Here is a 143,669-nt window from a genome sequence, read left to right on the forward strand (position 1 = left end):
TCTACAACGGAGCATCTCCATGGAAGGCCCAGTGAGAAACCCCTCCTGGTTGAAGAGGCTGGCCTCGGGTGCTCAGGCTTCACTGGTTTGGCTTTTAAGGGGAAACATATGTTCATTCTGACCAAATATAATGCATGTGTCCCCTGCAGTCCTCCCCTTAACTGCTTCTCCAAACCCAGCATCATGAGCAGTCCTTAAAGCACACTCTGCCAGAAGGCCCAGCAAAGACTGCAGAGGCCAGCCTCAGACCTGTTGCCCTCCACTCCCTCCTACTGCTGCAAGCCTGAAATGCATCAAGCTGATGATCACCTGTAAGAATTTCCAGGCTTTTGAGCCCATAGCGAGCCCAGGGAACTGAGAGAGGAGATTCTGTGACAGCTGCTTGAAATTAGAGCTACTTGGAACTCCTTCCAAAGATGTTTGCACTCTTGACCATAATGCAAAGTGGGATTTAGTGGGATTTTGCTTTAAGATGGAGAGGAAGGTTCCTGGAAACCTGTAGCTGCCTGGGTCAACTAAACATCTCCAGGGAGTTGGTAAACCCTGTAAGCAGACATTGTGGGGTACCTGTCTAGCCTCTAACCTTCCCAAGAACTCCCCTTTTTACCTCAAGAAGGAGAGTTTTTATCATAAGTAGGTGTTGGATTTCGTCAAATGCTTATTTTCTGCATCTATTGAGATGATCATGTGGTTTTTGTCCTTTATTAATATGGTGTGGTACACTGATTTTCAGATGTTAAACCAACCTTGCATTCCTGGAAGAAATCCTGCTTGGTTATGGCATATAATCCTTTTTTATATGTTGCTGGATTCTGTTTCCTGATATTTTCTTGATTTTGCATTTGTATTCATGTGGAATATTGGTGTAGCTTTCTTACAATGTCTGACCTGGTATCAGTCACCTCCCAAAGGAGAGCCCTGGACAGCACACACTTCTCTAGTGGGGACCCCATGCCTCATCCTCAGAGAGTTTGGAATTGGGGTACAGAGGTGCTAGCTAGACTGCCAATTGCTTGAACTGCAGTGACCATCCAGCTGCCATCCTCCACCACATTAAGCTGAGACCGAGATGCAATTCTTCACACACTCCATATCCTTGGAATAAATTTCCCATTGTCTGAGTCTCTGGTTCTATGGATCTCAAATGCAAATGCCCACAGGGCCTAGGCAGGTGAAATAAATTAGTGAAATAATTTGAGTATAAGAAAAGCCTGGAGACCAGGACCCCCCAAAGCAACTTGACTTTATGTAGTTCATTGTTTAAAATTAGAATATCTGGCACTAAAAACAGTGGGCTCACATTCTTAAGGCAACAAGCAAATGAACAGGAAATTCAGTTCTTTATATGCATTCTCCTAATTTTTAATTGGTGGCAACTGATTTTAACCATTTTTTGAATAGGCAAACACCAAAATATCAAAACTTTTAAAGAACAGTGAAAAGGATACCTCTCACCCCAGATATCCACCATTCTCAAATTTGTGTTTATCCTTCCAGAGAATAGTAATGCCTTTTTCACATAGATAATAGCATACCACATACATTTTTCTGCATTTGGCTTTCATATCTTGGCGATGTTTCCACACCAATTCATAAAGAACTCTTAACCCATTTTTACAACGTTATAGTATTCCATCATATGGTTGGGCTACAAAGGAATAAAACCCAGATCAATAAACATTTGAGTTCTTTCTAATCTTTTGCTATCTCACTGTGCAGTGACTAACCTTGTACATTTATCTTTTCTTTCTTGTGTGTGTAAGCCGGATTCCTAGGGGTGGAATTACTGGGTCCAAGGACATCTCCCCCCACAACCCCCCTTTTTTTTTAAGAGATGGGGTTTTGCTTTGTCATCCAGGCTGGAGTGCAGTGGCATGATCACGGCTTACTGCAGCCTCAACCTCCTGGGCTCAAGCAATCCTCCTGCCTCAGCCTACTGAGTAGCTAGGACCATTTCTAATTTTGTTAGGTATGCCAATTGCCCCCCTAGAGAATGGTGTCCCACCATCAATGTACAAGAACATGTTTCTTCAAAATATCACCAAAAAGACCAGGCGCAGTGGCTCATGCCTGTAATCCCAGCACTTTAGAAGGCTGAGGCAGGTGGATCACTTGAGGCCAGGAGTTTGAGACCAGCCTGGCCAACATGGCAAAACCCCATCTTTACTAAAAACACAAAAATTAGCTGGGCATGGTAGTGCACACCTGTAATCCCAGCTACTTGGGTGCCTGAAGTGGGAGGATCATTTGAGCCCAGGAGACAGGGGTTGCAGTGAGCTGAGATCACACCACTGCACTCCAGCCTGGGCAACAGAGCAGACTGTGTCTCAAAAAAAAAAAAAAAATTTCAATAGTGTCATCAAAAATTTTAATCCTTGCCAGCCTGAAATGTGAAAAATCTCAGGGTATTTTTCCATACTTATTGGTATAAATTAAGATTGAGTATCTTTTCATGTTTTGCATTTTCTGTGAAACTCCTGTTGATAGCCTTTGCCTGTTTTGCTACTGTCTCCCTTTTTTGTAGGTGACATTTATTAGGGAGATTATCCCTTTGTAGCATGAGATGCAAATATATTTTCCCAATTTGTCATCTATCTTTTGAATTTGCTTAGGATTTTGTTGTTTTGGGATTTTTTGGTTGAGTTTTCTGTTGGTTTTGCAATGCAGAAGTTTAAAAATTTTATATATATATATATATATATATATATATAATCAAATTGACCTATTTTATGGCTTCTCGATTTTGTAAACTTCTCCAATGTTTTTAACCTATTTCTTCAATAGGTTCGTTTTATTTTACTTTTTAAGACAGGGTAACGCTTTGTCACCCAGGCTGGAGTGCAGTGCACAATCTCAGCTCACTGCAGCCTCCACTTCCCTGGCTCGAGCAATCTTCCCACCTCCCACCAAGTAGCTGGGTCTATAGGCAAGCACCACCATGCCTGGCTAATTTTTGTATTTTTTACAGAGAAGGGGTTTTGCTATGTTGTCCATGCTGATCTTGAACTCCTGAGCTCAAGCGATCCACCCACCTTGGCCTCCCAAAGTGATAGGATTCAGATGTGAGCCACTGCACCCGGCCAATAGATTCATTTTATACATTAAACTCCTAATTGATTTGCAACTTTGGAATTGTTCCAGGTGTGCTGAGTGAGGTATGGAGCTCTATTTTTTCCAGAAGTTTACCCAATTGTCACAACATGAAAACATCTTAAAACAATTCAGGGCAAACACACATTTCTGCCAATCAGATACAACCCCATGGGCTGCTATCTTGAAACCTCTTGCTTTGGTGAGCATGAAGTTCACATCCACTGGGAAAGTGGGAAAGGGGGTTGACCGAAGAGCCTTGCTCTTGGGAAAAAATCTGCAGTGACCTTTCTACTGGTGTCCCTGTCCAACATCGGCCACAAAAGAAAAAGACTGGCAGGCCTCGGTGGCTCACGACTATAATCCCAATAGTTTGGGTGGCCAAGGTAGGAGGATCACTTGAGGCCAGGAGGTTGAGACTAGCCTGGACAACATAGCAAAACCCCATCTCTGTTTAAAAAAGAAAAAAGAAAAAGATCAGATCACCTTTTCCTAGGCTGCAGTTACCCTTACCAAAGGGTTAGAGGCCATCAGTAGTCAGCAATTGGGGACATCATTGACTGGACAATGGAAATGTCAGGCACTTTGCTTTAATGAGGACGCACATGAAGTCACCTGGCACAAGGACAGTGGAGCCGCTCAGAGGACTGAGGTTGGGGGTTGGTGGCAAGGCGCAGTGTCCTGGCCTTCCTTCTCCCCAGGTGTTTCCAAGTGTCCCTTAAAGCTCATTGTTTGGAGTGCAAATCCCAGGAACTTTGGAATAGCTACTTCCAATTCACTTGTCACCTTTTCCCCATAGATTTCCCTGTGCAACCTCACCCCTCCTAACGGGACAGGGAAACCCAGAGAGAGCAGCCTTCACTCTCCCATGACTTCTAACTCTGACATGTAAAGTCAGTCCCTGAGTCACTCGCTGTTCAGGCCCTCGGATGCTGCTGGTCAACTGAGAAACGCAGGACAATCAACCCTTTCCCCATCACAGCCCGGGCCCTGCAACAGCAGCCTCCCATTACCGAGAGCCCCTCACCAGTGTGCCCAGCATGGACACAGCTCACCTCGTGTCGCCCTCACCACAACCCATCAGGCCAGAGCCATCCTCATGTCTTACCGCAGGGGCGGCTGGACTGAGAGAGAGCAAGTGAAAAGCCCGGCTCACACAGCTAAGAGGCGTGGGAGTGCACAGTGCCGCCAGACAGGCTAACCTCAGGGCCATGCTCCTAGCGCGGGGCCTGTGGGTCTCTGCTTTAGGACACTCAACACTGCTGTGGCTTAATCACATGGGATTTCCCTCCAACTCTCCCTGGCCCCTATTTCAGGCGCTGGGAGGAGAAAGAAGCCTGGGAGTGCCCAACACTCAGCAGATACTCACCCTTCTGGAAATGAGTGTCCTCAACTACTTGTCTAAAAAATTAACATTAGCTTTCTCCTTTCTCTTCTTTTTTGAGATAGGGTCTCGCTCTGTTGCCCAGGCTGGAGTGCAGTGGCACGATCTTGGCTTGCTGCAACCTCCACCTCCCAGATTCAAGGGATTCTCCTGCCTCAGCCTCCCGAGTAGGTGGGATTACAGGGGTGCGCCAGAGCACCTGGCTAATTTTTGTATTTTTAGTAGAGATGAGGTTTCACTATGTTGGCCAGGCTGGTCTCGAATTCCTGACCTCAAGTGATCTGCCCACCTTGGCCTCCCAAAGTGCTGGGATTACAGGCGTGAGCCACCGCACCCAGCCAACTTTCCATCCAGTGCGTGCTCTTCCTGAGCACACTGGGGCATGCAGAGTGTCCAAGCTCCCTTCGATAAAAAAGGTCCCAGCCAATACAACACAGCCATGAAAATGATCTACACTGACACAGCAACAGTGACACCTCCCAAGGTAACATCAAGCCAGTGAGGCCAGAGACAAGAGATGACACACTGTAGGTACACATCCTGTGCGTCCTCTCTTTATACAGAGCACAGAAACAAGAAACTCCAGTCCATATGGTTAGATGTCAGTATGCTGTCAGCCTGGGGTGGGGGTGGGCATGGACCAGAAGGGGGCATGAGGGGGCTGCTCAGTGCTGATAATGTTGGTTGCTCAGTCTGGTGAGGCTTAAATAGATACATTCAGTTTGTGAAAAATTTAGTGAACCACTTAGGCACCCCTTTCTGTAATGTAAATTATACTTCAATAAAAGTTTGTGCCAACACTACATTTTGGGAGGCCGAAACAAGAGGGTCCCCTGAGCCCAGAAGTTCAAGACCAGCCTGAACAACATAGGGAGATCCTGTCTCTACAAAAAATAAAACAAATTTGAAAAGTTGCCAGGCATGGTGGTGCACGTTTGTGGTCCCAGCTACTTGGGAGGCTGAGGCAGGAGGATCACTTGAGCCCAGGAGTTTGAGGTTTCAGGGAGCCATGATCACACCACTGCACTCCAGGCTGGGTGACAGGTGTCTCACTTAAAGAAAAAAAAATTGTAAAAGTTACCTCAATAAAAAAATGCTGGCCGGGCACGGTGGCTCACACCTGTAATCCCAGCACCTTGGGAGGCCAAAGTAGGATGCTCACCTGAGGTCAGGAGTTCGAGACCAGCCTGGCCAACACAACGAAACCCCATCTCTACTAAAAACACAAAAATTAGCCGGGCGTGGTGGTGTGTTCCTTTAATCCCAGCTCCCTGGGAGGCTGAGGCAGGAAAGTAGCTTGAACTCGGGAGGCGGAGGTTGCAGTGAGCCAAGATTGTGCCACTGCACTACAGCCTGGGTGACAGAGTGAGACTCCATCTCAAAAAAAAAAAAGAAGAAAAGAAAAATGCTGACTTTTCCAGAAACAAGGGGTCTACCTATATCTTTGAATTCCAAAAATTGTCCTAAACTATTTCCTTGCTTTTCTGTTTTTAATTTTTAAAAACATTTTTAGCCAAGATCTCGCTCGGTTACCCAGGCTAGAGTGCAGTGGCATAATCATGGCTCACTGCAGCCTCAACCTCCCAGGCTCAAGCAATCCTCCCACCTCAGCCTCCCAGTAGCTGGGACCACAGATGTGCACCAGCGCGCCCAGCTAATTTTTGTATTTTTGGTAGAGATATGGTCTCATTATGTTGCCCAGGCTGGTCTCAAACTCCTGGGCTTAAGCGATCTGCCCACCTCGGCCTCCCAAAGTGCTGGGATCACAGGCATGAGCCGCTGCACCTGGCCTCTACTCTATCTTGCCAGGTTCATTATTTTAGGCTTCCTTGAAAAACTTTTTTGGAGTGTGGGGGACAGGGTCTTGCTCTGTTGTACATGCTAGGGTGCAGTAGAACAATCACGGCTCACTGCAGTCTTGAACCCCCTGTGCATAAGCCACCCTCCTGCCTCAGCCTCCCAAGGTGCTGGGATTACAGGCATGAGTCACCTTGCCCAGGCAGATTATCTTGAAATTCTAATACAGGTCTACAGTTCAGTCCTGTATGTGCATAGGGGAATTATCTGTGTGTTCTTGGCTCTTCGAGGAATTCCAGAAATACCCACTGCAGGTTGAAGCCACGGTGAGAAATCCGGAGTGTTAGGACAATAGCAGGAAACTCATCTGCATGGGAAGAAATGTGGGTAAACAAGCCTTTGAAGACCCTGGGGGTCCTAATGACCTCTGCATTCTTGCTGGGAATCCAAAGGCCGGGACTCTCCCCTCCCTCAGCTGGAGCCTCATCAACAGATGCCCAGGATCAGGCCCTGGCAGGTGAGGCACAGGAGGAACCTTCTAGAAAATGCTGCACAGGTGAAAAGGAAACTATCACTCCCCATCATTCTCACACCAGACCAGGGCTGAACTCTTGACACCTTTATTGGAAGGATCCTCAAGACTGTGGGCACCGAGGTCTGGGGGCAACAGAACCAGCATCCACCCACCCACAGTGGCAGAGCGCACCCCGTGCAAAAACCCATCACAGAGAGAAGGACCATGGAGCCCCTGCAAAGCCATCATGGAGAGAAGGAAAGTCCCCACTGTCCATCAGCCCCGGCCAGGCCTGCCTGGCCCTTCAACCCCTGTAGAACCCCAGGCAGGCCGACGTGGGAGGCATCTCCACACGTGGGTTCCAACTGCTTCTCCAAACCCTGTGGCCTCACATGAGGCAGGGTGGAAATTTGAAAATGGCAGCAGGCTGGGCACGGAGGCTCCTGCCCGTAATCCTGCCACTTTGGAAGGCCAAGGCGGGTGGATCACTTGAGCCCAGGAGTTTGAGATCAGTCTGGACAACATAGTGAGACCCCATCTCGACATTTTAAAAAATATTTTTAAAATATAAAATAAACAGCAATACAAAGAAAAAACCCTCAAGCTGCAGCATGTACGCAATGTCACTTTCCAGCCTTCCTGATGGGAAGACCACAAAGCTCACAAAGGCCGAGGGCAGGTGCGGGGGTGGTGCTGTGCCCCCCCGGCGTCCGCAGGAAAATAGTCCTCCGTCCTATACAGTGTGGGCAGCTCGTACGTCATGGGCACCGGTGCAGGTGACTTCTGGAATGATAAGAAATGGTGCTCTATCAGCGATTTGGGTCCACTCGTTCCATGACCCAGGAATTCCCGGTCTACAAGTTCATCCTGCAGGACTCGCACATATGACCAAAGACGCTGAGCTCCTCTGACAGCACTGCCTGTGACAGCCAAAGCTGGCCACCCAAAGGGACCAAGGCATCCATGGCAGGCCCTCTCCACAACGGAATACTCTGTAGGTATCAAGAAGAGCCAGGCAGCCCAGGCGCAGTGGCTCATGACTGTAATCCCAGCACTTTGGGAGGCCAAGGCAGGCGGATCACTTGAGGTCAGGAGTTTGAGGCCAGCCTGGCCAACACAGTCAAAGCCCGTCTCTACTAAAAATACAGAAATTAGCCGGGCATGGTAGTGTGCACCTGTAATCCCAGCTACTTGGGAGGCGGAGGCAGGAGAATCACTTGAACCCAGGAGGCGGAGGGTGCAGTGAGCCGGGATTATGCCACTGCACTCCACCTGGAAAACAGAGTGAGACAATGTCTCAGGGAAAAAAAAAAAAAGCCAGGCAGATCAATACGTTCTGGCAGAGAAGGACTAAGAAAGCAAGGTGAGAAGGGTAGACATGTGACAAAGCGACCTATACCGACACGTGACAGCTCTGCAGGGCCATCCCAGAGCCTGGGTACGGTGGCTGTGGTTGGTGGCATGACTGATTTTTTTCTTTTGAGATGGAGTCTCGCTCTGTCACCCAGCCTGGAGTACAGTGGTGCCATCTTGGCTCACTGCAACATTCACCTCCTGGGTTCAAGCGATTCTCCTGCCTCAGTCTCCCGAGTTAGCCAGGATTATAGGCGTGCGCCACCACGCCTGGCTAATTTTTTTGTTTTTTTGTTTTTTTTTTAGTAGAGATGAGGTTTCGCCATGTTGGTCAGGCTAGTCTCAAATTCCTGGCCTCCAGTGACTCGCCCACCTCGGCCTCCCAAAGTGCTAGGATGACAGGCGTGAGCCACCGCGCCCGGCCAGGACTGATTTTTTTTCCACTGTGTACCCATCTGTGCTGCCTGGAGTTCCTGCCATATGCATGTGCTACTCTTTCAAAAAACAAAACCATTTTAAGAAGTGCTTCCTCGTTTCTGGTGAGGATTTTTGTGGAGGGAGGCGGAGAAGGGGAGATTTCCCATCGGGCCGCTCACTGTGCTCTGGCTGGTGGGCTCCTGCAGGCTGCTGAGCATCTCCAGGAAAAACCAGGTCACCAAGAACCACCTGGAATGATGGCTGTCAAACTTGGCCATGCGCTGGAACCTCCTGGGAGTTTTATGAAATACTGATGCCCAGGGCCCACCCCAGGGAGTCGGATGTCACTAGTCGGGGGCGTGGCCTGGGTGTGGGACATTTCACAGCTCCCAGGTGATTCTCATGCAGAGTCCAGGCTGCAAGGACCATGGCCTGCACCAGAGGAAGGAGAAGGCTCCTGGGCTGCTGCTCCTGGTTGGAGCCGGTGGAGATGTGCAAGGATGCAGGGTCAAGGCGGACAGAGGGAGGGGACCTTCTCACCACCCCCAACCCTGTCCCCCAACTCCCTGCACTGCCTCGTCTCCTGGCCACCCCTGCCCACTCTGGCTGAGACCCAGTTCTGGCTACAGCTAAAAGCTGGGTGTCAGTACAGGGATGTGGGCTCCAGAATGTGGCCAATGACAGCTCCCCCACTGCCAGACACCTCTGCAGGCCCCTCCCCATGCTGCCTGCTCCCCTTCCCTCCCCTCCCCCTGCACTTGACACCATGACCCCAGTGCAGAGGGGGAGATCAAGACTCAGGAGGTGCTCTGCCCCAAGTCACACATCCTCCAAGCATCTGTCCACCAGCCACCAACTCACAGTGCACCAGGCCAGCCCTGTCCTGTGCACTGAGGACACAGCTGTGAACAAGACAACCATCTCAGCCTTCATGGGGCATGGCACTTAGTGGGGACACAAATAAACCAGGAGAAACAATGCCACCCTATGATGCGGGCTAATGGCAGGACAGGCACAAAGGCCTGGGGAACCCAGATGGGGCCTCAGCTCATCCTAGAGGGTCGGGGGAGTTTCCGGGGGCTGAGCTGTCTAGGACCTTCATAGCCTCAGCAGCAACTGGCCAGGAGTCAGGAGAACGGAGGTATGGAGGTACCAAGAGCCGGTGTTCCAGGCCGAGGGAACAGCCTGTGCTGAGTGGGTGGAGTGTGGGGGCTGCGGGGATCAGCATGTAGACAGGGAGGAAGCCAGACAAAGGGCTGGGGTCCACTTGGGATCTTGCAAGCCAAGCTATGACCTTGATCCCATGAGCACTGGGGGCCTTTGCAGCTCGTAAGCGGGAGGCTGTATGATGAGGTCTGCGCTTCAGGAAGAGCAGGAGAGAGAATACACTCTAGGGGCGACAGTGGAGACAGCAGGAGGCTGTTTCATCTGTCCCCCAAAAGTGAGAGTGGCCAGGTAATCACGTCTGGACTCCAGGGCCTTGACTTACCACCACACCACACTGAGCCTGTTGCAGAAGGGAACCATCAAAGGATCTTAAATAAGGTAAAACATGCGCTGACATCTAGGGACCTCATACCAGCCTGCGTCACCACCTCCACATCTGGAAAACCAGGACAAGTGACGCACCCGGCCAAGGGTGAACCTCACACACGGCGAATGGAACGTTCTGCCCAGCCAATCCTCAGTCAGCCACTCTTGGCTCAGCCTGCTCAGGGGATGACTCAGGAGACGAGGTCTATTCCCACCTGCCCCTCTTCTCCTAGCACGTTCCCTAGCTGCCCCTGCCTCTGTGGGTCAGTGGACACACGTCCCCCTGATGGCACTGCAATCAGAACACAAACAGGAGCTGGGCCACAAGATACATCTCCAGCCAGAGGGCTGTGGCTGGTGGGTAACCCACAGGTGTGGAATTTCACCTTCTTTCTTTTTAATGATGGCCTGAGAACTGGCTGTCATAGTATCTAGAAAATGCAACATTCAAGTGAATCATGGGAGTTCAAAGCCCGCCCCTCTCATCCTGACACATGACTAGGGGCCAAAGAGTGTTCTGTGATCTGAAAAGACATGGCCCTTCTTCTCCTGGTCCTGAGGACCCAGGCAAGGGTCAGGGTGAGCAGGCCAGGCCAGAACCAGTGTCTGGCCCTGCCAGGCGGCCTCTCCTAGGCCAGCTGGGCCTCATCCCAACCCCCTGTTCTTTTCGAAATGGTTCTATGAAGAGGGATGGAGTTTCTGTCTCCTCCCTCAAGGAGATGGATTCTAAAAATGGAGGAAAAATCAATATCATTATGAAGAAGCCAAGGAGAGGGAGTGGTGAGAGGCCACTGGCAGCTCTAGATGTGATCGTGTCTTTAGGCCTGGAGAGAACTAATGCAAGAAACTCCCAACAATCGCATCCTTCCTGGTCACAGAGGGGAAAGGTCGTCCCTGCATTCAGACAAGGGGGTCGCAGGGAGACAAGCTCTGTCGGTGTCTGGCCAAACGTCACAATGGATTATTGAACAGCTGCTTCCTGTGCACTCAGAAAGGAAGTCAATCACTAGGAGCCCCCAGGGGCTCCCCGGAGAACAAGCGTGCTTTCCTTTTTCAGGGGGGCCACTGGCCTGGAAGACCAGACAAAAGGCTGCAGAGGCTAGTGCCGCTCCACATCCACTCAGGCCCAAGCCTGACACCTTGGACGACACACTGGAGACATGTGGGTGAGTAACCCACAGCTCTTTGGAGAACTGGGCTGAAGTCAGTCAGGCAGGGGCAGAGGGGCATGAGCCAGGAAGCTCAGGTGTTTCCTCTTCAGACCAAAACACAGTCTTGGAGAGTGGTGGGCATTGGTGGGCGCTGTTTCAGCCTGTCTGTCCACTTCCCCTTGGGGTGATAGCATCTTGATTTTTTTCTTTTTTCTTTTTTTTTTGAGATGGAGTCTCGCTCTGTTGCCCAGGCTAGAGTGCAGTGGCGCGATCTCGGCTCACTGCAAGCTCTGCCTCCTGGGTTCACGCCATTCTCCCGCCTCAGCCTCCAGAGCAGCTGGGACTACAGGCGCCCGCCACCACGCCCAGCTAATTTTTTTGTATTTTCAGTAGAGATGGGGTTTCACTGTTAGCCAGGATGGTCTCAATTTCCTGACCTCGTGATCCACCCACCTCAGCCTCTCAAAGTGCTGGGATTACAGGCGTGAGCCACCATGCCAGGCCCCTCTATTTTTTTTTTTTTTTTTTTTTTTGAGACAAAGTCTCGCTCTGTTGCCCAGGCTGGAATGCAATGGTGCAATGGTGCAATCTTGGCTCACTGAAGCCTCCGCCTTCCAGGTTCAAGCAAGTCTCCTGCCTCAGCCTCCCAAGTAGCTGGGATTACTAAAGGCACCTGCCACCACACCCAGCTAATTTTTTTGTATTTTTGTAGAGATGGGGTTTCACCATGTTGGCCAGGCTGGTCTTGAACTCCTGACCTCAAGTGATCTGTCCGTCTTGGCCTCCCAAAGTGTTGGGATTACAGGCATGAGCCACCACACCCGGCTGCATCTTGATTTTTCTAAGGGATCCCCTTGTGCCCAACTCCCCATCTGAGCAGCTCCCCACCTCCTCCACAGCTCAGGCTGGGGCCAAGAGCGGGCCTAGCCCATGTGAGCAGCTCACCCTCCACCCACAGAGATAAGTCCAGGAGTAAACATGTGACAGGGCCACTGCGATTCTTGCTACTGGGACAGGGATGCTCTCCCCAGAGGCTCCTGGGAGTTCAGGCGATAGGCTGCTCCTGCCACCCCGCCAGGGGCCCGCCTGAGAATGAACCCTGCACAGAGGGATGCAGAGTTAGAAGACGCGGCAAGACAGAGTCTTGCCAATATCACTTTGAGCACGTGAACCCTATTTTGCTGAAGGCTGGAGTTACCCTGGGGCTTTTCCTGTTCATGAGCCTCAAAATTATCTTCTTTCTTTAAGCCACACTGACCAGGGTTGCTTGTAACTAAGAGTCCTGCCTGAAATAAATAATAAACCCCCAGGGGTGGCAGCAAGTGCTTTGAAACCAGCCGCCTGAATCAGCAGGTAAGGGCTGGTGTGTGAGGCTGAAAACAACCAGATGCCCGCAGGGCTGTCAGGCTGCAGACGCCCTGGCGGGTGGACAAGACCACGCCCCAGAGGCAGACCCCCTCACCGGCACACCCGCATGCCACGGAAACCACTTTCACACCCATTCTCTCTTGGATTCTCATGGCAGCCTGCAAGGGAGGAGTCGCTATGTCTCAGAGGTCCCAGGAGGGAGGGAGCACTGGAGCTGGGGTCCACTGGGGCCTGTCCAGCCCCAAGACCAGCCCCTTGCCCATCGCCCTCTAGGGCTCCTTGAGGATGGAGCAGCAAACTCAAACCCTAGGGTTTTCACCCTTGAAAATCTCAGAGAAGACTTCAGAGCTCTCCACCTCCCACCCCCACCCTCCGGCTGGGAATGAGTCCCCACTGGGGTCCAGGAGGTGCGTCCAACCCTTTGGAATCTGGCTCCCCACCCCCGCTCCCAGGCTGTAGGCAGGAATGTTCTCTGCTCTGGGATAGGATAGGTCAAGACACAGAAACCTGACACGGCTGTGAGCTCCTCCGCAGCCTACCCCCAGCCCAAGGCCCGCCTCTGCCACACGGAGTGCTGGGGCGCAGGGCCTGGCTGCTTTCAGAGTCTCCCCACACCCCCGCAGCTCCCTGCATCCACCCTGCACACCTGAGTTCCCAGACCTGCAGGGCACAGGCCAAATGCATGTGTGCTGGGTCGGCTTCGTGATTTTGTAAAACTGGAATTAACTGCAAACATGTAAAAATCAGATTTCCCGTGAAAAGCAGACTGCCGGTTTCTCTTGGAAAATCAGACCATTAGGCAGCTCCGGGCCCACAGTCCCTCATGGCTGAAGGTGGCTGAGCTGAGGAGCCCCAGCCCGTGATCCCCACGGTTCCTGTGACCTGCTGCGTCTGGCTGAAGCCTCAGAGTTGGCCCCGGGCAATCCGCAACACCCAGCAGCTCCGTTTCTCACAAAGACCCCAAATGGCTGTCACAGCACGTGACAGGGTGAAGCCTCAGGCCCCGGCTGGGTTCACAGCCTCTCTTCTGAAGCCCCCCAGTCAGAACAAGCTCTGCTCTAAAGCCAAGCCCACCACCTCAGGGCCTCCATTTGCCCTGTGCTGCCCTGTTTCTACAAACCCTCCGCAGCCCCTCGCCAGTCTTGGCCCACCCGCATCTCCCTCTTGGGAAGCCCTAATCGCACATCCCTGACCCTGCACGGTTTTCAGGTCAGGGTCAGCAAATGTTTTCTGTAAAGAGCTAGACAGTAAATATTTTAGGCTTTGCAAACCGCACAGTCTCTGTCACAACCACTCAATTCTGCCCAGGTAGTATAAATGCAGCCATAGACAATATGTAAACAGAAGGCATGGCTGTGTGCCAATAAAACTTTATTTACAAAAGCAATGGCAGGCTGGGTGTGATGGCTCATGCCTGTAATCCCAGCACTTTGGGAAGCTGAGGCAGGCGGATCACCTGAGGTCAGGAGTTTGAGACCAGCCTGGCCAACATGGTGAAATCCCATCTCTACTAAAAATACAAAAATTAGCTGGGTGTGGTGGCGGGTGCCTGTAATCCCAGCTACTCGGGGAGGCTGAGGCAGGAGAATCACTTATACCAGGAGGCAGAGGTTGCAGTGAGCTGAGATCACGCCACTGCACTCCAGCCTGGGCAACAGAGCAAGGCTCCATCTCAAAAAAAAAAAAAAAAGGCAGTGGCAGGCCAGATCTGATCCCTTAGTTTGCCTCTGCATTCAATCTGTCCTCCCAAATAGAACAGGAACAACAAACCCTTCCCTATATCTCCCTTCCAAGTGAGCACTGAATAGTAGGTCATCAGACATGGCTAGCCAGTTGCAGGGCCAGGCCCACCTCGGTGACTGTCCTTGGGCCTGACTTTTATGTGGTTGGCTGTTCTTGGGTGACCACTGCAGCCCCAGCCAGTCCTGGCTCGCCCAGAACAGGCAAGAGGCACAGGTCAACAGGGCTGCTGGGCCCAGCATCCTCCACCCCAAAAGGAGGGGCGGACACACTGTACCCCTACTCGCAGGCTGGGATCCGAGGTTGTCCAGGGTCTGCCCCAGCCACCCACAGCCCCACCAGAGCCTGGGCCAGCCCCTGGGAGCCTGAAGCCTCAGGCCGGCCAAGTGGAGGAGCTCAGGTGCCTGCTGCCAGAGGCCCACCTCCATCCCCCAGGGCACTGGGCACCCCCAGTGCCAGGGAGCTTGAGAGAGGCCCATCTTACTGTGAAAACAACCATGCCTACTACACACTAGGTGACACTACTTCTAACCCCACAGCACTCTTTAAGGCAGGGTTTCTTATCCTCCTCAGCCTCACTTTCTTCCTCTACAAAACGGGGATAACGCCGTCAGCTTCACTGAGTCCTGCCTGGAGCACGGCTGTGAGGCTGGAGGTGCTGCAGCTACCTTGAGACCAGGAAGACAAAATCCACATGCTACGGATGGCAGAACAGCAGCCAGGAGAAGCCTGGGTCCCTGACTACTTCCTTGAGACGCCCTGTCAGCTCAACCGGCCACCTTAGTACTTCTTGTCACAAGTAGGAACACCAACCTATTTGCTCAAAGCACCAGGTGCAGCCTGATGTACACATCCTCTTGTTCTCATGATCCCTCTGTTAATAGTGAGTCACCCAAGTCACACAGAGAGGAAATGCGCTGAGCTAGGACTCAAGCCCAGGTTGTTTAGATAATGAAATGAAAGGATCAGGCTGAGCATGGCAGCCTGTAATCCTAGCCTTTGGGAGGCCAAGGTGGGAGGATCGCTTGAGTCTAAGAGTTCAAGACCAGCCTAGGCAATAGAGCGAGACCCCCACCTCTATAAAAACAAAAACATTAGCTGGTCATTGTGGCACATGCCTGTAGTCCCAGCTACTCAGGAGGCCAAGGTGAGAGGATTGCTTGAGCCCTGGAGGTCGAGGCTGCAATGAGCCGTGATTGTGCCACTGCACTATAGGCTGGGCAATAGAGCAAGACCTGACTCAAAAAAAGAAAGAAAGAAAGGATCACCCAAGAAGTGACAACTGCTAGATGCAAAAGCAAGCAGACAAGGAGAAGATGCAAATCACAAAATCATTCCAAAACAATTCCAAATTGTTTGTCTGCATATGCCCCTCCTCTCTTGAGTAGGGCTGCACTTAGTGACCTGCTTCCAAAGAGCAGGGTATGGAAAGTGGGGAAAGAAACTGCACAGTGGAGAAACCTGGCAAACATCACTTCGGCCAGGTGACCCACGTCCAGCAGCATCAGTGCTGAGCCATGTTGAGTATCCTTGCTATGATGTGAAGAGCGCCTTACCTCTGCGGTCTTCCTCCCCCAAACCCACAGCCCTGCTCTAAGCATGAGAACAACATCAGATAGGCCCTAATTAAAGGGTATTGTTCAAAATACCTACCAGATATTCTTAAAACTGTCAAGGTCATCAAAAACAAGGAAAGTCTGAGGCTGGGTGTGGTGGCTCATGCCTGTAATCCCATCACTTTGTGTGGGTGTTTTTTTGTTTTTGAAATGGAGTCTCTCTCTGTCATCCAGGCTGGGGTGCAGTGGCGTGATCTTGGCTTGCTGCAACCTCTGCCTCCTGGGTTCAAATGGGTCTCATGCCTCAGTTTCCCCAGTAGCTGGGATTACACGTGTGAGCCACCATACCTGGCTAATTTTTGTATTTTTAGTAGAGACAGGGTTTCACCATGTTGGCCAGGCTGATCTCGAACTCCTGACCTCAAGTGATCTGCCCAAAGTGGGCCTCCCGAAGTGCTGGGGTTACAGGAGTGAGCCACCATGCCTGGCCAATCCCAGCACCTTGGGAGGCCAAGGCAGGAGGATCCCTTGAGCGCAGGGTTTCAAGACCAGCCTGGGCAACACAGGGAGACACCATCTCTACAGACAAAACCCAAAAAACAAAAAAATTAGCTGCGCGTGGTGGCATGCACCTGTAGTCCTAGGTACTTGAGGGGCTGAGGTGGGAGGATCGCTTGAGCTCTGGAGGTCAAGTCTGCAGTGAGCCATGATCTTGCCACTGCACTCCAGCCTGGGCAACAGAACGAGACCCTCTCTCAAACACAACAACAACAACAAAAACCCAAGACCAAAAACACCAAACCAAACCAAACCAAAACAGGAAAGTCTGAGAAACTGTCACAGGCCAGAGGAGGCTGGGGAGACATGATGACTGAACGTAGTATGGGATCCTGGAACAGAACAAGACTTTAGGGAAACAGAAGCAACTGTGGACTTGAGTTCATAATGTGTCAGTGTTGGTTCCTTAGCTGTGACAACGCACACAGTAACATGTTAACAACAGAAGAAGCTGGCCGAGGGGTACAAAGAGAGTCTCTGTACTATCATAGCAACTTTGCTCTAATTCTGTAATTTTTTTTAAAGCCAACAGAAGAAACAGATCAGTCTCACTCCATAAACCAAGCCCCAGCCTCTCTTAATTCAACCTCAGTGACCAAGAACGGAGCATTTACAGAGTGCCCAGCCCGCGATGGGACCTGAAGGCTCACAGAGCATTCATCCTCACAGTGGCTGAGAGAGGCAGGGATCCTCCATCTCACTTTGCAAAAGGGGAAACTGAGGCTCAGCGAGTCACTTGGCCATAACCACTCAGCTGGGAATTGGCAGAGGTGGGGTTTGACCCCCGGCCTGCCCAGCTCCAGCATCTGCACTGTCCCAGCACACAGGCATCCCCGGAGCTGTGTGGGGCTGGGGGTGAGCTCTCAGTCAGGAACCAGGATGTCCCTTCAGCATCTGCCCTCCAACCTCAGGACCCTCAGGGGTTACCTGATCTGGCCCACTCAGAGAGCACAAACAGGGCACCTTTGGTCAGCATCCGGCTTGCAGACAAATTTAAAAATGAGTTCGTTGCCAACAGTGAAGAACTGGGATGTTCAAATAAACACTGAGTGTCTATTTCACTAGAAAAACCGAGCTATCTGGCCACCGCGGGCCCACATTCCCGCAGGGTGCAGTGAGCTGCCCCATCAGCCAGGACACGCGCTGTCTGGTTTGCCACTGTCCCTGCCTGGCCTGCAGGACCTGTGGAGCCCTATGGACATCCAAGCTGGCAGTGGCTCCGGGCTCACAACACCAGGCCAAGGCTCCGTAAGGCTGAAGAGGATGCCGGTGGAGAGGCCTCTTCTTATCCTGAGCCCTACAGGTAAGGGACTGCTGACCTGGGGCCCCCACCACTGCCAGTGGCTGCTGTCCCTCCCCTACTGTCTCCTCCAGAGCTTACAAGAGCCGTGAGTGAGGACCTGTGATTATGCCCACTGTACAGATGAGAAAGCAGGCTGGGAGAGAACAGGGCTAGGCCACGTGCCCAGGGTCCCAGCTGGTCAAAGGCTGAGGAGAGACTCAACTGGGCTCTTCTGAGCTCTTGGTGGCAGCCCCCACTACCGCCCGCCCCCAGGGCCTGTCCCCTAGGTCCCGGGTCACAAGTAGGAAAGGAGCCTGCTATGTCCTGGCCCTGGGCTTTCTGTACCTCAGCCTGTCCTGCCTGCAATGTTTGTGTCTGCTGCAGGGCCCTAAGTCTTCCAGAACACTCTGACAGCTGTGAGCAGAACCCCTCCCATTTCTCTGTAGGCAGCCCCTGCATGTCCAATCCTGCCCTCGGGGTTGGGCTGGACAGCCTTGCAGAGCTTGTGCGGGCACCGGCCCCTTCCCATCTGAATCCTCCTGCCCACTCCAGCCCAGCCCTGACCTCAGCCTCTGCCGGCTCAGTGACCACAGCAGCTGGTGGACATGGGAGGCTGCCTAGGCCCTAGTGACAGAAGTACAGGGCTTGGGGCTGCTAGAGCTGGCAGCCGGTGCGCAGGGTGAGCCAGCAGCAGGGACAAGCTGGTGCAATCTTGTTAAGGTGATGCTGACCCTAGGGGGCAGCTCTGGAAGGTTCCTGGATTCCCACAGATTCTGCTTTTAGCTGGAGGAAAAGCGTTAACATGGAAACCAGAAGAGGAGTGGCCCCAGAAGTCTTGCCAGCTGCTGGCTACTAAATCCAAGCTCACACACAGGGACAGCAGTCGGAGGAGTCGGTGTCACGGCACCCTCCAAAACCAGGGCTCCGTGGGGTACCAGCTCCTGATAGGGTCTGGTCCCTCCAAACTTGGCCAACAAACTCTGCTGGCCATGGGCCAAGTCCCTTCTTTCCTCCTGCCCCTCCCCATCCCTCTGTCCTAGAGTCCTGATTCCCTCCTCCTTCAATTGATGGTTTAGTGACGGAGTCATCCTACTTGACCACCAAGGCGCCTGGGCTTTGCTCCTGTCACATGGCCACTGACTGTAAGTGTCTCATCACCTTAGACACACAAGTATATCTTTATTTTTATTTATTTATTTTGAGATAGAGTCTTGCTCTGTCGCCCAGGCTGGAGTGCAGTGGTGCGATCTCAGCTCACTGCATCCTCCGCCTCCAGAGTTCCAGTGATTCTGCTGCCTCAGCCTCCGGAGTAGCTGGGATTACAGGCATGCGCCACCATGCCTGGCTAGTTTTGTATTTTTAGTAGAGACGTGGTTTCACCATGTTGGCTAGGCTGGTCTTGAACTCCTGACCTCAAGTGATCTGCTTGCCTTGGCCTCCCAAAGTGCTGGAATTACAGGCATGAGCAACTGCGCCCGGCCAAAAAGTCATTTGAATATAAATAAAGCACACAGAAGGCGGCAGATGCAAAGTGCTGGGGGAATAACACAGATAACAATTGCTGTTAAATGGTATCAATAATGCTACTTTGAGAGGCCGGGGTGGGCAGATCACCTGAGGTCAGGAGTTAGAGATCAGCCTGGCCAACATGGTGAAACCCTGTCTCTACTAGAAATACAAAAAAAATCAGCCAGGTGTGGTGGCGTGCACCTGTAGTCCCAGCTACCCAGGAGGCTGAGGTAGGAGAATCTCTTGGACCTAGGAGGTGGAGGTTGTAGTGAGCTGAGATCACACCACTGCACTCCAGCCTGGGTGACAGAGCGAGAGTCTGTCTTAAAAAAAAAAAAAAAAAAAAAATCAATCATGATCCATAGTAAGGACAATAGCAGCTCCCCCTTACCCTATCCCGATGATCGCACACAACAATCCTCTGCAGGGATATGAATGGTGATCCCATTTTATAGCCATGGAAACTAAGACTCAGTGGGATTTAGGAACTCACTCCCCGGTGTGATGCTTGTACGACAGAGTGGGCCGGCCTCTGGAATGTGCAAACCCATGCAATCAGGCCTCAGGCATGGGCTACCGCTCTGCTATCCCTGTCTTGAAGTTCTTAGTAAGTTTGACAAAGGGGCCCTGCCTTGGCACTTCAAATTGTCACCTGAGATCTGTGTGCCCTCGGGATGGTGTTCTTCATCCTGTGCTCAGTCAAAAGGATGACTAGAGGAAGGCGCCATGGATGAGCCCTGGGCACGGAACAAGGGACAGCATGGTGCTGGCGCTCCTGGCTGAGAAAACACCGTAGGGCAAAGGGCGGAGGTGGGAACGGTGGTAGAATTTGGGGGATGGGGCACATGAGCAGATGGATTTGGCTGGAACTGGGATTGACCCACTCGCAGGACAGAGCAGCAAATGGAAGAGTTCTTCGTAGCCCAGGGCAACAAACCAACAGCTGTGCCCAGTGGCCTCGCTGGGTTCAGGGGTTCCCTATCACACTGAGATCCACCTCCCCAAGGGAGGCAGCTTTAGGCCCAGACGCCTGCAGTCAGTGTCCGACCTCCAGATCAGTCCCCTTATCCCATACCGACAGATGGCTACAGTCCGGCCACCAACTGCTGTCACATCAGAGTCATACATTTCTCACTTTGATGCTGAATTATCAATAGAATCCTTGAAGGTTTTGTTGGCCGGCCTGGAGGGTGGTTGGCTCCACAAAAAAGTATTGAAAATGGCACCAACTAGGCCAGGTGTGATGGCTCATGCATATAATTCCAGCACTTTAGGAGGCTGAGGCAGGCGTTATCACTTGAGATCAGGAGTTCAAGACCAGACTGGGCAACATGGCAAAACCCCATCTCTACTAAAAATACAAAAAATAGCCAGGCATAGTGGCACGCACCTGTAATCCCAGCTACTGGGGAGGCTGAGGCAGGAGAATCACTTGAACCCTGGAGGCAGAGGTTGCAGTGAGCCAAGACTGCGCCACTTTACTCCAGCCCAGGCGACAGAGTAAGACTCCATCTCAAAAAAAAAAAAAAAAAAAAGGTGGGCGCGGTGGCTCACGCTTGTAATCCCAGTACTTTGGGAGGCCGAGGCGGGCGGATCACAAGGTCAGGAGATCAAGACCACAGTGAAACCCCGTCTCTACTAAAAATACAAAAAATTAGCCGAGCGTGGTGGCGGGCGCCTGTAGTCCCAGCTACTCGGAGAGGCTGAGGCAGGAGAATGGCGTGAACCCAGGAGGCGGAGCTTGCAGTGAGCCGAGATTGCGCCACTGCACTCCAGCCTGGGCGACAGAGCGAGACTCCATCTCAAAAAAAAAAAAAAAAAAATGGCACCAATTAGCTCTGGGAAGCAAACCTGACCTACCATGTTGTCAGGTTGCACAAATACTACTCTGAGGAGCCCAGTTCCTGATGCAGACAGCTGTTATCCATTCAAGAAACAAGCCTTCGCCAGGCATGGTGGCTCATGCCTGTAATCCCAGCACTCTGGGAGGCCGAGACAGGCAGATCACTTGAGCTCAGGAGTTCGAGACCAGCCTGGTCAACATGGCAAAACTCCATCTCTACTAAAAATACAAAAATTAACCTGGAGGGGTGGCGTGCACCTGTAATTCTAGCTACTCGGGAGGCTGAGGCACAAGAACCCTGGAGGTAGAGGTTGCAGTGAGCTGAGATCGTGCCACTGCACTCCAGCCTGGGTGACAGAGTGAGACTCTGCCTCAAAAAAAAGCCCTGAGTGCAAAATGAGAGGCAGCCTGGAACCAGCAGGTGCTCAGATGCCTCCTCCAGACTCCTGCCCAGCCTGGAGAAATTCCTTCCCTAGAACTGTGCCCTCTCCCTACGGAGAAGCACATCCTAGGTGCAGCTGAAGGACCTGCTTCAGAGACAAGGCCTGGACTGTCCCCTGTACCCCTTCTCCTCCATTCCAGGACTCCAGGGATCCTTGGCAGCCTCTTCTCAATCTCCCCCTTTCCTCAGACATAGGGTGTCCTTGGAGGCCTGGCTGTGCCCATGCATCTCAGCCCAGGCCCGTCCTTCTCCCCGGCAGCACCGACGGGCCTGCACATGCACCTGCGACCCTTCTCCTGCGCTGTCCTTGCCTGATGAAGACATTTTATTCCATCTGGGCCCCTGAGAGTGAAAAGGGATGGATGCTTTTCAAGGTCTGGGGAATAATTTTTAAGAGGGAGAGAAAGGAAAAGAGCAAGAGACGGAGATGGCACAGTAGAAACAGAGATGAACATCATGAGAGACAGGAGGAGACACAAAGGGAAACAAAAGAAGGCTTGAGAAAAACGTAAAACAGCAAGCACCAAAAACAAGAGGGCAAGATCCAGAGAGCGGAAACAGATGGAAAGGAGGGGAAAATGGGGGGGAAGTGGGGAAGAGAGAAGGAAAACTAGAGGGATAAGGAGGAAAGGATGAGGCAAAATGAGAGAGAGAGGCCGAGGCTGGAGGATAGCTTACGCTCAGGAATTCAAGACTCCAGCCGGGCAACATAGCAAGACTCCCATGTCTAGTAAAAATAAAAAATAAAATAAATTAGCCAAGCATGGTGGCATGTGCCTTTGGGCCCAGCTATTTGGGAGGCTGAGGCAGGAGGATCATTTGAGTCTGGGAGGTGGAGGCTGCAGTGAGCCACGATTATGTCACTCCACTCCAGTATGGGCAACAGAGCAAGAACCTGTATGAAGAAAAGAAGAGGAAGAAGAGGAAGAAGAAGGAAGGAGGAAGAAGAAGGAAGGAGGAGGAGGGAGGAGGAGGGGGAGAAGGATGGGGAGGGGGAGGAGGAGAAGAAGGAGGAGAAGGAAGAGGAGAAGGAGGAGAAGGAGGAGGAGAAGGAGGAGAAGAAGGAGGAGAAGGAGGAGGAGAAGGAGAAAGAAGAAGGAAGAGAGAAGAAAGAAGGAAGAAGAAGAAAGAAGAAGAAAGGAAGAGGAAGAAGAGGCGGTGGAAGAAGAAAGAAGAAGAAAAGAAGAAGGAGAAGGAGAAGGAGAAGAAGAAGAAGAAAAGGAAGAAGAAGGAGAAGAAGAAGAAGAAAAGGAAGAAGAAGAAGAAGAAAGGAAGAAGAAGAAGAAGAAGAAGAAGAAGAAAAGGAAGAAGAAGAAGAAGAAAAGGAAGAAGAAGAAGAAGAAGAAGAAGAAGAAAGAAGAAAAGAAGAAGAAGAAGAAAGAAGAAAGAAGAAAGAAGAAAGAAGAAGAAGAAAGAAGAAAGAAGAAAGAAGAAAGAAGAAAGAAGAAAGAAGAAAGAAGAAAGAAGAAGAAGAAGAAGAAGAAGAAGAAGAAAATATGAAGGAACAGCCAAACAGCCTAGTGGCCCTGATGCAAACATGAAGCAGCCACATAGCGGGAGGGAAGCAGGGATGAGGGGCCAGGCTGGGGAAAGAGGCTGGAGGGGAGGAGATGGGAAAGGGAGCTGGGGAAGTCGCTCCAAGGGTTCCAGGCCTCTCTGCACCCAAGCCTAGGGGCGGGCAGGTCACCTGCCCCTGGCATAGACACACAAAACAACTGCACCCCCCTCACCTGCCAACCCCATCCCTCTGTCAAAGCTATGATATTCTAAATGTATAAAGGACATCTCAGAAGACAGGCCGTCCGTGCTGGACAGAGGCCATCTCGCCTTCAGGGAAACACTGCACTCTTGTTATTTCACTCATGGCTCCTGCAGAGCTCTGGTCCAGCCCCTCCACCCCAGGGCCACACTGGGCTCCATAAGGTGCAGCCCCTGGAGTCTGCCACAGCTGCAAAGAGAGAAATGATAAGGGAACGAGATCCCGAGCCTGCTCCCTTGTCCATACCCACACCGACGCTGCAGCTGGTCAGCCCCTCACCATGCAGGGAACTTGTCTGCCCCATTCGCTGCTGAACTCTTGGCCCAGGACAGCATCTACCACACAGAAGACGCCTAATCCATGTGAACTCAGACCTCCGACCTCTGGGCCTCCCGCTCCCGGGTGACTTCATTCGGCCTTCTGGAGACACAATACTGGATGCCTCCTCCAGCCCTGAACTCCACGCTCAAATCTCCAACTGCTGCTTGACCACCCCAGCAAATCCTGTTGGCTCTGCCTGCAAACGTATCCAGACTTTTTTTTTTTTTTTTTTTTTTTTCAGAGACCAGGCCTTGCTCTGTCACCCAGGCTGAAGAGCAGTGGCACAATCACGGCTCACTGCGGCCTCAACCTCCTGGACTCAAGTGACACACTCTTTGTCTTTTTCTTTTATTTTTTTGAGATGGAGTCTCGCTGTGTCGCCAGGCTGCAGTGCAGTGGCACGATCTTGGCTCACTGCAACCTCCACCACGGGTTCAAGCAATTCTCCTGCCTCAGCCTCCTGAGTAGCTGGGATTACAGGCGTGTGCCTTCACACCTGGCTAATTTTTGTATTTTTAGTAGAGACAGGGTTTCGCCATGTTGGCCAGGCTGCTCTTGAACTCCTGACCTCAGGTGACCCACCCTCCTGGGCCTCCCAAAGTGCTGGGATTATAGGCGTGAGCCACCACGCCCGGCCCAGACTCTTAATTCATGTAGCAACTTGGACAAATCTCCAGGGAAGTATGTGAGTGAAAACAGCCAATCCCAAAGGGTCACAGACTGCACCGTTCCATTTATAGAACATTTTTGAAATGGCAAAATCTTAAAAGTGGAGGGCAGATGAGTGGTAGCCGGGGGTTGGGCAGGGAGTAGGGGGACAGGAAGGGTGAGGGTGGTTATAAAGGACAGCACAGGGGACCTGGCGGGACCCTGCTCAGTGTCTTGGCTGATACAAGTAAATTGTATGAAATGGGTACAAACCTATAGGACTTACGCCACATGCGAATGAGTCCAAGTCGGACTGGGGAGACCTGCATCGGATCAACAGGTCAGATTCATGTTGCTAACCTGGTTGGGATATTGTGCTATGGTTTTGAAACATGTTACCACTTGGGACAATTGGGCACAGAAAGGGATCTCTCTGTGTTCTTTTTCGAGGCAGGATCTCACTCTGTCGCCCAGGCTATAGTGCAGTGGTGCAATCACAGCTCACTGCAGCCTTGACCTCCCAGGCCCAAGCAATAGTCCTACCTCAGCTTCCCAAGTACCTGGAACCCCAGACACATGCTACTATGCCCAACTAATTTTTTTTTTTTGAGATGGGGGTCTCCCTATGTTGCCCAAGCTGGTCTCAAATTCCTGGGTTCAAGTGATCCTCCTGCCTCAGCCTCCAAAAGTGTTGAGATTACAGGTGTGAGCCACTGCGTCCGGCCTCTCCATGTTACTTCTTGTAACCGAATGTGAATCTACAATGTTCTCAAAAGAAAATTTCAATTAACACACACACACATCCAGAGTTGGCTACACCTCCCCACCTCCACCTGCCACCCCACTTGCTCCAGGCCACCAGCACTCTCCTGGACCATTCCAGTGGCTCTAAAGCCCCTAAGCTCCACATCACACACCTGGCATCTTTCCTCCACATGCAGCAGAGCGGTCCCAGTAAGACAAGGGCTGAGCAGGTCTCAGAGCCTCCGGGCTGAGCCTCCCACTGGCCCCAGGGCCTGCTCCTTCCACCGCCTGAACTCCTTGTCCCCAGGCCCTCTTCTTCCCTCCCCCAGGGCGCCAGCCACCTGGCTCTCCAGTCACCTCCCCAGAGGCCCTCCCTGGCCCCCTGTCTCCTCCTCCTCAGACACCTCTCCTTTCCCTTCCTTATAGTGCTCTCCCTGGGGCATATCACACACTAGGCCATCGCCAGGGCTGGGAGCAGGCAGCCTCTGCTCCTTCCACGCCAAGGGTCTGAACAATGCCTGGCTCACACAGGTGGCTCAAAGATAAGTGCAGCTGGCCCTCCACATCTGCGGGTTCCATATCCATGCATTCAACCAACCATGAATCAAAAATATTCAAAAACGAGGCTGGGCGTGGTGGCTCAAGCCTGTAATCCCAGCCCTTTGGGAGGCCAAGGCGGAAGGACCACTTGAGCCCAGGAGTTCAGACCAGCCTGGGCAACATAGCAAGACACTGTCTCTACAATAATAATAATAATAATAATAATAATAATAATAATAATAACAATAATAAATTAGCCAGGCATGGTGGCACACACCTGTAGTCTCTCAGCTACTTGGGGGGCGCTGAGGTGGGAGGATTGCTTGAGCCTAAGAGGTCAAGGCTGCAGTGAGCTGAGATCTCACCACTGTACTCCAGCCTGGGTGACAGGGCAAGATTCTGTCTCACATAGTAATAACAACAATAATAATAATAAGAGCAAGATCCTGTCTCTACAAAAAATACTAAAGTTAGCCAGGCATGGTGGCACATCCCTATAGTCCCAGCTATTCAGGAGGCTGAGGTGGTAGGATTGCTTGAGCCCAGAAGTTTGAGGCTGCAGTGAGCTATGGTCTGTGTCACTGCACTCCAGCCTGAGCAAAAGAGCAACTGTCTCACACACACAAAAAAAAAAAAATCAAGGAAAAAAAAAGGTTGGTTGTATCTGTACTGAACATGTTCAGATTTTTGGTCATTATTTCCCAAACAATACAGTATAACAGCTATCTATATAGCATTTATTTTGGGTTTTTTGTTGTTGTTTTTGAGACAGAGTCTCGCTCAGTCACCCAGGCTGGAGTGCAACGGTGCGATCTTGGCTCACTGCAACCTCTGGCTCTTGTCTTCAAGTGATTCTCCTGCCTTGCCCTCCCAAGTAGCTGAGATTACAGGCGCTTGCCATCATGCCTGGCTAATTTTTGTATTTTTAGTACAGACAGGGTTTTATCATGTTGGCCAGGCTGGTCTCAAACTCTTGACCTCAGGTGATCCACCCACCTCGGCTTCCCAAAGTGCTGGGATTACAGGCGTAAGCCACCATGCCCGGCCAGCATTTACTTTGTATTAGGTATTATAAGTAATCTAGAGGTGATTTAGAGTATTTGAAAGGATGTATGTAAGTTATATGCAAATTCTCTCTATATATTCTCTGTATTAGAGACTCAAGCACCCATGGATTTTTGATAACTGAGAGGGGTTCCTGGAACCAAGCCCCATGGATACCAGGGATGACTGTGTTAACATGAATGAATGAATGAATGAATGAATGAATGAATGAATGAAGAGAGGGTGGAAGTTTGACAGCAGAGTTAAGCCTGGCCCAGGGGCTGGAATTGCTAGTTCTCGGCAGCTCCCGGAGCAGACAAGGAGGCTAAGAGGGGACTGTGCGGGGACGGGACAGGCATGGAGGTGGATGGAAGGAAGCTCCAGGCAGCAACACTAGGGGGTGGTCTCCAGGCTCAAGAGCCCTAGAGACAGAGGGAAAGAGGAGAACATCCTGCTGGCCAAGCCACCCACCCTCACCCCCACCATGGACGTTCTCAACAGAGCCAGAAACGGGGGGACTTCTGATGGGGAATAACTCACTTCTCGGGGCACAAAGCCTTAGGGGCTTCCCACCACCTGCCCATTCCCTCAGTAAGACTCATGTTGCTTATGGAAATAAGGGTGGCAGTGGAGGTGGGGGTCACAGAGGACGTCGAATTTGCACTTTGACATCCCCCACCAAAGCCCCAGAGCTGCTAGCATTGAGAGCAGAGTCCCTTCATCCAGCACAGTAAACCGTCCCATTTCCAAATCCCTCAGATGGCAGCGGTTCCCCTTTCTAGCTGTGTGACCTTGGCCAAGTTACTAACCTCTCTGTGCCTCTGTTTTCTCATCTGAAAATGGGGGCTAATAATTGCTCCTACTTCATAGGGCATTATGCCCATATAATGGAAAGTGCTTAGAAAATAGTGTTCGGCTGGGTGAGGTGGCTCAAGCCTGTAATCCCAGCACTTTGGGAGGCTGAGGCAGGTGGATCACCTGAGGTCTGGAGTTCAAGACCAGCCTGACCAACATGGAGAAACCCTGTCTCCACTAAAAATACAAAATTAGCCAGGCGTGGTGGCGCGTGCCTGTAATCCCAGCTACTCGGGAGTTTGGGCAGGAGAATTGCTTGAACCCAGGAGGTGGAGGTTGCGGTGAGCTGAGATCACGCCATTGCACTCCAGCCTGGGCAACAAGAGCGAAACTCCGTCTCAAAAAAAGGAAGAAAATAGTGCTCAATGAATGAAGGCTCATTTCATCCTGAACAGGGCTCTCTGAATTCATATGCTTCTAAAATGCCATCATTAGCTTGTGAACAGCCCAAATGTACAATGTTATAATGTTGCATTTTTAGTAATTAAATGCATTCAGTTTCAAAATATGAACATTTAAACTAAATCACAGTTATGGGAGCCAGTTCTGATACTGCTTCAATGTTTAACTTACAAGGAGGCTTGAAAATTACAAGTGCCAGAACATCTCTCAGCCACTAAGTGATGTGACTCATCAATCAATCAGAGGGCCTGGCACACAGTAGGTGCTCAGTAAATGCCTGCTGGCCAGAGAGTGAGAGGTTATAGGAGGCCACATGTCAGGCACAAAGATGCTGGCAAGCAGCCCTGCAAGCAGGGCCCCCATGTCTCTCCAAGCACTGACCGCTGTCATCTGAGCCCCTCCTGCCTCGTACCAATGCACACACTTCCAGGGGCACTGCCCAAGGCCTCTGGAGCCAGGCCCAGGCCAGCAAAGAGCTGCCAGACACAAAGGGGACAAGGAAGCTGGAAGACTGTGATCACCAATCCTGGTCAGGATGGCACCTCGAAATTGGAGCTTGGGGATGCCCAGTCCCGAAACAGCTGCCTCCCTGCTCCAGCTTCTCACTCCATTTAAAAACCAGCATCTCCCTCTCCAGCTGAGGTTCCCAGGTTAATCATTAGGATTCCCTAAGTAACAGGAACTTTGACCTTGACTTTGGGCCTGGCAGCATGACAAGCAGTGATGTTATCAGCCAGAACAGGCATCGGGATGAACTCACTGCCTAATGAGACACGGTTTATTTTCCCAGCAGAACGTTGACCAGGAACAGAGCCAAGTACTTCCCAGGCTCCGTGGGCATCAAAGGGATTGCACCTTTTCCAGACCCCATCCACAGCTGCAGGCGGCAGGCAGGAGTCTGCATTGACCAACGACTCACCTCTGCACATTGCTTGATTCCAGAACCTGCGTTCCGACGCTGACCACACCTGCCATCCCCTGCAGGGCCCAATCTCGCTGAGGAATGCCTGCGACCCAGCAGCCTGTCGTGGGCTGTACTGCGAATGCCATGCCAGTGCCACACATGGGCCGGGCTCTTCCCTCCCGCAGGCCTTTCCCAGCCTATCCTCTGCAGCTTCCCTTGAGCTCTTTCCTCTTTTTCTCTGTGAGGCATGAAGTCAGATGCATGCAGCCCACCTTGTTATTATCCGCTGATAGTTTCTGCCTGTGAGTTTTATTCTCCAGAGAGACCCTAAGCCCAGGCAGGGACCCAGGTCCATCATTTATTCATCCTCAGGTTCATGGCTGTTGTTACTAACAGTTCCCACGTACCAAGTGTTGCTCTCCAGTGACGCAGTAAAAAGTGTCCCTGGGGGACCCTCCTGTGGGTGCACTTATGCCCTGATGTGGACATCAGGGCTCAGAGAAGGGCAGTGGGTGCCCACGGCCCAGCCCGGGCCAGCCAGGTTGGTGGACGGCAGACAGCCTCAGACCTGTCCTATCCCCTCCGGCCCACACCCTTCCCCTTCCAGTCTGAGGAGGAAGGGGTCCCAAGAAGGTCTCTTGGAGGAGCCAGAGATGCAGGTGGGGTGGGGCGTGAAGGGGGATGAAAGGATTGTGGCCTGGGGGACAGGGGGGCACAGTGAAGGTTTGTGAGTGTGTAGGTGACACACGGAGAGACATGGGACAGAGACACAGGCAGGAGAGACAAGGAGACAGAGTGGCACAGATAGGGATGCAGAGACACATGGCGAGAGGCAGAGACAAGCAAGATGAACGCAAGAGACATGGATCCAGGCAGTGACACAAAGAGACAGACCAGAATACCAACAGAGATGGAGACGGGAAGAGAGACAGCAGGAAACAGAACTGTGGGGGATGCAGAGCCAGAGGCCGAAATCTCCACCAAGCAGGGCTGGGGGTGAGGGTGGGGCCTTGCCTGGGCCCCTCCCCCAGTGGTCAAGATGGAATGGGGAGCTGAAGACAGGAGGAAGTGGGAGAGGTGGGACCCAGAGGGGGACCCAAGACACCCCCGGCAGGTGTGCCCAGGTGGGCGTGGCTAGCCCAACCCCTCATGACCCAGCATTGCTTGAGACACACCACAAACCCGGCCACCCCTGAGCACCGGCATGCTCCTGGCATGAGGAGTGTGGAGGGGCTGACCCAGACGGGCAGCAGCTCAGAGGCAAGAGAGCCACTCCATTCAATTCCTGCAGGCGAGATCCACGGTGGCTGACGTCAGCACATGGCAGGAAGCGGGCGACAGGTTATTCTGTAAACAGCAGCTTCAGGACTTGGCTTTGGCAGCCTTGAAGATGTCAGAGACACACCTAGGGTGCCACATGGCGGGGGGATTTGGAACAATCAGCCCCTCCAGAGAGAGCTGTCTACAAAAGCAATCCTCGCAGCCCACCCTAACTGAGCACCTACTATGTGCTAGCGCTGTGCAGAGTGCATAAGTGAATCCCTTCAGGCAGCCTGGAGCTCAGGACTGCAGGCTCTGGAGCCAGGCAGCCTGGGGACACCTCTTCTACCTCCTCCCGCTGACTGTGGGGAGAAGCTACACCTCCTGCTGCCTCAGTTGCTCTTTATAAAATGGAGCCAATGATAGCAACTTGCCTCACGACACAACAGCTGAGCAGGTGAGCAATGAGGTCAGCGCAGAGCGTCCGGATGCCTGCCTTGCGTGAATACTCAACAAAGCACGCCACTCTCCACAACTTATGCACCTCAGCCGCTAGAACAGCGCCCACATCAGAGTACTGCTACACAGAAGCTGCCAAATGAAGAACAAATCAGGCACGTTCAAATCCTCGACCTGAGGCCATGAGGCTGGAGAACTGCCACCCATTTCACAGAGGGGGAGGCTGAGACTCTCCCAAGGCCATGGAGCTGGCCAGCAACACCACCAATATACAAAACCCGGGACTGTTTGGCTCCAGAATTCATGCTTTCATATATTTTTTAACTTTGTATTCTTTTCCATATTTATAAAGAAACTTTTTCATATTTATAGGAAACATATAAAAGCAATGAGGGGACTAATGATGAGTCCCCACGTACCATCACCCAGTCTTGACAGCTGTCATTCTTCTGGGCCAGTGGTCCTTAACTCAGGGCAATTTTGCCCCCAGGGGACAGCTGGCAATTTATGGACTCCTTTTTGGTTGTTACACTGTGGGGAGGGTGCATCTAGTGAGTGAGGCCAGAGACGCGGCAAAACACCCACCAGCGCACAAAACATCCCGCAATTCACAAAACACCCCCCACTACACAAAACATCCCCAGTGCACAAAACACCCCCCACCCCACTACACAAAACATCCACAGTGCACAAAACACCCCCAGTGCACAAAACATCCCCGACTACACAAAACACCCCCCAGTGCACAAAACATCCCAGCACAAAACCCCCTACACAAACACCCAGTGCACAAATCCCCCCCCACCCCCCCACCCCCCCCCCCCCAGTGCACAAAACATCCCCAGTGCACAAATACCTCACACAAAACATCCCAGTGCACAAATACCCCACTACACAAAACATCCCCAGTGCACAAAACATCCCCAGTGCACAAAATACCCTCCCACTACACAAAACACCCCCCAGTGCACAAAACATCCCCAGTGCACAAAATACCCCCACTACACAAAACATCCACAGTGCACAAAACACCCCCAGTGCACAAAACACCCCACTACAAAAAAAAAAAAAAAAAAAAAAAAAAAAACCCCAGTGCACAAACATCCCCAGTGCAAAAAAACACCCCCAGTGCACAAAATACCCCCTCACAAAAAAAAAAAAAAAAAACACCCCAGTGCACAAAACATCCCCAGTGCACAAAACCCCCACACAAAACACCCAGTGCACAAAACCCCCACACAAAACATCCCAGTGCACAAACATCCCCAGTGCACAAAAACCCCCACTACACAAAACATCCACAGTCACAAACACCCCAGTGCACAAAAATCCCCACACAAAACACCCCAGTGCACAAAATCCCAGTGCAAAACATCCCCAGTGCACAAAATACCCCCCACTACACAAACACCCACCAGCGCACAAAACATCCTGCAATTCACAAAAACACAAAAAACCCCACTACACAAAACACCCCCCACACACAAAACACCCCCAGCACAAAACACCCAATCACAAAACCCCCCACTACACAAACACCCCCACTCACAAACACCCCACTCACAAAACACCCCACACCCCCCCACTACACAAAACACCCACCAGCGCACAAAACATCCTGCAATTCACAAAACACCCCCCACTACACAAGACATCCCCCACTACACAAAACACCCCCCACTACAAAAACACCCCCCACTACACAAAACACCCACCAGCGCACAAAACATCCTGCAATTCACAAAACACCCCCCACTACACAAGACATCCCCCACTACACAAAACACCCACAAAAACACCCCCACTACACAAAACACCCCCCCCACCTACACAAAACACCCCCCCCCCCCCCCCCCCCCCCCCCCCCCCCCCACTACACAAAACACCCCCCACTACACAAAACATCCCCAGTGCACAAAACATCCCCAGTGCACAAAATACCCCCCACTACACAAAATATCCACAGTGCACAAAACATCCCCAGTGCACAAAACACCCCTGACTACACAAAACATCCCCCCAGTACATAAAACACCCCCCAGTACACAAAATGGTCCCCACAGCAAAGAAGGACCTGGCCCCAAATGTCCACAGTGCTGAGGTTGCGAGGCCTGGTCTGCATTCTTGCTCTTGATTACCCCCCTCCAAATGCTACAGGAACTGGATCCGCAATCTTAAGGGCGAATGGGGTTTGCATTATGATATGAGGAGCTGCGAGGGACAGAGTTTCTCTATGATGAGTGACCCTGAAGGTGACATTCCGATTAGAAAGGGGAGTGTTGGCTGGGTGAGGTGGCTCACACCTATAATCCTTTTGGGAGGCCAAGGTGGGCAGATAACTTGAGGTCAAGAGTTCGAGACCAGCCTGGCTAACATGGCGAAACCCTGTCTCTACTAAAAGTACAAAAATTAGCTGGGCGTGGTGGTATGTGCCTGCAATCCCAGCTACTCGGGAGGCTGAGGCAGGAGAATTGCATGAACCTGGGAGGCGGAGGTTGCAGTGAGCTGAGATCACACCACTACACTCCAGCCAGGGTGACAGAGCAAGACTCCGACTCAAAAAAAAAAAAAAAAAAAACGAAAGGGGATATTGTTAACTGCATTCATTGACACTTCATATAAGACTAAGAAAACATCATCTGTTTGGCTCAAAAAGTAGGAGTGCCAGGTGGAAAGAATGCGGGGGGTGTAGAGGGATCCCACCAACTGCCTCCCTTGGCACTCACCTAGAACCCCCTTTGTGAAGTGAACCCAGACCAGCCGTGGGCCCTGGCACCCCACACATCCTTGATGATGTCCCCCACCGAGGACATCATCAAATGCCAGGCTGGGCAGGGAGAGGTAGGTACCCAGCCATGGGTTCATGTCCTGGGTCCTCTGGGCGCTGCCCAGTCACTGTAGATCACTGCCAAGGGCCCAGATGCAGGCCCCTGAACCGACGGCCCTGAGGAAATTTATTTGAGCCTCTCAGACCTGTTTTCAAAATCAGTTGATTTCACAGAAAATCTGCATCCGCTCTTTTAAAATGTGCAAGGCCTCGGCCAGGTGCAGTGGCTCACACCTGTATTCCCAGCACTTTGGGAAACCAAGGTGGGCGGATCACTAGGGGTCAGGAGTTCAAGACTGGCCTGGCTAACATGGCGAAACCTCATCTCTACTAAAAATACAAAAATTAGCCAGTCATGGTGGCGGGCGCCTGTAGTCTCAGCTATTTGGGAGGCTGAGGCAGGAGAACTGCTTGAGCCTGGGAGGAAGAGGTTGCAGTGAGCTAAGATCATGCCACCACACTCCAGCCTGGGCAACAGAGTGAAACTATAAAAAAGAAAAAAGAAACACACACACACACACACACACACACACACACAGCCACAAAAAGCGCAAGGCCTGGCCACTCTGGTCTCTGTTCCAGGCTGCAGCTGAGGGCCCCGTCTCCCCTGCTGGTCACAGCCCCAACCTGGCCTCTGTGCATCACTCAGGGCCTTGCCTGGTCTCAGTGAGTGTTTGAATTTCGATTCCTGGGGTGTGAAGAATGTGGGACTCTGGAATCAAACGGGCCAGGCCCTGGCTTTGTTAAAATGTTCTAACTTCTCTGGTCCTCGGTTTCCTCACCTGAAGAGTGGGGATGGGGACAGTTACTCCGTACCAGGTGGCCTGGGGATGAACCAAGTAGGGCAGGTAAGTGCTGCTTGTGGTGGCCCAGAGAAGAGCCCCAGAACACTCCAGCAGCATCAGAACTCCCATCACCACGGCAAAGACAAGACACAGGCCCCGCCCTTGAGCAGCTCTCAGGCTAGGGGAACAACAGGAGAAAATGCAGACAAGGCCATGTGCCAGCCAGGGAATGAACGAGGGTTTGGGTTAGGGGACCCCAGAGGAAGGCTGGCTTGGGGAACCCAGGTGGCTTCCCAGGGGTGGGACCGTGTGACTGGGGCTTTGAACAATAATGAACATTGCCAGGTGGGGAGTGGGAAGGGTTTTCCAGGGAGGGGGACCGGCATGTACAAAGGCCACAAACAATGTCCAACAACCCCAGGATGGCAGGGCTGGGCCCAGGCACTGCTGCCACAGGGGATGCCCCTGATGGTGGTGCTGCGTTGAGAGAAGGGCATGTTGAGGGTCCCACCAACCAGGACAAAGTTGGGGGGCTTCCACATAGGGCCCAAAAACAGCCAACCCCCCCGGAAATGAAAACTTCTTATTGTCGGAAGGAACTTCCTCCTCTCATCCTCAAAATCTCAACAAGAATGAAATGCCTGAAAAACACAATTTGATTCCCAAACCAGCCTGCCAGGAACCCTCTGTTCCCCTGTAGCACTCCGCCAAAGACCTTGAAGGAAACAAACCCGGGAGGTCCCTGGGAGCCGTGGGGAGGGAGCTGGTAGGTGGAGACTGGGACCCGGCACCCCTCGGCCCTCCACAGTTGTGGTCCTCGTATTTGCCATCCTGCTCCTGCTGCATTTTTACCGCAAGGGCTGATGAGGGCAGAAGGAGAAGCAGCGGCTGGTTCAGGGCCGGGAGAGGGTGCCTCACAATTTCCTCTCCCTTCTTGTTTGTGTCTTACCCAGCCTCCATCACCAGATAAAGCCGAGCCCGTCGGCCTCCTCCCCGAGTCACCCCCTGCAGGGGTATTCTGCAGGGGAGAGACCCAGCACCGCCCCCCTCAACTTGCAGGGCTGGGCAGGAAGGGGAGAGGAGGCGAGGGGCGGGAGCTGGGGGGGTCACTGGGGGAGGGAAGCACGCTGAGCCTGGCACTGACGACTCCTACAGGCAGCCCCGGCAGGGCAGCTCCGCCCACAGCCTCATTACCTCCCTTACAGCCTTGAAAATCCTCTCCAGCCTTCCAGTGCCTGGACACGCCCCCTAAGAAATCTGGGAGGCAGGCAAGAAGCCTTCAGAACATCCGCTGATGACTATTGAACACCTACTATGTGCTCTACCAGAGCAGGAAACTCAAACACACCAGCAGGCACCAAGAGTGAGCACAGTGGGCCAGATGCTGGCCGGGCAGGGACGCCGCTCAGGGGCCCACTCGAACCCCTGCTTCTTCATGAGAAGCAATAAGAGCAAAGTTGGGGTGCTTTCAGATAGGCCTCAACAAACAGCACCCTCCCAAAATAAAAACTACTTGTTGTCAGAAGGAACTTCCTCCCCTCTCATCCTCAAAATCTCACATGAAATATGCTTTTTGGCAACTAACTCAAGTTAAATATATCCATATACCACGCTGGCCAAAGAACAAGTGTGGTTGAGGCAGACCTAGCCCAAAGATCTCGAGTTTGCAGCCTTGGCAGTCGAAGTTTTGGTCCCTGCCTTTGGGAAGCTCACAGAGGGAGGTAGAGACACACGCTGACCAGCTGACCAAGGTCAAAGCTGGATCAAATCCCAGCTCTGCCAGTTACACTGTGTGACTCTGAGCAAGTAAACAGCCCTCTCTGAGCCTCAGGTCCTTTCTTTGTAAACTGGAATAATAGCATCTGCCTCTGGTGTTGTTACAGGAAATTGAGATGAGGCACAGAAAGCCCTTCGTATACAGTAGGAGCTCAATACAACTATTGGCTGTTAGTCATGCTGCTGTTTAGGGTTGAAGAGTTCCAACCAGGGCTGGTGCATAAAAGTGGAGAAGATGCCGCTCTACCCCTCCCTGGTCCCAAATCCTCCACAGTGGAGGGGACGAAGAGGTACAGGTCATCAGCCTAAAGTCCAGACCCGGGGGTATACTGGGTGCAGCCCACGGTACAACACAGTTTTATTATTTTTAATTTTTTAGAATATGCTGCCCAGGCTGGTCTCGAACTCCCGGGCTCAAGTGATCCTCCTGCCTTGGCCTTCCAAAGTGCTGGGATTACAGGTGTGAGCCACTGCTCCAGCCACAACACGTTTTTCCACACAGTATTCAACAGTTAGAAAAATACTGACTTTTTGACATGGGAAGATTCATAAAAAAACAAAAAACAAAAAACCCTCCAAATGTCCAGCTTTCTCCCCCATATAGGAAAACCTGGTGACCGCTGGCCGCCATTTCTGTGAGGCTGGTACCAGGCAAGCTCCACTCCTGTACATGAGGCATGGGGTCTGCAATTCGCCACAGTCCCCACCACTCCCTCCTGTCTCATGCCCAGAAGACTCACTCACTGCTGTTACCAGATCACCCTGGGAGCGCTGCAACTGTGGGACCAGGTGACATCTCACACCCTGCCTGTCCTGGCTCTGCTTTGCTCCAAAGCCACCCTGGCTCCCCTCCAGCCCCTCTGCCCATCTTTCTTTCTGGGAAGGTCTCAGCAAGCACGGTCTCCCCAGGCCTCTGCTGCCCTGGTTGGGGAAGGAGTGAACAGGTGGGCCAGGAAGCCCCAAGTCCCAGCCAAGCTTCCCTCCCCCAGGGCAGCACCGCTCTGTGCAGGAGTCAGGAGTTGGCCCAGTCAGCTTTGCTGTCAGCCAAAGAGCTTCCCTGGGAAGCACCACATTCTTCTCCATCAGAAAAATTAATCAAAATGACACCTCGTGAACAAGATGTTTTGGCAGCAGAAAACAAACAGTGGTTTACAACAAATTAGTGAGGCTGCTCTGTGCCTCTGGGCACGTGAGCCAGGAGGAGGGCCGGCCTGGCACGGTCAGCAGGAAGCTGGCCCAGGCCAAGGGGACACCTGCTGTGGCCTCTGTGCACTTCCGAGGTCCGCAGCCCGCAGGGCTCCGGCCCCATTTCACACTTTCACTTCCGCACATGCCTGAAACCATCTCCAGATGTGAGGGGCCCTCCGCAGGCAGGCGCTGGGCTGATGGCCACCTCCTCCAGTGGGGTCTCAGGGACATTTGTCTGGAAGACCTGGGCCCCTTTCTGGAACCTCTTTTCTTTCCTCTGATTGGACAAGGGCCCTGAGACCTGGCAAGGGGAGGATTCCAGAGAGCTCAGGGCACAGCATGAGATATTTTCAGGGGAGGAAACATTCCAAACAACCGAACCTGCAGCCTGGAGGGCACCCACGTGCCCTGCTCAGCTCTGGTGTTCAAGTCCTAAGACGTCACAGACCCTGAATGCCAGCCTGAGCTCAGAGCAGAGAACGAGCCCTGGTTTCTCACTAAGTGAAGCAAATTTGGCCAAGTCACTCCCCTGCTACAAGAATCGCCCCTAGAAGAGTGTTAAATTCCTCTGTGTGGCCTTGAGACCCTGCACAATCTGGTCCCTGCTACCTCCCAGACCTTCTCTCTCTCTACTCTGCCCTGGCTCATGCAGGCAGCCCACGCTGGACTAGCGATTCCTCAAGCACCAAGCTCAGGTGCATTGCAGAGATTTCGCAATCACAGTTCCCTCGGCCGGGCGCGCTCTTTCTTCTGACTCCACACCGACACTTACTCATCATCTAGCTCTCAGCTTCTATGGCCCCTCCTCAGAGACCACTCCTGACCCCTCAGACCTGGGATCCCTTTTAATTTTTTCTACATTTTATTTTGCAGAGACAAGGTCTCACTCTGTCACCGAGGATGGAGTGCAGTGGTCACCGAATGGAGTGCAGTGGGATCACGATGTTGGGGGGGCAGTGGTACGATTATGGCTCACTGTAGCCTTGACCTCCTGTGCTCAAGTGATCCTTCCACCTCCTGAGTAGCTGGGAATACAGGCATGCACCACCACTCCTGGCAAAGTTTTGTATTTTTTTTGGTAGAGATGGGGTTTCACATATTGCCCAGGCTGGTCTGGAACTCCTGGGCTCAAGTGACCCACCCACCTAGGCCTCCCAAAGTGCTGGGATTACAGGCGTGAGTCACCGTGTCCCACCTGTAACTGAATTTTCTTTGAATTTGGTCATAGTCTGTATTCTTGCACCAGACACAAGCTCCCTGAAGAGATCACAGCTCTCTACCAAGGCAATATGTGAGGGAAAGAAGAACGTGGATTCATATCCTCATGTCCAACTGTGTGCTCCTGGGTAAGTTACTTACCCTCTCTATGCCTCAGTTTCCTCACCTGTAAGATGGAGATAGAAATAGCACCTCCCTCGTGGGATGTTATGAGGATTGACAAGCTGAAAACAGTTCCCGGCACAGCAGGGCTGGCTCTGTCAGCCGCCCCGTGATTCCCTCTCACCGCTGAGCACTAAGTGTTGAGTCTGTCCTGGACCACCCCATTACTCACAAGCAAAGCTGGCTTTTCAGCCAGGCATGGTGGCTCAGGCCTATAATCCCAACACTTTGGGAGGCCGAGGTGGGTGGATCACTTGAGGTCAGGAGTTCAAGACCAACTTGGCCAATGTGGCGAAACTCCGTCTCTACTAAAAATACAAAAATTAGCCAGGAGTGGTGATGCATGTCTGTAATCCCAGCTACTTGGGAGGCTGAGGCAGGAGAATCGCTTGACCCCAGGAAGCGGAGGTTGCAGTGAGCTGAGATCACGCCACTGGCTGGCTTTTCAGGTGGCCGACGCTCTTCCGCTCCATGCTCGGAATCCCTCCTGAGAGTTCTGGAGCTTTCCTCCTCTGCTTCAGCGTGGGCCCTCATCATTTTCCATCAAATCCAAACTAGTTTTCTAGCAAGCAAAGCATCTCATGAACCTGCCCGTGCCAGCTCACTGACTCAGTCAGACTCTCTGAGGCTTAATTTTTTTTTTAAGTTTAAAGATATTATTTTAAGCTGGGCATGGTGGGTCACACCTGTAATCTCAGCACTTTGGGAGGCTGAGGTGGGCAGATCACCTGAAGTCAGGAGTTCGAGACCAGCCTGGCCAACATGGTGAAACCCTGTCTCTACTAAAAATACAAAAATTAGCCTGGTGTGGTGGTGGGCGCATATAATCCCAGCTACTCGGGAGGCTGAGGCAGGAGAATCGCTTGAACCCAGGAGGCGGAGGTTGCAGTGAGCTGAGATCGCACCACTGCACTCCAGCCTGTGCAACAGAGTGAGACTATCTCAAAAAAAAAAAAAAAAAAAAAAGAGAGAGAGAGAGAGACTGAACATGGCCAGATTGCAGCCTCTTGCAGGCCATGACAAGGAGTTTGGATTTTATTCTGAAGTCACTGAGAAGCCATCTCGGAACAATTCAAAATAACTTTAAGATCTCAAAAAGATATTATTTTAAAAATATCTAGTAAATTAGAGACGTGGTCTCCCCATGTTGTTCCCAGCTCAAGTGATCCTCCCACCCTGGCCTCCCAAAGTGCTGGGATTATGGGTGGAAGCCACTGTGCCTGGCTGTCTCTGAGGCTTAGAGAGGCTAAGAGACTTGCCTATGGTCACACAGCTAAGACATGTCACAAAAGGGGCTTAGCTACAATAAAAAAGAGGTGCAATTCTTATTAAAACCTCACAATGTTATAACGATCAATATAAAACCATAACTGAAAACTTCATTTATATAGTGCAGCATCAAAATGTGGACTTTTGTGCCATGAAATACATGTGTCGTAGCATGGTCATGCGTACATTTTTGTGGCTGGGTGCCAAGGGCCTGGGGCACAGGCTGGCTCCGTCTGTGGAGCAAATGCCTCTTTCTCAGGCGGCTCAAAGGCAGGGCTGAGAGGCCAGGATCCAGTCGGAAAGCTGGCTGAGGGGGATCACTAATATCCCCAGGTCACTTCCTGCACCGGACCCCTCGGGCCAGCCCAGGCCACAGGCAATGTCCATACCAGCACCAAGTCACCTGGGCAGCAGGCAGCCTGCCCTCTCTGGGGGCTGGGCCTCTGGCGAGTGGTGTGGCTCCTCCCACAGGGGCAGAACCCCATGCCAGCATTCCCGTGGGGCCACCCAATATCCCTGTCCCACCTCAGCCCTCTCCACTCCATGGACCCTTTGGAGGCAGCACAGGTGGGTGAGGAACAGACACCCCAAGGGTGCCACATGGCCAGGCCACCCTGACTGGCTGCTGCGTCTGGATGGTCACTGTTCGGGCCAGCCTAGGGTAGGGGGAGGCCTCAAACACCTGCCTCACGGGAGCAGTGGGGTCCTGGGGGAGAGACCAGGACAGAAACCAAAGCTCTCGAGCCCCTGGCTGCCTGGGCTCCTTAGACCTACGCCGGGCATTGGAACAGGACCCGGGAGAAGGGCTTGGTGGAGATCCAAGCCCTTGGCGGAGACTGGAATGTCAGCCTCTGAGGGTGATGGCCCTTCAGGGTCACGGAAAGGAGGTGTCCACCCTGGGGGAGGAGGCACTGAGGGGAACTAACTACAGACGGCACAAAATCCCAGCTTTGAAAGAATCAAGATGGAAGACACTGAGAATGCCTGGGCACCCTACGAGGACTCCCACCTCCCAGAGAGCAGGTCCGGGGGTCAGGAAGGGCACAGAATGGACCAATGGGGTGCAGGGCAACGGCTCTGGGCCCAGACATCACAAGTTCCAATCCCAGCTCCACCACCTTCTGGGTGGGCAAGCAACTTAACCCCTCAGTGACTCGGTTTCCTCATCTGTAAAACAGGAACAATGACCACACCCTCTTCACAGGGTGGGGTGTGAGGCGACTGCAGAGTCGGCCCCAACACCAGTGGTGATCATCATCATTCTGGAAGGGACCCTCCAGCTCACACCCTGGAGCAGCCACAGCCCTGGAGCCTTCAGGTCCGCACACACATGCGCACACACTAGGCTGCACCGCCTCCCCCAGACAAAGCCCTTGTGGGGCCAAGAACAACACACCGGGGTTGCTGAATGACTCACCCACCCCTGGCCAGGACGCGCTTCCTGGAACAAGTCACTGCAGGTAGGTCTAGGGGGCTCTCCAAGGCTTAGCAAGGCCTAGTGTGGTGGAGAGGAGAGGGTGCAGGTCCCAGCATGCCCCAGCCACACCCCAGGGGGGATGCCACATCCCTGCAGCAGGAGTGCTGGGGGGACCTCAGTTTCAGAGCCCCACAGGCCTGGATTCCAAACCCAGTAGTGACTCTGGATAGGTGATTCCCCGTCTCCAAGTCTCAGTCTCTGCCTCTGTAAATGGGAACACTAGCACCAACCTCATCGGGATGACTGTGCAGAGTACAAGAAGTGTATTAAATGACAGGCAGGACCCACTATTAGGATACTTGGGTTTTAACAGGACATGGGCAGCCAAGGTCCTGTGTCCTTTCTGCCCCTGATGTGTCTTAAGTTTTTTTTTTTATTTTCAGAGATAGGGTCTTGTTCTGTTGTCCAGGCTAGAGTGTAGTGGCATGATCATGGTTCACTGCAGTCTCAAACTCCTAGGCTCAAGTGATCCTCCTACCTCAGCCTCCTGAGTAGCTAGGGCCACAGGTGCATGCCATCACACTTGGATACTTTTTTATAGAGACAAGGTCTTGCTTTGTTGCCCAGGCTGGTCTTGAACTCAAGCAATCCTCCCACCTTGGCCCCCCAAAGTGGTGGGATTATAGCCATGAGCTACCACATCTGGCCCCTAATGTGCTTTTCTTGTGAGACAGGGTCTCACTCTGTTACCTAGGCTGAGTGCAGTCATGCGATCTAGGCTCACCGAAACCTCCACCTCCCAGGCTAGGCTCAAGTGATCCACCCACCTCAGTCTCCCCCGTAACTGAGACCACAGGCATGTGCCACCCAGCTAACTTTTCTATTTTTTGTAGAAATGGGGTTTTGCCATGTTGCCCAGGCTGGTCTCGAACTCCTGGGCTCAAGTGATCCACATGCCTTGGCCTCCCAAAGTGCTGGTATTACAGGCATAAGCCACCGTGCCCAGCCCCAAATGTGCTTTTAAAGCCATCAGTGAGAAATGTCACTTGGGAATGGTCACCATAAGTTGAGGGAGAGGACAAAGGATGCAGCTCGGCCAGGTGCAGTGGCTCACGCCTGTAATCCCAGCACTTTGGGAGGCCAAGGCGGGCGGATCACGAGGTCAGGAGATTAAGACCATCCTGGCTAACACGGTGAAACCCCGTCTCTACTAAAAATACAAAAAAAATAGCCGGGTGTGGTGGCAGGCGCCTGTAGTCCCAGCTCCTCGGAAGGCTGAGGCAGGAGAATGGCGTGAACCCAGGAGGCAGAGCTTGCAGTGAGCTGAGATCCCGTGCCACTGCACTCCAGCCTGGGTGACAGAGTGAGACTCCGTCTCAAAAAAAAAAAAAAAAAAAAAAAAAAGGATGTAGCTCATAACTTCATTGTCTTTGGAAAGCAAAGAGATGGAGTTTGTCTGAAGAGGGGCAATCCTAGAGGGCTTCTCACAGGAGGTGTCTTTAACTTGGGCTCTGAAGGATCAAGAGGAGTTCCTAGACCATGAGATCTGGGAGGCCATTGTCCAGCTGTTACAAGCTTGGGCAAACCACTCACCTGGAAGCAGGTGAACAGCACGTGCCTCAGGCAGGTACAATGAAGCCAGGAGCCTGTGACTGGAAAGCACATGCCCTATCAGGCATTTCAAGTCACACTGTTTAAATACATTGCCTGGCCAAATAAAATGAGTTGACATAGGCCAAATTCTGCCCACGGGCAGAACCCCTGACACTTTCTGAATTTTCATTTCCTCACCTGTTAAATGGAGATACTGTTAGTACCCAGCACACAAGATGGCTGGGAAAGATAAATGAATCACTGCATATAAAATGCCTAATGCAGCGCCTGGAACCTTGTAAGCACTCAATAAGGCCAGGCATGGTAGCTCATGCCTGTAATCTCAGCACTTTGGGAAGTCAAGGCAGGAGGATCGCTGAAGTCCAAGAGATGGAGACCAGCCTGGGTAGCAAAGCGAGCCTCTGTCTCTACAAAAATAAAAATTAGCCAGGTGTGGTGGTGCGTGCCTGCAGTCCCAACTACTTGGGAGGCTAAGGTGGGAGGATCACTTGAGCCCAGGAGTTCCAGGCTGCGATGAGTTAGGATCACGCCTGCATTCCAGCCTGGGCGACAGAATGAGATCCTATCTCAAAAACAAAAATCACTCACTAAATGGGCTGCTGTGATAAAGTGGAGATAAGGTGTGGACAGGCAGGAACAGTGGAGACAGGGCAGTAGAGGGGATACCTGCAGGCAGAGCCCAAGGAGCCACAAGAGGCCCCCTTGGTGACACCTTTCCTGTGAAGGGCAAGTCACCAGAAACAGGCGCTCCAGGCCCGTGGCCTCAGACAAGTCCCCATATCTCCTTCCCTGAGCCTCCGTCTTCTCACCTATAAAATGAGGGTGATCGGCCAGGCACGGTGGCTCATGCCTGTAATCCCAGCACTTTGGGAGGCCAAGGCAGGTGGATCACTTGAGGTCAGGACTTCGAGACCAGCCTCGCCAACATGGTGAAACCCCATCTCTACTAAAACTACAAAAATTAGCTGGGCATGGTGACACGCACCTGTAATCCCAGCTACTTGGGAGGCTGAGGTAGGAGAATCACTTGAACCTAGGAGGCGAAGGTTGCAGTGAGCTGAGATCATGTCCTTGCACTCCAGCCTGGGTGTCAGAGTGAGACCCCATTTCAAAACAAGACAAAAAGGACACATGATCCTTCCTTCCTTGCGGGGCCACGGAGAAGATCCCAGGAAGACAGAGGAGAGATGAGGAAGAGAACAGCCTTTGCAGGCCACAAAGAGCCATATGCAGGAGGGATGCCCGTCCCCCTTCCCCGGCTCCTCGGGCCAGCTCGAGGCTGACTCCTGCCTCAGGAAGGGCAACCTGGCCAGAATTCTGGATGTCATCCTGGGCACTGTCCCTAAGTGTGCAAGGACGGGCAGGAGGGCAGGAGCTGTTTCTGCTCACCACAGTAACCTCAGATGGCACTCAGCAAACAGTTGGCGCCCAATAAATGGTAGATGAGCACACGAACCGTCACAGCCAAGGCTCACAGGGGACAGAGAAAGGCTGAGGTGCCTGGCCGCCCATACCCGTTTCCTGTCTGCAGAAGTGAAATGTGACCCCCTGAACTCTGCTTCCTGCGCGCTCCTCCCCACGCTGAAGTCTGCGGAGGGAAGGGGGAGAGGCCCTCCCCTCACTTCTCGGGGCAGGATACTCACGTTCCTGAAGGAGGGGAGCCCTGCGGATCCCAGCCACCTCCACAGGGCCTGCGGGAAGGCCCCATGGTCCCGCTCAGCCTGAAGCACGTCTGCTTCCAGGAAGGCGACGTGGTGTCCAACCATCTTGACAAAGGCCTGAGAGACATGGAGAAGCCATGATGCCGCATCTGTGCAGGCTGGAGCCCACTCCTGGCCACACTCCCTAGGCTGGTGGGGACTCCAGGCGTTTCATAATTACACCCAGCCTCCCTCCAATGGGGCTCCCCGCAAGGCAGCAGGGCCTGCTTAGCTGGAGGGGCACCTGCAGAAACCCTGACAACAGTCACAGCTCCCGCTGATGGCCTCTTGCTTTCTCCCCATAGGGACCCTGTTCTTAGCCTCCATTTTATAGAGGAGGTAAATCAAGGCTCAGAGAGGCTGGGTCACCTGCTCAAGGTCACAAAGCCAGGAAGTGGCAGGGGCGGGGGCAGGGGCTCTCAGGGCACATTCATCAGATTTCAAAGCCTTTTTTGTTAAAAGTTGATTTTATAGAAATAGCCCAAATGCTTATTTATTTATTTGTTTATTTGTACTTTTCATCTATGTTAAGGACACACAATCTCTCATTTTAATAGTGGATGTGCTGTACATTCGAACTCAGAAGCCACCAAGGGCCTGGCAGGAAACGAGCAGGTAAAGGGGGCCTAATGGGAAGCAGGTGAACCAGAAAGCTGAGTCCAGGCCCACAGGGACCACTCAGCTCCAGGCCTCAAGTGCAGAGCTGCCAGTTTCAAGAAGAAAAAAGGGCACGGTGGCTCACACCTGTAATCCCAGCACTTTGGGAGGCTGAGGCGGGTAGATCACCTGAGGTTAGGGGTTCAAGACCAGCCTGGCCAACATGGTGAAACCCCGTCTCTGCTAAAAATACAAAAAGTAGCCGGACATGGTGGCACATGCCTGTAATCCCAGCTACTCAGGAGGCTGAGACAGGAAAATTACTTGAACCTGGGAGGCAGAGGTTGCAGTGAGCTGAGATCGCGCCATTGCACTCCAGCCTGCGTGACAAGAGTGAAACTCCGTCTCAAAAAAATAAATAAAATTGGACAACTCAGTGGTGGCCACTGCGCAGACCAGACTTTGCTCATTCTCGCGTGCCTCGCTCCGCTTTTCCTCCGCAACCATGTCTGACAAATCTGATATGGCTGAGATCGAGAAATTCGATAGGTCGAAACTGAAGAAGGCAGAGACGCAAGAGAAAAATCCACTGCCTTCCAAAGAAACGATTGAACAGGAGAAGCAAGCAGGCGAATCGTAATGAGGCGTGCGCCGCCAATATGCACTGTACATTCCACAAGCATTGCCTTCTTATTTTACTTCTTTTAGCTGCTTAACTTTGTAAGATGCAAAGAGGTCAGATCAAGTTTAAATGACTGTGCTGCCCCTTTCACATCAAAGAACTACTGCCAACGAAGGCCGCACCTGCCTCTCCCATCTGTCTATCTGGCTGGCAGGGAAGGAAAGAACTTGCATGTTGCTGAAGGAAGAAGTGGGGTGGAAGAAGTGGGATGGGACGACAGTGAAATCTAAAGTAAAACCAAGCTGGCCCAAGGTGTCCTGCAGGCTGTAATGCAGTTTAATCAGAGTGCCATTTTTTTTTTGTTGTTGTTGTTCAAATGATTTTAATTATTGGAATGCACAATTTTATTAATATGCAAATAAAAAGTTTAAAAACTTAAAAATAAATAAAATTAAAATAAATTAAAAAAGAATTCTGGCTGGGCATGGTACCTCATGCCTGTAATCTCAGTACTTTGGGAGGCTGAAGCCACGGAGGGTCACTTGAGGCCAGGAATTTAAGACCAGCCTGGGCAACGTGGTAAAACCCCATCTCTACAAAAAATTGAACAATGAGCCAGGCATGGTGGCATGTGCCTGTAGTTCCAGCTACTCAGGACGCTGAGGCAGGAGGATCACTTGAGCCCAGGAGTTCAAGGCTACAGTGAGCTATGATCAGACTCTCTGGATTAGAATCCAAATTCTACCTCTCAATAGTTGTGTGCCTTTCAGCAAGTTACTTAACTTCTATTAGCCTCCATTTTATTATTTGAAAAATGAGGATTAAAAACAATATCAACCTTGGGCAGGTGGGGTAGCTCTCATGCCTATAATCCCAGCACTTTGGGAGGCCAAGGCAGGATGATCACTTGAGGCCAGGAGTTTGAGACCAGCCTGGCTGGCATGGCAAAACCCCAACTCTATTAAAAACACACAAAAAAATTAGCTGAGTGTGGTGGCACATGCCTGTATTCCCAGCTACTCGGGAGGCTAAGGCACGAGAATTACTTGAACCCGGAGGCAGAGGTTGCAGTGAGCTGAGATCATGACACTGCATTCCAGCCTGGGAGACAGAGCAAGCTCCATTTCAAAAAACACTAACCTTATTCAACAAGTAGAGTGCTTAGCACATATTGAGAGCCCATCAAATCTCAGACACTATCATTTTAAAAAGGACATTCAGATTTTATGAAAAATCTCCAGTTTTATTCAACGTTAGCAATAAATCTACGCTTTAAAAAAAATACTGTTCAGGCCCAGTAAAATGTAACTCACCCATTTGTGACCTCTGGTGTGTGTCTTTTCATACTGTCTCTGTGCTCAGTACATGTATGCGCATGTGTTAGTGTGCATATGCATGTGAGTACATGGCTAAAGGCAGCAGAGGTGGGGACTACAGTGCCATCTCAGACAAGACAGTACCTCTGTGGCCTGCTTTGTTCCATTAGTAAAATAGAAAAGATTTTTCTCATACCAGGAACAGGAATGAGGACACCTCAGTGCTGGCTGCTTCTGGGAAAGCCTCTCCTTCAATAATACCATGAAATGCAGTCCTCCCAAGACCTGTCAGACCTCCTGCCATCTAGCCCTACCTTCCCTCCTCCCTCCACGCGCTTCTTTTTGGTTCCTTTAAAGTGCCCAGCCTCACCCCACAGGGCCTCTGCACCTGCACTCCCTGCCTATAGCGCCCTGCTCTCCTTTCTCCATGGGGTGTGGCCCTGCTTGTGTGTGTGGTTTTTTCTTTTTTTTTAAAGATGGAGTCTCACTCTGTTGCCCAGGCTGGAGTGCAATAGCGTGATCTTGGCTTGCTGCAACCTCTGCCTCCCGGGTTCAAGCAATTCTCCTGCCTTAGCCTCCTGAGTAGCTGGGATTACAGGCAAGCACCACCATGTCCAGCTAATTTTGTATTTTTAGTAGAGACGGGGTTTCTCCATGTTGGTCAGGCTGGCCTTGAACTCTCGATCTCAGGGTGACCCACCCGCCTCGGCCTCCCAAAGTGCTGGGATTACAGGCGTGAGGCACTGCACCCAGTCTAACTTTGTATTTTTAATAAAGACGGCGTTTCACCATGTTGGCCAGGCTGGTCTCAAACTCCTGACCCCAGGTGTTCCAACTGACTCAGCCTCCCAAAGTGCTGGGATTACAGGCGTGAGCCACCACACCCAGTTTGTCTTTCAGGCTTCCATCTAACTGTCCCTGAGCACCTGATCTCATATAGCCCTGGCAGGCACTCTGGAGCCACCCAGATTCCTGGTCTTCACAGCCCTCATTGCCCTCTGAAATTCTTATCTATTCACAGTCCACGCCCTTTAGAATGTAGGTTCTAAAAAAAAGAGGCTGCTGAGTCAGCACTGCTCACAGGCCAAGACCAGAGCCTGGTCCAGGAGACAGGGCCCACATGGATGGTGGATGCATAAATGCACACGTGCATGAATGAATGAATGAGTGAATGAGTGAGTGAGTGTATCCTTAGCAAAACAACATTGGGTGAACCCAAGATGGAGGCTTCTCTTGTGCTGCTGCCGCCCTGGGGTTCTGGCTGTAGCAGGGCTGAAAGGCTGAATCAGCCACGTCATGTGTGCTTGTGTATGTGCAGATGTGTGCGTGTGTGTGTGTGTGTGTGTGTGTGTGTGTGTGTGTGTAGAGGTGGGTGGGTGGGAAATGGGCCAGGAAGCATATGCCAAGGGCTCTAGCCTCAGAGGCCTGGCTCAGCCAGCACATACGGTTGTAAAACTCAGACGAAAGTGCCGACTCCCCTTCCTCCAGCCAATTCCAATTTTACGCTCCCTGCGTTAATACCAATCTGGTGGAGAGTGTGAGGCGAAGCTGAGGAATGTGCACTCGCGATGTCTGAACTGTCTCCAAAATGCCTGCCAGTGAGGCCAGCCCAGCCAAGCCGCAGCCAGAGAGGCTGAAACCTGGGCCAGGGCAGCCCCGACTCCGGGGAGAGGAGACGCACACGTCCACCCACACAGCCAGGATGTGGTGGCTGCAGGTGAGCGACAGTGCCCACCGCTAATCTTAGCCACCCTGAGGGCTGGCTGCAGGGAGCATGATTGATTTATGCATATTTTCCTCAATAAAGATATACTACTTTTATAATCAGCTGAGAGGGAGGGAAGGAAAGCCTCATTGTTTAAAAATATATTGGCAAGTACTGAGGAATTTGAACACTATTTTCCTCCCTGGACACAGGGGTCTTGCCATGTTGCCCAGGCTGATCTCGAACTCCTGGGCTCAAGTGATCCTCCCACTTCAGCCTCCCAAAGTGCTGGGATTACAGGCCGAGCCACTATGCCTGGAGAATTTGAACACTTCCACCAAAGAATTCCCAGCTTCAGAGCATGGGTCCTGTCCAGAAAGGTGTGTTGACATCCAGGAGGGGGGAACATAAACTTTGCAACCCCAGTTCTACCACTTCCCACCTGTGTGAACTCAGGAGAGTCACTTCTCATCTCTGTGCCTCGGCGGCTTTTTCTGTAAAATGAGACTAATAGCAGGCCTTGCTGCTCCTGGTGTTGCTGTGGAGTTGAAGTGAGTTCTTATGCGTAAAGCACTCATAGTCCCTGGCTTGTAGTAGGCACTCAAAAATATTAGTTTTTGTTGGCTGGGCATGTGGCACATGCCTGTAATCTTGGCACTTTGAGAGGCCAAAGTGGGCAGACTGCTTGACCCAGGAGTTCAAGATGAGCCCTAAGCAACATGGCAAAACTCCATCTCTACAGAAAATACAAAAAATTAGCTGGGCGTGGTGGCACACACCTGTAGTCCCAGCTATTCGGGAGGCTGAGGTGGGAGGATCGGTTGAGGCCAGGAAGTGTGATTGCACCACTGCACTCCAGCCTGGATGACAGAGCGAGAACTTGTCTCAAAAAAAAAGTTAGTTTTTATTAATACAACTGATAAAGGGTCAAGTTCTGGCCTGAGAGGTCATCTCGTGGTTTCCAAGCTCTCACCTCGCAGGTCACACTGATTCTGAAGGCAGGGTGGACTTGCACTCTGTGGAAGCCACTGACACTCTAGTCACCCCAGGACCCCCGGCTGGCAGGACAGAGCAGTCATTATCCCTCCTGGACAAATTATCCCTCTCTCAGCCTTGTGGACAACTACAACCACCATAATAGTTTGTCCTTGCTGAGCACCTGCAAGATGGCAGGTGCTGGTCTCATTTAATCCTCACAAGGACTCTGAGGGGTGGATGGCACATTCCCTTCCTGGAGATGGGGGTCTTCCTTGACACTGACTCCAAGGGGGTTGGTGAATTACCAGAGGGGCAGGTCAGAGCCCCAGCTCTCTGGCTCTGGAGTCCACCTGCCCCACACAATGTCAGGTTCTCAGCAGGTCCCTCAGTTTTATTGTTTGATGTCACACACTTGAGCTAATAGGAAATACATCACCAGCCAGGTGCAGTGGCTCACACCTGTAATCCCACCACTTTGGGAGGCTGAAGCGGGCGGATCACGAGGTCAGGAGTTCGGGACCAGCCTGACTAACATGGTGAAACCTCGTCTCTACTAAAACTACAAAAGTTAGCCATGTGTGGTGGCATGTGCCTGTAATCCCAGCTACTCAGGAGGCTGAGGCAGGAAAATCACTTGAACGTGGGAGGCAGAGGTTGCAGTGAGCCGAGATCGCACCATTGCACTCCAGCCTAGGCGACAGAGTGAGACTCTGTCTCCAAAAAAAAAAAAAAAAAAAAAGAAAAGAAATACATCATCTCCCACTTGATCTTAAAATCCATGGCCCTCTTGGAACCTCACTTAGGACTCCCCCCTTTTAATGGAGCATCAGTTACAGAGAAATCTCTCTCTACTCTAAGGAAAGCAGACGTGCGGGGTGTTGACAGGAGGTGAGTGCCACTCAGCCTCAATGTTGGTGAGACTCTAGGGCAGAGTAAGGTCTGTGACAGCCGGAAGATTCATGCCCCATGGTGGTGACAGTTGCTTCTGAGCTCCGGCTGTTCCCAGAAAGGAATGGGGAGAGCTTGGGGTTGGTCTTTTAACACCTGGTCCCTCAGCAGTCCTGGCTCCTGTCGGCATCTGAATTTGCAATCTCTATCTAAAACTTATAGTAGGCCAGGTGTGGTGGGTCAAGCCTGTAATCCCAGCACTTTAGGAGGCCAAAGCGGGTGGATCACAAGGTCAAGAGATCTAGACCATCCTGGCCAACATGGTGAAACCGTCTCTAATAAAAATACAAAAAATTAACCGGGCGTGGTGGCAGGCACCTGTAGTCCCAGCTACTTGGGAGGCTGAGGCAAGAGAATCGCTTGAACCCAGGAGGCAGAGGTTGCAGTGAACTGAGACTGCACCACTGCACTCCAGCGTGGAGACAGAGCGAGACTCCGTCTCAAAAAAAAAAAAAAATTATAGTAGTTGCGGGTGGGAGTTCAGAATGGTGCAGTCACTTTGGAAAACTGTGTGAAACGTCCTAAAACGAGTTGAGTTCAAAATGGTGTAGTCACTTTGGAAAATTGTTAGAAACTTCCTAAAACGAGTTTCCATAGCTCTCCTAAAAAGATCTGCCAATAATTCCACTCCTAGGTATCTACCCAAAAGAAATGAAAACATATGTTACACAAAAACTTGTACGCAAACGTTCATAGCAGCATTGTTCATGACAGCCATAAAGTGGAAAGCACACAACTGTGCACCAGCTAATGCATGGACAAATGAAATATGGTCCAGCCATATACCAAAAGATGACTCAACCACAGAAGGAATGAGGTCCTGGCACATGCTACAACATAGATGAGCCTTGAAACCATTATGGCAAGTGAAAGAAGCCAAACACAGAAGGCCATATATGGTATGATTCCATTAGCAGGAAATGTCCAGCATAGGCAAAGCCAGAGACAGAAAGTAGATGAGTGGTTGCCAGAGCCGGGGGCTGGGGAATGGTTGCTAATAGACATGCAGTATCTTTTTGGGAAAATGTTCAGGAATGAGATAGTGCTTATTGTTGTATCACCTAGTAAATATACCCCACACCTCCAAATGGTATACTTTAAGAATAATCGGCTGGGCGTGGTGGCTCATGCCTGTAATCCCAGCACTTTGGGAGGCCAAGGCAGGTAGATCACTTGAGGTCAGGAGTTCGAGACCAGCCTGGCCAACATGGTGACACCACATCTCTATTAAAAATACAAAAATCAGCCACGTGTGGTGAGCCTTCCTGTAATCCCAGCTACTCAGGAGGCTGAGGCAGAAGAATCGCTTGAACCTGGAAGGCAGAGGTTGCAGTGAGCCAAGATCCCGCCACTGCACTCCAGCCTGGGCAACAGAATGAGACTCTGTCTCAAAAAAAAAAAAAAAAAAAAAGAAGTTTGAGACCAGCCTGGGCAGCAACTTGGCGAGCCCTGGTCTCTACAAAGAATGAATGAATGAATGAAAAAAAGAATAATCAATGTCGACTTTCTTGTTGGTGGGAAACGGGTTACAGCAGCTGCAATCCCTCTGATGGGTCCTGTCATTCTAAGAACAGAGTCCAAACTCCAGGCCTCAGCCCTACCCTATGGGCTACACCCCTCACTCCAGTCTCACTCCTGACCTTGAGCTCCTCCTGGGCCCCAGGTGCCTGAGAAGCTGCCTTTTCCGGCCTCTGGACCTTTCTTTGCACAAGCTGCTCCCTCCCCAGGTTTCCTGCACCAGATCTCAGGCCTTAGGGTCCAGGTCACACACTTGGGAAGCCCCCTCTGTTCCAGCTCTGGCCAGGGACCCCTTGGTGTGTGCTCTTGCAGCCAACCCACCCCACCCGGCCTGTTTCCCTGTCTAATGCTCCTCCAGGACCACCTGCAGGGAACCCGACATCTCCCCTCGGTCATATGCCCAGCACCCATCTCCGGGCAGCCCACAGTGCAGCAAATGTTTGTTGAATACGACAAGGATTTGGGTGCAAGACCCTCACCACTGTAACTCCCATTTTATAGGGAAATGAGGCTCGGAATTTTCTGGGGGTCACACGCTAGGAGGCAGCAGCACTAGGACTTGAACCCAGGTTATGCGGCTCTAGATCAGCGCTTCGAAACAGTGACAATCTTACCCCCCAGGGGACATTTGGCAACATGTTTGGTTGTCACGCTGGGGGGTGGGGTTGGAGGAATGCTAATAGTATCCTGTGAGTGGAGGCCAGAGAGGCTGCTAAGCAACTTACAATGCCCAGAACATCCCCACAACAGAGAATTTTCCAGGTCAGCAGCACTAGGGCTGAGGAGCCCTGCTCTGGGGTGTGCGCCCCTAACCACTAGGCTGTCCTGACTCTTCGGCGGCTTCCTCCTCCTCAGGATAAAGGCCAAAGTCCTGACCTCGGATGGCAAGGGTTGGACAACCTGGCTGCTGCTGCCAGTTTCTTCAGCCCCCACTGGGGTCCGATTCCCCTTTGCCCCCAATACCTGGCCTCCCAGGATCCTTCCAACATCCCAACCTCCTTCTTGCTCAGAGCCAAGATCCCGCCTGGAGCCCCTGCCTGAGCTGCACCCACCTAACACAGTTCCCACAGTTCCCCCACCCACCTAACACAGTTCCTTCCACTCGTTCTGCAGGGTCCTGTAGATCCCATACCTCCGTCGCTACTTCCCTTCACAGCACTTGCCTAATGAAAGCAAATCCTGGCGAAGTGTGGGCAGCAGAACAACGGCTCCCAAAGATATTCATGTCCTAGTCCCAGAACCTGTGAATATGTCACCTTCCTTGGCAAAAGGGATCCTGCAGGTGTGATTAAGTTAAGGATCTTGGAATGGGAGGTCACTGTGGATCATCCAGGTAGGCCCAACATAATCTCAAAGGTCCTTACAAGAGGGAGGCAGGAGGGCCAGCAACAAAGAGACAGGAAGATGTCACTCCGTGGGCTTTGAAGAGGGAGGCAGGGGCCACAAGCTGAGGAATGCAGGCAGTGCTAGAATCTGGAAAAGGCAGGAAAAAAGGCAAAGATTCTCCCCAGAGCCTCCGGAATGGGCCAACCTGCCACCACCTTGACTTTAGCCCCATAAGGCACATTTTGAGCTTCTGACTTCCAGAACTGTAAGATAATAAATGTGTGTTGTGGATGAGTGTGGTGGCTCATGCCTGTAATCCCAGCACTTTGGGAGGCTGAGGCGGGCAGATCTCTTGAGGTCGGGAGTTCCAGAGCAGCCTAGCCAACATGGCAAAACCCTGTCTCTACGAAAAATACAAAAATTAGCCGGACGTGGTGGAAAGCACCTGTAATCCCAGCTACTTGGGAGGCTGAGGCAGGAGAATCACTTGAACCCAAGAGGCGGAGGTTGCAGAGAGCCGAGATCATGCCACTGCACTCTAGCCTGGGCGACAGAGCGAGACTCCGTCTTAAAAAAAAAAAAGTGTGTTGTTTTCTTTTCTTCTTTTTTTTTAAATTGGGCAGCGTCCTGAGCCAGGGTAGGCTCAGAGAGGCTCATGTGTTGTTTTAAGCCACTGAATTCGTGGTAATTTCTCCCAGCAGCGATAGGAGGCCAATATGGTAATACCCTGCTGAGGGTCTCTCCTGGCCCTCAGTCAACGTCAGTGGACTGAATGCTCAGAAAGGAACGGGCCTGACAGCTGGGCCGGCCCAGGCCAGGCGAGAACCAGGCTGCAAGTCTTCACATTTTCTTTCCTCTTTCAAACGTGTGGAATAAAATTCAAATGAATCAGCTATTCCAAGGGCAAAGTTTTAATTATATTCCTGCTTCATTCTCTGCTGACAAGAATGTTAATTCTCTGCTAACTCGGTGCTGACAGCCACGCCTGCTCCCTCCCTCTGCAGCTTGGGAGGGGCTCACGCTCCCTCTGGCCAGGTGACTATGACACAACCGCAAGCTCCTCTCAGCCTCCAGGTCCTCTGCTGTGCAAGGAGCCAGGGTCCTAAGCCCAGAGCCCCAGGTGGATGAAGAGTGTCTGCACCGGCACATATGAGCTGGAGTCTTGGCTTGATGTAACTAGTAGTGTGACCCCAGAGAAGTGGCTGACCTTGCAAAGCTTATGCTCCTCTTCCAGGAGATGGGGGCAGTGAGGGGACTGACTCTGCAGTGCAGCAAGGAGGAAATGAGATGCCATGCATCTTAGCCAGGCGAGTAAAAGATGGGTGAGCTACGTCAGCGGTAAGGCAACAGGGCATGGCGGGGACTGTGGAAAACTGGAGAGCCCACGCCCTTCTGAGGAGCAACAGCCACCAGCTCCATCCATTTTTTTTTTTTTTTTTTTTGAGACAGAGTCTTGCTCTGTTGCCCAGGCTGGAGTGCAGTGGTGCGATCTTGGTTCATTGCAACCTCTGCCTCCCAGGTTCAAGTGATTCTTGTGCCTCAGCCTCCTCAGTGTGTGTCACCACGCCCGGTTGATTTTCGTATTTTTAGTAGGGACGGGGTTTCACCAGGTTGGCCAGGGTGGTTTCGAACTCTTGGCCTGGACTGATCCACCCGCCTCAGCCTCCCAAAGTGTTGGGATTACAGGTGGGAGCCACTGTGCCCAGCCTCCATCCATTCTTGCAAGAATGCAACCCAGGGGCTGGAAATGTTCTCTCTCTCAATTTGGGTCATCATCACATGATGTCAATATATGTAAAAATTCACTAAGTGACATACTTAGGCGTGTATACATTATATATTTATGCCTTGACACATAAACAGATTAAAGTATTTAAGGAAATGTGGGCCCAGGGTTATCAAAGCTTCTGAATTTTCAAAAGCTTAAAATGCAGATTTTTATATAAAGTACCCTGATTTTTAAATGTTGGAAACAAATTCTTTTTTTTCTTTTTGAGACAGGATCTTGCTCTGTCGCCCAGGCTGGAGTAAAGTGGCACAATCAATGCTTACGGTAGCCATGACCTCCTGGACTCAAGCCATCCTCCTACCTCAGCCTCCCAAGTAGCTGGGACTAGAGGCATGCACCACCACACCTGACTAGCTTTTGTATTTTTTTGTAGAGATGGAGTTTTGCCATGTTGCCCAGGCTGGTCTCAAACTCCTGGGCTCAAGTGATCCTCCCACATTGGCTTCCCAAAATGCTGGGATTACAGGCATGAGCCACTGCACCTGGCCTGGAAACAAATTCTTACTTGTCATTTTTTTGAAATATCACTTGAGTGCAGACTCCCCAACTCCCACCACCAACCCCCTGCATTGGGCATAATGCCTGACATGCTCAAGGCCAGATCGGCGTCTTTGAGGAAAAGGCAAAAGCAAGATCAAGTCCACAGCCTCAGAACCTTCGTCTGCCTAGACGTACCTCTAGCCGGTCCACTTTGGCGTAGATGCCACGCATTTCTGTCAGTTTGGCCTTAAGGACTGGGATATTTTCCTCCAGGATCTGTGAAGTATCACTCCTGATCTGCAAGGAACAAAACAGCTCATCAGGCCTTCTGCCCCGTCACTGTGTCCTCCTGCCTGCCTCAGTGGCCGGCCAGGGTCTACACACACCCCACCGATGGCTGAGGTGTCAGGTGGCGTCTTGCGCAATACAGGCCCAAGAACAACTCGGAGCTCCAGGGTAGGACCAACATCGTTGCCTCTGTGGACCCAGACCTACCCAGGTATTATTTACCGAACCACAAATTAATCACTTCCCACCAACCACCCAGCAACACCAGTCCCAAACTAAATATCTTCATTTTCTAAACCACTGAACTGGAGCGAATGGAAAGAATCAGAATCTCTTTTCTAAACCAAAGTCAAAGTCAGTCCAGTTTTCATTGCATTGGAAGTAATATTAACAAGTTGATCATTACGATTAATATTCATTAATAATGTTAATGAAAGCCACAACTCTCATGTATCAGATGCTTCCGACATGCAGGCACTGTCCTAAGTACTTCCTTGCACCATCTCCTTTAGTTTTCATTTTCTTCTGCTTGGCAAGGGCCCCAAAAGTGAACTGTATGAAGCCACATATTCTTCCCTTGATCACTGAAATCAGACGCTGATGGTTCCTTTTTCCTTCAGAACCCAAGGACCAAGACTAACTCTTCTGTGTGTGTGAGAGAGAACGAGTGATTCCATTTTCATGTTATCACATCCTCACTGTGCAAAAAAAGGCCACATATTCATAGCTCTCAAATTCTGGGGAGTGGCTGGGCATGGTGGCTCGGCATGGTGGCTCATGCCTGTAATCCCAGCACTTTGGGAGGCCGAGGTAGGTGGATCACCTGAGGTCAGGAGTTCAAGACCAGCCTGGCCAACATGGTGAAACCCCGGCTCTACTAAAAATACAAACATTAGCCGGGCGTGGTGGCACTCACCTCTAATCTCAGCTACTCGGGAGGCTGAGGCAGGAGAATCGCTTGAATCTGGGAGGCGGAGGTTGCAGTGAGCCAAGATCGAGCCATTGCACTCCAGCCTGAGTGACAGGGTGAAACTCCATCTCAAAAAAGAAAAAAAAAAAATTCTGAGGAGCAACTGAATCTCCTGGGGGAAGCCTTTCAAATGCTGATTCCCAGCCTCTCCTAGTTTGAGAATCTGCATTTTCAGCCAACAGTCTGAGGCAACGTTGGAATAGGAATCTGGGGACCACTGTTAGAGAAACACCAGTGGGCACAGCAGGAGCTGGACTAAGGAGTCAGGCTAGTGTCTAAATTTAGCTCTACCCACCATGAGCTCTGTGACCTTGGGCAACTCACTGCACCTCTCTGAGCCCTCCTTTGCTCACTGGGACAGTGGTGCAATGACGATGGTCCTTCTTCCACTGGGATACTGAGGATGAGCTGTTTAGCACAGTGCTGGCGTGGAGTGTGGAGGCGGCTTCTGATGTGCTCCCCGTGGTCTCACCCTCCTGGTATCCTCACCCTCATGTAATCCCCTCCCCTAGATTTTGGGCTGGGCCTAGTGACTTTTTTTTGTTTGTTTGTTTTTTGAGACTGAGTCTGGCTCTGTTGCCCAGGCTGGAGTGCAGTGGCACAATCTCAGCTCACTGTAACCTCCGCCTCCCAGGTCCAAGTGATTCTCCTGCCTCAGCCTCCCGAGGAGCTGGGACCACAGGCACGCACCACCATGCCCGGGTAGTTTTTGTATTTTAGTAGAAACGGGGTTTCACCACATTGGCCAGGTTGGTCTTGAACTCCTGACCTCAAGTGATCCACCTGCCTTGGCCTCCCAAAGAGCTGGGATTACAGGCATGAGTCACCACTCCTGGCCCCAAATTTTTATTTAAAAATTTTTTGAAAACTATACCTGTTTTTCCTCCTCTTTCTGCCAAAGTACATCAGACTTCTTGTGGTTATCGTGAAAATCTGCTCCCACCACTGTTCAGAATAATATTTCCCCCTTGCCCTGGGTTTGCTGAGACCTTCGCCCCATTGCCCTGTACATCTAAAACCAAACTCCTCCATGCCTCTCCCCACGCCTAGCCCTCCTCTGGTCACAGCACTGCCATCTCTCTGGGCACCTAGCTCTAGGTGTCCAGTGTCCTCAGGGATACTCATTTTTCTTTTTCTTTTATTTATTTATTTATTTTTGAGACGCAGTCTCACTCTGTCTCCCAGGCTGGAGTGCAGTGGCATGATTTCTGCTCACTGCAAGCTCCGCCTCCCAGGTTCACGCCATTCTCCTGCCTCAGCCTCGCGAGTAGCTGGGACTACAGGCGCCCGCCACCACGCCCGGCTAATTTTTTGTATTTTTAGTAGAGATGGGGGTTTCACCGTGTTAGCCAGGATGGTCTCGATCTCCTAACCTTGCGATCCACCTGCCTCAGCCTCCCAAAGTGCTGGGATTACAGGCGTGAGCCACCGCGCCCAGCCAGGGATACTCGTTTTTCATGCCCTGATCCCACAAGGTCAAAAATCGGCCCTGAGAGGGTGGCATGTGGTGTCAGGCTGCCCAGCCTAAGCCCCTGCCCCAACGTTCTCCACTATGACACCACACCAGTCCCCTAGCCTCCCTGGGCCTCGGTTTCCTCATCTCATATTTTGAAAAAAAAAAAAAAAATTTTTGAAGGCCGGGCACAGTGGCTTACACCTGTAATCCCAGCAGTTTGGGAGGCCAAGGCAGGCAGATCACCTGAGGTGAGGAGTTCAAGACTAGCCACAGCCAAAATGGAGAAACCCTGTCTCTACTAAAAATACAAGTTAGCTGGGCATGGTGGCGCATGCCTGTAGTCCCAGCTACTCGGGAAGCTGAGGCAGGAGAATCGCTTAAACCGAGGAAACAGAGGTTGCAGTGAACCAAGATGACACCACTGCACTCCAGCCCGGGCGACAATGCAAGACCCTGTCTCTAAAACAATAAAAATTCAAGTGGGGCTCCCATGAGAAATTGCTGGTTCTAGGACTGAGCTGAGTCTGGAGCATCTTGTAGCACCAGAAAGCAAGAAAGTGTTCCACAAAATAAAGGATGAGATGGGGCTTACCCAAGGGACACAGAAGCCAACCTGCAAGAGTGAAATGGCCAAAGCTGGGACAAGCTGAGCAACAAAAAATTAACATAGTATTAGATCAAAGCTCGAAGTACAAAGTAAATGTGCACAAGCCTAATATGTGCAGAGGACTGAACGGGTCTGGAAAGGGAGAAATGGCAAATTCCACTGGAGAAAGCCGCAGGCACCACCTTATGCAGGTTCACATCTGTGATGCCATGTGGGCATCGTGTACCCTCTGATGGGATGTGATAAGAAGGCTCCTCCTCTGCGGTGATCGTTCCATAAATTCCTATCTCCAGTCTAACCACATGAAAAACATCACAAAAATCGAGGGACCTTCTACGAAACACCTGACCAGCATGCCTCAAAACTGCACAAGTGATGAAAAGCAAGGTAAGACTGAAACTGTCACAGACCGAAAAAGACTAAGGAGACGTGACAACCTCGTGCCATGTGGCACTTTAGACTGGATCCTGGAACAGAAAGAGGACACTCAAGGGAAACTGATGACATCAAAACAAAGTGTGGAGTTCAGTGAATAGCAATATACCAATGCTGGTTTCTTTGTTTGGTTTTTTGTTTTGTTTTGTTTTTTGGTGGGGGGGGTGGGTTGTTTTTTGTTTTTTGTTTTTTTATAGGGTCTTGCTTTGTCACCCAGGCTGGAATGCAGTGGTGCAATCATGACTTGTTGCAGCCTCGACCTCCTGGGCTCAAACAATTCTCCAGCCTCAGCCTCTTGAATAGCTGGAACTACAGCTGTCCACCACCATGCCCAGCTAATTGTTTATCTTTTGTAGAGACAGGGTTTTACTGTGATGTCTAGGCTGCTCTTGGACTCCTGGCCTCAAGCTATCCTCCTGCCTCAATCCAAAGTGCTGGGTTTACAGGCGTCAGCCACTGTGCCTGGCCCCTTAGTACTGGCAAATGTACCATGGTGATGTGAGATGTTAACAATGGAGGCCAGGAGCTCAAGACCAGCCCGGGCAACATAGCGAGGCACCATCTCTATTAAAAAATTTAATATGTATTTTAAAAAACCTTAGGGTTAATATGGCAACTCTCTGAACAATCTTTGCAATTTTTCTGTAAATCGAAACTATTCCAAAATAAAAAATATATAAATATGGTTTTAAAAATTCAAGTAATTAGGTCTGAACTACAGCTTCTCTTAAGTCAGCAGCTTTGGCAATGATGGGCCTGAGTCTCCCCAGGCAGCAAAGGCTGGGGCTGCTCCCTCCAGATGGGCCTGAGCACTGGGGTTTCCACAGTCATCACCCCTCCCCATTGTCTCACCCCAGCTGCACGCTCTGCCTGGCTCCAGCATTTGTTACCAGTGACAGGGAAAGGTCCTCAGTCTCCTCCCTTTCTTCCCCAAGGCCGGATTTCTAGAGAGAAGCTCATTCCTCAACAAGGCTAAACTTGGAGAAAATCACCCTGATGTAGCAAAGAGCAGATAATTAATTCCAGGGCAAGGTCAGAACACGGGGGAACAAACTTGAATCGTATCCTTCTGTTAATTTCTAAAGAAACAAATCGGGGGAGGAGTGAAAATGAGCTTGGGGGTATGGGCTGGGATTGGCAACCTACAGCAGACAGAGAAAGTGGTAGAAAGGAGACTCAAGGACCACCCTCACCCCCTAAATCCTGAAGAATTGGGAACAAACAAGTCTCTTCTCTTTTTTTTTTCCTTATTTTTGTTTGTTTAGTTTTGTTTTTGTTTTTTTGAAACAAGTCTCACTCTCTCCCCCAGGCTGGAGTACAGTGGCATCATCTCTGCTCACTGCAACCTCTGCCTCCCAGGTTCAAGTGATTCTCCTGCCTCAGCCTCCCCAATAGCTGGGATTACAAGCACCTGCCACCACGCCTGGCTAATTTTTGTATTTTTAGTAGAGACAGGGTTTCACCATGTTGGCCAGGCTGGTCTTGAACTCCCAATCTCAAGTGATACACCCACCTTGGCTTCCCAAAGTGCTGGAATTACAGGCATGAGCCACTGCGCCCAGCCTGTTTCTTATTTTATTTTTAGAGAAATCCCTTCTCTGATGCAGCTTCTCCAATGGCTGAAACTGAAGGCAACAGGGAACTGTTTATACCTGCCCACAGGTTTACTGTAGTTACTCAGAATGAGGGGCCAGGGAGGGCAATCCTAGGGGCTGAAAGGCCCCAAACCTTACTCTTGGTTCCACCCTGGGCTGAGAACCATAAAAGAAACTTTAGGGCCAGGTGCGGTGGCTCACACCTGTAATCCCAATTCTTAGGTGAGAGGATCACTTGAGGCCACGAGTTCAAGACCAGTGTAGGCAACATAGTGAGGCACCATCTCTATTTTAAAAATTAAAAATTTATTAAAGGAAAAAACAGAACTGTAGGTCCAGTCTAGAGGGGCATGATACCAACAGAGCACACTCCATGAACTCTCACCGTGTGCTGGGAACAGGCCCTGTGAGGCAAAAACCATTTCCTCTTCAACCTTATTTTATGGGAGATAAAACCGAGGCTCAGAGAAACTAAATGAGCTGGCCCAAGGTCACAAAGCTAGAAAGTGGGAGAGGGAGGAGTCCAATCCAGATGGGCCTGAGGCCACCCTTCCTAACACCAGAGGTCTACAGATGTTGTTCATCGGGCAAAGGCAGTGTCAGCCCAATCATGCCTAAAAAAAACAAAAAAAGTAAAACCAAACCAGATGCATCAAAGTCAGGATATTTCCCTTAGAAACCCAGATCTCTGGCTTCTCGTGAAAAATCAGAATACCTGGACACACTGAGCCAAGATCTGGCCACACTGAGATTATCTATGTTGCTGTGTAGAGCAGTCAATTCTTTTTCATTGCTGTGTAGTATTCCAATATATGCATAAATCAACTGAGCCCATGTTCCACATGGCAACAATCAGCTGGAGCTGAGTGACAGCTGCCACTTTTGTTAACCCCAGTCCCCATCACTCCCAACAGTCTCCCCAACATGGAATCCACAGCTACCCAGAGCAGCACTTTCTTCTTATGGAGGAGTCAAAAGGAAGGTGACACATTTTTCATCTCCAACTCACTTCTCATCACATTACAGACGTTTACATTTGCGTACCTTGGGCTACGCTCTGAGAAAAGCAAAGAGATTTCAGTGAAAAAGCCTCCATGCTCTAGAGCCTCTGCCAGGACAAACACCCAACCAGGTGTGCTAGCCTGGGGGCCCCAGACCCTTCCCCCAACTATCCTCCCACCTCTCCAGAGCTGGTCTCCAGAACCCAGAAGTCTGGGCTGCAGGTGCTGAGGTCACCACAGAGGAAAGTCATCTGTCCAGAATGATTCAGGGCCCCTAGGAAGGAGAGCCAAATGCACTTGACCCAAGAACATGTACCCACGCCAAATGCAACTGCTGGGCCAAGGCCAACAGGAAATGTTCTCCATTTATGCGAGCGAAGTAAGACTCTGCTCCTTGGCAGAAGGTGGGCCCAAGGCCACTGGAGTTTCAGAGGGACTGGACAAGCTGCCCAAACCCCAGAGGGCACTGAGCTGAAAGGCTTTACAAATCCAGCCTTACTGTGGATCACTTCATCAACGTCATGCCCCTCTGGTGCTTTGGTAATAATGATGATGGCATTAGTAGCTGCCATTTGTTAGTCATTTAATAAATAGCACTGTGCTATTTATTATAATAATAAAAATTATTAATAAATAGCACTGTGCTCAGCAATGATCTTTAACTGGGTGTAAGTGACACACAGGAAAGTGCACAGCTCATAAGTGGACAGCTTGACGAATCCGTACATATGTTTACATCTGTGTAACCACCACCCAGACTAAGATATAGAATATTTCATCACCCCACAAGGCCTCCTGTAGGCCATGACTACCCTCCCCAAACCAACCACTACCTGACTTATACCACCCATAGATTAGTTCTGCCTATTCCTGAACTTCAGACTACTGGAATCACACAGAATGTATTCTTGTGTCAAGCTTTTCTTTTTAAATTTATTATTATTATTATTTAAAAATAAAGATGAGGTCTCCCTATGTTGCCCAGGCTGGTCTCAAACTCCTGAGCTCAAGCAACCCTCCCACTTTGTCCTCTCAGAGAGCTGGAATTACAGGTGTGAGCCATCATGCCTGGCCATGACTTCTTTCGCTCAATATCACATGTGTGAGATTATCTATGTTGCTGTGTAGAGCAGTCAATTCTTTTTCATTGCTGTGTAGTATTCCAATATATGCATAAATCAACAATTGCTTTACTCATTCTACTGCTGATGGACATTTGGATTGTTTCTAGTTTGGAGTATCATAAATAAGCCTTCTTTTTGGGGGGGGGGCGGGGGGGATGGAGTCTCACTCTGTCACTGAGGCTGGAGTGCAGTGATGCAATCTCAGCTCACTGCAACTTCCGCCTCCCGGGTTCAAGTGATTCTCCTGCCTCAGCTTCCCAAGTAGCTGGTACTACAGGTGCATGCCACCACGCCCAACTAATTTTTGTATTTTTAGTAGAGACAGGGTTTTGCCATGTGGGCCAGGCTGGTCTCGAACTCCTGACCTCAGGTGATCCACCCGCCTCAGCTTCCCAAAGTGCTGGGATTACAGGCATGAGCTACCACGCCCAGCGAATAAGGCTTCTATGAACATTTGTGTGTGAATTTTTGCGTGGTTTGGGCACTTGTTTTCATTCCTTATTGGTAGTGACAAGGGCTAGAATTGCTGGGATGTGGGTTAAGCACATGTTCAACTTTGTATAAGAGGCTGGGTGCAGTGGCTCACGCCTGTAATCCCAGCACTTTGGATGGCTGAGGCGGGCGGATCACTTGAGGTCAGGAGTTTGAGGTCAGCTTGGCCAACGTGGTGAAACCCCATCTCTACTAAAAATACAAAAATTAGCCAGATGTGGTGGTGGGCACCTGTAATCCCAGCTACTGGGGCACGAGAATCGCTTGAACCCAGGAGGTAGAGGTTGCAATGAGCTGAGATAGCACCACTGCACTACAGCCTGGGCAACAGAGTGAGACTGTGTCTCCAAAAAAAAAAAAAAAAAAAACCTGTAAGAAACTGCCAAGCTGTTTCCAAAGTGGCTGTAGTTTCTTTTGCATTTCTACCAGCAATGTATGAGAGCTTCATTGCTCTACATCCTTGCCAACACTTGGTATTTTGGTGGTTTTTAAGATCTAGCCATTCTAGTGGGTGTAAAGCACACATCTCTGCCTCATCTATTCCTTACAGTAACTCTTTGGAGATGGAAACTATTTGTAGTGGATTAAGGATGGCCACAAACTCCTTAATTCCTTCCATGAAGAGGTAGAATACAGGTTCTCTCCCGATTCTGGCTGGGCTGTGTAACTGCTTTGACCAATAAACTACAACAGAAGTGACACTGTGTCAGTTTCCGTACTCAGACCTCAAGACATGTGGCAGCTTCCCTCCTGCCCGTTGGACTGCTTGCTCTGGGGAGGTCAAACAGCCATGCTACGAGGAAGCCCACGCCAGCCACGTGGAGAGCGTGCACGGGGCAAGTTACACCAACCAGCCCCAGCCAGCCCAGCCCAGGTACCAGACAAGTGATGAAGGAGACAGCTTCGACTCAAATGAGCTGAGTCCTCTGTGCCCTGCTCTAGCCCACAAAATAAATGGGTGGTTGTTTTACATCACTAAATTTTCGGGTAGTTTGACACAGCAATAGATAATCAGAGCCATTATTTTCATTTTACGGAGGAAAAAGTAAAGGTTCAGAGAGGTAACGTGACATGTCCATGGCCCTACAGTGGAAGGAATCAGAATGTGAAGTGCCAATAATTGGCATCATATCAAATGTAAAAGAGGTCCCTGAACAGAGTGGTGAATTTCAGTGACAGAGAGTGATCAAGACAGGCAAGTGGAAGAACTAATAGAGCAGACAGGAAGCTGGACTTTGATTTCCAACAGCCCAATTTTATCAGAAAGGAAGTGGCTTCTCTCTAAACCATGCAGCCCAGGGCCTGCCTTCTCTCGGACCTGTAAATTGATCAAACAGTGTTTCTGAAGACCAAGGCAGGGACCTGGGGGGACAGTGGTCCATGGTGTGACACCACCTGCCCCTAAAGGACCCTACTCATCCCTAGCTTGGATTTCAAAGCAGCTCTTAAAGAGAAAAAAGAGGCCCCAAGCTAGGGCTGATCACCGGACACCTCTCTCTGCAGTCATGCAGCCCCACAGCACGCAGCAGACATACCAGGTAAGCCAAGCATGAACCTCTAGGGGCCAAGAGGATTTCTAGAATATAAATGGCATTGGCACAGCATGCCCATGCAGGGGCTGTAAGCTCAAACACCCCCAGGGGTCCCACAGGCATCACATATTTGCAGAACTGGCTGGGCACATTCTGTCAACACAGACATGGGAAGAGTCTTTGCTTCCAAAAGGATGCATGTTCTCTTCCATTTCTTGGAACATGGGATCCTCTCGGTCTGGCTTTATTTTCCCACTTTCAGTAGGGTCAAAAGAACAGAGAAACATCATCTATCAAAAATACACAAGCACGTGGCGGCTCTGGAGTCAGGAAGACTCCCCAGCAGCAGCCAGCACTGTAACAAGCTGGAAAGCACGCTTGCTGCCCACAGCAGGCGGTCGCTTGCTTGCCACGTGACATGGTGGCCGATGCTTGCAAGGTAGGAATGAGTACCCCAGGAGGGCCAGATCTTTGCTTTTCTGAGAGAAGCCGGAACTCTAGATTTTTCACATGAAATTCTAAAAATGTCACAAGCTAATGCCTGCTTTTTTCCCCCGCTAGAAACATCAAATTATCTGCAGGCAGGATTGGACCTGTGGGTCATCGGTGTGTGGCCTCAGGATTAAATCTTTCCATGAAGCATCTCCAGGCTTCGAGTTAGGAGAACCTGCCTGATGCTGCCTGCAATCTTGAGTCTCCTGGCAACAAAGACACACACTTCCCACCACAGGAAGCTGCGATGGTTTTTCAGGGCTGGGCCACATGGGTCTCTCTCCACCTGTCCTCACGGACTCCTGCCCCCAGCCCTCTTCAGGCTGATGCTGGGTCTCCTTGCGCAGAATGCCCACGTGGATGACGGGATGGGATTTGAAAACAAACGTGTCCCTGGAGCATCCATCCACACCATCCTCCCGACCTGCCTTCCCTGCCCGCAGCCATGACCCTTCACCCAGTGCCCAGCCATACCACATCCCTGGCCTCCCCGCCTTTGCACAGGCTGGTCCTTCTGCCTGAATGCACTCCTTCCCCATCTGTTGAATTCTTTGTTTCTCCTTCCAGCCCCAGATTCATCACCACCTGTTATACGAAGCCTTCCCAATTTCCTAGGCAGGACTTAGCACCACTGGCTCTGGGATCCCTTCACACCTTGACCTTACCTTCACAACAGCACTGTAGCATGGGATGGCACCAACTGGTACCCAAATCAGTCTCCCCACATACACTGGGGCTTGATGGGGATGGAGATGGACTGAACTCTCTTTGCATACTCAAGCTTATCACGGGGCCCATTCATGAGAAAGGGCCCAATGCAGCCGGGCACGGTGGCTCACACCTATAATCAATCCCAGCACTTTGGAGGCCGAGGCGGGAGGATCACTTGAGGCCAGGAGTTCAAGACCAGCCTGGCCAACATGGTGAAACCCCATCTCTACTAAAAATACAAAAATTAGCCGGGCATGGTGGTGCATGCTTGTAATCCCAGCTACTCGGGAGGCTGAGGCAGGAGAATCACTTGAACCTGGGAGGCAGAGGTTGCAGTGAGCCGAGATCACATCATTGCACTCCAGCCTGGAGGACAGAGTGAGACTCTGTCTGGAAAGGAAGGAAGGAAGAAAGGAAGCAAGGGAGGGAGGGAAAGACGGAAAGACAGAAAGACAGAAAGAGAAAGAAAGAGCCCAACGCGTGGTGGTAAAGAAAGGACAATCCAGGCTGTTAAAAGCCTGTCTTGTTACCTAGCTCCCACCTGGACCCACATCTGAACATAAAAATTGACTCAAGAGAAGAAACCACATAGGTCCTCTTGGAATTTCTGCTGTGACCCTAGAGGCTGGGCCGAGGTCTGCTGAATATGTAGGGATGACTCAGTGCCTGCTGTCTAGGGTGGCTTTGTGCCTGGCACAAAGGAAGGTGTTCAGTGAACATCTGGGGCTGCTGTTACTGTTACTCCCTTGGGGTCTCACAAACACTCTCAGGGTCCGGACACGGTGCTTCTCAGGGACATAAACGCGTACCACTGGGCCCAGCTGGCCAGGCTTCCTCCACTCTGGGGAGACGCAGGGCCTGGTCACAATATGGAGCTCTACCCTTTGGGCCTCCAGGCAGACACCTCAAGCCCAGGTTACTGGTTTGCCTCTAATAAGCTTGAGAGCTTCTAGAAAATTCTATCAGTGCTCCTGGGGGCTCCACACCTGGCTGGCAGCAATCCTAGGAACACTGGGATCTAGAAGCAATTTCTTTTTCTTTTCTTTTCTTTTTTTTTTTGAGACATAATCTTGATCTATCACCCAGGCTGGAGTGCAGTGGCGTAATCTCAGCTCACTGTAATCTCCACCTTCCGGGTTCAAGCAATTCTCCTGCCTCAGCCTCCTGAGCAGCTGAAATTACAGGTGCCTGCCACCACACCCAGCTAATTTTTGTATTTTTGGTAGAGGCAGGGTTTCACCATGTTGGTCAGGCTGGTCTGGAACTCCTGACCTCAGGTGATCTGCCCGCCTCGGCCTCCCAAAGTGCTGGGATTACAGGTGTGAGCCACTGCGCCCAGCCTCTAGAGGCGATTTCTAGAGACTCTGGTGTGTAAGGCCTTGTCTTCTGGGCCATTGTCTTCCATCTTCCTCCTCAGCCAGGCTAGTATATTTGGGCCAACCAGACACAGTAGGAGGTAAAAGCAGAGAGAACAGAAGGATTCAGGAAGGAACTCGATGCCCAACTCCACCACGGGCTGTGGCCTGGGCAAGAGGCTCCTCCTAGGCCTCGCAGGCCTGAAGCCATTTCCTGGCTGTCTCCATGTTTGCACAGGGGACGGTGAAGAGCTGAGGAAAGTTAAATATAGCCTAGCGTCCCCGCTGAACGGCTCCCTGCATCGGTGCCCGAGAGTGCCACCTTGTGGTCCACTCCTGGCTCCTCTGCGGAATAAAAACCATCTCCAGGGAAGGATGAGATCAAGATGGCCGCCTCAGGAAGCACTTGGGTTTGAGTGAGAGAGAGAGAGAGAGAGAGAGAGAGAGAGAGAGAGAGAGGGAGGGTTTGCACGTGGCTTTCCCCTCAGCGCTGGCCGCTGCCCCATTCCTCCTGGTTGCTAACTCACCACCAAAATGGCTTCCCCAGAAAACTCCAGCAAGGGCCTGAAGTCTGGCCTGGGCCTAAACCCACGCCTCCCAGGCAGCCACTCACCAGGTCAGCCAGGCTGCAAAACTCTTCCAGCCTGAGGAGCATGCCCTCGATGGTCTCCTCCACCTCCTTCGCCTGAAAAAGAGACGATATCCTGGAGATTAGCAAGTGGTTTCCAGGGAGACAAACACCCTTCATTTTTTTTTTTTTTTTTTTTTTTTAAAAGCAAACTAAGTCTTAGGATTATGTGCCCGGTTCCTGCTCGACCCCCTTCCACTGCCTCCTTTGAAAGAGCAATAAACAGGCAGCAGTCCTGGCGCCCATCACGGAGGACTGGTTAACGCCACCACGGCCTCTCCATTCTAGGCAGCTTTCAAAAGAGACAAGACCAACAAATACAGGAAATAACAAGGCTACCCTTATCCTCCACGTTGTACAGATGAGGACACGGAGGCTCAGAGAAGTGGGGTAACCTGCTCAAGATCACACAGTTAACAAACAGTGGGGCAAGGATCCTAATCCAGATGGAGTCCATAGCCTCACAGCCTCACAGCCTGCTCTAATAAACACAGTGGCCCCGGTGATACCCCGGAGAGGAAAAGCAAGCTGCAGACGGTGTCAGATACAAACCATACCAAAAAAATGTCTGAGGTGGGTGGATCACCTGAGGTCAGGAGTTTGAGACCAGCCTGACCAACATGGCAGAACTCCGTCTCTACTAAAAATACAAAAATTAGCTGGGCATGGTGGCGTGTGCCCGTAGTCACAGCTACTCCGAGGCTGAGGCAGGAGAATCGCTTGAACCTGGGAGGCGGAGGCTGCAGTGAGCCAGGATCGCACCACTGTACTCTAGCCTGGGCAACAAAGCGAGACTCCGTCTCAAAAAAAAAAAAAAAAGTACATGTCTTCACAGAGAAAGGCCTAGAATGATATGTGCCAAACTGCTAATAGTTAAGAGATGTGCTTATACTTAAAAAAATTTGTTGTTTATCTGAAATTCAAATTCAACCGGGCGTCCCATAGTTTCTTTGGAAACCCTGTTAACAGGGCTCACTTAGCCCTGGGCAGGAGGGGTTGGGAAAGGGACTCTGACAAGGGAAGCTTGAATTTTTTATGTTATGTAAAAGGTCCGTGGCCGGGAGCAGTGGCTTATGCCTGTAATCCCAACATTTTGGGAGGCCGAGGCAGGAAGATCACTTAAGTCCAGGAATTCGAGACCAGCCTGGGCAACATGGTGAGACTCCGTCCCTTTAAAAAAAAAAAAAAAAAAAAAAATTAGGCCGGGTGCAGTGGCTCACGCCTGTAATCCCAGCACTTTGGGAGGCTGAGGCGGGCGGATCATGAGGTCAGGAGATCGAGACCATCCTGGACAACATGGTGACCCCGTCTCTACTAAAAATAACAAAAATTAGCCGAGTGTGGTGGCACACACCGGTAGTCCCAGCTACTCAGTAGGTTAAGGCAGCAGAATCGCTTGAATCCGGGAGGCAGAGGCTGCAGTGAGCCAAGGTCACACCACTGCACTCTAGCCTGGGCGACAGAGCGAGATTCCGTCTCAAAAAAAAAAAACAAAAATTAGCCAGGCATGGTGGTGCATGTCTGTAGTCCCAGCTACCCAGGAGGCTGAGGCTGCAGTGAGCAGTGATCGCACCACTGCACTCCAGGCTGGGCGACAGAGTGAGAACTTGTCTTTAAAAAAAGAAGAAGAAATAAAACCCAGTCATCAGGCTGGACATTAACATAAATGAGTGAAACAGGCCATCGGGCTTGTGGTGATCTGAGAGGTGCTCATCCACTCCTCCAGCTGCTGGTCACTAGCTGCCATCAGGAAATGCAGGCCCGGAGCTGCCAGATCTTTCCATTTTCCAAAAGAAGCCAGAAATCCTAATTTGGTAGGAAATGCCCCAATGTTTAAACATAGGAACACATTTAAAAAACCCTTTAATGCTTCACAAATGAAGCCAATCACGAACGTGCAAAGGGCCTGCCAGTGTACAACTGCTTCATGCACTTGTGTAAAAATTAGGGAAATAATTAGCGGTTTGGCCAGGCGTAGTGGCTCACGCCTGTAATCCCAACACTTTGGGAGGCCAAGGTGGGCGGATCACTTGAGGTCAGGAGTTCGAGACCAGCCTGACCAACATGGCGAAACCCCGTCTCCACTAAAAATAAAAAATTTAACCAGACGTGGTGGCATGCGTCTGTAGTCCCAACTACTCAGAAGGCTGAGGCAGGAGGACTGCTTGAACCCAGGAGGAGGAGGTTGCAGTGAGCCGAGATCGTGCCACTGTACTCCAGCCTGGGAGACAGAGCAAGATCTGTCTTCAAAAAAAAAAAAAAAAAAAATTAGGGTTTTTTTCCCCCCTCAACTATCTACTACTTTTATGACTTCTAAAATACCAGTTTCTGTTGTTATTTTTGTAATGGCCAGCATTCAGGAAGAAAGTTCGCCCAGCACATGATGTGCTTTCCCTACCAGGCCACACCGTCCTGCTCCAGGGAGGCGTGCTCAGGATTTCTGGGCAGGCCTAGTCCCTGCCCCCTGCACCTGAAGGCTCCCTCACCACCCACTTGTGCCCAGAGAACTGTTTATACAGCACCAGTTCCTGCTGCTTCCAGCATGAGCCATCTCCACCACAACAAAATAAACGACTGCGCAAAAAAAAAATCTTTCAGGCTGGAGTATAAATAGTACCAAGTCGCAATTTTAAACTCTGCAACCTTCATCTCACAGCTGGGACTATTTCTGTGCCTCAGTGGGGGAGAGGGGACAGAAGACAGGCGAAAAAGAAAGATCATCCCCCCACCCAACCCCAAAATTAAATTACAATGAGAAAATGTCATTACCGCACTAAGGGAGAAAGGATGGAGCCAAGAGGTCACTGTGGTGAGAGGAGAAGGTTGGTTGTTCTTTCTGGTCCAGGGGAAAGAGAAAGAGAAAGAGAGGAGTGGGGCACAGTGGGTGATGGAGAGATCCTGGGATTGCAGGTGCACACAACGCAGACCCGGGTCCAGACACACTTAAGGACATACAACCTGCATGGGAGGCCACGGAAGCCCATGCCCCAGCTGGGTGGGATGCCTCCTTCCCAAGATGTTTCTGCAGCGCTGTGCTTGTAGGAAGCGCATCACAACCCATCCTGGCCCACTCAGGAAGGGCATGGCATGGTCACGGCACTTCTGGGTTCACCTTACCCTCTGCCAGCCATGCAGCTGGAACCCAATGGCTTAACCTCTGCATTTCACTGCCACTGGATCCCCTGCCACAGGCCCATTTGGCAGAATGGTCAGGAGGTTAACCTGACATCATAGATGTGGCTAACTGATTTAACAGAGTGCTGACACACAATAGGTGCGTGATAAGGGGTTGCATTCCATAGCTCGCTCGCTCTCTTTTTTGTATTTTAATTTTTTGTAGAGACAGGGGTCTCACTATGTTGCCCAGGCTAGTCTCAAGCTCCTGGCCTCATGCAATCCTCCTGCCTCAGCCTCCCAAAGTGCTGATATTATAGGCATGAGCCACTGCACCCACCCAATCTCTTTCACCATAGAATAAAAACAAGGGCTAGTCACTGTATTTGAATTACCTCGTTCACTTCTCACAAGAACTCTATGCAGTAGGTGCTACTATTTCCCTTTTTTTATGGATTGAGAAACAGAGGATCAGAGAGGTTAATTCCCTTGCTCAAGCTCAGACAGCTAATAAACATCGAAGCCAGAATTTGACCCTGAGCACTCTAACTCCAGAGCTAGAATGTGTAACAAGATATTCTTTGGGGCTGCATACAGTGGCTCATGCCTGTAATCCCAACACTGGGAGGCTGAGGCCAGAGGATCGCTTGAGCCCAGGAGTTCCAGTCTAGCCTGGGCAACAGGGGGAAAGTTTGTCTCTATAAAAATAAAAAGAAAACTAACTGGGCATGGTGGTGCACTCCTGTGTGGTCTCGGCTACTTGAGAGGCTGAGGCTGGGAGGGTCACTTGGGCCCGGGAGGTTGAGGCTACAGTGAGCTGTGATGTACCACTGCACTCCTGGGTGACAGAGTGAGATCGTCTCAAAACAAAAACAAGATGCTCTTGGGGGAGGTTAGAAATGTGTCCCCTTTGTTGCTGCTTGTCAGCTATGGTCAGTCCCCCACCTCACCCCCTGGTACCTAGGGAGGTTCCCAAAAGCAGGAAGGATCAAAGTGAGTGTTTGCCGACTGTCTGGTCAGCAAAGGGAGAAAGAAGCCCAAGACATTCCCAACCAACAGGAAGGCGCTCAGGATAAGCCAGCCCACCATGCCCACAAATCATCCATGGGCAATTTTCTCTCAAGATTATCCCCTAAGTGGCCTCAGAAATGAGAGTCCCGCAGGCTGCAGCCCACGTGCCTTTTTAACTAGCCTGTGAGCAGATGAATGCCCTCGCTGTTCTTCGCAAACCCCTGGGCATAAACTGCTCCACTCAGAAGGGAAGGAGGCGAGAGGCTCACTTTAAGTGACATTCAAGGAAGGACCAGTGGAGATGGTGAGTGGGTTTTTTTTTTTTAAACAAGCATTTTTTTTTCACTTTTTTTTTTCCCACATCCCCCCTTCTCACAAAGTGGCAGTGCAAGCTTCCCAGCTGGGAATGCCCAAACATTGAAGAGGGGCTGGCCCTGCTCACCAAGGGCTTGGCACAACAAAAAAAAGTTCCTCCACCCATGATCTTCTCTAACTCAACAAATGGAAACTCCATCGTCCTCTCACTCAGGCCAAATACTTCGGACCACCCTGGACTCTTCTCTCCCACTTCCCACCCCATCCAATCTGCCAGCAAATCCTCTCATTTCTACCTTCAAAATGTCTCTACCCAAATCCAACTACTTCACTCTCTCTCCCATACAACCAAGCACCATGGCGCAAGTCACCGTCGTCTCCTGCTAGGACTCTTGCAGTAGCCTGCTCGCTGGTCCCAGCTTCCTGTTCTTACTGCCCTTCAATCTACTCTGTGCAGTCCTGTTAAAACAAAAGCTCTCCCCACCCCAAACCCTCCACTGTACCACTTTGCACTCACAGGGATGGCTGCAATCACAAAAATGGAAAATGATGAGGGCTGGCGAGGATGTGGAGGAACTGGAAGCCTCACACACTGCTGGTGGGAAGGGTACAATTGCGCAGCTGCTCTGAAAACCAGTCCAGCATCTCCTCAAAAGGAACACAGAGTCACCTTATGACCAAGCAATATACCCGAAAGAAATGAAAACAGACCAGGCGCAGTGGTGCACACATTTAGTCCCAGCACTTTGGGAGGCTGAGGCAGGCAGATCACTTAAGCCCAGGAGTACAAGGCCATCCTGGGCAACATAGTGAGACACCGTCTCTACAAAAAAAATACAAAAATTAGCCGGACATGGTGGCATGTGCCTGTATTCCCAGCTACTTAGGAGGCTGGGGTGGGAGAAGCACTTGAGCCCAGAAGATCAAGGCTGCTGTGAGCCATGATGGTGCCACTGCACTCCAGCCTGGATGACAAAGCAAGACCCTGTCTCAAAAAAATAAAAAATAAAAATAAATAAAAAAGAAATGAAAACATATGCTCTCACAAAAACTTGGACAATATTCATTACAGTCAAAAAGTTGAAAAGGCTGGGCATGGTGGCTCACACCTGTAATCCCAACACTTTGGGAGGCCGAGGCAGGCAGGTCACTTGAGGTCAGGAGTTCGAGACCAGCCTGGCCAACATGGTGAAACCCCCTCTCTACTAAAACTACAAAAATGAGCTGGACGTAGTGGCACAAGCCTGTAGTCTCAGCTACTTGGGTGGCTGAGGCACGAGAATTGCTTGGGGAATCCGGGAGGTGGAGTTTGCAGTGAGCTAAGATCGCACCACTGCACTCCAGCCTGGGCGAGACAGCGAGACTCTATCTCAATTAAAAAAAAAAAAAAAAAAAAAAAAGGCCGGGTGCAGTAGCTCACGCCTATAATCTCAGTACTTTGGGAGGCCGAGGCGGGCGAATCACAATGTCAGGAGATCGAGACCATCCTGGCTAACACGGTGAAACCCAGTCTCTACTAAAAAATACAAAAAACTAGCCGGGCGTGGTGGTGGGTGCCTGTAGTCCCAGCTACTCGGGAGGCTGAGGCAGGAGAATGGCGTGAACCCGGGAGGCAGAGCTTGCAGCGAGCCAAGATCATGCCACTGCACTCCAGCCTGGGCGGCAGAGCAAGACTTCGTCTCAAAAAAAAAAAAAGTAGAAATGACCCAATGTCCATTAAGTGATGAATGAACAAATAAAATGTGATGTATCCCTACAACAGAGTATCATTTGTCCATAAAAGGTAATGGAGCACTGGCACACACTACAACATGGATGATCCTTGAAAACATGATGCTAAGTGAGAGAAGCCAGGCACAAAAGGTCACGCATGACATGATTCCACTTATAAGAAATGTCCAGGCTGGGCACAGTGGCTCATGCCTGTAATCCCAACATTTTGGGAGGCCGAGGCAGGCAGATCACTTGAGGTCAGGAGTTCGAGATCAGCCTGGCCAACATGGCAAAACCCCGTCTCTACTAAAACTACAAAAATTAGCCAGGCGTGGTGGCATGAGCCTGTAATCCCAACTACTCGGGAGGCTGAGGCACAAGAATCGCTTGAACCCTGGAACTGGAGGTTGCAGTAAGCCAAGATCGTGCCACTGCACTCCAGCCTGGGTGAGAGAGCGAGACTCCATCTCGAAAGAAAAGAAGGGAGGGAGGGAGGGAGGGAATGTCCAGAGACAGGCAGATCCACAGAGACAGAAAGAAGTAGATTCGTGGTTGCCCCTCTGCATGGAGTGGCAGGGAGAGGAGAAGAGGGAATAACTGCTAATGGTGATGGGGTTTCTTTTTTGGGTCATAGAAATGTTCTGGAATTAGGTCATGGTGATGTCTGCACAATACAGTAAATATACTAAAAGCCAACAAACTATATACTTTAAAATCATAAATTTATACATGAATTATTTACCAATTTTTTTTTCTTAGAGACAGGGTCTCACTCTGTCATCCAGGCTAGAGTGCAGTGGTGGGACCATAGCTCACTGCAGCCTCCAACTTCTGGGCCTCAGGGATCCTCCCGCCTCAGCCTCTTGAGTAGCTGGGACTACAGATGGGCACCACCATGCCTGGCTTCAATTTTTTGAGTCCTCCCTCATCTTCTACCTGCTCAGAAAACACCTAATGGGGGCCTCCCAAGCCCTACTCCATCAGGAGCCTCCACCTCCCCCAATCTCACTGCCTGTTGCTTGTCCCCACCCACAACACTAGCCACAGCCTCACCACAGGGCCTTTGCACCTGCTGTTCCCTTTACTGGTGAAAGTTGTCTCTCACTTCCTTCTAGCTTTTGCTCAAATATTTCTTCCAGGTGAGGCTTTCTCTGACCCTATAGCTCCCCTACTCCCAGTCCTCCTGCCCCAATTTACTTTTCTCTTTAGCATTTATCACCATCTAACATACTATCTATTTTTCTCAACTTGTTTCCTGTCATCTTCCCCACCAGAATGAAACCTCTGGAGGACACAAGTTTTTGTCTCTTTTATTTGTCTTTCAATTCCCAGAGCCTAGAACAAAGTCTGGCAAATAATAGGTACTTGTGTTTCAAAGGTGGCCCTCCAACTCCCTCTCATCCCACACGTGCTTTTGCAAAAGGACCTTGCAGCAACTCTGGTGAAGAGGTGGGATCCAATCCTTCCCATCCCCGAATCTAGGCTGGCCTGTGACTTGCTTAGACCAGTAGGATGTGACGGGAGCAAGGCTCTGTGACTCCCAGGTCTAGGCCTTGAGAGACCTCAAAGCTTCTGATTTACCCTCCGGGAAGCCAGAAGCCACATAACGAAGTTCAGGCAGTACCACAGGGCAACTAGATTCAATAATAACTTAATTGTACATTTTAAAATAACTTTGAGGTCCTAGCCAGAGCAATCAGACAAGAGAAAGAAATAAAGGGCATCCAAACTGGTAAAGGGGAAGTCAAACTAGCTGTTTGCTGATGACATGATCATATACCTAGAAAACCCTACAGACTCCTCCAAAAAGCTCCTACAACTGGTAAATGCATTCAGCAAAGTTCCAGGATATAAAAACCAATGTACACAAATCAGTAGACTGCTATACACCAACTGCAACCAAGCTGAGAATCAAATCAAGAACTCAACTTCTTTTGCAACAGCTGCAAAAAATAAAATATTTAGGAATATACCTAACCCAGGAGGTGAAAGACTTCTACAAAGAAAACTACAAAACACTGATGAAAGAAATTACTGATGACACAAACAAATGGAAACACATCCCATGCTCATAGATGGGTAGAATCAATATTCTGAAAATGACCATACTGCCAAAGCAATCTACAAATTCAATGTAATTCCCATCAAAATACCACCATCGCTCTTCACGGAACTAGAAAACAACAATCCTAAAATTCATATGGAACCAAAAAAGAGCCCTCACAGCCAAGGCAAAACTAAGCAAAAAGAACAAATCTGGAGGCATCACATTACCTGATTTCAAAATATACTATAAAGGCTGGGTGCGGTGGCTCACGCCTGTAATCCCAGCACTTTGGGAGGCCGAGGCAGGTGGATCGCTTGAGGTCAGGAGTTCGAGACTAGCCTGGCCAACATGGCGAAACCACGTCTCTACTAAAATACAAAGATCAGCCAGCTGTGGTAGTGCATGCCCGTAATCCCAGCTACTGGGGACGCTGAGGCAGGAGAATCGCTTGAACCCAGGAGGTTGATGTTGCAGTGAGCTGAGATTGCGCTATTGCACTCCAGCCTGAGCAACAAGAGTGAAACTCTGTCTCAAAAAAAAAAAAAAAAAAATTAAAAAAAAAAAAAATAGGCACATAGGCCAATGGAACAGAACAGAGATCCAGAAATAAACCCAAATACTTACAGCCAACTGATCTTTGACAAAGTAAACAAAAACATGAAGTGGAGAAAGGACACCCTATTCAACAAATGGTGCTGGGATAACTGGCTAGCCACATGTAGGGGAATGAAACTGGATCCTCATCTCTCACCTTATACAAAAATCAACTCAAGATGCATCAAACACTTAAATCTAAGACCTGAAACCACATAAATTCTAGAAGATAACATTGGAAAAACCCTTCTAGAGATTGGCTTAGGCAAAGACTTCATGACCAAGAACCCAAAGCAAATGCAATAAAAACAAAGATAAATAGTTGGGACTTAATTAAACTAAAAAGCTTCTGCACAGCAAAAGAAATAATCAGCAGAGTAAACAGACAACCCACAGAGTGGGAGAAAATCTTCACAATCTATGCATCTGACAAGGGATTAATATCCAGAATACTAAGCAAGAAAAAACAATCCCATCAAAAAGTGGGCTGAGGACATGAATAGACAATTCTCAAAGCAAGATACACAAGTGGCCAACAAACATATGAAAAAATGATCAACATCACTAATGATCAAGGAAATGCAAATTGAAACCACAATGCGATACCACCTTACTCCTGCAAGAATGGTTATAATCAAAAAATCAAAAAATAATAGATGTTGGCATGGATGCGGTGAAAAGGAACACTTTTATGCTGTTAGTGGGAATGTAAACTAGTACAATCACTGTGGAAAACAGTGTGGAGATTCCTTAAAGAACTAAAAGTAGACCTACCATTTGATCCAGCAACGCCACTACTGGGTATCTTGAAGTCATTATATGAAAAAGATACTTACACATGCACGTTTACTGCAGCACAATTAGCAATTGCAAAAATATGGAACCAGCCCAAATGCCTATCAATCAACAAGTGGATAAAGAATATGTGGCATGGCCAGGCGCGGTGACTCACACCTGTAATCTCAGCACTTTGGGAGACCGAGGCAGGCGGATCACAAGGTCAGGAGATCAAGACCATCCTGGCTAACACGGTGAAACCCCATCTCTATTAAAAATACAAAAAAAAATTAGCCAAGCATGGCGGCGGGCACCTGTAATCCCAGCTACTCAGGAGGCTGAGGCAGGAGAATCACGTGAACCCGGGAGGCAGAGCCTGCAGTGAGCCAAGATCGTGCCACTGCACTCCAGCCTGGGTGAGACAGCGAGACTCCCGTCTGAAGAAAAAAAAAAAAAGAATATGTGGCATATATACATATAGATACCATGGAATACAACTCAGCCATGAAAAGAAATGAAATAATGGCATTTGCAGCAGCCTGGATGGAAATGGAGACCATTACTCTAAGCGAAGTAACTCAGAAATGGAAAACCAAACATCGTATGTTCTCGCTCGTAAGTGAGAGCTAAGCTATGAGGACACAAAGGCATAAAAATGATACAATGGACTTTGGGGACGTAGGGGAAAGGGTGGGAGGTAGGTGAGGGGTAAAAGACTGCACAGTGGGTACCGTGTACTCTATTTAGATGATGGGTGCTGCAGCAAAATCTCAGAAATCACCACTCACTAAAGAACTTATTCATGTAACCAAATACCACCTGTTCCCCAAAAACCTATTGAAATTAAAAAATAAAATAACTTAAAGTCCAGGTGCAGTGGCCCATGCCTGTAATCTCAGCACTTTGGAAGGCTGAGGCAGGCAGATCACTTGAGGTCAAGAGTTCGAGCGAGACCAGCCTGGGCAACATGGTGAAACCCTATCTCTACAAAAAAAATACAAAAATTAGCTGGGCATGGTGGCACATGCCTGTAGTCCCAGCTACTTGGGAAGCTGGGGTGGGAGAATCGCTTGAGCCAGGAAGTGGAGGGTGCAGTGAAAAAAAGATTCTGCCACTGCACTCCAGCCTAGGTGACAGAGTGAGGTCCTGTCTCAAAAAAAGAAAATAACGTAACTTAAAGAGTATAATTGGGCTGGGTGCGGTGGCTCACGCCTGTAATCCCAGCACTTTTTGAGGCCAAGGCAGGCAGATCACCTGAGGCCAGGAGTTCAAGACCAGTCTGACCAACATAGTAAAACCCCATCTCTACTAAAAATACAAAAATTAGCCGCGTGTGGTGGTGCATGCCTGTAATCCCAGCTATTTGGGAGGCTGAGACACAGAATTATTTGAACCCAGGAGGTGGAGGTTGCAGTGACCCAAGATCTTGCCACTGCCCTCCAGCCTGGGCAACAGAGTGAGACTCAGTCTCAAAAAAAAAAAAAAAAGTATAATTGGACTGTTTGTAACTCAAAGGATAAATGCTTGAGGGGATGGATAGCCCATTCTCCATGATGTGCTTATTTCACATTGCATACCTGTATCAAAACATCTCATGTACACCCTGAATATATATACCTACTATATACCCCCAAAATTTAAAAATAAAAATAATAATAAAATTTAAGAAAAAAAGAAGTCCAGGCAACTCTTCTGTAGAGGCCAGTGAGTGAGGCTGTAGAGGTTGAGAGGCCACATGGAGGAGAACTGAGATGCCCCAGCCAATAGCCAGCAGCAACTGCTAGACACGTGGGCAAGGCCATGCCGGACTGCCAGGGTGGCCAATCCTCCAGCTGAATGCAGTCCATGCATGAACCGTATGAAATGGCAGTTGCTTGAAGCTGCTAAGGTTTGGGATAGTTTGCTACCCAGTGATTGGTAATCAATACAGTGCTCATGAATATTCATTGTGGAAAAGAAAGGAAGATGAAAGAGAGAAAGAGAGAGAAGGGAAGGGGAGGACGTGTACTGCCTGGAAGAGCTGTAGCCTGAGAACAGCAGCCTGGGCGGCGCCTTAGTCCCAGCCTTGCATTTTATGCTGCGTGGTCTCAGCTGCACCTCTGACCATCTCTGTGCTTCTGACTCCCCATTTGAAAATTGTGAGAAAAACAATCCACAGACTCTGTCTCATAACAGAAGCTAAGGAAGCTAAGTCACTTCTCTGGGTCACTCCCAGTGAGATGCCACCTCCATTTAAAAGGACCCTACTAGGGTCTCCAAACTCAAATGACACTGAAGCCATGCAGGCAATAAATACAAGAGAAGTGGGCTGTGCTGAAGACTGTTTTCTGCAAACTGTTTATGTTCAGTTTCCCACTTTTTTTTTTTTTTTTTTTTTTTTTGAGACGGAGTCTCGCTCTGTCGCCCAGGCTGGAGTGCAATGGCACGATCTCAACTCAGTGCAATCGCTGCCTCCTGGGTTCAAGTGATTTTCCTACCTCAGAGCCTCCTAAGTAGCTGGGACTACAAGAGCACACCACCACGCCTGGCTAAGTTTTGTATTTTTAGAAAAGACAGGTTTCGCCCTGTTGTCCAGACTGGTCTTGAACTACTGACCTCAGGTGATCCGCCCACCTCGGCCTCCCAAAGTGCTGGGATTACAGGCATGAACCACCGCTTTGGCCAGTTTCCCACTTTTGACAGAGAGATTTTACTTCTAAGAAAAACAGCAGTGCAGGTGGGGTCATAAAGAGCAGCTGATGTTCAGCCTCCAGGTCAGGGAGACAACAGGGAGGGGTGGAGACTGTAGCAAACAGGAGACCCCAGGCCCTATTTAAATGGGGTGGCTGCTACTGGGCCCCAGCTTGTGCCAGGTAGGGATGTGCCAACCCTGCTTTATTCAAGACAAGTGGCAATCCAGATGTTTATGCAAATTCTCTTGATTTGAAAATGTTCAAAACTAGCCTGATAAGTTAAAAAACACTATGACGGCCAAATAAAACTGTCTGTGGGCTGAATGTGGCCTTCAAGCCTCTGGCCAATCTGTGTTTTTAAAACACAAACACACATGAAATACCAGAACAGGCAAATCTACAGAGATGGGAAGGAGATTCGTGGTGGGGGGTTGGGGAATGACAGATAACGGGTGCAGTGTTTCCTTTTGGGGTCATAAAAATGTTCTAAAATTGGTTGTGGTTGATGGTTGTACAACTCTGTGAATATGCTAAAAGCCATTAAATTATACACTTTAAACAGGTGAATTATATGTATGCAAATCACATCTCAATAATGCTGCTTAAACACATACACACACAACACACACACACACACACACACACACACACACACACACGAATACTGAAGAATCTTAGCATAGCAAGGTCCATTCAGCCCAGGCAGAAAAAGCATCCTCATCTCTATGCACAAGATGAAAGTGATGAAATGAAGGTTGAAAGATCCCGGAAGCCAGGGAGCAAATGAAGTGATTCTCTGAGTAGCCTTAAGTTTGAACTGCAAACCACGAAGGAGTTGGCAGGTTAAACAACGACCCACCACCCAGAGAAGAAACTCGGGAACTCTTTCCTCTCAGGTCCCCAAAGCAAGACAGAGTTCCCATCCTGGTCCCAAAAGGACGCTTGATCTTGAGGTTTGAGTGTCCAGAAGGGGCTGACTACTTTGCTCTAAAATCATGCAGACCCTGACTTCCAGGAAGGTTAATTTGGCAACAGTAACCAACATTTAAAATGCATGTGCCGGCTATGGCCATACCGCCCTAAACGCACTCAATCTTGTCTAAAATGCATGTGTCCTTAGACACAGTAATACACCTTCTAGGTATTTATCCTACATATTTGCATAAATGCAAAATGATGTATGTGGAGAGATATTTATTGCAGGACACTTTGTGACAGCAAAAAATTCCACATAACTTAAATGTCTATCAACAGAGGAATGGTTACCTAAAGTGTCATTCAGACAGACAATGAAATTCTGTCTAACTGCTGAAAATAATCAGATAGCTCCTGTGCATTCATATAAAAAGGTCTCCAAAACATGAGTGAAAAAAGCATGAGGCTGGGTGCAGTGGCTCACACCTATAATCCCAGCACTTTGGGAGGCCCAGGCGGGCAGATCACTGGAGGTCAGGAGTTGGAGATCAGCCTGGCCAACATGGTGAAACCCCGCCTCTACTGAAAATACAAAAATCAGCCAGGTGTGGTGGCAGGCGCCTGTAATTCCAGCTACTTGGGAGGCTGAAGCAGGAGAATCGCTTGAACCTGGGAGGCAGAGGTTGCAGTGAGCTGAGATCGCGCCATTGTTACTCCAGCCTGGCCAACAAGAGCGAAACTCCATTTCAAAAAACAAGAAATCCAGATCCCAGGCCCACACACCCCGCTTCGTGGGATCCTCCCTATAATCCATTTTCCAGCAGCCCCCAGAGTGATTTTCCAACAGACCAATCAGACCAGGTCACTTCCGGGCTTAAAATCCTCCTGGAGAGCTTTTATAATTCCAATGACCAGGCTGCACCCACATGAATTAAATCAGAATACTCAGGGATGGGGGCAGGCAATGAGGATTTTTCTCTTTTTTTTTTTGGAGTCTAGTCTCACTCTGTCCCTAAGGCTGAAGTACAGTGGTGCGATCACAGCCCACAAGCTGGGACTACAGGCGTGTGCCACCACACCCGGCTAATTTATTATTTTATTTTGTAGAGACATAGTCTTGCTATATTGCCTAGGCTGGTCTCGATCTCCTGAGCTTAAGCAATCCTCTCGCTTCAGCCTCCCAAAGTGCTGGGATTGGAGGCATGAGATACTGCATCTGACCCCAGCTAGTGTTTTTTAAAGATCCTCAAATTATGCCAAAGTTTGTAAAGTTCGAGAACTATCATCTATATTAGTGCTCTCAACCATGCCTATACCCCACCCCACCCGAGAAACTGATTTAATTGAATCTCCTGTTTATGGATGCATGAAAATACATATTTTTTGCCTTCTGTTTTTATTTGCAGAAGATGGCAGCACACACACACACGCCCCTTGCACCTCTCACTCAGCACTCTGTGCTGAACGCTGCTGTGCACAGGCACAAGTAGTGCTGACCCCCACTGCAGCCGCTACTGCTCCACTCATCAGAAGCATCGCTATGGCACTGGCCCGCACTGATGGGCACTGGGCTCTTTCCAATCTTTGGTAATGTGTTTTGTTTTGTTTTGTTTTTTGAGACAGAGTCTTGCTCTGTCGCCCAGGCTGGAGTGTAGTGGTGCGATCTTGGCTCACTGTAACCTCCACATTCCAGGTTCGAGCGATTCTCATGCCCCAGCCTCCCGAGTAGCTGGGACTGTAGGTGCACACCGCCGCACCTGGCTAATTTTTGTATTTTTTGTAGAGACTGGGTTTTGCATGTTGGCCAGGCTGGTTTCAAACTCCTGGCCTCAAGTGATTGCCCGCCTCAGCCTCCCAAAGTGTTGGGATTACAGGTGTGAGCCACCACGGCTAGCCAACGTGTTCTGTTTGTTTTTTGAGATGGAGTCTCGCTCTGTCACCCAGGCTGGAGTGCAGTGGCACAATCTCGGCTCACCACAAACTCTGCCTCCCGGGTTCAAATGATTCTCCTGCCTCAGCCTCCCAAGTAGCTGGGATTACAGGTGCCCACCACCATGCCCAGCTAATTTTTGTATTTTTTTAGTAGAGATGGGGTTTCACCATGTTGGCCAGGCTGGTCTCAAACTCCTAACCTCAAGTGATCCACCTGTCTCAGCTTCCCAAAATGCTGAGATTACAGGCATGGGCCAACATGCCTGGCCTAACATGTTTGTTTTAAGGCCTCTGTGTGACGCTGAAGGTCGGCCAGATGGAAAACCTTCATCCAAGGCTCTAGGCAGACCCTCACCCAAAGCAAGACCGCGTCCTGTGATGAGAGGCTGCCAGAGCCCTGAGGAGGGCCCCCTCCGCTCCTGAGCAGGTTTTGTGGGTAGAAAATCAGGCACATCTCAGAAAAGCTGCCTCTCCCAGCACCTGCCTTGGCCCTGGCTCCTCATGCCCGGGAAGGTTCTGCTGCAGGGAGGCGGCCAGCGCAGTCCTTGTCCACCTGGATGGCGCACCATCCGTCTCTGGTCTCCCTGCTGCCACTGCGGTCCCCCCAATACATTCTAACACCGCAGCCACATGGCCATGAAGCTTTTCATTTATTATTTTTGAGACAGGTCTTGCTCTGTCACCCAGGCTAGAGTGTAGTGGCACTCATAGCTCACTGCAACCTCAAACTTCTGCACTCAAGCGATCCTCTTACCTCAGCCTCCCAAACTGGGGGGACTACAGGCATGAGCTACCATGCCTAGCACAAGTCGATAAATCACAACCTGATTTTGAAAATGCACTCCCCTGGGGACCCAGGCCCTGGTATGGCCCTGTCTACCTCCCCCCATACCCCTGTGGTCACTGAGATCCCTCCACTCAGGCACCTCCCAGTCCCTCATCTTTCCCCTGTGGCCAGGCATCTGCTGTCAGATCTTTGCCCTCTGGTCCTTCCCATCCCCCTGTGGCCAGGCATCTGTCAAATCTTTGCCCTCCGGTCCTTCCCATCCTCCTTCCCCTCAGTCCCTATCATCCCTCAGGTGTCTCCTGTGTGGCGTTTATCAGCATTTAGTCACTCTGTTTGTCACTAATCTGCTTATCTTCCTCCCCACCTGCAACACCAGGTACCATGCGTATCTTGCTGGTCTCGCCCAGTGCCTACAGCAGAATGGCATGATGCAGGTTTGCCATACAATTAAGGAATGGGCTAGGCGCGGTGGCTCACGCCTGTAATCCCAACACTTTGGGAGGCTGAGGTGGGCAGATTGCTTGAGCCCAGGAATTCGAGACCAGCCTGGGCAACATAGCAAGACCCCATCTCAAAACAAAATTTAAGGAATAAATATTGGAACTACATCTTTGAGACAGTAGACCATACCCTGGAGTCCCCCTAACAGACTTTGTTTTTTTTTGAGACAGAGTCTCACTCTTGTTGCCCAGGCTGGAATACAGTGGCACGATCTCGGCTCGCTGCAACCTCCACCTCCCAAGTTCAAGCAATTCTCCTGCCTCAGCCACGTAAGTACCTGGGATTAGAGGCACCTGCCACTACGCACAACTAATTTTGTATTTTTAGTAGAGACAGCGTTTTACCATGTTGGCCAGCCTGGCCTCGAACTCATGACCTCAAGTGATCCACCCGCCTCGGCCTCCCAAAGTGCGAGAATTACAAGCGTGAGCCATGGCACCCGGCCCCCCATCACAGACTTCTAATCCAGCATCCCAAACTTGAATGCCCAAAGGGGACCAGCAGGTCACACAAGGATGGGACACATGTTAGGAAGTTTCCCATAGATGCGTTGTGTTGGCAGGTTGGATGTAACATTCTTAGCTTCTGTAAAGAAAACTCCTCTCCCACATTTTTCTTGAAACTCAAGGCCACCTTTGGCTAATTTACATTTTTCTACTTTTGTCCAGGTACAGAGTTTGGAGAAATATTTCTCTTTTCTCTCATCCTGACTATAGAAAAATCAAAAGTTCGCCAGGCGCGGTGGCTCATGCCTGTAATCCTAACATTTTGGGAGGCTGAGGCAGGCGGATCACCTGAGGTCAGAGGTTCGAGACCAGCCTGGCCAACATGGCGAAACTCCGTCTCTACTAAAAATACAAAAATTAGCCGGGTGTGGCAGCACACACCTGTAATCCTAGCTACGTGGGAGGCTGAGGCAGGAGAATAGCTTGAACCTAGGAGGCAGAGGTTGCAGTGAGCTGAGACTGTGCCACTGCACTCCAGCCTGGGTGACAAGAGCAAGACTCTGTCTCAAAAAAAAAAAAAAAAAAAAAAAAAAAGAAGTTCAAACCAGAAAGAGGGGTGGCAGGGAACTGCTTGAACAGAAAACCCAAAGCCCTGGAAACAGTAACTCACCTGCCAACCCAGCTCCAGGCACCGCCCCTCAGCAGCTCCTCCATCTGGGGAAAGCAGAGTGAAGTCCAGGCAGAGCTTGTGCCCCCTCACTTGCCCCATCTCCTGCTGCTCCCCCTCCCACCAGCTGCTCTTCTCTCCATCCCCCAAAACCCCCTGCTTCATCCCATCCCAGGACTTTTGCAAGAACTTTCTCTCTGCCTGGGATATTTTTCTCCTCAGCCAGCCAACTCCTATTGAGGCTCAGGGCTCATCCTAAGACAATGCTGCCTCAGGGAAGACCTCCATGACTGCACCCAGACAATAACTTTCTATTTCCCCTCCTGAGTCTCTCCGCACACACAGGTGCCCTATCTCACATCCGCCCATGTCTGTGCTTTGTAGCATTCATTACAGTTTAGAGGTTTTGTTACGGTTTCATTTTGCTTTCTTTTCTGAGATGGGTCTCACTCTGTCGCCCAGGCTGGAGTGCAGTGATGCGATCTCAGCTCACTGCAACCTCCACCTCCCAGAGCCCAGGTGATCTTCCCATCTCGGCCTCCCTAGCAGCTGGGACCACAGGCACATACCACCACGCCCAGCTAATTTTTGTAAAGATGGGATTTTGCCGTGTTGTCCAGGCTGGTCTCGAACTCCTGGGCACAAGGGATCCGCCCACCTCAGCCTCCCAAAGTGCTAGGATTACAGGCGTGAGCCACTGTGTCTGGCCTTGTTATGTGTTTACTGTCTGGCAGTGCCATGGGGGGAAGGGCTTCGTGTGTCTCACTGCCTGTGGTGTCCCCAGCTCCAGGAAAGACTTGGCACATACCGAGGCTGAAGGTGCTGAATGAAGCAGGCCCCACTTCACTGGGAGGCCCAGGCCCCCTGAGGCTGGGGTTGCCTGGACTGAGATTTCTACTGCTCCATGGAAGAGGCAAAAGTGCCCCTGGGAGACAGGCTGGTTGGGAGGAGGCTGCTGTCCAGGCCTGTTCGCAAACCAGGTTTTCCTTTTCCTGCTCATCTGCCCACCTGGAAATTGTTCCGGGTTGGGGATCTGCTAATGAATTAAGCTTTAAAAGTGGAGGCTGCACGTGACTCTGCTCTGGCGCAGTTTCTGTTTCTTTTGGTAAATAAACTTCAACAAGCGCTTTCAGTGGGTTATGGCTGCATGGAGCTACAGGGAGTTGGGGCTCTTTATTACACATCCCTTACAAATGAGCATAAGCAAACCCATGACTGAGTTAAAGACAGCCCTGAGTGAGAAAATGAAATTAATACACGCAGTTTCTCTTAAAGGCTATTCCTAATAGAGACAAAATGAAGCTGGGGCTTAGCCACTGGGCACAATGACATGTCGCTGCTGAGAGTAAGGGAGAGAAGGAACAAGAAATGCACTCAGGATGCTAAAGGCAGTGAAAAGTCGCAGACAACCTAAATGTCTGTGCCAGAGTCCCTGGGACACTAGACCAAAGTATGCTTGGGGAGCGTGGAGCCTCCCCCAGGACCCTGCCTGGCAAAACACAGCAGCCCTGAACCATTTATGAATGATTCATAAATTACGGTCCATCCACACGAAGTCATTTATGCCGTGAGAGCCTCTGTTTGCTGAGCTATAAAATCAACCTAACACCATCCCAGTCACCGGGTCACTGCCATGACACAATGACGTAAGCCATGAACACAGTTTGGCAAACTGGTGCCACACAGTATGTGCTCAGGAATGGGAGCAATTACTATTTCATCGTAGGACACTAGGAAGCCACAGGGTGACGGAGACCTAGGCTCTCCAACATGGCAGCCCCACATCTCATGGGATTACCGAACACTTCAAATGTGCCCAGTCCAAGCTGAGATGGACTGAAAGTTCAGAATCAAAAGCCTGATTTTGAAAACTCAGGACACAGAACAGAACGTAAAATTTCATTAACTTTGTACTAGTGATCATGTGTTGAAATATTTTGGATATACTTTTTATTTTTATTTTTTTATTAACTAGAGACGGGGCCTCACTATGTTGCCCAGGCTGGTCTTGAACCCCTTGGGCTCAAGTGATCCTCCAGTCTTGGCCTCCCAAAGTGCTGGGACTACAGGCATGAGCCACTGCACCTGGCCCAGATATACTGTTATTTTAAATATATTGAAATTAATTTCACCTGTTTCTTTTCTTTTTTAATTCTTTTTGTTTTGTTTTGTTTTGTTTTGTTTTTTGAGACAGAGTCTCACTCTACTGCCCAGGCTGGAGTGCACTGGCGTGATCGCAGCTCACTGCAACCTCCACCTCCCAGGTTCAAGCGGTTCTTGTGCCTCAGCCTCCCAAGTAGCTGGAATTACAGGCTTATGCCACCACATCTGGCTAATTTTTGTATGTTTAGTAGAGACAGGGTTCCACCACGTTAGCCAGGCTGGTCTCAAACTCCTGGCCTCAAGTGATCCGCCTGCCCTGGCCTCCCAAAATGCTGGAATTACAGGTGTGAGCCATGGTGCCTGGCCACCTGTTTCTTTTTCATGTGGCTCCTAGAACACTAAAAATTGCGTAGGTGGCCAGGCACAGTGGCTCACACCTGTAATCCCAGCACTCTGGGAGGCCGAGGCGGGCGGATCATCTGAGGCCAGGAGTTCGAGACTAGCCTGACCAACATGGAGGAACCCCATCTCTACTAAAAATATAAAATAAGCCGGGCGTGGTGGTGCACGCCTGTAATCCCAGCTACTTGGGAGGCTGAGGCAGGAGAATCGTTTGAAACCAGGAGGTGGAGGTTACGGTGAGCCAAGATCACACCATTGCACTCCAGCCTGGGCAACAAGAGTGAAACTGTCTCAAAAAAAAAAGAAAAATTGCATAGGTAGCTCACATTTGTAGCTCCAATTATATTTCTATTGGACGGTGTTTATGGATACATGCTCATGTTATTTTTAATTTTTAAATTTTTGTTCATGTTATTTTTAATTTTTTATCTTTTTACATTTTTTTGTAGAGACAGGGGTTTCCCTGCATTGCCCAGACTGGTCTTGAACTCCTGGTCTCAAATGATCCTCCCACCTCAGCTTCCCAAGTCACTGGAATTACAGGCATAAGCCACTGTATCCTGCCTCCATGCTATTTTTTAAATTGAGATATAATTTACAAACCACAAAATTCACCCTTTTAAAGTGTACGATTCAGCAGTTTTCAGTATATTCACAAATTTGTGCAACCATCACAACTATCTAACATCCAGAACATGTTCATTACACCAAAACGAAGCCCCATACCTTCCCATTAGTAGTCCCCACACATTTGCCTATGCTATTTTGAGTAAAGAAAAGCAAGTTGCAGGACAGTATTACAGCAGCAAGTGAAGTTTCATTTAAAACTAATATAGATGGGCCAGGCATGGTGACGCATGCCCATAATCCCAGCACTTTGGGAGGCTGAGGCCAGAGCATCTCTTGGGCCCAGGAATTCAAGTGGGCAACATAGTGAGATCTCGTCTCCACAAAAGAACTTTGTTTTAAAAGTTAACCTGACATGGTGGTGCACACCTGTGGTCCTGGCTATGCAGCAGGCTGAGGTGGGAGGATCACTTGAGCCCAGGAGGTTGAGGCTGCATTGAGCTATGATTGTGTCACTGCACTCCAGCCTGGGTGACAAAGTGAAACCCTGTCAAAAAAAAAAAACTAAAAACTTCTGTTCAAAAATTATTTTAAAAATATATGGAGATGGCTGGGCGCGGTGGCTCACGCCTGTAATCCCAGCACTTTGGGAGGCCGAGGCGGGTGGATCACGAGGTCAAGAGATAGAGATCATCCTGGCCAACATGGTGAAACTGAAAAATGCAAAAATTAGCTGAGCATTGTGGCACACGCCTGTAGTCCCAGCTACTCGGGAGGCGGAGGTTGCAGTGAGCTGAGATCATGCCACTGCACTCCAGCCTGGTGACAGAGCAAGACTCTATCTCAAAAAAAAATAAATAAATAAAATAAAAAAATATATATATATATGGAGAAAAATAAAAAGAAAAAAGAGAAAACCCGTATCTATGTGTGTATATATATATATATATATACATATGGAAAGATGTTTTATGGTTTTTTTTTTTTTTGAGAGGGAGTTTTGCTCTTTTTGCCCAGGCTGGAATGCAATGGCTGATCTCAGCTCACTGCAACCTCTGCCTCCCAGGTTCAAGCGATCCTCCTGCCTCAGCCTCCCAAGTAGCTGGGATTACATGCCCGACTAATTTTTGTATTTTTAGTAGAGACGGGGTTTCGCCATGTTGGTCAGGCTGGTCTCGAACTCCTGACCTCAGGTGATCCACCCGTCTCGGCCTCCTAATAGTTCTGGGATTACAGGCGTGAGCCACCACGCCTGGCGAGATAGATTTTTTTTTAAATGTCTCACTCTGTCGCCCAGGCTGGAGCGCAGTGGCATGATCAAGCCTCACTGCAGCCTCACTCTTCCCCGTCCCCTATCCCCATCCCAAGTAATCCTCCTGCCTCAGCCTCCCAGAATGCTGGGACCACTGGCGCGAGCCAATACTCTGCCTAGACAGATACAGATATACAGATATCTACATTTGTAAATGCATTTTAACTGTCCGGAATGATTTATACCAAACTGTTAATGCTGGTTTTCTAAGAAAACTAGAATTGGGGTGGGAGAGAAAAGAGAAAGGGGTGCATAGCCTTTATTTTAAATACTCCTGTACTGCTTTCGTGGTTTAAAAAGAGAATGGGTTGAATTTCTGACCGTAAATAACTCCTAGTGAACTCAGACAAGTAACTTTTTCACAGCACCGTCGACAGATGCCTCCAGCCGGAAGGTGGAGGGTCTCGTTTTAGGTCTGCTTTTCACTGGTGCTTTTAAAATAGAAAGCGCAGACAGAGGCGTGGTGTTTTCGCTCCGAGCTGCAGCAGCGCAGCGCGGCCTCGGGGCTCCCCGCACAGCCGCAGCCTGAGGTGCCGCTCGGCCCGGGCACCTCTCGGAGGTAGCCGGGGCAGGGGCGGTCCCGGGGTCCGCCTCTCCCAGGGCCGGACTGGCAAAGGGCGGCGCCTCAGGACTCGGCGGATGCTGGGGGACCCGGGTGGGGAGGGAAAGCGAGCCTGGGCCTCCAGGGCCCGGTGTCGCCCGGAGGAGGGCGCAGGGACGACCCGCTGCGCATCTCTGGGTGGCGCCCCGCAGCCACCCTTCGGGAAGGGGGGAATCCCCGGGCCCCCCACTCCGGCAGCGAGAGGATGCTCCGGGGAAGCCGAGGGTCCGGAGCCCAGACCCCTAACCGCGAGAACCCTCTCCTCCAACTCCACAGCCCCGTCCCCTACCTCGGCCCCAGGCTCGGGGGTCAGGAAGAGCGCGAGTTCGCGCGCTCCGCTGCGCACGGGCTCCGGCCGATCGGCGTCCACGAGAAGCATCTGGAGGGTGGCGGGGTCTGGCTGGCGAAGGCTGCCTGGGAGCCCGTGGTAGCGCCCGGGCCTCGGAGCCCCGCCCCCGGTCCGCTGCATGCCCCGCGGCCCGCCTGGCGGAGGCGGGGCAGGTGCGCTCCCGCGGTCCCGGCTCGCAGCTCCAGAAGCGCCGGGCCGAGCGGGCAGCGCCACCCAGTGGCGAGCAGAGCGCGCTGCGCCCGCCCCCGCAGCACCTGGGCATCAGTGCTTTGCAAACTCGCTTGCAGATGGCAGTCACCTGGAGCTTTTTTAGAATTTCCCAAGCCCGGACCACACCGTCTCTGGGTTAAGACCTGGGCATCAGGATCTTTTGATGTTTGCTAGGTGGTTCCAACCAGATTGTTGACCCAAAGCTAAATTTGAGAACCACTGGAGCAAGCCACCCCTCCCCATCGGAATCCGGGTAAAGTACGGGCTCCCGGCCCCGGGCCGTACAATAGAATCCCCGGGGAGCTTTTAAAAGCCCGGAAACCAGGCCTCGCACCAGGCGGATTAAGTCGGAATCCTTCGGAGTGGGGCTTGGGCATCGGTAGTTTCTAAAGCTCCCCGGGTGATTCTAACGGGCGTCCGGGTTAGAGAGGCGCTAGCTTAGAGGAAGCCCAAAGCCGTCCGCCCCCCGCCTATTCCCATCCTACTAAAGCATCTAGTTTGCATTGGGCGGAGGGTCCTGGAATTTAGGAAAGGCCGAGTGTAATGGTCCTCGTCTTCCTCTTCGGTGCAGATTTTAAAATAAGCTTCACCTGGAAACTATTGAGCGCACTAAATTTCACAACCGCCCCCACTCCCTCCATGCCCTCGGAGGCTGGCCTAGATAGACCCTTTACAAGCCCTGGGGCTGAAGCATCTCCCACCCCAACAGTGCTAATGAGGAAAGTACTAAAAGGCAAATAGGTATAAGAAAAGTCTGAAGTTTTGATTTTTCGTTTGATGACTTATTTTTATTTTTAATTAACTAATTAATTTTTTTTTTTTTTTGGAGATGGAGTCTCGCTCTGTCGCCCAGGCTGGAGTGCAATGGTGCGATTTCGGCTCACTGTAACCTCCACCTTCCGGGTTCAAGCAATTCTCCCCCTCCCTCGGCCTCCCGAGTAGCTGGGATTACAGGCGCCTGTCACCACGCCCGGCTAATTCTAATTTTTGTATTTTTTAGTAGAGACGGGGTTTCGCCATGTTGGCCAGGCTGGTCTCGAACTCCTGACCTCAGGTGAGCCACCTGCTTCGGCCTCCCAAAGTGCTAGGATTACAGGTATGGGCCACCACCCCCCGCCTGCTGACTTTTCTTTAAATGTTAAATCGCCTTAAAAAAAGAAAAAAAAAAAAAAGGCTGAGCTGGTTGGGCAAACATAAGGAGACTCCATTTCTCCAAAAGAAAAGAAAAAAATCAAAATTGCAGGGTGTGGTGGTGCACAACTGTAGTCCTACCTACTGGAGAGGCAGATGCAGGAGGATTGTTTGAGGCCAGGAGTTTGAGGCTACAGCGAGCTATGATCACACCACTGCACTCCAGCCTGTGTGACACAGTGAAATCCTGTCTTTCATTTTTTTTTTTTTTTTTTTTTACAAAGGCAGGGCTGGTATCAAGGGTGCAAATAAATATATAGGACGTCCCACACCTTCCTCTCTATTAAATCTGAATTTATATTGTGGTTGGCCACCCTAGGTAGGGGCCTAAACGACACGTTTGATCTGCCTTTTGTGTAGTCCATCACTGCACAATTCCCACTTCCAAATCTGTCCACTGCTAATTTCTCCCTATCCAAATATCCAGGCCTTCAGGCCAGTCATTTTCTGGAAAATTCTTGGCAAAGACTTGGGCCTCAAGTGCTTAAGGGTTTTACAGGAACTCACTGAGCCCACACTCGGCCATTCGTCATTGTCACGATTTCCCTGATGCTCTGAGCCCTCCTCACCATCCCCTGGGAACCAGTCTCAGACCCTCGCCCTTGCCTGCTGACCAGGCATCTCCCACAAAGAGCCCAGGACCGGCCTCAGATCGCTAAATTGACCTCCTGGTGGATAAATCTCAGAAACATAAAGCTAAGGAAGAAAAGCCGTGTTGCAGAAGGCTCTGTAGGGCACTGTGCCATTAGCACAGTTTTTAAAACATGCAGAACCACACTATATATTGTTTATGGACACCGACAGATGGAGCAAAAGTACAAAGCTGTGCATGGGAACGATGTACCCCATGTTCCAAAAGTGGTTCCTTTAGGGCGGGGGAGAAGAAACTGGAGAGGGGTATGGGAGGGAGGGATTTCTTTTTCTTTTCTTCCTTTCTCTTTTTTTTTTTTTTTTTTTTTTTTACAGAATCTTGCTTTGTTGCCCAGGCTGGAGTGCAGTGGCACAATCTCAGCTCACTGTAAACTCCGCCTCCCAGGTTGAAGGGATTCTCCTGCCTCAGCCTCCCCAGTAGCTGAGATTATAGGAACAAGCACCACCAAGCCCAGCTAATTTTTTTATTTTTAGTAGAGACGGAGTTTCAACATGTTGGCCAGGCCAGTCTCGAACTCCTGGTTTCAAGTAACCCACCAGTCTCGGCCTCCCAAAGTGCTGGGATTACAGGAGTGAGGTACGGCGCCCAGCCCAAGAGGGATTTTATATATATATATATTTTTTGAGACAGAGTCTTGCTCTGTCGCCCAGGCTGGTGTGCAGTGGCACGATCTCAGCTCACTGCAACCTCTACCTTCTGGGTTCAAGTGATCCTCCTGCCTCAGCCTCCTAAGTAGCTGGGATTACAAGCGCATGCCACTACACCTATTTTTGTTTTTGTTTTTGAGACGGAGTCTTTGTTGCCCAGGCTGGAGTGCAGTGGCACAATCTCGGCTCACTGCAACCTCCTTCTCCAGGGTTCAAGTGATTCTCCTGCCTCAGCCTCCCAAGTAGCTGGAATTACAGGCGCCCATCACCACGCCTGGCTAATTTTTGCATTTTTAGTAGAGGCAGGGTTTCACCATGTTGGCCAGGCTGGTCCCGAACTCCCGACCTCAGGTGATCTGCCCGCCTCAGCCTCCCAAAGTGCTGGGATTACAGGCTTGAGCCACCACACCTGGCTACGCCTAATTTTTGTATTTTTAGGAGAGACGGGGTTTTGCCATGTTGGCCAGGCTGGTCTTGAACTCCTGACCTCAGGTGTTCGGCTGAGAGGGATTTCAATATTCAGAATGTTTTATTTCTTTGGCTGATGTTTGTAACAACACCAAAACTGTATGAATGTCTAAAATGACTCATTAAAAAAAAAAAAAAAAAAACCAGGCTGGCATGGTGGCTCACATCTGTAATCCCAGCACTTTGGGAGTGGGAGGCCGAGGCAGGCGGATCACATGAGGCCAGGAGTTTGAGACCAGCCTGGCCAACATGGTGAAACTCCTGTATCTACAAAATATACAAAACTTAGACATGAGTGGTGGCACGCACCTGTGGTCCCAGCTACTCAGGAGGCTGAGGTGAGAGGACCACTTGAGCCTACAGGTCAAGGCTGCAGTGAGCCGAGATCACTCACTCCACTGCACTGTAGCCTGGGTGACAGAGTCAGATCCTGTCTCAAAAAATAAAAGAAAAAAGAAAAAGAAAATTGCCCTTATGGAAAAAAAAAAAAAAAAAAGCCTGGGATATTAGCTAAAAGTGCTAATTACCCAAATCCTCTTCCCTGGGGAGAGAGGAGGTCTGGGGAAGGGGTCTCTGTGTCCTTCACAAGTGTCCCAAGGATTCATACCCTGGGCAAGGTTGGCTGGTCGACATTTTGTTTCTAGCCTTTTTTTCTGAATATGTGATTGTACCTTAGAAATATTTTGCTAAAAATACGGATGCCCAGAAGCCCACCCCAGACGTTCTGAATCAGGATCTTTGGTGAGAGGGGGCACTGGGCCTCTGCATTTAACAAGCTCTGCGTCGATTCTAATGCGCACTGATGTCTGAGAATAACCCTATCCAGGGGCTCCGCCGTGCTGCCAGCCTTAGTCAGTGACCCCCGTGGGAGGCCAAGTAAATGATTTTACACAAAGAGGATTGAGTTTTTAAACATCTCCCCAGCCTCTCAGGGTGCTGGGCTCCTGCCCGGGGGCCCTGCCCTTGCTGCTCCCTGCCCTAAGTCCGCAGCCCTTGGGGAGGCCCCGGACAGCCGCGAGCCTGAGGCCTGGAATGCAGCCCGCCCAGGCCGCACCCTGCCCAAACCAGTTTGAACCAGCTGCAGGGATGGAGCCGTGGCGCGTCCCCACGAGCTCCCTCTGGTGCCCAAGCCGGGCTCAGAGCTGCTGCTCCCGCCTCCTGCTCTGAAGGCCTCCTCGGGTGCAGACAGTGGCTCCATCCCAGCCTGGGGGGGGTGGGAGTGCCAGTGGTTGCCAGGCTCGAAGGCCCCTGGGAGCCGTAGCACCCCGCTGGGCCCCAGGTCCCACACCCTTCCGCCCCCACCCCATCTGCTTCACCTCTAGCTACAAAATGACTGCCTGTCTGTGTCTTTTCAAAGTCAGTTCTCCCAGCGCAGGCCTCAGGCACACAAAGTTCTAGACCAGACAGTTCCCAAACGTGGCTGCACATTGAAAACTCCTGGGAAACTTCTAGAAAATACTGATGCCCAGACCCCACCCCCAGAGGCTGTGACTTAATTTATGGTGTGGGGTGTGGCTTTGGCTTTGAGAGTTTTCAAAGATGCCCCCAGATGATTCTGATCGACACTGTTTCAGCACTGGCATAGCTTCGTCTGGGACCCCTGATCTCTAAAACCATATTCATTGCTAATGTGTCCTGAGCCCTTACAATGTGCCAGGCACTGTTCTAAGCTCTTTACGTAGATGCCCTCACTGGATCCCCACCACACCCTGTCAGGCAAGTAGGTCCTGCGATGATCCCCACAGTCTAAAGAACATGTGACAGGCGGTGGCTCACACCTGTAATCCCAACACTGTGGGAGGCTGAGCCGTGGGGGGGGAATCGCTTGGGACCAGGAGTTTGAGACCAGCCTGGGCACCTCTCTCTGAAAAAAATAAATAAAATGTGAATTCGCTCTCCTACTTAGTGTGTTTCCCCACTAGTGAAATAATTTCAAGCACAACCCATCTTCATAGAAGCATAGTTAAAAACCAGGTATTGGCTGGGCACGGTGGCTCACGCCTGTAATCCCAGCACTTTGGGAGGCTGAGGCGGGTGGATTGCCTGAGGTCAAGAATTCGAGACCACCCTGGCCAACACGGTGAAACCCCATCTCCAGTAAAGATACAAAAATTAGCTGGACTTGGTAGTGCTTGCTCCTGTAATCCCAGCTACTCGGGAGGCTGAGGCAGGAGAATCACTTGAAACCCAGAGGCAGAGGTTGCGGTGAGCCAAGATCGCACCACTGCACTCCAGTCTGGCCAAGAGAGTAAGATGCTGTCTCAAACAAACAAACAAACAAACAAATACCCAACACCACCGCCAACAATAAAAACCCAGATATTAAAAAACATTTTTGGGAATCCCAGCACTTTGGGAGGCCTAGGCGGGCGGATCACCTGAGGTCAGGCATTCCAGACCAGCCTGGCCAAGATGGTGAAACCCCATCTCTACTAAAAATACAAAAATTAGCCGGGCATGGTGGCGGGCGCCTGTAATCCCAGCTACTCAGGAGGCTGAGGCAGGAGAATCGCTTGAACCAGGGAGGTGGAGGTTGCAGTGAACCGAGATTGCGCCATTGCACTCCAGCCTGGGGGACAAGAGTGAGACTTCGTCTCAAAAATAAATAAATAAATAAATAAACAAACATTTTTGGCCACCCAAGGCGGGTGGGTCACTTGAGCTCAAGAGTTTGAGACCAGCCTGGGCAACATGGTGAAACCCCATCTCCACAAAAATTACAGAAAGTAGCCAGGTATGGTGTCATGCACCTGTAGTTCTAGCTACTCAGGAGGCTGAGGCAGGAGGATCACTTGAGCCTGGGACACTGAGCCTGCAGTGAGCCATGATCACACCACTGCACTCCATCCTGGGTGAGGGAGCGAGACCGCCATCTCAAAAAAACAAACAAAAACCATTTTTATGTCATAATTTTGAAATGTTCACTACGGTAACAGGAAACAGTAATCGCAGCTTCCCATTCTCTCCCTGATAAGGAAAGCTTCTGCATCTCTGCAGTCATTTGAGCAGTTTTTCTCTACTCCTTTCCCTTCCACAACAGAGCCACATAAAGGGTCTTGCAGCTTTAGAGGCAAGAGGCCACAGGGCAAGATTCCAAATGCTCCCTGAGTGTTGCGTTTAGCCTTACGGCAGAGCTTCCCCGGCCTTGAGAAGTGAGAGGAGAGTCACTTAGTTGGAGGGCGAAGGAATGTTCTCCCTTCCAGCTACTGAAATTGTGTCCCTACCTGTTTTCTCTGCGTCTATCTAAACAGTAAGTGGCGGAAACTACTGGCCTGATACAGGGACATCAGAGGTCCCCCGAGGTGTGAATTTCAGTGCTGTCCATGGATTCTCATTCACTGCTCTCAGCCACCCCTGGGTGTTACAGGTGTTACCCCTCATCCAAAACTGCTGGGGCCAGATGTGTTTCAGAATCTGAGCTCTTTGGATTGTAGAAGGCTAATACAAAGCACATACAAGTCCCATGGGAGCTGGGGCAGCATCTTCTTATCTAATCATATTTCTCAGCAAAATGTGTGGATATTCACCTTAAATGAGCTAAATAGAGGCCTTAAATAACCTCCCATCTCTTCACCTCACTGAATTTCTGCCAAACTGATGGGAAAGAAAGCTAATGGTTTTGGCGTTTCCTGGATTTCAAAATTATAAAAAAGGAATTGACTTGCTTCCCAATCCCACAGCTGGAGAAAATGAGGCCCCCATACATAACCGTTGAGTGGAGCAGTTGAGCTTTGCACCTATTATATCACATGGAGATAGATCAGAATCTGCAAGAAAATTGCTAAACACCCTAGTAAAAACCGTATTCTTTAGACTACTTGAGACATTTGTTTTCTTGTTTCAGAAACTTGTGTTTTTGTTCATTAAGATTCTAAGGACTTCTTTCTCTGTTCTTTCATTAAGATTCTTTTTGTTTGTTTGTTTTAAATAAGTTGGGGTTTCACCATGTTGGCCAGACTGGTCTCAAACTCCTGACTTCAGGTGATCCACCCGCCTAGGCCTCCAAAAGTGCTGGAATTACAGGCATGAGCCACCACAACTGGCCTTTCATTAAAATTCTAAGGACTTACTTCTTTCTCTCTTTTCTTTCTCCCTTTCTCTCTCCTTCCTTCCTTCCCTCCCTCCCTCCCTTCCTTCTTTCCTTTCTCTCTGCCTTGCCTTTCTTGCCTTGACAGGGTCTCACTCTGTGGCCCAGGCTGGAGGGCAGTGGCCCTGATCTTGGCTCACCGCCACCTCGACTTCCTGGGCTCAACCAATCCTCCCATCTCAGCGTCCCAGGTAGCTGGGACTACAGGCACACACCACCATGCCCAGGTAATTTTTGTAGAAACGGGGTTTCGCCATGTTGCCCAGGCTGGTCTTGAACTTCTAAGCTCAAGCCATCCTCCCACCACAGCCTCCCAAAGTGCTGGGATTACAGGCATGAGCCAACACACCCGGCCTTTCATTAAAATTCTAAAGACTTCTTTCTTTCTCTCTTTTCTTCCTTTCTCTTTCTTTCCTTCTCTCTCTCTTTCCTTCCTTCTCTCTCTCTTTCCTTCTTTCTCTTTCTCCTTTTTCTCCTCTTCTCTCTCTCTCCCCACCCCCACCTTTCCTCTCTCTCTTTACTTTTCTTTCTTTTTTTTTTTTGTGGGATGGAGTCACTCTTTCACCCAGGCTGGAGTGCAATGGCACAATCTCGGCTCACCCCAACTTCTGCCTCCCAGGTTCAAGTGATTCTCCTGCCTCAGCCTCCCGAATAGCTGTGACTACAGGTGTATGCCACCACGGCCAGCTAATTTTTTTTGTATTTTATTAGAGACAGGGTTTTACCATGTTGCCCAGGCTGGTCTAGAACTCCTGAGCTCAGGCAATCCACCCACCTCGGCCTCCCAAAGTGCTGGGATTCTAGGCGTGAGCCACCGCGCCCGACCTTTTCTTTTCTTGTCTTGACAGGGTCTCACTCTCTGTGGCCCAGACTGGAGTGCAGTGGCACTGATTTCGGCTCACTGCAGCCTCGACATCCCGGGCTCAACCAATCCTTCCACGTCAGCCTCCCAGGTAGCTGGGACTACAGGCGCACACCACCACACCCAGCTAATTTTTGTAGAAACAGGGTTTCACCATGTTGCCCAGGCTGGTCTCAAACTTCTGGCCTCAAGCAATCCATCCACCTTGGTCTCCCAAAGTGCTGGGATTACAGGAGTGAACCACCACTCCTGGCCGTCACTTCCGTTTTCTGTACGTCCCTTTCCTTTTTCTGTCCATAAATCTTCCACTATGTGGTTGTGCTGGAGTCTCTGAGCCTACTCTGGCTTGAGAGGCTCCCAATTCACAAATTGTTCATTGTTCAATTAAACTCTCTTAAATTTAATTCAGCTGAAGTTTTTATTTTATCGTCACCAACTGTGCATCTGGGTCTGTTGAGAAACTGAATATAAAGTCATCTCATCTTGGCTGGGTGCAGTGGCTCACGCCTGTACTCCTAGCTCTTTGGGCAGCTAAGGCAGGAGGATCACTTGAGCTCAGGAGTTCAAGACCAGCCTGGGAAACATGGTGAAACCATGTCTCTACAAAAAATAACAAAAATTAGCTGGGTATAGTGGTGCATGCCTGTAGTCCTAGCTACTTGAGAGGCCGAGGTGGGAGGATTGCTTGAGCCCAGGAGGTTGAGGCTGCAGTGAACCATGATTGCACTACTGCACTCCAGCCTGGGTGACATGGTGTGACTGTCTCAAAAAAAACAAAAACAAAAACGAAAAAAAAACAGATGATCCTGGGTGGGTCTGACCTAATCAGACAAGCCCTTAAAGGAGGGTTTAGAGGTGGAGGAAGGCAGAGAAACAGGCCTTTGCTGGCCTGGAAGAAAGTGAGCATTCATGCTGTGGCCTGCCCTTGGGGTCCACGTGGCAGGGAGCTGCAGGTGCCTCCAGGAGCTGAGGTGCCTAGACCTGCAGCTGCAGGAACTAAGTTCTGTCAACTACCTGAATGCACTTGGAAGAGGCCTGGAGCCTCAGACAGCCCCAGCCAACACCTTGATGGCAGCCTTGTGAGACCCTGAGCAAGGACCCAGGTAACCTGTTCCAAGACCCCTGACCCAGGGAAACCGAGATAACATGTGTGTCGTTTTTTGTTTGTTTGCTTGATTGTTTGTTTTTTTTTGAGATGGAGTTTTGCTCTTGTTGCCCAGGCTGGAGTGCAATGGCATGATCTTGGCTCACTGCAACCTCCACCTCCTGGGTTCAAGCAATTCTCCTGCCTCAACCTCCTGAGTAACTGGGATGACAGGTGCTCACCACCATGCCTGGCTAATTTTTTTTGTATTTTTAGTAGAGATGGGGTTTCACCATGTTGGCCAGGCTGGTCTCAAACTCCTGACCTCGGGTGATCCACTTGTCTCGGCCTCCTAAAGTACTGGGATTACAGGCATGAATCACCACACCCGGCTGATGTGTGCTGTTTTAAACTGCTAAGTCTGTGGTGATTTGTCAGGCAGCAGTAGAAAACAAATACAGAGGCACTGCCAAAGGGAAGCTGACTTTACCTGGAAATAAGGAAAAGGATGTCTACAGGTGAAATGGCAAGGCGCAGTGGCTCACGCTTGCAATCCCAAAGGAGGCCAAGGTGGGAGGATTCCTTGAGCTCAGGAGTTCGACACCAGCCTGGGCAACATACAGAGTCCTTATCTCTACTAAAAATAAAAATAAAAAAAATAGCCAGGTATGGCAGTGTGCACCTGTAGTTCCAGCTACTTGGGAGGCTGAAATGGGAGGATTGTTTCAGCCAGGGAGATGGAGGCTGCAGTGAGCTATGTTCATGGCACTGCACTCCAGCCTGGGTGACAGAGCAAGGCCCTGTCTCAAAAATAAAAATAAAATAGGCTTGGTGTGGTGGCTCACACCTGTAATCCCAGCACTTTGGGGGGCTGAGGTGAGTGGATCACTTGAGGTCAGGAGTTCAAGACCAGCCTGGCCAACATGGTGAAATCATGTCTCTACTAAAAATACAAAAAGTAGCCTGGCAAGGTGGCGAGCGCCTGTAATCCCAGCTACTTGGGAGGCTGAGGCGTGACAATAGCTTGAACCTGGGAGGCAGAGGTTGCAGTGAGCTGAAATTGCGCCACTGCACTCTAGCCTGGGTGACAGAGTGAGACCCCATCTCAAAAATAAAAATTAAAAATAAAGTAAAGGTGAGACACACACAAGTGGACAGGTGGGCTCTCCACACAGTGAGTCCCGACAGGTGGGACAATTCTAGCAGAGTTCAATTGTCACTTCCCAGCCTGTTGCTGATACATAGGGATGGTACAGATGGGGTTTGTGTTTTGCATAGAGAGTCGACATAAAGTTTGACAATTGAAATCACACAGGGTTTCTGCTTTGGATAAAAGGTTGACCTCTAGATCTGTGCTTCCCAAATTTGAATGAGCCAGGCATGATGGTGCACGCCTGCTACTCTGGAGGCTGAGTGGGGAAGGTCTCTTGAGCCTAGGGGTTTGAGGCCAGCATAGGCAACATGATGAGTCTTGTCTCTAAAAACAACAAGAAAAAAGCTTTTAAGAAAGGAATGTACCAGGTGAATGACATCACCTGGGGATCTTGTTAAAATGCAGATTCCGAATAAGCAGGTTTGTTCAATCACCTGAAGACTGCTATTCTTCAAGAAATGTCAATTAGGCCGGGTGCAGTGGCTCACGCCTGTAATCCCAGCAGTTTGGGAGGCCAAGGCAGACGGATCACTTGAGCTCAGGTGTTCTAGACCAGCCTGGTCAACATGGCAAAAACCCATCTCTACTAACATTACAAAAATTAGCTGGGCATGGTAGCCTGTGCCTATAATTCTAGCTACACCGGCAGGCTGAGGCATGAGAATCACTTGAACCCAGGAGGCGGAGGTTGCAGTAAGCCGAGATTGTGCCACTGCACTCCAGCCTGGGCAACAGAGCGAGGCTCTGTCTCTAAGTAAATAAACAAATAAGTAATGGCTGGGCATGGTGGCTCATGCCTGTAATCCCAGTACTTTGGGAGACCGAGGCAGGTGGATTACTTGAGCTCAGAAGTTCAAGACAAGTATTTTCTTTGCAAGGATATAGAATAGAGTTCCAGAGGAAGTTCACCAGAATAGCAATCCTGTGAAGACAAGAACGGCATTGGTCTTGTTCAGGGCAGTGTTCTCACCATCTGGCAGAGTAGAGTTGACATATTTTGAATGAGTAGAGTTTGTGAATCATTCTTAACAGCTTTATTGTGATATAATTCACATACTATACAATTCACCTATTTAAAGTGTACATTTCAATGGTATATTTAGTAAATTTGTGGAGCTGTGCAGTCACCATTTTCATGCTCCCAAAAAGAAACCCCACACACCTTATCATCACTCTGCAACCCTCCCATTCCCCTACACCTCCAAGGCAACCACTAATCTACTTTATGTCTCTATGGATTTGGCTCTTCTGGATACTTTGATGTAAATGAAATCATATACTATATGGCCCTTGTGTTTGACTGCTTTCACTTACTATAATGTTCTCAAGGTTCATCAATGTTGTGGCATGGATCAGTACTTCATTCCTTTTTTTTTTTTTTTTTTTTGAGATAGAGTCTCATTCTGTCACCCAGGCTAGAGTGCAGTGTCATGATCTTGGCTCACTGCAACCTCTGCCTCCTGGGATCAAGCGATTCTCCTGCCTCAGCCTCCTGAGTAGCTGCGATTACAGGTGCGCGCCACCATGCCTGGCTAATTTTGCTTTGTTTTGTTTTCAGACAGAGTTTCACTCTTGCCCCCAAGGCTGGAGTGCAACGGCGCGATCTCAGCTCACTGCAACCTCCACCTCCTGGGTTCAAGTGATTCTCCAGCCTCAGCCTCCTGAGTAGCTGGGACTACAGGCACAGGCCACCATGCCCGGCTAATTTTTGTATTTTTAGTAGAGACGGGGTTTCGCCATGTTGGCCAGGCTGGTCTCAAACTCCTCACCTCAAGTGATCCACCTGCCTTGGCCTCCCAAAGCACATTACAGGCATGAGCCACTGCACCTGGCATCCTTCTATATTTTATTAATCTGTGCAGTGATTATATATTACTTTTGCAAGGACAAAAATTAATGTTATTTAAAAAGTTGTTCTTCATTATGAAATACGGGTGGCATTTTTGTAAAAAGGAAGCATCCTCTATTGTCTTATCCCTCTGGAAGTATTAACCAATTGGAAATAGTGAGGAAGCTGTTTACTAAATAACTTTACACAAAAAAGAAGCAGGAGGGGAAGTTACTATAAACCAACAACAACCAGTTAGGGGACATAGTGGTAAAAAATACCTCCTTCATATGAGAACAAAGAAAAATCCCTAGAAATATTCCTAACAGAACTGTATAGGAACATGAAGAAGAAAACCGTAAAACTATGAAGGAACATAAAAGAAGGAAAGAAATGGGGAGACACCATATTTGCTGAAGAGAAGGCTCCACTTCATAAAGCTACCAGCTCTTCCCCCAAAAGAATCTACAAATTTAACCCGGGGCAGTGGTTCACGTCTGTAATCCCAGCACTTTGGGAGGCTGAGGTGGGAGGATTACTTGAGGTCGAGAGTTCGAGACCAGCCTGGCCAACATGGTGAAACCCCATCTCTACTAAAAGCACAAAAATTAGCCAGCCGTGGTGGTGGGCGCCTGTAATCCCAGTTACTCAGGAGGTTGAGGCAGGAGAATCGCTTGAACTCAGGAGGTGGAGGTTGCAGTGAGCTGAGATCACACCACTGCACTCCAGGCTTCTCCTGCCTTGGCAAATCCCCCAAAATGCTGGGATTACAGGTGTGAGCCACCATGGGCGACAGAGTGAGACTGTCTCAAAAAAAAAAAAAAAGAAAAAATTCTACAAATTTAACAAAATCACAAACTAGACCTGCAGTGGGATTTTTCTTGTAAAAAGTAAAAACATCCCACAGTTGATCTGCTGAAACAAGCGTGCATTATCCTGTTGATTCTAAGACACTTTCCTTCCCCTACATTTTAACATTTTTGGGCTCAACTTGCATCTTACGTTTAGTGAACTTAGCTGTCAAGATTAGCCAGCAAATTTTGAATAAGAGTAATTGAAATCATAAAATTATAATAATTACCCCTCTCATATCATGATAGATGAAGTGGACAGAAATAAGTAAGAATGCAAAAGATCAGAATTCTACAAATATTTTAAGCTGAGAACCCTGAAAATATACAACATACTCTGCCTCTCCAGTACCAATGGAACAGTCACAAATACTGACCCCACAGTAAGCTATTTGGAGGAAAATTCCACAGAATGAAAATAGCACAGACAGCACTCTGTGATCACAAAGCAATGACACAGGGCAGTTTTTAAAATACCATAATAATGGGGCTTTCTTCTTTTCTTGCTTTTTAAGACAGGGTCTCCCTCTGTTGCCTAGGCTGAGTGCAGTGGTGCGATCACGGCTCAGTGCAGCTTCCTCCTCCCGGACTTAAGTGATCCTCCCACCTCAGCCTCCCAGGTAGCTGGGACTACAGGCATGCGCCACCATGCCCAGCTAATTTTAAAGTTTTTCTTTTGCAGAGACAGGGTTTTGCTATGTTGACCAGGCTGGTTTCGAACTCCTGGCCTCAAGCAATCCTCCCACTTGGCCTCCCAAAGTGCTGGGATTACACGCATGAGCCACCCCTCCTGACCAAGACTTTCTTAAACAGCTCTTGTGGCAGAGAGGAAGCACAAAGCAAAGTTGCAGCACATTAAATAAAAATAATAAAAACAACATATAGAAACTGCGGGGTTCAAATAAAAATGTCCTCAGATGAAAATGTATATCCTTAAAAACCTACATGAGTAAATAAAAAAGGACACAAAGTATAAAATGTAAAGAAATAAGTATGAATAAAATGAATCAAAGGAGAATGGAGGAATTAATAAAGATAAAACCGGACAGTATTAAAATAGAAAATAGCGGCCATGCGCAGTGGCTCACACCTGTAATCCAGGCACTTTGGGAGGCTGAGGCGAGTGGATCACGAGGTCAAGAGATGGAGACCATCCTGGCCAACATGGTGAAACCCCATTTCTACTAAAAAAAATACAAAAATTAGCTGGGCTTGGTGGCACGCACCTGTAGTCCCAGCTATTCGGGAGGCTGAGGCAGGAGAGTCACTTGAACCTGGGAGGTGGAGGTTGCAGTGAGCCGAGATTGCATCGTTGCACTCCAGCCTGGTAACAGGGCAAGATTCCGTCAAGAAAGAAAGAAAGAGAAAGGAAGGAAAGAAGGGAGGGAGGGAGGAAGGAAGGAAGGAAGGAAGGAAGGAAGGAAGGAAGGAAAGAAAGAAAGAAAGAAAGAAAGAAAGAAAGAAAGAAAGAAAGAAAGAAAGAAAGAAAGAAAGAAAATAGTGAGAGCAGAATAAATGACTAAATCCAAAAGTTGCTTATTTGGAGGGGGGAGAAAATGAAACAAAAAGCAAGCTAACCTAATCAAGAAAAGAAGGCAAAAGGCTCAAATGCACAAAGTAAGAAATGATGGGGGAAATAACTATGGAAATAGAAGAAATGTAAATAATCATAGGAGACTGTTCCGCTTACATTTGAAATTTAAAACTTAGATACGATGGCAAATTTCCTGGGAAAATATAATTTGGAAAGGCAGAAAATTTAAATAGACTGATTTCTTTAGGAGAATAACAACCCAAGAGAACACAGAATGAAAAAAAAGACACAAATTATAAGATAAAGGACTAGGCATATGCCTCGTCAGAGATTTACAAGACTTATATAAGGTAAATTGTAAATAGTGCTGAGGAGTCCGTCCAAATGAAAATGCTTATCATGAACTTCCTAAAGTAATAGATAGATTTAATGTCACCCAAATAAAACAGGCCAGGCATGGTGGCTCATGCTTGTGATCTCAGCACTTTGGGAAGCCGAGGCAGATGAATCGCTTGAGACCAGGAATTCGAGACCAGCCTGGACAGCTTGGTGAAACTCCATCTCTACTAAAAACACAAAAATTAGCCGGGCTTGGTGGTGCATGCCTGTAATCCCAGCTACGGGAAGCTGAGGCAGGAGAATCACTTGAACTCGGGAGGCGGAGGTTGCAGTGAGCCAAGATCACGCCACTGCATCAAGCCTGGGCGACAGAGCCAGACTCTGTCTCAAAAATAATAATAATGATAATAAATAAATAAAATAAAATAATTTTTTTTAAAATGGCCTGATATGGTGGCGCGCGCCTGTGGTCCCAGCTATCCCGGATGCTGAGGTGGGAAGATCACTCAAGCCCGGAAGATGAGGCTGTAGTAAGCTATGATGGTGCCACTGCACTCCAGCCTGGGTGACAACGAGAGACCGAGACCCTGTCTCAACACAAAAAAGAAAAACAATGATGGGGACATGGTTGGGAGAATAATGGTCCTCCAGAATTGTCCACTTCCTGATGCCCGGAACCTGTGAATATGCTCTTACCTGGCAAGAGGGAATGAAGGTTGCAGGTGGAACTTAAGTTGCTGGTCAGTTGCCGCTGAGATGGGCAGATTATCCGGGTGAGCCCAGCATAACCTCAGGGATTCTCGGAAGCGGAAGAGGAAGGCAGCGTGAGAAAGACTCAGCCAGCCACTGAGGGCTCCGACGGAAGGAGAGCAAGACCCAGGGAACACCCGGCCGCCTGCAGAGGCTGGAAAGGCAGGGAGCAGAGCCTCCCTGACAGCCTCCAGAGAGGAGACGTCACAATCCTGTGGACACCTTCACTCGAGCCCATGAGAACCCTTTTGGACTTCCGCCCTCCAGAACTGTAAGATATTAAATCTGTGTTGTTTTAAGCTATTAAATTACAGAAACAATAGTAAACTAATATAGGGGGCTAGACCTACCCAATATTAAAACTCGCTATAAATCCTCAATAATTAAAATGGTATGGAAATGGGTGGGGGTGGTGGCTCAGGCCTGTAATCTCAGCACTTTGGGAGGCCGGGGCGGGTGGATCACTGGAGGCCGGGAGTTCATGATCAGCCTGGCCAACATAGCAAAACCCCGTCTCTACTAAAAATACAAAAAAATTAGTTGGGTGTGGTGGCCTGCGCTTGTAATTCCAGCTACTCTGGAGGCTGAGGCACGAGAATCGCTTGAACCTGGGAGGTGGGGGTTGCAGTGAGCTGAGATTGTACCACTGCACTACAGCTGGGGTGACAGAGCCAGACTCAGTCTCAAAAAAAAAAAAAAAAAAAAAAAATATATATATATATATATATGGAAATCTTTGGAGAGACAGAATGAGAGAGCAGAATACCAAGTCTAGAGATGGATTCAAAGAGACAAGCCTTTGGTATTATAAACCAGTGACATTATAAACCAGTAGATTTCGTGAACTACTATTATTTCACTTTGTTCAAGCAAGGCTGAAACAACTGGATAGACCCTTAGAAAAAAAATTATTAGACTCAAACGTTACACCAACCTCAGGCTATACTGCAAATAGATAGAAGAGCAAAATGAAAAAAAAAATGAAGGCAGAAATAGACTAGAAGTAAAGAATGAATTATTTAAAAACCTCAGAATGTAAAAGCATCTCTTCCTACAACACAAAATGCAGAAGCCATAACTCACACTTGTAATCCCATAACTTTGGCAGTGCAAGAGATGGCTTGGGCCCAGGAATTTAAGACCAGCCTGGGTAACATGGAGAAACCCATCTCTACAAAAAAAACATTTTTAATTAGTCAGGTTTAGTGGCTCGTGCCTTTGGTCCAGCTACTTGGGAAGCTGAGGAGAGAGGTATTGCTTGACCCCAGGAGTTCAAGGCTGCAGTGAGCTGTGATCACACCACTGCACTCCAGCCTGCGCCACAGAGGGAGACAAAAAGAAAAGAAAAGTTTTTCCATGGCCAAAACAACTATACTCATATTCTAAAATAACATTAGAGTCACAGAAATGTTATGTGTCTTGTGTTGGTGGTTACATGCATGTACTGCATTTGTCAACATTCATCAAACTGTACTTTCAAAGCACATTTTATTATTAACATAAATCATACTTCAATAAAGTTGATTGTTAGGAAAGTAATATGATAAGATGGGGGAAAAAGAAAATAGAAAAGTAATATGATAAGATGGGAAAAATATTTGCAAACACATATCATAGTCAAAGTAACATGACAAGCTGGGAAAAAAATACTTCCCAACACATATCATAGTTAAAAGTTAATCTCTTTCGGGCCGGGCGCAGTGGCTCATGCCTGTAATCCCAGCACTTTGGGAGGCCAAGGCGAGTGGATCACGAGGTCAAGAGATCAAGACCATCCTGGCCAACATGGTGAAACCCTGTCTCTACTAAAAATACAAAAATTAGCTGGGTGTGGTGGTACGCACCTGTAGTCCCAGCTACTCAGAGGCTGAGGCAGGAGAATCACTTGAACCCAGGAGGTAGAGGTTGCAGAGAGCCGAGATTGCACCACTGCACTCCAGCCTGGGTGACAGAGCGGGACTCTGACTCAAAAAATAAAAAAATGTTAATCTTTTTCATATTTAAAAGGCTTCTAGAGTCAGGGCGCGGTGGCTCATGCTTACAATCCCAGCACTTTGGGAGGGCGAGATGGGCGAATCATGAGGTCAGGAGTTTGAGACCAGCCTGGCCAACATGGTGAAACACCATATCTACTAAAAATATAAAAATTAGCTGGGAGTGGTGGCAGGAGCCTGTAATCCCATCTACTTGGGAGGCTGAGGAAGGAGAATTGCTTGAACCCAGGAGGCGGAGGTTGCAGCGAGCCGGGATCGTGCCACTGCACTCCAGCCTGGGTGACAGAGTGAGACTCTGTCTCAAAAAAAAAAAAAAAGACTTCTAGAAATTTATAAGGAAAAATCAAATGAGCAAAGGATACCAAAAGTTGGTTAGGAGAAAAGCTAATTCAAGTAGAAAGATAATTCAAGGCCAGGTGCGGTGGCTCACACCTATAATCCCAGCACTTTGGGAGGCTGAGGCGGGAGGATCACCTGAGGTCAGGAGCTCGAGGCCAGCCTGGCCAACATGGTAAAACCCCGTCTCTCTTAAAAATACAAAAAATTAGCCAGGTGTGGTGGCAAGTGCCTGTCATCCCAGCTACTAGGGAGGCTGAGCCAGGAGAGTCACTTGAACCCGGGATGTGGAGGTTGCAGTGAGCCAAGATTGCGCCATTGCACTCCAGTGGGGGCGACAGAGCAAAACTCCATCTCAAAAAAAAAAAAAAGCAAAGAAAGAAAAGATAATTCAAGTAGCTCATAATCATATAAAGAGATGTGCAATCTCATTCCTAATAAGATACATTTTTTTTTTTTTAGATGAAGTCTTGTTCTGTTGCCCAGGCTGGAGTGCAGTGGCATGATCTCAGCTCAGTGCAGCCTCTGCCTCATAGGTCAAGCGATCCTCCTGCCTCAGCCTCCTGAGTAGCTGAGACTACAGGTGTGTACCACCATGCCTGGCTAATTTTTGTGTTTTTAGTACAGACGAGGTTTCACCATGTTGGCCAGGCTGGTCTCAAACTCGTGACCTGAAGCAATCTGCCTGCCTTGGCCTCCCAAAGTGCTGGGATTACAGGCATGAGCCACCACAGATGGGCATAAGATACATTCTTCAACCATCAGATTAGTGAAAATCCACAGGATTGGCAAAGCTGTGGGGAAACAGGCACTCTTGTCTTTGGTGGATGGGAGTAGAAATTGGTGCACCCCAAAGAGGACAAGTTGGCAGTATCTATCAGAATTAGAAAGTCATATGCTTTTTGACTCAGTAATCTCTCTTCTAGGAATTCACTTCAGAAATATATTTCCACATGTGCAAAATGACTTCTCAATACAACCACTGATTGCCATGCAGCCCCTCCCTTCCCCCAGGTCTTCCGTGTCACTCTCTCCCAGCCTGCAGGCCTCCTCACAGCCAAGGCCGCCTCCTCAGAGAGGTCCTCCCTGACCCCCTTGGCTAACGTGGCCTTGCCCCTTACCCGTATCCTTCAAAGAGCTCATCACTGTTCTGACTGTCTTATTCATCAGTTAATCAAGTATCCTTCTCAAGAATCTTAACTCCAGGGGGCAGGGAGTTTTTCTGTCTTTCAAAAAAAATTTGGGGGGCTGGGCACATGCCTGTAATTACGGGCTCGCGTCTGTAATCCCAGCACTTTGGGAGGCTGAGGCGGGCAGAACACCTGAGGTTAGTAGTTCGAGATCAGCCTGGCCAACATGGTGAAACCCCGTCTCTATTAAAAATACAAAAATTAGCCGGGTGTGGTGGCTCACACCTGTAATCCCAGCTTGAACCCAGGAGGCGGAGGTTGCAGTGAGCTGAGATCACACCATTGCACTCCAGCCTGGCCGACAAAGCAAGACTTCATCTCAAAAAAAAAAAAATTTTTTTATGGAGATGGGTCTTGCTATGTGGCCCAGACTGGTCTCAAACTCCTGGCATCAAGCGATCCACATGGTGTGAGCCACCATGCCCAGCCTGCTGGTTTTTAAAGAGCATATTTAAATGAAAAGAGACAAATTTAAAGGACCCTTGGTTAAATAGAGCAGGTTGGAACCACCCTCAGGGCAGCCCATGGTCCTGGCTCTGCCATCCTCCAGCACCACCTGGAGCCAGGAGGGGACACCCAAGGTGTCTCTCTGAAGAAGACAGCGGCCTGATGGATGGACAGACAATGAGTGCCCTGATTTCTGATTTAAGAGAACAACAAGCAGCTCCTTGGGAAGCCCCAGTGTCCCCTGCGGTCCACTGTCCCAGGACTGCAGGCAAAGGGACGCCTCCTGACCGCAGATCGGTCAACAGCAGGCATGGGAGTGAGGACCAGGATCCAGGGAGGCCACTTCCCTCTGTCTATCAGTCTGCAGCCCTGGGTCCCAGCTCACTCCACTGGGGTTTTCCCAGATAAAGATGACTCATGATTTCTGTAAATTATCCAGGGGGCATTTTAATTCAAATGGCCCCATCACTGCCTCGTCACCACTCCCACCAGCCATGCAGGGGTCAGCCAGGGGTCACCTTGAAGACAAAGTCTCTCTTTGGGAAAGAAGCCTTTGAGGCCACTGTGGGGTGGCTGTGTATCAGGGTGCCAGGTGGGAAGGCAGCTGGGGCTTGCCCAGGCTAGGGAAGAGAGTGCGGGGGCGTGGGGGGTGAAGGAAGATAAAGATGGGGTAGCGGGAGGGAGCAGTGGAAGCTGGGCCTCCAAGAAACACAGGCTGACTTGGGAATCCCATCTCAAACGCGCCCCACCCTGGTCTCCAGCTGCAGGAGCAGTGATAAGGATGAGGACAAGCAGGAGGGACTGAGATGAGATGAGAGCAATTGGAGCCTGGAGAGAGACCCCTGACACTGAGGGAGGGAGGTGACCTGGTGGTGGCTGTTCCAGGCCAAGCACCTTTGTTTCACTGTCAAAAACTGGAAACAGGCCGAGCGCAGTGGCTCATCCCTGTAATCCCAGCACTTTGGGAGGCCGAGGTGGGTGGATAACTTGAGGTCAGGAGTTCGAGACCAGCCTGGTCAATATGGTGAAACCCCATCTCTACTAAAAACACAGAAATTAGCCAGGTGTCGTGGCGCATGCCTGTAATCCCAGCTACTCGAGAGGCTGAGGCAGGAGAATTGTTTGAACCCAGGAGGCGGAGGTTGCAGTGAGCCAAGATCGCGCCACTGCACTCCAGCCTGGGTGACAGAGCAAGGCTCTGACTGAAAAAAAAAAACCAAAACCTGAAAACAGCAATAATGCCAGTGGTACCCAACACGGCTACAGGACTTGTGCAGTGCCAGTAACAGTAATTATTCATTATTATACCAAGTTATAATATGTACTTCTCCTTTTTTTTTTTGAGAGAGAGACAGGGTCTTGCTCTATCACCCAGGCTGGAGTGCAGTGGTGGGATCACAGCTCACTGCAGCCTTGACTTCCTGGGTTCAAGCGATCCTCCCATCTCAGCCTCCTGAGTAGCTGGAACTACGTGGCACTGCACCTGGCTAATTTTTTTTTTTAAGACGGAGTTTCGCTCTTGTTGCCCAGGCTGGAGTGAAATGGTGTGATCTCGGCTCACAGCAACCTCCGCCTCCCGGGTTCAAGCCATTATCCTGCCTCAGCCTCCAGAGTAGCTGGGATTACAGGCATGAGCCACCACGCCCGGCTAATTTTGTATTTTTAGTAGAGACAGGGTTTCTCCATGTTGGTCAGGCTGGTCTCGAACTCCTGACCTCAGATGATACGCCCTCCTCGGCCTCCCAAAGTGCTGGCTTTACAGGCGTGAGCCACTGTGCCTGGCCACACCCAGCTAATTTTTTAAAAATTTCTTTAGAGACAGGGTCTCTCTATGTGGCCCAGGCCAGGGTGCAGTGGTGTGATCATAGCTCACTGCAGCCTCCAACTCCTGGACTGAAGCAGTCCTCCCACCTCAGCCTCGTGAGTAGCTGGGACTACAGGTGTGAGCCACCACACCGGGTCCTATTTCTTATTGGAAGGGCCCCTGCAGGCCAAGATGCTCGGTGCCCAGGGAAGTCATAGCGCAGCCCTGCCCTTGACCCCTTCCAGCCCTCCTGGGAATCTGTCCCCAGCCACCTCCAGGCCACAGGCTCCTTCCCCATCTCTTCCCCACCCAGGAGCTATGTTACACAGATCACTTTAGCGTTTCCCACGCTAAACCACTGAAACTGAGGGTATTATCTCCCACTTTCCTTGCTCCCAGTTCCGTATGGCCACTGGCCTGGCCGAGGCAGAGCCTCTGGAAGTGCCTGGCAGGACCTCGAACTTGACCTTCAGCATCTTCCTTAACCCTTGCAATGCAGGGCGGTAGCCTCCACTGGGTCCTGTTCAGCCCCTACTCCTAGAAATGGTCTGGCGGGTGAGGGTGGGGCCCCCTGGAGAGCTCTTGGACGTGTGTTTGCGCCATCACAGCAGTACACCCACCCACTTCTGCTTCCATAGAACCTGGCCAGCTCCTCCCCATCCCAGGGGGAGAGGCTCCTCCTGCTCCCACTTCCCTCCTTTACATTCTGCTACTACTCTTAGGGGTGGGCCTTTGTTTACTTTGCATTTTCCTGATTCCAAATGAGATTAAGCATATTGCCTTAGGTTTACCGGCTTCCCAATCTCCTCTTCTGGGAATTATCAGTTCCTATTCCTTTGTCCAGTTATCTGCCTTCTTCCTCCTGATTGCTGGGAGCAGCTGATAAATCCTAGATGACCATCCTTTCTCAGTTTTCTCCCAGCCCCTCACCTTTTAATCTTAAATTGTTCTTCTCTCTTCGTGTGTGTGTGTGTTTGTGTGTGTGTGTGTGTGAGAAAGGCGGGGTGGTGGGGGGAGAGAGAGATACAAGCTTTAAATACTTATGTGGCCAAATCTGTCATGGGTTTTCCTTCTGTGTTTTAGAGTTTGGAAACTGCTGTCTGGTCTCTAAGGTTAAGCTGCTAATCTGTTAACCACTGGTGTCTAATTCCCTGGGGAAGAAGCTTGTCTTCCCAGCCAGGCTGCAAAGTCCCTCAGGACATAGTTCCATCTCCCCGCTGAAGAAGGCCTTGGTCAAGAGATTCCACTGCTCCTCAGAAATACCCTGAATTTGTCCCCTCCTTCCCACCTCCACCCCTGCTCACCAGGACCAATCCCTGCCTCCCCCTCCCCTTCTGCCCCACATGAATACCGCAGTGATCTTTTAAAAAATATCCATCAGAGGCCAGGCGCTGTGGCTCACGCCTGTTCCCAACACTTTGGGAGGCCGCGCGGGTGGATCACCTGAGGTCAGGAGTTGGAGACCAGCCTGACCAACATGGAGAAACCCCGTCTCTACTAAAAATAAAAAATTACCAGGGTGTGGTGGCACATGCCTGTAATCCCAGCTACTCGGGAGGCTGAGGCAGGAGAATCGCTTGAACCCTGGAGGCGGAGGTTGCGGTGAGCTGAGATGGTGCCACTGCACTCCAGCCTGGGCGACAAGAGTGAAACTCTGTCTCAAAACAAAAAACCAAACAGAAAAAACCTGATATAACCCAAAGGTCCAACAATAGGGGGTTGTTAAATAAATTAAATTGGTTACATATTATGAAGCTGTAACAAAGAATGGGGATGAAATGCGATGCAGTATTCTGGATTAGGTCTTGGGCCAGAAGAAGGACATTAGTGGAAAACTGGTGCTATCTAAATAAAGTCTGAAATGTAATCACTAGTGCACTGGGCACAGTGGCTCACGCTTGTGATCTCGCACTTTGGGAGGCTGAAGGGGAGGATCACTTGAAACCCAGAGTTAGAGACCACCCAGGGCAAAATGGCAAAACCCTGTCTCTACAAAAAAAATCAGCTGGGTGTGTTGCTGCATACCTGTAGTCTCAGCTACTTGGGAGGCTGAGGTGGGAGGATGGCTTGAGCCAGAGAGGTCGAGGCTACAGTGAACTGTGATTGTACTACTGCACTCCAGCCTGGGTGATGGAGCTGGATTATTGTAATGTCTCAAAATAATAATAATAATAATAATAATAATGGTGTTTTCAAGGAGAAAAAGACACATAGATCCCTGTAAGTGTGTACATTAGAGCAACCTTTCTGGAAGGAAATTGAATATATTCATAAACCACCCCCTCCCTTTCCAAAAAAATGTGTACGCCTTGACCTAAAGATTCCTTTTACCCTAAGGAAATAATTGGACAAGGAACAAAAGGATGTATTTACAAAGTTGTTCACCACAGCACTGTTCATAATGGCGAATGAATGAAAACAGCTCAGAATAAGGAATTGGTTTTACAAAATGATGGTGCACCTATACAGTGAAATATGATGAAGCCATTGTAAATGATGCAGAGCCATACTGACAGAGAAAGTATATGTGCAATATATTGTCCTCTAAAAAAAGCAAACTACAGAATAATTTTATAGGTCCAATATGAATATACATTTGATGTGCACATATGCTGAAAAACTTGAGTGGTTATCTCTGAATAGTAATTTATTTTTTCGAAAATTTCTCCTAAAATCGCATATTACTTCTGTGGGCATACAGCTTCCTTAACTGGTTTACTTTTCATACACAATATTTATGTGTACAAATATACATTTTTCCTTCCCAGTTATGTCTCTGAAGCTCTGAGTTAAACCTTAAGGCCCAGACATGAATACAAAAAGCCCTGGCCGGGCGCAGTGACTCATGGCTGTAATCCCAGCACTTTGGGAGGCTGAGGTGGGTGGATCATGAGGTCAGGAGTTCAAGACCAGCCTGGCCAAGATGGTGAAACACCATCTCTACTAAAAATACAAAAAATTGGCCGGGTGCAGTGGCTCACGGCTGTAATCTCAGCACTTTGGGAGGCTGGGGCAGGCAGATAATGAGGTCAGGAGTTCGAGACCAGCCTGACCAACATTGTGAAACCCTGTCTCTATTAAAAAATACAAAAATTAGCCAGGCGTGGTAGTGGGTGCCTGTAATCCCAGCTACTCAGGAGGCTGAGGCAGGAGAATCGCTTGAACCCGGGAGGTGGAGGTTGCAGTGAGCCGAGATCATGCCATTGCACTCCAGCCTGGGCAATAAGAGTGAAACTCCATCTCAAAAAATATATATATACAAAAAATTAGCCGGGCATGGTGGTGGGCGCCTGTAGTCCCAGCCACTTGGGAGGCTGAGGCAGAGAACTGCTTGAACCCGGGATGTGGAGGTTGCAGTGAGCCAAGATGGCGCCACTGCACTCTAGCCTGGGCGACAGAGCAAGACTCCATCTCAAAAAACATACAAACAAAAAAAAGCCCTTCCTACGATTTTTATTTTTGTTGCCTATTGATAAAAACATTTAGGAATGAGTACTCAACAAGGAAAAGGTAAAAACAATTAGCCTTAGGAAGAAAAGAGTAAAAATAAGCACAATGTCAGTCTACCAAAGAAACACGGTGGTTCCATGTTCTGAGAACCCCTAATAGAGAGCGAACTGCTGGCCTGGAAATGAGAGTCGACTCAGGAATGAATTATGTATGGCCACTGTTAAATATTTTATCCATTCCCCCGCCCTTTTTTTTTTTTTTTTTTTTTGAGACTGAGTCTTGCTCTGTTGCCCAGGCTGGACTGCAATGGCGTGATCTCGGCTCATTGCAACCTTCGCCTCCCAGGTTCTAGCGATTCTCCTGCCTCAGCCTCTCAAGTAGCTGGGATTACAGGCATGCACCACCACACCCGGCTAATTTTATCTATCCTTAACTATTATTTGTCTTCACAAAGCAAATAAGGAAAGAAAAAGAAAATACCCACACCATAAGCATTATCAGGTTTGTCATCTCTCCTCCACCGCAAAACAGCCACATAAACTCTCCTGAAGAGGACAAACTCTAACCAGGTTTGAAATACGACACCAATGTGGCACTACGACTAAGGAATGTCAAGGTGGCGTTGCCTCGTCTGTCAGGTTTGTCATCCTTCAGAATCATGAACGTTTTGCTCTACAGAACCTGCTGGTCTAAAAACCACATGGCCAGCCACAGTGGCTTAAGCCTGTAATCCTAGCCTTTTGGGAGGCTTGAGCCCAGGAGTTCAAGACCAGCATAGGCAACATGGTGAGACCTTGTCTCTACAAAAAATTTAAAAATTAACCAGGCGGCTGGGCACGGTGACTCATACCTGTAATCCCAGCACTTTGGGAGGCCAAGGCTGGTGGATCACCTGAGGTCAGGAGTTCAAAACCAGCCTGACCAACATGACGAAACCCTGTCTCTACTAAAAACACAAAAATTAGTCGGGTGTGGTGGCATGCGCCTGTAATCCCAGTCACTCGGGAGGCTGAGACAGAGAATCGCTTGAACCCAAGAGGTGGAGGTTGCAGTGATCCGAGATTGTGCCACTGCATTCCAGCCTGGGCAACAGAGTAAGACTCCATCTCAAAAAAAAAAAAAAAAAAAAAATAGCCAGGCATGGTGGCACATGCCTGTGGCACACAGCTACTCAGTAGGCTGAGGAGGAAAGATCGCTTGAGCCCAGGAGGTGGAGGCTGCAATGAGCCGTGTTATTTGTGCTGCACCCAGCCTGGGTGACAAAGCAAGACTATTTCAAAAAATAAAAATAGGCCAGGCACGGTGGCTCACGCCTCTAATCCCAGCACTTTGGGAGGCTGAGGTGAGTGGATTACTTGAGCACAAGAGTTTGAGACCAGCCTGGCCAACATGATGAAACCCCATCTCTACTAAAAATACAAAAATTAGCCGGGTGTGGTGGCAGGTGCCTGTGATCCAGTTACTCGGGAGACTGAGGCGCAAGAATCACTTGAGCCCAGGAGGTGGACACTGCAGTGAGCCAAGGTCACGCCAGTGCACTCCAGCCTGGGCGACAGAGTGAGACTATCTAAAAAAAAAAATTAAATAAAAATAAAAATAAACTGCGTGGTGTATGGATTCTTAGTGACGCCCAGGCAAAGGGGGCTTGTATCCCCCTGGTATCCACACAGTGAGTGGTGAAGGACAGCTGGGATAGCTGAGGCCTGGTCAAGGGCTGATGTCGCCCGTTCAGCCTCTCCTGTTTGGCCAGCTTCCCGGCCACTCTGCCTGCTCTCCTGGCGCGTCTCCCTTTACCGTTAATTTTCTCCCTCTCTGCTGGCCCTGTCTGCTCGGCTGTTGGAAACACATGCCAGCCCTACTGGGCATGGGCCCTGTGAACACGAGCCAAGGCACCCTGGGGGTGGAGGAAGGACACTGAGGCCAGCTCACCAGAAGAACCCTGATGTGTTGCAATTGAATTGCAGAGGTTTATAAACCTCTCGCCTTCAAAAGGGGACTGAAAAATTATTAGAGTTTGTAATTTTCTAGTGGGATTTGTTTGTAATCACTTTTCCCATATTGTCTGGCGTTGTGTATATGCGTGTGCTCTAGAAGTTTAATTTCACATCTAGGTAGATCACATATGTGTGTGTGTGTGTGTAAATGCATATGCCCAGTTTAAAATCAACTACTCGAAAGTCACGTGGAGGCCAGGCACAGTGACTCACGCCTGTAATCCCAGCACTTTTGGGAGGCCGAGCCAGGCAGATTGCTTGAGCCTAGGAGTTTGAGACCAGACTGGGCAACATAGTGAAACCTCATCTTTACAAAAAAAACAAAAATTAGCCAGACGTGGTGACACATACCTGTAGTCCCAGCTACTCAGGAAGCTAAGGTGTGAGGTCACTTGGACTCAGGATTTTGAGGCTGCAGTGAGCCATAATCACACCACTGCACTCCAGCCTGGGTGACACAGCAGGACCTTATCTCAAAAAAAAAAAAAAAATGGGGTGAGGGGAAGAAAAGAAAAAAAGAAAATTAGCCGGGTGTGATGGCTCATGCCTGCAGTCACAGCTACTTGGGAAGCTGAGGTGGGAGGATTGCCAGAATCCTTGAGTTCGAGGTTGCAGTGAGCCATGATCGCACCACCGCACACGAGCCTGTGTGGGAGACGGCAAGACCTCGTCCCTTTAAAAAAAAAAGTGTGTAGGTGTGTATTTTTAAAGTCAAGGAGCTTTTTCCACATTTTCTTGTTTCACCAGGTAAGGATTCAAACAATTGAAATCAACATTCTTTGTAAGTTACCCTATGTGGATTGTTGCTCCTGAGAATGACTGATTTGAGATGCTTGGTGATTCTAGCGTTCGTCGCTGGTCCACCTGAGAAGCAACACCGTTCAGCGTTGCTGTACTCAGACAGTCGTCATCACTGGCATTACTGGAAGGCCTATGTTCTAAGTCTCTCCTTGAATTCCTCCTTACCTGTGCATGTATTTACCAAGTTAATGATTTAGTTTCTGAGTCACTAAGCATACACATTTTTGCCTGAGTCATTTTGGGTTCATACCTGAGACAGCAGCTGAAGCCCTCTGGGAATGCAGGAGAAAACCTGATATGCAACTTACCTACCATTTATTGAAGGGTATCACCTGCTGGCAGAGAAACAGCCTGGGAACAAAACTCTTATGTTCTATAAGAACAGTGCTGGGTTTGAGTGTAACCTGCTCCAGGTCTTAGAAACAATGGTATGAATGCTGTTTCCTTGTAGTTGCAAGCATTGCTAAGAGACTGAGCAAAAGAGGAATGCTTTGCTGATACAATCTGGGGGGTGGAACCATCAGCCAAATTCTAGCCTTTCTTGTCCTTTCTTCTGGTAGATAACCTAGCACAAAAACTCTGCCTGGAGTTTTCAGAGGCTCATTTTCTGCACACATAGAAGGATTTGTGTGAGGAATTACTGGCTTTGATCAAAATTGCAATTCTGATGGATCAGATTTTACCAATTTAGGAAGCGGGATTCTCGGCCAGGCGCAGTGGCTCATGCCTGTAATCCCAGCACTTTGGGAGGCCGAGGTGGACGGATCACGAGGTCAAGAGATTGAGACCACCCTGGCCAACATGGTGAAACCCCGTCTCTACTAAAAATATAAAAATTAGCTGGGCGTGGTGGCACGTGCCTGTAGTCACAGCTACTCGGGAGGCTGAGGCAGGAGAAGTGCTTGAACCCAGGAGGCAGAGGTTGCAGTGAGCCCAAGATCATGCCACTGCACTCCAGCCAGGGCAGCAGAACGAGACTCCGTCTCAAAAAAAAAAAAGAAAAAAAAAGGACATTTCATATGAAAATCTATATTTCTACCATCTTCTGGAAAGTTAGACGAGCAGGGCCGGGTGTGGTGGCTCACAACTGTAATCCCAGCACATTGGTGGGCCGAGGCAGGTGGATCACCTGAGGTCAGGAGTTCAAGACCAGCCTGGCCAACATGGTGAAACCCCATCTCTACTAAAAATACAAAAAATTAGCCGAGCATGGTTGCAGCTGCCTGTAATCCCAGCTACTTGGGAGGCTGAGGCAGGAGAATCGCTTGAAGCTGGGAGGCAGAGGTTGCAGTGAGCCGAGATTGTGCCATTGCACTCCAGCCTGGGCAACAAGAGTGAAACTCAGTCTCAAAAAAAGAAGTTATAAGAGCTGACAACACTGGGCCCACACATACCCAAATGACACCCATTGAATGTGGTGGCCCCTGCCTTGTTGGGAGCAGGCATCTTCTGTTTACCAGCCCCACCTGCCCTGCCCCACTCTGGCCCTTTGGGCATTTGAATTTGCAACCTCCTCTCTGAGACCCATGGACTATCATTTCTATACTTTGAAAATAATAGAATTTGAAACTGCCATTTCAGGTTGAAGTTTATATTGCATTTATATATTCTTTATATATTCAATTTGTGTCAGATTTATTTCATATATATATATACGTATTTCTTTTCTTTTCTTTTCTGTTTTTTTAGAGACAAGTCTTCCTCTGGCCCAGGCTGGAGTGCAGTGGCATGATCATAGCTTACTGCAGCCTCAAACTCCAAGGCTCAAGCAATCCTCCTGCCTCAGTCAGCCTCCTGAGTAGCTGGGACTACAGGTGTGCACCACCATGCCTGGCTAATTTAAAAAATTTTTTGTGGAGATGAGGTCTTGCTGTGTTGCTCAAACTCCTGGGCTCAAGTGATCTGCCCACCTCAGCAGATGTATTTCAGATAGAATCAAAATAAGCAATAACACTTGAAAACAGAAGTCCTAGTATAGTCACTGTTAGGAGTTTTAAGTTTTTCCGTTAAATGTAGAACACTGCCACTGGTCTCTATATTTAATTTCCACCATTTTCCTTTGATAGAGCACTGCTGTCTGTCCCCAATTTACTTTGTGCAGGACATTTTATAAAAAATGTATTCCTGGCCGGGCGCGGTGGCTCATGCCTGTAATCCCAGCACTTTGGGAGGCCGAGGCGGGCAGATCACGAGGTCAGGAGATCGTAGCCATCCTAGCTAACATGGTGAAACCCCGTCTCTACTAAACATACAAAAAGAAAGTAGCCGGGCGTGGTGGCTGGCGCCTGTAGTCCCAGCTACTCAGGAGGCTGAGGCAGGAGAATGGCGTGAACCCAGGAGGCGGAGCTTGCAGTGATCCCAGATCGCGCCACTGCAGTCCAGCCTGGGCGACACAGCGAGACTCCGTCTCAAAAAAAAAAAAAGAAAGAAAAAAAAATGTATTCCCAAATACTCTAAATCTACAAGGCAGCAGGAGCATTGCTTGAAGCCAGGAGTTCGAGACTAGCCCAGGCAACATAGTTGAGATCCTGCCTCTCCAAAAAGTATTAGCTGAGCGTGGTGGCACGCGTCCATAGTCCCAGCTACTCAGGAGGCTGAGGTGGGAGGATTGCTTGAGCCCAGGAGTTTGAGGCTGCAGTGAGTTATGATCGCACCACTGTACTTCAGCCTGGTAACAGAGCAAAAGAAAAAAAAAGAAAAAAGCTGCAAGCGATACCCACTGTGTTCCCTCCCCTGTAGTTCTTCCTCTTTCTTGTGGTAACAGAACCCTGATCCCTGATTTGTTGTTGTTGTTGTTGTTGTTTTTTGAGATGGAGTTTTGCTCTTGTTGCCCATGCTATAGTGCAATGGTGCAATCTCGGTTCACTGCAACCTCTGCCTCCCGGGTTCAAACGATTCTCCTCCCTCAGCCTCCCAAGTAGCTGGGATTACAGGCGTCTGCCACCATGCCTGACTAATTTTTGTATTTTTAGTAGAGACAGGATTTCACCATATTGGCCAGGCTGGTCTCAAACTCCTGATCTCAGGTGATCCATCTGCCTCAGCCTCCCAAAGTGCTGGGATTATAAGCATGAGCCACTGCACCTGGCCGATCCCTGGTTTTTCTTTAGGGGACCATCCCTCCCTCAATAGGTCCAGAATTGGGCCCATGACCCAGGCTAGGACAATTAGGAGTTATAGGGATTGGGTTAGGGATGGGCACATGACTGAGACAGGGCCAATGAGGGTGGTCTCTGGGCTTTGGCTGTCACCATGGGGGAAGACAGGCTCCCTGCCAGGTGGTTGGTAATGTGACAGAATGTTGCCAGGGTTGCTGGAGGCCATCTTTGCCACCATAAGGAGGGACTTGGCCTAAAGGAAAAAAGGTAATGGGGAAAACAAAAGCAAGAAATGGAGAGGGATTCCAGTTTGTGCTGTAAAATAATACAGTAGCCACTGTCTACATGTGGCTATTAACATTTAAATTAATTAAAATGACATGTAATTTGAAATCCAGTTCCTCTTTTGCACTAGCCACACCTCAAGTATGCAGTAGCCATATGGGGGCTAGTGACTCCCCTCTGGACAGAGCAGAAAGTTCTATCAGATAGCACTGTGTCCGATCTGTGCTGAAATCTCAGCCCTGATTTTTCAGTTACACGAGCCAATCCATTCCTTTGAATCTAAGTTGGAAGTCAATTGGAGTTAGGTGTATTCACAAGCCAAAGAATCCCAAGGCAACAGCCTCCCACTCTGAACACTCTGACTACCGACCAGCCCCATTAGTCACAGATTTAGGTATCATTTGGGTGCTTTCCTTTTATTCAGACCAATGCCAGAGAAAGTCATTACTGAGTTCAGAAATGTGGCTAAGCAAACGACACTCGAGAATACTGGTGCCAGGTCACCATTTTCTATTGTTTCTTCAATAGGAAAATAAAGATGTGGAACACGTGCATATAGAAAACACACGTCTCATCTAGATCTATTCAGGTTTTCTTTTTCTTTTTCTTTTTTTTTGAGACAGAATCTAGCTCTGTCATCCAGGCTGGAGTGCAGTGGCGTGATCTCAGCTCACTGCAACCTCCACATCCTGGGTTCAAGCAATTCTCCTGCCTCAGCCTCCTGAGTAGCTGGGATTACAGATGGCTGCCACCACACCCAGCTAATTTTTGTATTTTAAGTAGAGACAGGGTTTCGCCATGTTGGCCAGGCTGGTCTGGAACTCCTGACCTCAAGTGATCTGCCCCCCTTGGCCTCCCAAAGTGCTAGGATTACAGGTGTGAGTCACTGCACCTGGCCCCATTCACTTTTTTTTTTTTTTTTTTTTGAGACAGAATCTTGCTCTGTCGCCCAGGCTGGCATGCAGTGGCATGATCTCAGCTCACTGCTGCAAGCTCTGCCTCCCGGGTTCACGCCATTCTCCTGCCTCAGCCTCCCGAGTAGCTGGGACTACAGGCGCCGCCACCACGCCCGGCTAATTTTTTGTATTTTTAGTAGAGACGGGGTTTCACCACGTTAGCCAGGATGGTCTCGATCTCCTGATCTCGTGATCCGCCCGCCTCGACCTCCCAAAGTGCTGGGATTACAAGCGTGAGCCACCGCGCCCGGCCTCCCCTTCACGTTTTTAATCAGCACAAGCATAATTACAACATCTCATTTATTTTTTGAGACAGGTCTTTCTCTGTCACCCAGGCTGGAGTGCAGTGGCACTCATAGCTCACAGCTCACTGTAGCCTCGATCTCTTGGGCCCAAGCGATCCTCCCATTTCAGCCTCCTCAGTAGCTGGGACCACAGGTGCATGCCACCATGCCCAGCTAGTTTTTGTATTTTTTGTAGAGACGGGGTCTCCCTATGTCGCCCAAGCTGCTCTCGAACTTCTAGGCTCAAATGTTCCTTCCACCTCAGCCTCCCGAAGTGCTGGGGTTACAGGCATGAGCCACCAGACCTGGCAACATATTTTATTTTTGCCAAATCACTTCTCACCTGATAAACCAATATTGAATCAAACTGATATGATGTACCTGTTGACATGGTGAAATGAAGATATAATATCACCTATGTAATATTCCTGATAAAAATGCATAACTTAAATCTAATTTTTTTTTTCTTTGAGATGGAGTCTTGCTCTGTCATCCAGGCTGGAGTGCAGTGGTGCGATCCTGGCTCACTGCAACCTCTGCCTCCTGGGTTCAAGTGATTCTCCTGCCCCAGCCTCCCGAGTAGCTGGGATTACAGATGTCCGCCACCATGCCCAACTAAATTTTTTGTATTTTTAGTAGAGATGGGGTTTCAGCATGTTGGGCAGGGTTTTGAACTCCCGACCTCAAGTGATCCACCCACCCCAGCCTCCCAAAGTGCTGGGATTACAGGTGTGAACCACTGCACCCGGCCACTTGAATCTAATTATGAGGAAACAGATAAACCCCAACTGAGGGACGGTCTATGAAACAATTTGTCTTTACTGTTCAGAAATGTCAATATTATGAAAGGCAAAGAAAAGCTGAAGAACTGCTCCAGATTAAAGGGGCCAAAAGAGATGAGACAACTCAATGTGATGCCTTATTCTGGGTTGGATCCTGGATAAAAGGAAAAAATTTCTGTAAAGGACATCACTGGGTCAATTGATGAGGTTCTATTCTAGTATTGCTTATATATTAGATAATATTGTAGCAATGTTAAATTTTTTGAATTTGATAATTGGAGTTGTATAAGAAAAAATATAAGAGAATGTCCTTGTTCTTAGAAAATATATGCCTAAGTCTAAAGGGGATAAAAGGGGAGAATCTCTTTAACTAATTCTGAAGTGGTTCAGGAAAAAATACACAGCAAATGTGGATATAACCTGGACAAAAGTTATGCTTTTCATGCAGCTCTTTTCTACGTTGGAAATTATTTCAAAACAACAAACAAAAAAGCTAGCAAGCAGATAATACAGTACCTTTATTCTCCTTTGGGGAAAAATATGCTAGTCTTTCCCATGGCAAATATCTCAAGTGAAAAGTAAAGCACTTCACAGTGTTTTCAAACAGTGCATCCTGACATTGTTTTTGGAATATTCCAATACACATCCTACAAAAGTGAAAATAGAAAATCAGAGCATTTTTCATTATTGTATGAAAACATAGATGTGTGTGTCCTGGATTATAGTGTTCAATGCATTTCTTACTGTGTATTGCAGTTTTTTAAAAAAAATTTTGAGAGCCCCTGTAACAGGGTGACCCATATTGCAATCTACCTGAGACAGATCTGGTCTGAGCCTGTTCTACTGGCATAGTTCATGGCAAACCCATTCATTCTCAAAAGTGTCCCAATTTGGATTATAAATTATAGTCACTCTTATTTTAAGCCACCATTCCTTTTTGTAACAGAATATGGTATGGATAAATGTGCATGGTACTGCCAAAAGACTTCAGCTTTTTCTGTACTTTTTTTTTAATATGGAGAACGAATTTGCACATTATTTATATGACTGAAAATTATTTTTAGAAAGTTATCTTTACGTACTCATGCTGTATTATCTTGTTATCCATCCCTTGGGATTATAATGAACTAGATAATAAGGGTATTAAATTTTCTTTTTTTTTCTATTACACAGAGAATACTGCTTTTAGAGTGAACTTCATTCCCAAAAGAGAGCTTTTATAAATGGAATAACACCTATAGCTTGTAAATAAAATACAAACTCCATTGAATTTTAATATTAACTTATAAAATACAATTGTGTTGTAAAGCAACTGGATAAACACATTAGCTTTTAAAATATTATCTAAGTCTTGTTTTTAGGGAAGAATTTGGTAGATATATTAAGGATCTTTTAACCAATTAATTTCCTTTATATTTACCTTCTAATGCCCAGACATCCACCCAATGACAATCATTTGACTGCACATATACTTCGTTTGGGCAATGAAGACTTATTTTGGTTTCCAAAATATCTTTTCTGACAGTACTTAAGTACTTAGCATGTTATGTGATCATAGCTAGGAGGCACTGGGTTTTGCTTTACCCTACAGATAACAGCCATCATCACCACATGATATGCCATCACAAGATAAAAACAAAGGTTTTCCATGTTTAAAAGCAAAACACTCCCAAAATTGTGCTTAGAAGAACTCAGCTGCCAAGTCGCTGGTATACATACTTCCAAGTTAAACCCTGCATCAAACTAAAAGAAGGGAAACACAATCAGAAGTGGTTCTGTCAGTTGCTGTTAAACACTTGAGCACCTAAAGGCAGAACAGAGAGGTCTGGTTTTTGGTAAATTTTTGTAACTAGTTTTTCCTCAAAATCAAATTTAATCAAGCTCTTACTCAGCACTGGAAACTAGGAAGCAACAGTGATTTAAGATGCAAATTGCACTGGGGTCATTTTTTGGGAATGAAAGGGATGTTTTAATTCTGCACCATTGTTTCACGGACCCAAAACCCAGAGATGAGTATCGGGTACTGAATGCAACCCAATCAAAGGTGTGAAGAGTTCTGTGTGCACAATGTTCCATTTATACTCAGGGGATTTTTAGTGTTTTTAACTTGGAGGGAAGGAATTAGGATTGTCCTATTGTCCTCGTAAACTTGCTGGCAGAAGAGTTAGTGCAATGACCAACTAAGCCAATGACAGGGTGGCTAATTTGGAATTAGAAATGGCTCAGGAAGGGTTGTTCTTTTTCTCAGACCTTTTTTTTCTTTTTTTTGAGATGGAGTCTCACCCTGTTGCCCAGGCTGGAGCGCAGTGGTGTGATCTCAGCTCACCAAAACCCTGGCCTCCTGGGTTCAAGCCATTCTCCCGCCTCAGCCTCCCAAGTAGCTGGGACTACAAGCGTGCACCACCATGCTCAGCTAATTTTTTTTTTATTTTTAGTAGAGACAGGGTTTCACTATGTTGGCCAGGCTGGTCTCCAACTCCTGACCTTGTGATCCTCCTGCCTCAGACTCCCAAAGTGCTGGGATTAAGGCATGAGCCACCATGCCTGGTCTTTTTCTCAGACCTTTTAAGTTTTTCAGTATAAATTGAATTCAACCCACATAGGCCCATACTATATAGACGGTAATATTAATAACTAAGTGAATTTGAATTTCAGAAGATAAGCTGTCACCTTACAAACTAGTTTCAAATAATCTTAAAGATAACTTTGGGTGAATAACTTGCATAACCTTTCACACTGTCAGAATTAACTACATTTTAAAAGTTACCTTCCAGCCCACAGCCATATGGTCATACACAGTTGCAATAAGTGCACATACAATTTGGGGTCCACCTTTTAACAATTAAAAGGAAGCAAGGATCTTGTTAAAACTCAGGGGTTTTCTCCCTACCTATTTTATATAATGGGCACCTGGTATTTGTGGGCAACTTTTCATATAATTTCAAACAAGAAAGTAGCCTTTATACAAGTCTATCTTTATTTGTAAAAAATAATATACAACTAAAGCTAATTTGATTTTTAAAATCAAAGTTCATTTAGTGATAATGTACACTTTATAATAAAATTGTAGTAAAATACTGACATTTGTTATAAACAAAGTATCATTCATGTAAAAATCATGTTATAGCATGTAAAATTTAATTAGAAAATTCATAGCTCACAAAAGTACATATATTTTGTTGATAGCTCGAGAACATTATCATAAATTTACTTAAGATACAGAACAAAATTCACAGTTAGGCTTGACATTTAGTACTATAAAATTTTATGTTGGATCCACTGATACTTTTGTGAATAAGGTGCACTTGAAATAACTGATTCAGACTACCAATGAGCTGATATTTTATCGTATAACCAGGATCAATTGGTTTTACAATATGTCTAGTAACGAATTATTTCACCAATAATTTAAGAAACAGAGATCTAGTTGAAAATACCATTGACAGATACCCTTAACAGGATAATTAAAATAAAAAGCACTAGCAGCTTTGATTTCCATTTCCATGAATGCGTACAAGATAAATCTGTATTTTACAGTTAAAATTTGTACAAAAAGTCAAGCCCTGAAGTAGTTTTTCCCCCAAAAGTTCTGATGTTAAAACTTTAAAAAAAAAAAAAAAGAGAGGTAGTGTGTAAAAATATTTTTACTTAAAATGTTGAACCCCTGCACCACTTATATTATAAATGAAAGTTAACCTTCTACATACTAACATTATTTTGCCATTCAAGAGTCAAATTTATAAGACTCATAGAATGTTAAAGCCGGAATGCCATTAAAAATAGTATATAAATGGAAGAACTTCGGTGAATTCAACAAAAAGTACATCATATTACATAATGTGCAGTCAGTTAATAGTTTACTGATAATATGCTTAGTGGTAATGTGAACAAAATACATTGACGTATTCTGAGTCAAGTGATCTTCATGTAATCAAGACTTCATATATATTTTACCATATAGAGAAAACATCCTTCAAAACGGAGTCATTTGAATCTTCATTGTTTTAATAGCACACAATTGTTAAAAAGGTATTCATACTAGCCCTACCTTAAAGTTAATTAATAAATAACTCTCCATAAGCCATAGGGAACTTATGTACTTCATAATATTTTTAGTTTCTATATACAAGCATACCATTGTGCTTGTGCACATTGTACAATAAAATCAGGCAAGGAATTAAAGTTAGCAGCCTTACTCTTAGCTTGTTCTAAGTGGATGCACTGCAAAGTAATAAATAGCCTCATAAAATTAATAGTGATAAACTCTACCTGTCACAGGTGAATACTATGTAGTTTTCATAAAGTGTAGGCAGTGTTTCTAGAAATCCCATGAAGGAAAACCCAATTTTTTTTTTTGGCATAAAAAGTGCACAAATTTGTCCTATGTGTTAGAACATCTTAATTTGGATGTATTTTTTATCCAAAATGATGCATACTTGGATGCATTAAAAGCACAGCAACAAAAATACACACACTAACAACAAAAGGAATAATTTCAAATGAGACTGGGAATGGGAACAAGAATAGGTTAAAGGAGAGACTTCCATATTTCCAAAGTCAAGAGAATTGCCTTTTAAAACATAAATTATATAGCCATACAGAATTAATTTGCAAATATGAAAGCTATAGGAAGGACAAACACCAATTTGAACAACTGTTGCAAAGTTTCGTAACTCAAGAAAAGATAGCTTCCTGGCCGGGCACTCATGCCTGCAATCCAGCACTTTGGGAGGCCATGGGCGCATCATTTGAGGTCAGGAGTTTGAGACCCACCTGACCAACACGGTGAAACTCCATCGCTACTAAAAATACAAAAAAATAAGCCAGACGTGTTGGCGCACGCCTGTAATCTCAGCTACTCAGGAGGCTGAGGCAGGAGAATTGCTTGAATCCGGGAGCTGAGATTGCACCACTGCACTCCAGCCTGGGTGACAGAGACGCTGTCTCAAAAAAAAAAAAAAAAAAAAAAAAAAAGCGTCCTGAGCTTTGTAACATGGGAAGCAACTCCTAAAAACAGCCAATTGGTTTGATTCTTAGAAACTGGAAATGCACAACCAGGCGCAGTGGCTCACACCTGCAATCCCAGCACTTTGAGAGACCAAGGAGGGCGGATCACAAGGTCAGGAGATTGAGACCTTCCTGGCTAACAAGGTGAAACCCCGTCTCTACTAAAAATACAAAAAATTAGCCAGGCATGGTGGCGGGTGACTGTAGTCCCAGCTACTCGGGAGGCTGAGGTGGGAGAATGGTGTGAACCCGGGAGGCGGAGCTTGCAGTGAGCCGAGATCGCGCCACTGCACTCCAGCCTGGGCGATAGAGTGAGACTCCATCTCAAAAAAAAAAAAAAAGAAAAAGAAACTGGAAATGCATTTGAGAACATAATTTGTTACAATTTATTAGAAAGGAACATTAAAAAAACAAAAATCAAAATAGGCTGGGCATGGTGGCTGTAATCCCAGCACTTCGGGAAGCCGAGGCAGGACTGCTTGAGCCCAGGAGTTCAAGACCAACTTGGGCAACATGGCGAAACCCTGTCTCTACAAAAAATACAAAAAGTAGACAGGTGTGGGTACGTGCCTATGGTCCCAGCTACTCAGGAGTCTGAGGTGGGAGGACTGCTTGAGCCCAGGGGGTTGAGGCTGCAGACAGCTGTGATCATGTCACTGCACTCCAGTGTGGGCAACAGAGCGAGACCCAGTCACTAAAAAAAAAAAAAAAAAAAAAATCAAAATAAAATATTGGGAACGTAAGACCTTTAAGAGCTGAGGTCCCCAATGTACCAAAAGAGAGAATCAGACTTCACATCAGAATTTTAAAAACACAGTTAAAGGAAAAATTAACTGGGCTCTGCACAGCAGGTTAAATATGCAACCACTTCCAACAGAAATGATCTAGTCTTCTCACACAGTTCCAAGAATGTGCTTTAACATCTGATTCTCCACAGACAAAATAGCAAAAGCACGTAACTTCATCAACAAAGGCCCCTTTGTTTTGGACTTAAATTCACCTCTGATCCACCAAAGTCTATATTAACAATTATTAAACTACTACTTTAATAATATTGTAAGCTTGCAACGTTACTCGTCTCATGCCTATTCCATGTCACTGGTCAGAGGTATATATGCTTTTAAACTAGCCAAATGTACAAGTCCTCATGGCGTCCTCACTCTGAAAACATTCAAACAACGGTTTCATAATGTTATGATTGTTCCATCTTCTTCTAAGAGTTTTTGATCTGGAGCATGTGTTTCAAATTCCGTGTTTGAGCTGCTTGCTATGGCTGCTAAGCTCACTTCATTAGACGGAATAAAGCCATTCTGTCCAGACTCAAAGCTTAGCTCTATCTGTGTTAATGACTCCAGGCTCTCAGTATTAGGAACAGCTTTTGGAATCTGCTGTGGCACTCCATTGTCTTCAATGATAATGTCATCTTCATCGCTGTCTTCATCCTCTGGCTCAAAGCTTGGTTCAATCTGCTGTGGGTAGCCAAGAAGGCTGTTATCAGTAGACTGGCCGGAACTGCCAGAAGTCCGACTGTTCCTTACAACATTATTCCTCTGGTTTGCCGGTCTCACTGTTATGATGAGGTTACGGCTATTTGCAATCATCATGTCTGTTACTTGATCAAGGCTCTTCCCGGAAACTTCTATGCCATTAACTTCTAAAACTTCATCATTAACAGCTAATAGTCCTGTACTTTGAGCCAGACCTCCTGGGACAAGTCTGGATATAAAGATCCCTGGAACCTTTTCTAAGCCATGTGGTGTTACCCTGACACTGGAGCCATCCCGGATGTAGAATCCTAGGGGTTTCTCAGTGCCGTATTTGTAAAGACGTACCCTACGATGCGTTTCTGGGAGAATATCCACGTCTATAATAGAAGACACAGGTCTAAAGTCTTGGGGCATACTAATGACTATATGTGGTTTTTTTCTATGGTTGTCAGGACGCAATACGTTGGTTAAAACATTCTTCTTCTTTATTAGCGTGTCTGTACCAAAGGCACTGTAGTCTGCTTCTTCTGTTTAAAAATAAAACAAAATAATTATAGAAATGCTGTAAAAATATCTGTTCACTTGCAGCAGAATCTGTACAGAAAGGATAACTCAAAATATATTTGGTATATAAACAAACTAGCTAATAAGCTTATTCTAATCAGATCATAATCTAGTACAGTAGTAAAATGCCATACCAGAAAAAACCACTAGGTGGCCATCTCAAATACACATCACAAAATAAACCAATGTTGAAGTTAAATTTGATAGAGTTCATTCACTATTAAACATTAAATATGGCAAATGAAACTATGATAGATCTTACATATTCTTTTTTTTTTTTTTTTTTGAGATAGAGTCTCGCTCTGTCGGCCAGGCTGGAGTGCAGTGGCATGACCTCACTGCAACTTCCGCCTCCCGGGTTCAAGTAATTCTCCTGCCTCACCCTTCCGAGTAGCTGGGACTACAGGTGTGTGCCACCAGGCCTGGCTAATTTTTTTTTGTATTTTTAGTACAGATGGGGTTTCACCATGTTAGCCAGGATGGTCTTGATCTCCTGACCTCATGATCCACCCACCTCGGCCTCCCAAAGTGCTGGAATTATAGGCGTGAGCCACCGCACCTGGCCAGATCTTACATTCTTAAACATCATTAAATATATATGTATTTTTACTTTTTTTTGAATAGGGTCTTGCTATGTTGCCCAGGCAGGTTTTGAACTCCTGGCCTCAGGAGATCCTCCCGCCTCAGCCTCTCAGTGTGCTAGGAGTACAGGTGAGAGCTACTGTGTCTGGCCTTAAAACATGATTTTAAAACAGCTACTTAAAATACATTTTTCCTTCACTTGTTTAAGAAACTTGAAATGTGGTTGGGCGCGGTGCCTCATGCCTATAATCCCAGTGCTTTTTTGGGAGGCCATGGTGGGTGGATCACTTGAGCCCAGCCTGGGCAACAGCGTGAGACCCTGTCTTTACGAAAAGTAAAAAAAATTAGCTAGGTGTGGTAGCATCTGCCTGTAGTCCCAGCTACTTGGGAAGCTGAGATGGGAGGATGGCTTCACTCCAGGATTCAGGTCTGCAGCGCACTATGATCACTGCACTCCAGCCTGGGTGACAAAACAAAAACATACCTGCAATTTGCATGTTTCTCATACTCAACTCAAAGACTTGAAATGGGATATCTGATTCTCAGGGTAAATCAAGAGAGTAAAATCATATACCAATATCAGAGGCTGAGTGGGCAGATAATGTAATTGATGCTGGTGCCTATCAAAGAAACACTTAGGAATTTTGGTATTCTGCAAATAAACACTCTCCCTCAGTTTTCTGTTGCTGTTGTTTGAGACGGAGTCGCTCTGTCGTCCTGGCTGGAGTGCAGAGGCATGATCTCAGCTCACTGGAACCTCTGCTTCCCAGGTTCAAGTGATTCTCCTGCCTTAGCCTCCCAAGTGGCTGAGATTACAGGCATGCGCCACCATGCCCAGCTAATTTTTGTATTTTCAGATGGGGTTTCACCATGTTGGCCAGGCTGGTCTTGATCGAACTCTTGACATCAGGTGATCTACCTGCCTCAGCTTCCCAAAGTGCTGGGATTACAGGTGTGAGCCACCTCGCCCGGCTGGAATTCTTGATCTCTCATTTTCATTTTGAAAGAGGCAAAGGTAGAGTTTTAACTTTTTTCTTTACTGTGTGAAAAACTATGCATAAAGTGCAATGATATTTTGTCCTCAGTGGTGGTGACACAGACAATAGGAAGTAGTAGGACTCTGGCAAATTGGAGAGTTCCTGCCTCATTTAGATGGCATAGCTGCTTCTCAGTTCCTGGCAGATTTTCTTCATGCCAGAAAGTCTTGTTTTTAGGCAAAATCTTCCGATCTTTAAATACTGCCACCTAATTAAATAATAAACTAAGAGTTTGGAAAACAGAACACCTAACATCAGATATGGTTAAATTATATGGCTGAAGGAAGATAGTCTATAAACAAAACATTTCAGCAGAGAATGACAGGTAAAACAGAAAATGAAAAACTAACAACAGAAACAAAAGTTAAAATAGTATTTTCAAAAATAACTACAATGAGGATAAACTAAAAAGTGAAATTTACATGAATTAAAAAAAATGCCTCTCCCTGGTTTTCTAGTGGCTAGGCAAAATCAATCAATAATGCCTCTCCCTGGTTTTCTAGTGGCTAGGCAAAAAAAAAAAAAAAAAAAAAAAGAAAAAAGAAAACAAACAAAAAATTAATGGCTTCCCTCCTCCTCCACAAAAGAAATAGTTGAAAATCCTAGTCTCAGCTGCTGCCACAGAAAACACCAATCTTACCATCTTGCGTTTGTATAGCGCTTCAATTCATATTCTCTTGCTTAATCGTAAACCCCCTCATTGCTAAACTATTATAATCTTCACCTTATAACCAATAAATTAAGGGTACAATGTAAGTTACACAGAAAGAACTAGAGCTCAGGTTTTCTTACTAGGCTAGTATCTTCCAAGTCACAATAATGAATGCCAAGTATCAATTATGTCAGAGTACGGGCAGTTTTAGTATTCTTTTCTGATGCTGCGTGAACACTTTTCAAAACCTAGTTTCAGATAAATATATAAGGTTAGGGGTACCTTATTTTTTTGGCATTTATTTCCCCTTGGGGACACTTGTAATCATTTATAAGTATTTGCATTGGGCTCTTACAGAGACAGAAGTGTGTTTATAATATGGCTTTGGATATAAAAACATTGGTACAACAACCTTTTTGGCAAAAAAACCTATCAAGAATAGTCTTCTGGTAATGTGTTTTCTCAAAATCATAGACATTTCTGTTTTAAAACAATCAATAAGGAAAGCCTACATAACATTTATAAGGGAAATTCCAGACCATACAAACTGAGAACAACATTACGTTGCCTACATACCTACTCATGGGAAACCTAACCAAAAAAACTCCAAATCTGCATAATTTGGCATCACATCCAGACTCCATTTGAATGCTCTCTGCTAAATTCTCAAAAGCAATATGCCCCAGTACAAAGCCACCTTTGTTCTCCCATCTAGCTAATCAGTTTCCAGCCACTGGGAAAGAAAATATTTTGGCAGAAAGCCAGGGTTCAGGGTGTTAAAGTGTAAAGGTGAATGTCCACAAGGAATTGGAGTTGACTTTCTACCTTAACACTATCAGAGCATTAAACTCAGAATGAGATGGAAAGTTTGAAAACTTGATCATAGCAATTGTCCACTTGTATAAACTCACTTATGCAACAGCAGCACGGCATTTATCCCAAGCCTTTTCTTCAGCCAATGATCTCGGCTAACTGAACAGACAAGGATCCACCTAGAAGGCCTATAAATAATCAAACTGGATGTCTTACTTTCTTACACACAAATAGTGGCTGTTCTTCACTTATCTTGCAGGGCTTCCCTCTGAACCTCTTACTCTTTAAATATTAATTCTGAAAAGCCTAGTAATCTCATTCCTTTGCTCATAGAGGGTCATAAACCACACATTCAGAGCAAAGGGTAAGGATCCATTTGTGGGTGGCAGGCAGATATAAGACATAAAAGCTTTATAGTTAGTAAAAAGCAAATCTAGAAAAAAAAAAAACTTCTACATAAGCTCCATCAGCATCCCTATACAGTAACAAAACAGCAACCATTATAGTACAGTCATCAACAAAGTTCAAGATTATGCCCCATTTGAAGTTCAGAGGAAGAAATCAAATAACGAAATAATGTTTTAAAATATTCTAATCCAGGGGTTGACAACCGTTTTCTGTCAAGAGTCAGACAGCAAATGTCAGGTATTACAGGCCATATAATCCCTCTTGTAAAAACAGCCACAGACAATCCATAAAATAATATGTGGCCAGGCATGATGGCTCATGCCTGTAATCCCAGCACTTTGGAAGGCCGAGGTGAGAGGACTGCTTGAGCTTAGTAGTTCAAGACCAGCCTGGGTAACATAGCAGGACCCTGTCTCTACAAAAATAACTTCAAAAATTAGCTGGGCATGGTGGTTTGTTTGTGCCTGTAGTCCAAGCTACTTGGGAGGCTGAAGTGAGAGGATCACTTGAGCCTGAGAGGTCGAAGCTGAAGTGAGCTAAAATGGCACCACGGCACTCCAACCTGGGCAATGATGAGACCCTGTTCCAAGAAACTTTTATATGCAAAAACAGCCAGCAGGCCTTAGTTTGCAAACTCTTGCTCTAATATAAAATAGTTAAATGAGAAAGAGCTGGCAACTTTTTTTTTTTTTTTTTTTGAGACGGAGTTTCACTCTGCAGTGCAATGACACGATCTAGGCTCACTGCAACCTCCGCCTCCTGGGTTCAAGCGATTCTCCTGCCTCAGCCTCCCGAGTAGCTGGGATTACAGGCATGTGCCACCATGCTCAGCTAATTGTGTATTTTTAGTAGAGACGAGGTTTCTCCATGTTGGTCAGGCTGGTGGCGAACTCCCGACGTTGGGTGATCCGCCCACCTTGGCCTCCCAAAGTGCTGGGATTACAGGCGTGAGCCACTGCGCCCGGCCAGATCTGGCAACTTTAAAAAGATTAAATATCACTTAAGGCAAATTAAATATTCAAATTCTGCAGACCCCTTCTTTCCTAATACATTCCTAATAATTAATCACCAAATATTTAATGAACACTGACTATGTGCCAGGAATTGTGCTCTGTGGTACAGATTTGGTGAATAAAATAGGTATGGTGCCTACTTTCATGGTACTTACAATCTAAAAGAGGAGATGGCAACTAACAAATAATTTCAAATACTGTAATTAAATTATAACAAAGGTGCCGAGAGCTATAAGCACACCACGCTGGGGAAGTATGTAAAGGGGACCTGGCCTGGCTTGCAGGGGTAAGTCAAGGCTTCTCCAGGCAAGTGATTCTGAGAGGAAAACCAGCCAGGGGCTGATCAGTAGAAGGCAAGAAGAATGTTCCAGGCACAGGATTCGACAATATCCAGAAGAGGGAAGGCCAAAGAAATCCAATACAGCTAGAACGGAGGGTGGAAAGCGGGAGGGAAGGAGGGAGGGAGTCAGGAGCTGAGTCAGGCAGCCAGGGGCCAAACAGACAAACAGGCCTCCTGAGAAGTACCAACGTTTACAAACTTTAGCCTAAGGGCAAAGGGAGGAAAACCAAGGATTTTAAGGGAAGACAGTGATACTGAACTCATTTGGTTTTTCTACAAAGCTCACTCTGGCTGCAGGCTGGAGAAAGACTTGGAGGGGGAGGACAAGAAGCTACCGCCGCCAGCGCAGTGGCTCATGCCTGTAATCCCAGCACTTTGGCAGGCCAAGGTGGGTGGATTATCAGAGGTCGGGAGTTCGAGAGCAGCCTGACCAACATGGAGAAACCCCATCTCTACTAAAAATACACAATTAGCCAGGCATGGTGGCACATGCCTGTAATCCCAGCTACTCGGGAGGATGAGGCAGGAGACTCACTTGAACCCAGGAGGCGGAGGTTGCGGTGAGACGAGATCATGCCATTGCACTCCAGCCTGGGCAACGAGAACGAGACTGCTTCTCAGAAAAAAAAAAAAAAAAAAAGAAGCTACTTCAGTAAATTACAATGGCACCTGGCCTGGAGCAGAGGACGTGGAAATGGGGAGACAAATCTGAAAAATAACTAGAACACAGTTTTAATAGGCTTGGTGACTGACTAAAAAATAGGTTATGTGTCAAAGGTGACACCCAGGTTTCTGTTGTGAATAACTGGTGTCACATACTGAGATGCTACTCCACAATTTCTTTCTTCCTTTTTTTTTTTTTTGAGACGGAGTCTCGCTCTGTTGCCTAGGCTGGAGTGCAGTGGCGCGATCTCAGCTCACTGCAAGCTCCGCCTCCCGGGTTCATGCCATTCTCCTGCCTCAGCCTTCCGAGTAGCTGGGACTACAGGCACCCACCACCAAGCCCACTAATTTTTTTGTATTTTTAGTAGAGACAGGGTTTCACCATGTTAGCCAGGATGGTCTCGATCTCCTGACCTCGTGATCCACCCACCTTGGCCTCCAAAAGTGCTGGGATTACAGGCTGTAATTTATTTTTTTCATTTCTAGGCCATATCTTTTGTTAAAACTGTAATTTACAATTTACTACTAAAATGTATATTCCTTAGACAATTTTAAACTAAACTCTGATTCGTAAAAATGTAAACTTAAAAGACATCTACAAAATAATGTCCAATGCACAAAGTCTAAGAGATGATTTAGATGCCCAGTTACCAGTATCTGGGCCACAAAGTCACATCTGTGTGAGGGCATGCCCTATGTGAGACCAAGTTTAAAGCAAAGCCTTTCTAGTGTTTCTAATAAAACTAGAATAAATCGAAGAGGTAAACATATGTGTCTGGTGTCAACCAAAAACAGATGGTGTTATAGCAAGAAGTCTGGATGTAGAGATTCTGACTAGATCTGGAGAGGGGTCTGTTCTGTAGCACATCAACAGATCCTCCACCTGGCTGATTATCAGGACTGGCTGGGAAGCTTTTAAAAATACACATTTCCCTGGCTGAATTCCAAACTGACAGGAATGACCTGAGTATTTTTAAAAGGCGCAAGATTTAAATATTTTTTTTTTAATTTTTAGTGCACAGCAATAACCTCAACAATGAGAGCGGAAAAGTCTATTCTGTACCTTCTCTTCCCCGTCTCCCGAATCAATTAGGATAAACTCTAATACTCTTAACAGGGAATGGGGGATTGGGATCCTCTTCACAAAAGTAACTTTTAAGATACCAGGTTTCTTGTGTTTTGTTTTGGCTCCCATGATAACTGCTCTAGGAATAGAGTATGGGGTTTTTCTTCTAACAATAAACTGTTATAAAAATTTTTCAAGATATCCAACAAACACTATCTTAAACTTCCAAGTAGTTTACACATTGAATTTAAAGAAATTTTAGTAGAGTATCAGATGTTAAAAGATCACATAGTTTTAAATTTTAAAATGGTTTTGCAATTTGCTTTTCAAAAATCACTTGGGGGCCAGGCGCGGTGGCTCACGCCTGTAATCCCAGCACTATGGGAGGCTGAGGAGGGTGGATCACCTGAGGTCAGGAGTTTGAGACCAGCCTGGCTAACATGGTGAAACCCTGTCTCTACTAAAAACACAAAAATTAGCCGGCCATGGTGGCACACGCTTGTAGTCCCAGCTACTTGGGAGGCTGAGGCAAGAGAATCGCTTGAGCCTGGGAGGCAGAGGCTGCAGTGAGCCGAGATCACACCACTGCACTCCAGCCTGGGTGACAGAGTAAGACTCTGTCTCAAATAACTAAAATAACATAAAATAAAATAAAATAACATAAAATAACATAACATAAAAATAAAATAACATAACATAAAATAAAATGACATAACATAAAATAAAATAACAGAAAATAAAATAAAATAACATAAAATAACATAACATAAAATAAAATAACATAAAATAAAATAACATAAAATAACATAATGTAAAATAAAATAAATAAAATAAAATAAAAATAAAATAAATCACTTGGGGCCAGGCAAGGCAGCTCCCACCTGTAATCCCAGCACTTTGGGAGGCCGACGTGGGTAGATCACTTGAGGTCAGGAGTTTGAGACCAGCCTGGCCAACATGGCAAAACCCTGTCTCTACTAAAAATACAAAAATTAGCTGGGCGTGGTGGCACGCATCTGTAGTCCCAGCTACTCAGGAAGCTGAGGCACAAGAACCCGGGAGGCGGAGGTTGCAGTGAGCGAGGTTGCAGTGAGCGGAGGTCACGCCCCTGCATTCCAGCCTGGGTGACAGAGCGAGACTTAAAAAAAAAAAAAAAAAAAATCACTCGGTACATATTAAGTGTAACTTCTGCCTTATTGATGCCTAACTGAAATCAAAAAGCAAAGAAAACAGAAAATGTGCTGTAATCAAGCAGTAAAATGTAACTATACTTAATGTCATACTTTATATTAGTTTCTTGAATTAAATGTTCATTAAGGTTTACATAAAATCAGATTTCTAGTTAAGCATCTGCTCAACTTTGCTTAAAAGAACGAGTGTGGCCAGGTGCGGTGGCTCACACCTGTCATCCCAGCACTTTGGGAGGCCGAGACGGGTGGATCACGAGGTCAGGAGATTGAGACCATCCTGGCTAACATAGTGAAACCCCGTCTCTGCTAAAAATACAAAAAAAAAATTATCCGGGCGTGTTGGCGGGGTCCTGTAGTCCCAGCTACTCAGAGGCTGAGGCAGGAGAATGGCGTGAACCCAGGAGGTGGAGCTTGCAGTGAGCCGCGATCGCGCCACTGCACTCCAGCCTGGGGGACAGAGTGAGACTCCATCCCAGAAAAAAAGGAAGAGTTCATGCATTATAGTACACTAAGTAAGTCTGCCAGATTTAGATGCTGGGACCTGATGGTAAACAAGACAGACAGGAAACAAGTTAACATATTCTTAAATAAGATACTTCCAGGTCTTCAGAGGATGATGTGGTAAAGGTGGGAAGGTGGAGGGCTTTAGTTAGGGTAGTCAGAAGAGACTCCTCTGACAAAGTTATCTGAGCTAAGCAGGAGGAGGCAGACGTGGGAAGAGCTGAGGGTGAAATGTCCTTAAGAATAACCAAGCATAGGCCGGGCGCAGTGGCTCACGCTTGTAATCCCAGCACTTTGGGAGGCCGAGGCGGGCGGATCACGAGATCAGGAGATCGAGACCACGGTTAAACCCCGTCTCTACTAAAAATACAAAAAATTAGCCGGGCGTGGTGGTGGGCGCCTGTAGTTCCAGCTACTCGGAAAGGCTGAGGCAGGAGAATGGCGTGAACCCGGGAGGGGGAGCTTGCAGTGAGCCGAGATTGCGCCACTGCAATCCAGCCTGGGCGACAGAGCGAGACTCCGTCTCAAAAAAAAAAAAAAAAAAAAAAAAATAACCAAGCATAAGAGCACAGAAACAGAAACAAGCTCATGGCTGGGTGCAGTGGCTCACGCCTGTAATCCCAGAACACTTCAAGGCCAAGACGGGTGGATCACCTGCGGTCAGGAGTCCAAGACCAGCCTGGCCAACATGGTGAAACCCCATCTCTACTAAAAATACAAAAATTAGCCAGGCATGGTGGCGGGCGCCTGTAGTCTCAGCTACTCAGGAGGCTGAGGCAGGACAATCATTTGAACCTGGGAAGCAGAGGTTGCAGTGAGCCGAGAGTGTGCCACTACACTCCATCCTGGGTGACAGAGCAAGACTCCACCTCAAAAAAAAAAAAAAAGAAAGAAAAAAAAAGAAACAAGCTTATCAAGTCTGAGGAACAGGAAGGAAGCCAATGTGGCTGACTGTGATGAGGGAGTGGGAGAATGAGGGAAGATGAGGTTGAGGTTGGGAAGTCCAAATCAGAAGGGATTTTATTCTGGTTGCAATGGGAAATCATCAGAGGGTTTTAAGCAGGAATGAACTGACTACCTACTTTCATTTTTGCTAAAGTCATATTTGTATTAAATTTATATTTTTAAAATCTAAAATATTTCTGTTGAATTGCCTATTTCTAAATCAAATTCTAAGGGTATCAATTATATTGGACATTTTACCTCTACTATTAATACATAGAAAACATTTGCACATAGAAACATTTCTAAGTTGTAATTCCTATGACAATAAAAACTGTCAAAGGTCTCGATAAAAATTATATCACCAACAAATAAAAACTTAAAAAGGAAATAAAAGATAACTACCCTTAAAAGATGTTAGGATTACTTCCATAATCATGCAAGGGTATAATTCCATTAACAAAACACGTGGTGGTATAACTCAACTGTCATAATCTTTCTAACAAAGGGGATAATCTAACAAAATTCTGTCAGATGGCAATACTTTAAAAACCCACTCTATATTTGAATGCACATTCCAAACAGCAACTAACTTTTTAATGAAAATTGCAATTGCTAACGAGAAAAGCCTATTATTCAACCATAATTATCTAAATTCTTCCTCCTTTTCCAGCACTCTATATATAGCTTTCCAAGGTTCTCTCCATGGTCTTCATCTCAGATGGCCTTTATGTCTACTCCCAAAATTTTAACTATCACTTTTCAAAAAGCTGGCAAATCTAACTAGTTTTTGGATTTCTACCCTGAACTCTTGTCTACCATTTCCAATCTCCTGCATGATTGGTTAAGATTATTTGTCCTAAGACAAAATTCATAATTTTCTTTTCCAAATCAATCTACTCTGCTTGTTCATGACACTGTCGCAGCTGTCAGACTCAAACGATCAAGGTATGCTCTGCTGGATTTTCCTTCACTGCAAAGCAGCCACATTGAGTGCAATGACTCCCAAGTATTTCCCCTCCTATCTTCCCGCTACTGCCTCCTCCCCTCCCCCACCCTTCCCCTCTAGTTCTAGGCCAGTCTCCTCACTTCTTTACCGCCTGCTCCTGGCTCTCTGCTGTAAGACTGCTGCCCACTCCAATTCATCCTGAACAGCCAACTGAATCTTCCTAAGGTCATACTCTCATTATATCGCACCCCTGTTAACTACCTGTGAGATCAATCTCAGGAGACTTTGGGAACATTAATTTGTGTGTGAAAGTATTTTGTAAAATACAAAAAAAAAAAAAAAAAAAAAAAAGCCGGGCATGGTGGCGGGCGCCTGTAGTCCCAGCTACTTGGGAGGCTGAGGCAGGAGAATGGCGTGAACCCAGGAGGCAGAGCTTGCAGTGAGCCGAGATGGCGCCACTGCACTCCAGCCTGGGCAACAGAGCGAGACTCTGTCTCAAAAAAAAAAAAAAAAAAAAAAAAAATAGTCAAGTGATATAGGCAGAGGTTATCTTTGGAGGTTTATTTTGTTGGTGGACTTTAGTTCCTCCAAACCCAGGAAAGCAAAGATACATAATCAGCGGAATTCCAGAGCCCTGGGAGTGGTCTAATGCTTATCAACTGATTAGAAATAGTTTTCACCTTCAAAGGTAATCCCTACCCATTCTCTCAAGCTACTTTCTTTTTAAAAAAATTTTTTTGAGGAGTCTTGCTCTGTCGCCCAGGCTGGAGTGCAGTGGTGCGATCTTGGCTCACTGCAACCTCCGCCTCCTGGCTGATTGTCCTGCCTCAGCCTCCTGAGTAGCTGGGATTACAGACATGTGCCACCACGCCCAGCTAATTTTTGTATTTTTAGTAGAGAAGGGGTTTCACCTTGTTGGCTATGCTAGTCACGAACTCCTGACCTCAAATGATCCGCCCACCTCAGCCTCCCAAAGTGCTGGGATTACACGCGTGAGCCACCACGCCTGGCCGCTCTCAAGCTACTTTCTGGGTTGGCTTATAAATACTGTAAGTCTTTAATTTATCCCAATATCAGGCTCAATGCTCTCATGCTGGCTTCCCAAACCACTTCATTTACAATTGAGAAAGGAATAAATGGTACATACCATAATAAGCCCTACCCTGCCCATCTGCAGACACACATACATATACACAGAGGCTATGAGGTTAAAAAAAAAAAATTTTTTTTAGGACTCAAAATACATTTGAAAATTCTTGGCTGAGCATGGTGGCTCATGCCTATAATCCCAGCACTTTTGAGAGGCAGGGACTGGAGGATCACCAGAGACCAGGAGTTTGAGACCAGTTTGGGCAGCATAGTAAGACCCAGTCTTTACAAAAAAATAAAGAAAGAAAGAAAATTATTGCCAAATAGTGATTTCAATTTTTTTGGAAGACTAATATCAGTGTTTACATCCCTCCATAATAGTAACTTCCCACCTCGTTTTCCAGATAATTAACTAGTTTTAGACAATTTCCTTAAAAAGTATCCTAAAAGAAAGAAAATATTTACTGGGTGCTTACTATAAGCCAGGACACTGCACTTAGCTCATTTAATCCTCACAGTAATTCTACAATATATTATAATCTTTCTATAGGTGCAGATATTGAGATTCAGGAAGATTAAATGGCTTTGTTTCTGGTATTTATTAACTGGTAAATACAGCCCTTGAAAGTTGGTTGCCACCAAAAAACAGGAATGCTTTGGATTCCAAAGTCACACTCTTTTCACATTTTTCTGAATGGAGAATAACCCATTTGATAAAGTGAAGATTCAATAAATTCCCAATATTCAATAAATTCCCAATTTCTACTTAAGGAAAAATAAAACTAAAGAGGTTAACACAAAAGTAACTAGAAATATAGAGTTTCTAAAGTACATTTAGTGAAGCATAAAGATATTAATTAAACCAACAATATCGCAAATGTTTTAACCTACATATTAGTTAACATAATAAGAAGATTCACACAAAATGTTTATTCACTAAGTTTGTGGCAAAGTCTGGGTATCCTTTCAGAGGGTATTTACACTATTTCTATTTGTAACACAATTTTTCTAAACAGTGATACTTACCCTTCTTTTGTATAAATATCCTAAGCAGTGGATTGGCTGTTGAA

At 48.4% G+C, this 143,669-nt stretch overlaps 3 protein-coding genes across 3 annotated transcripts in view; 1 reads left to right on the plus strand and 2 right to left on the minus strand.

The window, feature by feature from the left end:
* Nucleotides 1-6,875: 6,875 nt before the first annotated feature.
* Nucleotides 6,876-91,432, minus strand: BCAS4 (breast carcinoma amplified sequence 4). The gene is made up of 5 exons (XM_004093099.2): nucleotides 91,160-91,432; nucleotides 68,380-68,451; nucleotides 55,904-56,005; nucleotides 44,373-44,507; nucleotides 6,876-7,568 (listed from the first exon to the last, which is right to left on the minus strand). Exons 1-5 carry the CDS (start codon nucleotides 91,337-91,339, stop codon nucleotides 7,446-7,448), a joined length of 612 nt encoding a protein of 203 aa, XP_004093147.1. The 5' UTR covers nucleotides 91,340-91,432; the 3' UTR covers nucleotides 6,876-7,445.
* LOC101179388 (thymosin beta-4) lies at nucleotides 45,459-46,090 on the plus strand. Its single transcript, XM_030826726.1, has one exon. It carries the CDS (start codon nucleotides 45,532-45,534, stop codon nucleotides 45,664-45,666), a length of 135 nt encoding a protein of 44 aa, XP_030682586.1. The 5' UTR covers nucleotides 45,459-45,531; the 3' UTR covers nucleotides 45,667-46,090.
* Nucleotides 91,433-127,250: 35,818 nt separating the features above from the next.
* PARD6B (par-6 family cell polarity regulator beta) overlaps nucleotides 127,251-143,669 on the minus strand; it is a 23,013-nt gene continuing 6,594 nt past the window's right edge. The window contains exons 2-3 of the mRNA XM_003252930.3: nucleotides 143,626-143,669; nucleotides 127,251-131,317 (exon numbers count right to left, since the gene is read on the minus strand). The exon at nucleotides 143,626-143,669 is cut by the window's right edge and continues 179 nt beyond it. Of these exons, the coding sequence (XP_003252978.1) occupies nucleotides 130,488-131,317; nucleotides 143,626-143,669 (874 nt within the window). The 3' untranslated portion in view covers nucleotides 127,251-130,487. The remainder of the gene's footprint in view (nucleotides 131,318-143,625) is intronic.

This window comes from Nomascus leucogenys, chromosome 13 (genome assembly GCF_006542625.1).
Source record: "Nomascus leucogenys isolate Asia chromosome 13, Asia_NLE_v1, whole genome shotgun sequence".
Taxonomy (NCBI): domain Eukaryota; kingdom Metazoa; phylum Chordata; class Mammalia; order Primates; family Hylobatidae; genus Nomascus; species Nomascus leucogenys.

Excerpts from the sequence above, each read along its gene's own strand:
- LOC101179388 (XM_030826726.1), top strand. The coding sequence starts at position 45,532 with ATGTCTGACAAATCTGATATGGCTGAGATCGAGAAATTCGATAGGTCG.
- BCAS4 (XM_004093099.2), bottom strand. The coding sequence starts at position 91,339 with ATGCAGCGGACCGGGGGCGGGGCTCCGAGGCCCGGGCGCTACCACGGG. Across the intron at positions 44,508-55,903 it reads CCAAAGTGGACCGGCTAGAG|GCCTTTGTCAAGATGGTTGG; the intron begins GTACGTCTAGGC and ends CATGTCTCTCAG. Across the intron at positions 7,569-44,372 it reads GGCTCCCCTCCTTCAGGAAC|AAGTCACCTGCACCGGTGCC; the intron begins GTGAGTATCCTG and ends TTATCATTCCAG.